Raw genomic sequence first — 144,179 nt, 5'->3', positions numbered from 1 at the left:
GAAGGGGTTAACCACCAGTGCGATGCTTATTGTCGGTAGCGGAGGTGGGGAAGGTAGTATTTGGCCCTTGGTGGGTGTTTAGGATTTGCGGGGGGCTTACGGGTGGACTTAACCCCTTCATTACCTTAGCTGTTAATACCACTAAAGTAATGAAGGGGTTAACCTCTCCCTCTACCCACACAGTAGAGCTAAACACCCATCCTTGGGGCTTATACACCCTTCACCCACCACCGCTACCCACAATACAGAAAAATACACACAACGCCCCACTAGCCACCTCCTAGGCCATCATAAACCATTGCAATATTTAATAAACAACAATACACAACCCACCCCTTGTGCCCCCACATAAAACCATTATTTATTTTTTTACACACAGGATTAATACCACAGGCCGGCAGGGGTCCCCTGGTGGTCCCCACGGATGTACGCATGTTCCACAGGGCAACCCGGGTGTTCCCACGGGTGTCTGGGGGTCATCGGGTGGTTCCCACGGGTGTCTGTGGGCCCTCTGGTGGTCCCTGCGCCCCCCCACAGACGTCCCCAGGTGGTCCCCGTGGGTGTCCGTGGGGTCTCGGGTGGTCCCCACGGGTCCCTGCTGGCCTGCGGTACCATTCCTATATTTAAAAAAACATGGCCTACATTTCAATAAATACACCTCCCCTGAGGACCCCCGGACACCTGCGGGGACCACCCGAGGACCCCTGTAGGTCGTCCGGACACCCGCAGAGACCACCCGAGGGCCCACAGACACCCATTGGAACCACTTGAGGGCCCCCAAACACCCATGGGAACCACCTGATGGCCTCCAAACACCAGTGGAGATGACCTGGGGAATCCCAGACACCCATGAGGCCTAGCGGGGACCACCTAAGGGCCCCAGACATCCATGGGAACCTCCCAGGGTGCCCTGTGGGGCCTGCGGACACCTGTCGGGACCACCCGAGGACCCCCGCTGGCCTGTGGCATTAATCTTGTGTGTAAAAAAATAAATAATAGTTTTATGTGGGGGCACAGGGGGTGGGTTGTGTATTGTTTTTTAATACATATTTTTAAAAAAAATTTTTACTAGTGTAGATGAGCAGGGGATCTCTGCAGCAGAGCAGCGTTGATTTCAGGTCAGGGGACCCCCTGCTCATCTACACTAGTAATAAAATGTAAATATGTAGTAAGCACCAATAAACAACCCACCTCCTGTGCCCCCACATAAAACCATTATTTATTTATTTGATCACACGATTGATAACATAGGCCAGCGGGGGTCCTCGGGTGGTCCCCACGGGTGTCTTCTCATCTACACTAGTAATAAAATGTAAATTAAAAAAAATTCCTGCAAGATTGGCGTAGGGAGAGGCGTCTCTCTCTCTGCAGCAGAATCAACTCGCCAGGTAAGCCCTTTTCGGAGGGCAGATCATCTCGTCCTCGGCTACTCGCCATTTTTGCAAATGTTGCTATCACTGGTATTCGGGGCTTTCTGCATACCGTGATAGCAACGCTGTCAAAAATGGCGATTTAAATTTGATGGCGATTTTTTTTATGACTGCTTAGTGCATAGGCCCCTTAATTGGCCAGGTGGAGTTTGGTTAATCGCCTGCTGCACTTAACCAGATCCCTGCTGGATTTTAGAGATAGTTTCTTCATCAGGGATACGTCCATGTTACAGTGACGATAACCTCTCTGCTTTGTCAAGAGAATAGAAAAGAGGTAATGCAGCGGTCATGAGCTTCCGCTGAGATTCTCAAATGTTTCCATCATTCAGAACACTTCAATGTAATTTGTCGACGACTGCCATACTTACCAAGCTCTGTTCAATATTACAAACACTGTACAAGAGCATTATACATGTAGCAAACACCTGTCATAATCTAATGCAGAGTATAGGATCACCTACCATTACTGCTTCGGATATCTGAGCTTTCCTTACAGGAGGGATGCCCAATCTAACCTGCTGGGGAAGGAGGGATTGTGATGCTTTATCAAGATTCACCCTGAACATTTTGATCGCTGCCTGCTACAGGACTATATAAATATACAGTATATATCTTTTTTTAAATGCAGTATTTGTATATCAGGTACAAGGTGTAGCCCCCTTTCCCTATGCCTAAGGAACTACGTGGGCAACTACGCGTGCTGCTGTACCTGTCTGCTCACAGGAGGCCTAAGTCTCCACCTCTGGGAGTCTGGGGTGAGCTCTTTCTCCTTGCGGGCAGCGCCTCCACCTATGAGGGATCCCAGCGTTGGTGGGATAACCCATCACAGGACCAATACACAGTAGTAAGTAATACACCACACAATGTATATAACTAAGCTTTACTGTACACACACACACTAAACACAGATAAAACAATAAACAGGTACCCACAGTGTAAGGCAGTGATCCCAAACACAGTGTGGTTCCCCCAAAGTACTGAGGGTGCCATGGCACCAATAATCCCTGGTGTCCTGTCCCAGAAATCCCACCCAAATGTGAGGTAGCATTACCCTAAGTAGATGTAGGTGCATGTTGGGTACCTGCCTGGGTACTCCAGTACCCAGGTGCTGCTTGGTGCGGTGTGTTGGAGCGTGTCCCACGCAGTAGGGCCTCCGACACAATTCCCCTCTGTCCTGATCATTCTTGTGGGGTGAGCTCCAGCTGGAGTGTCTCACCTGAATGTTCTGGGGTACTGTGGCCTGATCCCAGGTCACAGAGAACCGCTTGGCCATCCGCCACTGCCGCAACAATACTAGTAAGGGGAAGAGTCTTACTTACTTACTGTACCCTGAACTTGCATCCTAAGTATGGACATTTTATACAGAACTAATTTCAGGGAACTTTATGGGCCTTCTTTAACCGTAACAAATATGTAGTATACCATGTTTGCCATTTTCAGAGGTAAGGGTCTTAATTAGTCTTTCAACATCTCCCTCGCTGGCAATGCTGCCATTCTTCTTTGTGTGTGTTGCTACAGAATCACCTTTGATGTAGAATCTTTATACTCTAATACTGATCACAAAGGTGGGGGGGGGGCTGTTAAATATTTCTTTAATATGCATCATTGTCCCCTCACCCTTGGCTTTATTCTTCAAATTCTCCAATTCACGCTTTCTCACAATTTCATTTTTAAATATATTTTTTTTATTGGGATGAATGTATACATTTACATTTTGTGACAATACATTTTTGACATACAGTATTCACTTAAACGTTGCTAAGGTTGGTACATGTTATCCAGGTAATATTGATATTGGCGCGACCCCCTCAGGTTATACAGACTTTGTATTTCTTACATTAGACTTCCGTAGAGAGTTTTTTTTTGTCCAATGAATTCTAACTGCACCTTTAGTATCATACTGTATGTATATCAGTCTTTATCCACTTTTTTCTTTATTTTTTATTTTTTTATTCGAACATTAACTTCTTTAGCCCAAACGAAACTCTCTTACCCCAGTATGGCTAAGTAGATTTGTAATTACCGTATTTGGCTGAACTCTTCCTCGGCTGGCTCGGGATTCCGATTCCCTTGCGATCATCTTGGAAAGGGGGATCAATTTCCTCCTTTGCCTAGCACTCCCCATGTATGTTATCTTGAGGTGATATCTTTGTTATTTCCTCTCGTCTTGCCTTACTTGGCATTTGAATCTACCCTGTTCTTGTTGTGGGAAGGATGCTATTATCATCCTCCACTTGGAGTAAAATTTGTTATGTTGACTATTTTATTTTTGTTCGTATGTTATTTTATCTGTAGCGCACTTTCCCCCACCCCCTGGGAGATGGGTGGCTACAGTGTGTGGGTGTGGTGAAATACCTGATGGTGCCCAGGAGATCTGAGTTTCCGCTGCTGGGAACCTGGGGTGCACCTGAGTGGTGCTCTGTAGCGCCTCCACATGTACAGGATTCTAGCGTGTGGAATAACCCCGTTACAGGACCCGCATGCAATAAACTACACACTAGTGAAAGAATAACAGTTTTACTACATGCACTTCTGTGAACTATATACATATACCAGTATACCACCACACAACCAGGCCACGCAGGGCCATACCCACCCGCCCTCTGTCCCTCACCTGGAACACAATCCCCAAAGTACTGACAGGGCACTTGGGCACCCAACCACCCTGGCATCCACAAGGTAAATCCTCACCCAAGGTGTGTGTGACAGCGCTGCCCCACTATAGTGTTGGATGGTGAACTTGCAGAGTTGGATACCTGCTGGGTGTGTCCACACCCAGGCACGTAGATGCTGCAGATGTCCTCCGCGAAGCCTCCGCCTCTACGTTGAGTGGGTCCACATGGAGGGTACCACCATGCAATGTCTCTTTCAAAAGATGATGGTATGATCCTGGACCACAGGCTGCAGTCACCATGTGGCGTCTCACTGTGTCCCTGACACCAATATTGCTAAGCAGGACAGTGTCCCTATCTGAGGGGCAAGTCCCTATTGCAGCCAAAAGATATGTGGGCCGGCCCGCCAACAGGAGGGGTCTGCCAGGGTTGGCATCCCGGGCCCCGTGAGTCAGGGCGTGCATGTGCAGGGAAAGCAGGGTGTCCGGCAATGTAGGACAGAGGGGAAGCGCCATGGCGAGCCTGCGCCCGGCAACCCAGCTTCCCCCGCGCCCGCCAACCCAGCTTCCCCTGCGCCTGCCTCCTGCCCCGGCAGCAGCCACAGGGACCAGGGGCCAGGGGTGGGGGGAAATGCTCCCACGGAATTAGCCCGCCAGTCTCGTCCCCCCCCTCAGCCTACCTTCCGCACCCCTCACGCCCCCCCCCCCCCGTACCCTCCCAACCTACCTCCCGCCCCGGGCAACAGCCGCGGGGATCGGGGGCAGGGGGGTAAGCATCTGGCGGGCAGGGAAGCAGGAAGCAGCACCCACCCGGTCAAGGTCAGTCACCCACCCAGGCACTCAGTCACCCACACACCCAGTCACCCACTCAGTCACCTACCCAGTCACCCACCCAGTCAGTCAGTCAGTCACCCAACCAAGCATTCACCCAGGCTGTCAGTCAAGGCAGTCAGTCACCCACCCAGGCAGTCAATCATGCACCCAGGCAGTCAGTCACCCACCCACCCAGGCAGTCAGTCACCTACCCACCCAGGCAATCAGTCACCCAAGCAGTCAGTCACCCACCCACCCAGGCAGTCAGTCACCCAGGCAGTCAGTCACCCACCTACCCAGTCAAGTTACCCATCCACCCAGTCAAGTCACCCACCCAGTCAATCACCCACCACCCAGGCAGTCACCCACCCAGTCAGTCAGTCACCCACCCAGTCAGTCAGTCACCCACCCAGTCAGTCATCCACCCAGTCAGTCAGTCACCCATCCACCAAGGCAGTCAGTCACCCACCCAGGCAGTCAATCACCCACCCAGGCAGTCAGTCACCCACCCAGGCAGCCACCCACCAAGTCAGCCAGTCACCCACCCAGTCAGCCAGTCACCCACGCAGTCAGCCAGTCACCCACCCAGTCAGTCAGCCAGTCACCTACCTAGTCAATCACCCACCAACACACCCAGGCAGTCAGTCAGTCACCCATCCACCCAGGCAGTCAGTCACCCACCGTTGGGTCAGTCCCCCACTCTTGGGGATCGGAATCTCCAGACAGCGCTGGATGCAAATCGTAGGCAAGGAACTTTAAATCTCCCCCTCTGAATAGCAGGCAGTCTGGGTTTTGGGTGTCTCTGGCAGAACCTCAGAGTACATTGCTCAGTCACTCTCCATGCAAGCCGCAGCAAGGTCTGTGGACCCGAGATTGGCTGCACATTTTCTAGATTTCCAGCCTCCTTAGGAAAACATGGAGAAAGTAGCGGTGACCAATCACAGCACAGATGCTGTGTGTTGGGCCAATCATGGAACGAACGCTCGCCTGTGTTGGCCAATCCGGGCTGGGGGTGTGACAGGGAGGCTGAGGCAAGGAGGGAAGGCATTACAAACCAGCCAATGACAACAATGCCTACCTGCCCATGTTCTCAATGCTGACTTTCTATCTCTTGATGAGATAAGTGCCTCTCTGTTTGGGACAGACAATGGCTCCCAGATAAGAAGCCGGCCCATCCCCACTCTCCTTTGTCCTCAACCACCTCGTGGAACCAGCTAAAACTTGAACGCTGGGTGTGTAGGCTAGGTAAGAGTATTACCAGCCTAGTATGTCAAGGGAACAAAGAAACACAGACTAAACTCTAATTAGACTAATGTAAATATATATTTTTATAATGAGCTGTTGGGAATATACTATACAAGTATACAAATAATAAATGTAAAAAATGAACTAATCAGATGGGTACTTAATTGACAATTTGGTGCATTTAAAAACCTCTTTAATGAGGACCAGATCACAATCACTGATAAAGCTAGATAACATTTGCAAAACGCGTTAGGTGCTGTGCTGTATAAGCACTGTGTATAAGCAGTGGGTTTGCTACAGCAAGCTTCCAGCCCGAGAGCGACACCTTTGTTGATGTAACTGACCTATGACCGGGAACGCTCACATGGGAGCATCGACTGATGGAGAAGCCGGGAGGAGCGCCACAGGAGCTGTCTGGGGAGGCTGAAACATCAACGCAGTCTGACTACAGGATGCAAATGACTTGTTGCATGCTGTGAAGAACTTTCATCTAGTAAGTACAATCAGTTAGACCGATTTATTATTTTTCTTTATAATAAAGCAATACTGTGCCATGTGGATGTTTTTTTTGCGCTTTCTTGCAGAGCTTACATAACATTTGGAGGGTAAGGACCATCTCATCAAGCTGTAAACCCCCAAACACACTTTCCACTTGGATTTACTTACTGTACCTCAAGTATCCTGGATTAATTTATACCCTATAATTATCTCTTATATACTATATTCAATATTAAGTGTTACCCACTGTACTATCTTAATACCATCAGGTACATTTGACTTTTTAATATTATTGTTATCTAATTTATTGTTTTCCTTTATAAATTGTGTTTTACTTTTACACAAGGTTTATTGAGCTTAAATGCTGACCACTTTATGATCTACACTCAGTGCATTCCTTTATTTAGGAACACTTTGTACTATATTCCTTCAAGTATACAAATATATTCATACATTATTATCACAGTCCATTTGCCAAATGACAAATTGTATTCACAGCTCATCTCCATGAGGAGTTTTGAAGTTGGTCTAATAAAAATGTCAACATGCTTCAAATGATGTTATTAGCTGCATTGAAATGAAGCATTGTGAGTTGGACACACCTGAAACAAACTGGGACATTGGGCAATGTAACTTTGTAGGCTCCTCTATAGTTAAATGATTACATCTTTGTGTATATAATAGAGGAGCATACACTGCCCAATGTATATAAATTATTACTTAACGAGCATAAATGCACCTGGAGAAAAAGAATACCTTACATTGATCATTAAAAAAACCCAGTGTTTGTATTCTTAACTAGTGCTAGCAAAAGCAACGAACCCTTATGTCAAATAATAATAAATTCTACTATTCAGATCAGATAAAAACGTACAAAAGATCCCGGAAAGCAGGCCAGGACTAAGGTTTTAGTTGCGATTTCCAACGGGTGTGCCACATTTCAGGAAGAAATATACCAATATACTGTAAATGCATGGTTGTTGACTATTTGGCTGACCACAACACATTATCCATATCAATTCTATAGTACTCCTATTACAAACAATACTCATTCATCCTGGACAGATGGTGTAAGGTGTCAAAGGTAAGTCAACACAACTGACCTCTCTTTTTTTTTTTTTATCCATGAACATTTGTACTTACTATTCATTTGTTTGCACACACCTCAGTGCCTTTGCTTACAGTTCACCAAACCAGGGATGAGCATTCAGGAGTTTAATCCCTACAGATGGATTCAACCTTATTACATATATATATTATATATATATTTATATATATGTAGCCCTTTTTCTGACACGCTAAAGCGACTACGGGTAACTGCACGCACCTGCGGCTCCAGGAGATCTGAGCCTCCTCTAGCTGGGAGCCTGGGGTAACACTTATAGCGCAGCGCCTCCACTTACCCAGGATCCCCGTGATGTGAGATTCCCCTGGGCAAGAAACATATACACACACATGTATGATGCAACCAACTTTACTATATGCACAATAACCTTAGCACTCTATCATATTAATACACACGCAGCATATAACCCAACACATAACCTATAATGCAATATAACCTTAACGCAGCTAAATGATAATGTCCTTATAACTTGAGTGGCTCGGCCACGCTCTTAATGAGTATGTCCGGGTCCCGCCACCGCGTGCCCCACACACCGTGTCCTTGCGCTAGTAGCTAGAATAACTCAGTTTATTAGGCCTTTGGTCACTCACTAGTGTCCTCAAAGAGTTACGCCTAAGGCGGGATCAGCGCCTGTTGACCGGTGTTGGTGGACTTAACGTATTCGCGGCGGTGACCGGTAATGCTTCGAAAAGGATCAGCCGAATCCTTGCTTGTCTTTGATGTCTGCAGTGCAGCTGTCTGGTCCCAAGCAGCTCACCAGCAAACCTGCTCCGCACGCTTGTCCCTAACTGTCTACACAGTAAGGTGACTAATTGCTACCACTATGGGCGTCCCTGCAGCACAGCAACCTACTGTGACTCAGGGGTTTCTCCTAAGGGCCTGCGGGGTAAAGCTAGCCTATGCAGGCGGGTCACAGACCCCCTGCACGCATACACCCTCCTCCTTTACCTTCCAGAACCCTTCTGTCTAGCGTGACCTCTCCCCCACGCTTCCCTTTCCTGTCCCTGTCATCCTAGCCTTCTGATTGGTTCTTCACATCAGGTGACTGCCCAGGAGCTCATGGGAATTGTAGTTTCTCCACGGAGCCTCTCTGCCTAATCTGCCCAGACACACAGCTCAGCTATTGCATCACACTGCCTGTCTCACTCTGCTAGGGCACACTACAACACTGTTGCAAACACTCCACAAGCTTCTCACTGAACAGAGGCAGCACAACAACAGGACACACACTGAACACACATATGAGGTTCCTACCACATCCTTACATATATATAATAACAGATGTGTGCCCTTCCTTTTGCACATCTCTTATTACTACTAACAACCAAATTACACAAAGGCTAATTGACAAATTAGGTTTTGCAGATTTAAGGGTCTCCATTTTTTATTTTAGAATTGTATTTTCCATTTCATTTTAAAATCATATTTAGCTACTCTCACCTCCATCAAATCCTTTGCCCTCTCTATAGCTTTTTGGTCGGTTTGCTCTTCATCTTCTCCCCGTCTACTCTGTACCACACTTCATTTTTTTTTTAAATTTGAACCCAAGAACCCAAGAGCATATTTTGACAAACACTATTCATTTGAATCACTATCTCTTGTCTTTCATGTGTTCCTTTTCCATTCACTTCTCACTTTACATGTGCTATGGGAAGCCATAAGTTGTTAAAATGTCTTAATACAATTTGCAATTCTCTCTTAATCAAATTATATGATCCTTCAGATTCATTAAAAAAAAGGCTATGCTGGCCTTTTACATAAGTACTTTTAAAAATATAATCATGATATTCAGTTTAGCAAAACCTCAGTTGTTATCACAATTTAACCATTAAAAAAAAACAAATGATTTGCTGCATCACTCTAAGTAAAAACAACGACTTAGAATTAAAGCATCTGGCTACTGAAGAAAATCTTATAGGACTTCTAATGATCTGAATCATATGATTTTGCCCACTTTCCCCGTGTCTAAGGGAACTACGTGAGCTGCCTTTACCTGTGGCTCACAGAAAGCCTGAGCCTCCACAGCTGGGAGCCTTGGGTGAGCTCTCGTTCTCCTCAGTGCAGCGCCTCCACCTGAGAGGGATCCCAGCGCAGCAGAATAACCCCTTTCAGGGCCACTTACAGTGAAATGACACACACACCAGTATATAACAACTGGTTTACTAACAATAGAATAACTATATAACAGAACCATACAATATAACACACACAATACAATAATAACACAGGATGAGTGTCCCCCAAAGCACCTAGGGTGTCTGGCACCAATACCCCTGTTGTCCTCCCCCAATGAGAGTCAGTCCCACCCAAGTGTAGGTAGTAGCGCTACCCCTGTGGACCATTGGTGCACTTTACCTCCCTGTACCCAGGTACCACTGAATGAGCGAAAAGGATCCGTCTGATTCCACGACATGTGCTGAATCCTCTCTCTCTGGTCCGAAGACGTCCGCCTCTTGAGGGAGCTCCAGCTGGAGGGTGTCCCTAATTGTCTAGAGTTGCCTGTGATCTGATCACTGACCGCAGGCCACAGTTCAACACGTGGCGTCTCTTCGCTGGTGCTACACCTGACACTATAAGGCTAAAGGGTAGCGTCCTTGTTTGGGGCCTTCCCTATAGCAGCCACAATCTAAAAGGGGATTAAGGGACAAGCTGGGACCTAAGGGACAAACCTAGTCCTAGTCCAGGGGAGCACTGCTCCCTGCACTCTTCCTCTACGGTTCCTCTCCTTCTTCCAACTGCCAGTAACTGCCCCCGCACGCACTCCTTCCCACCAAACTGTCTCTTCCTCCAGTCCCTAAGGCTCCTGGGACTTGTAATCCCTTGCAGAGCCTCTCCTAAAATGGCTGCCGCAACTCAGTGGACCGCGCATGCGCAAAGACTGCATTGCTCATGCGCGAACATAAAATGGCCGCCGCAACTCCTCAGCTCTCTGCGCATGCACACGCTGCAATTGCACTTGTGTGAACTACAAGATGGCGACCCCCACTATTCTATAGAGATCTAGGCTCTATTGCTGCAGCTAGATCAGAGAATTTGCGCTCAGTTCGTGTTTTAAGAATTTTAATCATGAGTGTGGAATAAAATACAGATGTATTATTGTGTGTCTAGAATTAGGTTTTCTAATGAGTGTTCTTTCTGGTTAAATGGTTTATTATGTGGCAAGAGTAATTCCATAAAACCACTCCTGGGATGGAATATACCCCACGCTCATTCAAGGGAATGTCCCATAAGGTATCTTCTAGCGCCGGGCAATGTCTTATTCCATAACTCTGTTTTAGTAACTATGACCCTATATCTTTTTTGTGCCACAGAAGCTTGCCAATGCATAGTAACAATGACACACACAAGCTGGTTGCAGGCTGCTCCAGAAACAGTACTATTTGGTTAAATCTTACATAGAGCTGTTGTGCATTCTGTTTTGAGCCTACAATAATTCAGTGCTTCCAATTAAAAAATATTTTTTTGCTGAATAAAAAAAAATGACTCTTCGCAAGGTTACAGAGAGCTGATACTGGGATTTGTTCCAAGTTCACCCTTCTCAAAGGCTGTGACGATATCACTCACTGAGTCACTCTTTCTCTTGAAATAGTTGAGTACAGACTAAGAATCTGCTCAATAGCGGGTTTTGTTGCATAGCTCTTATATATGTATGCCACATATCATAAATACACATACTGTACATCATGTGAGCAGTCTTACTGGATCAATTGTAATCTTTTGACTTCTCTCTGTAACTGAGATCATAAAGTTCTGTAAGCCGAACAAAATTCAAGTGTACCATGCTCATGTTTGTAAATCTCCACAGTATCACATACAAATGCTCTGGAGAGAGTGAAAAATGTATCAGATAAGAGGAAAGCAAAAGTCAGTCTACTATTGGAGACATTTTGTGACACTGGGTTTGAAAGAGGAACAAGGGTATAAATGCCAGAGCTGTTATTATTATTATTATTATTATTATTATTATTAAGGGGGTATTCGTTGGCCAAACTGTGATACTGAGAAGGGATATGGAGTAAGATTATTTTGTTACTTCATTTAGGCCTAGATACTCCTGCCGCTTTAGCAGCAACAATTTGCCGCATTTCTAGGGTGACCAGATTTTGAAAATGAAAAACCGGGACATTTTTTTTTTTTACATAACAGTTTATTTATTGTAGTACACTTATACTTACGACCATTAGTCTTTGTTACATAGTTGTGTGTGTGTGTGTTGACCTCACTAATCGAACAAAAAAAACCCAGATGTGAATGATTCGGAACCCCTTAACCAGTGTCTGGATGCCCCCTCTTCACAATTTCTAAAGCAGCAATCCCGCCTGGGATCTTACCTGATCCGCAGTCCCTCAAGGTACTATACTGGAGGGGAGGTGTTCCCTACCTGTCTTCCGAGGTCTCCCGTGTGAAACTTGAGTCAGATCTGGAAGAAAGAAGGGTAGGTTACTTCGGTGTAGGTATACGGCAGTTAAAATAAGATAGGGAGGGTGAGAGAGACAGAGAGCGAGAGACAGAGAGCGGGTGAGAGAGACAGAGAGCGGGTGAGAGAGACAGAGAGCGAGAGACAGAGAGCGGGTGAGAGAGACAGAGAGCGGGTGAGAGAGACAGAGAGCGAGAGACAGAGAGCGGGTGAGAGAGACAAGAGCGGGTGAGAGAGACAGAGAGCGGGTGAGAGAGACAGAGAGCGGGTGAGAGAGACAGAGAGCGGGTGAGAGAGACAGAGAGCGGGTGAGAGAGACAGAGAGCGGGTGAGAGAGACAGAGAGCGGGTGAGAGAGACAGAGAGCGGGTGAGAGAGACAGAGTGGGTGAGAGAGACAGAGTGGGTGAGAGAGACAGAGGGACAGAGAGAGAGGGTGACAGAGAGAGAGAGAGAGGGTGACACAGAGAGAGAGAGAGGGTGACACAGAGAGAGAGAGAGGGTGACACAGAGAGAGAGAGAGGGTGACACAGAGAGAGAGAGAGGGTGACACAGAGAGAGAGAGAGAGAGGGTGACACAGAGAGAGAGAGAGGGTGACACAGAGAGAGAGAGGGTGACAGAGAGAGAGAGAGGGTGACAGAGAGAGAGAGGGTGACAGAGAGAGAGAGGGTGACAGAGAGAGGGTGCGAGAGACAGAGGGTGCGAGAGACAGAGGGTGAGAGAGACAGAGGGTGAGAGAGACAGAGGGTGAGAGAGACAGAGGGTGAGAGAGATAGAGGGTGAGAGAGACAGAGGGTGAGACAGAGAGAGACAGGGGGAGGGAGAGAGGGGGAGGGAGAGAGGGGGAGGGAGAGAGGGGGAGAGAGAGAGGGGGGGACAGACACGTGTACACACACACACACTGGTACACACACACACACTGGTACACACACACACACACACACACTGGTACACACACACACACACACTGGTACACACACACACACACACACACACTGGTACACACACACACACTGGTACACACACACACACACACACACACACACTGGTACACTCACACACACACACACTGGTACACACACACTGGTACACACACACACTGGTACACACACACTGGTACACACACACACACACTGGTACACACACACACACACACACTGGTACACACACACACTGGTACACACACACACACACACTGGTACACACACACACACTGGTACACACACACACACACACACACACACACACACACACTGGTACACACACACACACACTGGTACACACACACACACTGGTACACACACACACACTGGTACACACACACACACTGGTACACACACACACACTGGTACACACACACACACACACTGGTACACACACACACACACACACACACTGGTACACACACACACACACACACTGGTACACACACACACTGGTACACACACACTGGTACACACACACACTGGTACACACACACACTGGTACACACACACACTGGTACACACACACACACACACACACACTGGTACACACACACACACTGGTACACACACACACACACACACACTGGTACACACACACACACACACACACTGGTACACACACACACACACACACACACACACTGGTACACACACACACACACACACACACACACACTGGTACACACACACACTGGTACACACACACACACTGGTACACACACACACTGGTACACACACACTGGTACACTGGTACACACACACACTGGTACACACACACACACTGGTACACACACACACACTGGTACACACACACACTGGTACACACACACACTGGTACACACACACACACACTGGTACACACACACACACACACACTGGTACACACACACACACACACACACACTGGTACACACACACACACACACACACACACACACTGGAGTACAGACAGAGGCAGCCACGAGCAGGTGGCTCTCCGCCTCCCCCTGCACCCACCCCCGCGCCCATCTCCCGTACCTAGGGGGGGGGATAGGAGCGCCGGGACACAAAGGTAAACTGCCGCCCCCCCTCCCCCGGCGGGCAGCCACGGGCTCCCGGGGCAGAATGGGGGAACACCGCGCAGCCACCACTGCCAGCCCCCGCGCCCATCTCCCGAACCAAGGGGACAGGGGGGGGGGGAGGGAGCACCAGGACAGGAGGCAAAGGATAAAAAACCCACCTCCTATCCCCCCGGGCGGGCAGAGGGGGGGAGACACCACGCAGAAGAGCCAGGAGCCGCGGGCAGAGACACACACCACGTGTGCTCTGCCGCAGGAAGCGGAAGCCCCGCCCCCAGGCACCCTTCCTTCCATTCATTCCGCATGCCGGTCCTTGGTGAAGGATGATGCCGGGGGGCGGGGCTTAATGCCGGGGGGCGGGGCTTAATGCCGGGACGCTGGGGATTGGCCAAGAAGGCAGGAAAGGGGGGGGTTTGGCATTAAAAAAAAAATACTTACCAGCGGGGCTGCTGCAGTCTCCTCCTCCGCGCCGCCGCAGACTCGCGCACAGCGCACAGCGCACAGCGCACCGCAGCTTACTCGCGCACCGCCGGCGACAAAAAATAAATAAACGGGGACACATTGAGGAAAATCCGGGACATTTCCGGTACACACAGAAAACCGGTACAGCTCCCGAAAAACCGGGACTGTACCGGCAAAAGGGGGACGGGTGGTCACCCTACGCATTTCCCCTTGAAAAGCAATATATATATATTTAAAACACGGTTTGTGGGATTGTCTGGTTATTTCTGATTTTTGGGATAATGTTCTGCAGTATAGACAAGAAGTTATTGGGGTAACTACAATAAAAGAGCCCTTAGCCTTGCTGTTTGGAAATATGGAAAGTTGGAAAGAGGTCAATATGAGGAACAATGTCACAAGGCTAGCAGAGATTGTCTTGCTAGCAGCAAGTGATGGTGAAATAGATAAAGCCTGATCCCCCACTTTAGATATTTTAAACGATTATCAGAATAAATTGATGCTGGTGATGATGATGATGATGATGATGATGATGATGATGATGATGATGATGATCAAATTAGAAGCTGAGATGAATTAAGAATTAAGAACCAAGACTTTTTTTTTAATGAGAAAAGTTTATTGATACTATGTCACAACAAGATAGGGATTCAATCATACAAACATTTGAAAATACATCTTGGGGTCTCCTCGGACAGATTGCGATGGGTCACAGATCATTTTTCCCTTGAGGAAATATGATAGTACAGGGCTGATGGAGGAGATAGTAAATGGGGAATTTTATGCCAGATTCTGTTAGGAGGCTGTGTGGTGGTAGCTTTGGTCTTAATCTTTGAAAATCCTATTATCTGTTTTTTCTTTTTATTATTATTTGTGTTAATGTGTTGAATTTTGACATTATAAGTATGATGAGCAATACTAAAAAGAATTTTGTGTAAAAGTATGTTTTATCTGTGTATCTTATTTTTTTTTCTGAATTGTAAGGTTGTAATGTTGTTTAATGTTTGGAAACCCAATTAAAAAAAACTATTAAAAAAAAGAAAAGCAATATATAACTGGCATAATCAAAACATTTCATGCATGCCTTCATAGCCACTATGATAGCCAAGGGGGTAAAACGCCTAACTACTTACCCATTGTATACCATAGTAGTATAGCCACAAAAGTATACGAGGGGTTAACCCCCCTCCTCTTACCACCTGGACTCCTGTGGGGGCCTAACCTTCCTCCCCGAGGGATCTACCCCTTAACACCCACCCCCCTACCACCTAACAAGCTTTAACCTGGTTGGCAAAACCAGTCATGTAACCAGGAATGACACCAATCGTGTTGCATCAACCCACCTCAAAAGTTGCTGTTACATGTGACAATTTTAAATGTGTTTTGTGACAGCTCTAGCCCCTACAGAAGACCAGCACCCTTGCAAAATACATAAAGTGAGGGGAGAGGTCACATATGCTGACTGAAGATAGAAGACATGTCAAGAAGGGAGGCAGAAAGAAAAAGGCAATATAGAAAGCCGGTGTCCCTTTGGGGGAGGCCTCATTCGCCCGAAAAGGGCTTCTGCAGTTTTTTTGTGGAAAAATGTCCGATGCTGCCTCTTTAGAGTATTTATAGAATACGTCCCTTAATGTTTAAAATACATTTATACTGTATGTGTAACACCCCATAGTATACATTTATGTCTACGCGCTGCCCCCTCCCGGTGGATGTAAGGATTTAACCTGCTCTTCATACCACAATGTTAAGTGTTTTGATGGACATACTTTCTGGCCAAGTGTTGATAGCAGAAGACAGGAAGAAGTCCATTGGACCTTGAGGAGCTGAGACATCATGGCAATGGGGGTGGGGAGAAACACAGCCAGGGAGGAGTGAGCTGAGAGGGAGACCAACGTGTGAGAGAGGACTTGTCCCGAAGAGCGCAGTAGACAAGACAGTGATGTGGCAGAACCTAAAAAACCAGCAGGACTGCAGTAGAGAGAATATGTGCGAGCGGTGGTTCAAAGCTGTGTCATAATGCCAGAAAGCAGCTGGGAAATTGCTCCTACAAATACATCAGCATCTTTTCTAAGTGCCTGAGTATGACACGCAGGTCTGTAAAGTAACAGACCTGCAACCATTTTAACAATATAACACTACACGAGCTCCAACGTTTTACCAGCATCTACAGCGGCCCCTTTAGATAGCACACGGCCCACCGGGACTGAATAAGTGACTCTGCGGGACATTTGCGCAGTGAGGTATGTTATTATGCTGTATGTATATTACCTTAAGTGTTGTCTGTGGTCTCCTGACATTGCTTTGCATATTATTCTTGTGTTCCCCACCAATAAAGTACAATTATGTGTAAGCTACATGTCCCGCTGCATTGTCCGACTCCAGGTTGTTTGCACACTGAAAATTCTCGGGTACAGGGGAGGTAGACTCTGGCCCCTGCCCTAGTGTATACATATTTAGGATTGCATCATATTTATTACATTTATCATAAAATCACGGTTTAGTGCGCAGTTTTTTGTTTTTTCTTAATATTTATCTCAATAAATAGCGTTACATATGTTAAAGGTTTCCGTGGGTTACATGTTAAAGGTTTCCGTGGTTACATGTTAAAGGTTTCCTTCCTTGATTCTTGTAAAGTATCAATATCTAAATGTATATAAACCAACTGAAAGGGGTGTCCAAACAGCTAAGCCTCTAAACTACAGTAACAGAAGTATGTTTCCTGGAGAGTACTCCTGTAGCAATCTGTGCTACTTTTTATATGTATTTATTATTATCTTTATATTTTTGTACATATTCTAAACCAAGGGGTCACCTGGAGCTGAGCTGCACTCATTTCAGTTTCTAAGACGCTCACAGTTGTTTCCACCTAGTATTTCATTCCTGTCCAGGGAAACAATATGTCCAACAGGTCATCCTTACTGCTGGCAATAAACAGACAGCTGTGACATCACTGGGATATGATGTTGTACTTTTGCATTGGTTCATCCTGGAGAGTCTGTTGATTGTTTGACATTTTGTTTTTGCACAGGTGTGCCAACCTGAAAATATCTCTGGGAGGGGGGTTTTTGGAGCTCAAAAATAGTAGAAACCCCCCCCGCCCCCCATTCAGAATGTAGAAATAAAGTTTGGAGGGTATTGCTACTGAAATAGTATTTAATCGAAAGGGAAAATTACAGACCGCAGTCACATCATCATGAGAAAAGAGAGGATTGGTGGGACTGCAACCCCATGAAAATGAAGGAACTCACCAGAAGTAAACAATGAAAACTATTTATTGATTTCATAGTAAAAAACCACCGAACAAAATGCGCATGCGTTTCGCACCGGAATGGCGCTTTCTCAAGGAGAACATAGAATGGGAGAGAGGTACGTTATTAAACCTCTCCCACGTCATCAAAAACAGCTGAATCTGATCAGGTAAATCAAAAGGCGGTACTAACGGGTGTATCATAAGCTCATCAATCTAAATGACTGCTGTGTTTAAAGGACTCTTTAGATCTCAGAACACTAAAACAGGAAAGTTTACATGATGTTAGATATAAAAAAAAAACTGTTTATATCTAAACAAAACACTGGATAGATGTAAATAAACATAACACTGAAATGGACAATAAAAATAGTAAAAGAGATCATGAAAACGATGATATTTTTGTGATTGGAGCGACGCACACGGGCAGTACAGATCTTACAGCGCCTGCTGACTGAGAGCTTGGCCAGTTTAGGGGTGAATGACAGGGAGCACACGCGGCTCCACACCAAATGCATATATGAGGTAACGGGTAAGACCATTATTCCTAGCTACGACATCTTTGCCCCTATTTGACTATCTGGTTAGGTCATTTATATTACCTTTAACGTGTCCTTTTCTCTCCCTTCAGCTCACTTGGCCAATTATAGTATCGGACACCTTCTGTACTTATTCCATTTGGTAATACCCCGTTATTCTATATTACAAAGACTTCTCATTATGGTGATTTTCGTTGAGCTTTTACTCGGTTTTCTCCACAATTGTCGCAGTCACATCATCATTTTTAATTGATGAAGAGTTAACGTATTCCCAAGCGCAGTAAAATGGGGGTGTGAAAGACAATTTAAGAAGAACAGGAAACACTATGCATAGTGAATAATAAAATAAAATGTAATGGCTTTGTTTCTGCACCCTGAAAGCCAAACTCCAGATTAAAAAAAAGGTGTGTGCTGTTTTAAATTTCAAAGTAATGGTATTTGGTGTCATCGAGTTTAATCAAACATGGCATATGAGCCGAAATGTAAGAACTAAACTCCGTTATAAGACATTAAAGCAACAATGCCACTTGAACATATGCACTGTATGTGATAACCCTATGCCTCCCACTTTCTTCAGTGTTCTTAACGGGACAACACAAACTAATGGTAGTGATATGTTTAATATAGATGGCTAATACTCCTTTGCCTTTTTGTGATAAAACTTATTTTGGAACATTTTGTTTACAGAAAAATGGTCAATATTTTTTTTTAAACTTCTTTAGAATGTAGATTCACATTACATATTTAAAGCAAAAATAATATTTATTTTCTATAGGCCAAAATAAGTAAAGTGTTCACTTGAAGGACAATTCATTATTTCTAAACAAGCCAAATGTTGTATATCACTGTAAGAGACATGTGCAGATCTACAACCAGAGAGACAGATTTGGGGGAAATTAAACCATTGCTTTATTCAGCCAATCACTTTAAACAATGCAGAAACCACAAAATAAATAAAACAGCCTATCCCTATGTAAGGGCTAACTCACTTCCCCAGTCCCTATCTGCAGAGCTGGGAGGATAAGACTCTTACCAACCTATATCACCAATGTCCAAAGAGGTACCTGTAAGCAGGGGCCCTTTATGTCAATCGCTGGGCCTGGGTGGGTGTCCGTTGAGGGGTCAGCCTCTGGCGTATTCCAGGGTCCGCCGTGTCCTGGAATCCTTGTGTCTTCATGTCAGCACCCAGTCCTTCTGTGTGCTCGAGAGTCTCCCTGTCAGTACCCAGCAGGAGGCTTTTCAACCTGTCTGATTAGTCAGGAGGAGACTGGTTAATTGTCAATTAACCAGCTCCCTGCTGGATTCCTCAGGCCACTACAGGCTTTCTATTGAAGCCTAATTTAGACAGGGTTAAGTCCCTGTTACTCGACAAATTTGAGTAAATTAGGAATATTGAGGGAGATTCACTCGCCGTCTGTATGGGTTAATACACAGCGATCCAGCCACCTGTACAAAAAACTAGTGTGGACTACAAAAAAATATATACAAGCAGGAGAGAGAACGAGAGTGGGGTGGAGGGAGGGGAGAATAATGTATTTAGTTCCTCAACATTGTTTAATGGGAGATGGAGGGAAAGGGGAATAATCTTTCCACCTTTATGTACATTCTAACAGTCACTTGTACGGAACTACATTCAGTTTGCGTAAATTCCATCCTTTAAAAAGAGGGGCACAAGCTCTGTGTTGAAATGTCCAATTTGTGTTAACATTGAGTTTTCCCAGCCAATAAGATCATGCACATCTGTATACATATACACGTACATGTGTATATATAAATATATATACAGTTAGGTCCGGAAATAATTGGACACTGATACAAGTTTTGTTATTTCGGCTGTGTACCAAAATAAATTCAAGTTACAGTTAAATAATGAATACGGGCTTAAAGTGCAGCCTATCAGCTTTAATTTGAGGGTATTCACATCCAAATTGGAGGAAGGGTTTAGGAATTACATCTCTTTAATATGTGGCCCCCTCTTTTTCAAGGGACCAAAAGTAATTGGACAATTGACTCAAAAGCTGATCATGGACAGGTGTGGGCTATTCCTTCGTTATTTCAGCATCAATTAAGCAGGTAAAAGGTCTGGAGTTGATTCCAGGTGTGACATTCGCATTTGGAAGCTGTTGCTGTGAACCCACAACTTGCGGTCAAAGGAGCTCTCAATGCAAGTGAAACAGGGCATCCTTAGGCTGCAAAAAAAAAGACAATCCATCACACAGATAGCAGGAACATTAGGAGTGGCCAAATCAACAGTTTGGTACATTCTGAGAAAAAAAGAACGCACTGTGGGCTCTGCAACACAAAAAGGCCTGAACGTCCACAGAAGACAACAGTGGTGGATGATTGTAGGATCCTTTCCATTTTAAAGAAAAACCCCTTTACAACATCCAGCCAAGTGAAGAACACTCTCCAGGAGGTAGGCTTATCATTATCCAAGTTTACCATAAAGAGAAGACTTCACGAGAGCAAATACAGAGGGTTCACCACAAGGGGCAAACCATTCATAAACCTCAAGAATAGAAAGGCCAGATTAGACTTTGCCAAACAATATCTAAAAAAGCCAGCCCAGTTTTGGAACAGCATTCTTTGGACAGATGAAACTAAGATCAACCTGTACCAGAATGATGGGAAGAAAAAAGTATGGAGAAGGCTTGGAACGGCTCATGGTCCGAAGCTTACCACATCATCTGTAAAACACAGTGGAGGCAGTGTGATGGCATGGGCATGCATGGCTTCCAATGGCACTGGGTCACTAGTGTTTATTGATGATGTGACAGAAGACAGAAGCAACCGGATGAATTCTGAAGTGTATAGGGATATATTCAGCCAAATTCAGCGAAGTTGATTGGACGGCGCTTCACTTTACAGATGGACAATGACCCAAAACAAACTGCGAAAGCAACCCAGGAGTTTTTTAAGGCTAAGAAGTGGAATATTCTGCAATGGCCAAGTCAATCACCTGATCACAACACGATCGAGCATGCATTTCACGTGCTGAAGACAAAACTTAAGTCAGAAAGACCCACGAACAAACAACAACTGAAGACAGCTGCAGTAAAGGTCTGGCAAAGAATCACAAAGGAGGAAACTCAACGTTTGGTTATGTCCATGCGTTCCAGACTTCAAGCAGTCAATGCCTGCAAAGAATTCACGACAAAGTATTAAAAATGAAAAATTTATTTATGATTGTGTTAATTTGTCCAATTACATTTGAGCCCCTGAAATAAGGGGACTGTGTATGAAAATGGTTGCAATTCCTAAACGTTTCATACGATATTTTTGTTCAACCCCTTGAATTAAAGCTGAAAGTCTGCACTTCTATTGCATCTCGGTTGTTTCATTTCAAATCCATTGTGGTGGCGTACAGAGCCAAAATTATGAAAATTGTGTCAGTGTCCAATTATTTCTGGACCTAACATATATATATATATATATATATATATATATATATATATGGAGATGGGGAGGGGAACGGAGACAGAGGGGGAGCGGAAAAATTAAATCTCGGGCAACGCCGGGTATATCAGCTAGTATATATATATATATATATATATATATATATATATATATATATATATATATATATACTAGCTGATATACCTGGCGTTGCCCGGGATTTAATTTTTCTGCTCCCCCTCTGTCTCCGTTCCCCTCCCCATCTCCATTCCCCCCCCCCCATTCCCAGCTTCATCTCCCCCGTTAAGCTCCGTTCCCCCCCTTCACTGCACCTCACATCACTCTCCCCCCTGCACCTCACATCACTTTCCCCCCTGCACCTCACATCACTTTCCTCCCCTGCACCTCACATCACTCCCCCCCTGCACCTGACATCACTTCCCCCCCTGCACCTCACATCAGTTTCCCCCCCTCCCTGCACCTCACATGACTCTCCCCCTGCACCTGACATCACTTCCCCCCTGCATCTGACAGCACTCTCCCCCCCTGCACTCCCACATCACTCTCCCCCCCTGCACCCCACATCACTCTCCCCCCTGCACCCCACATCACTCTCCCCCCTGCACCCCACATCACTCTCCTCCTCTGAACCCCTCATCCATCTTCCCCACTGCACCCCTCATCACTCTCCCCCACTGCACCCCTCATCACTTTCCCCCCGCTGCACCCCTTATCACTCTCCCCCCCCTGCATCCCCCCTGTCCCAGGCACTCATTCCCCCCCCCCGTCGCTCATTCCCCCCATCCCTGGCAAGCCTGAGTGTGGCCGGGTGAAGTTGGGGGAGGTAGCCCCTGGCACTCCTTCCCCGCCCCCTCGTGCCAGCGCTCCTTCCCCGCCCCCGGCGCTCCTTCCCCCCCCCTAATCCCTGGCGCTCCTCCCCTCCCCCCCCCCATACCCTGCACTCCTCAGTGTGGCTGGGTGAGAGCCGGGGGAGGTGGTTCCCAACGCTCCATCGCCCCCGTCCCCGGTACTCCTCAGTGTTGCTGGGTGAAAGCCGGGGGAGGTGGTCCCCAGTGCTCCTTTCCCCTTCTCCTGTCCCCGGCGCTCCTCAGTGTGGCTGGGTGAAGACAGGAGGGGTGAGAGGGGGGGGGTGGCAAGGCCGGAGGGGTGAAAGGGGGCAGCAGTGTTGAACTTACTTTGGGCGTTGTGGTGGCTCAAGCGGTATGAGTGTGGTGTGTGTGTTAGAGCGCAGCAATGAGAGCCGAGAGCCATGGGTGGGCGGGATACATGGGGGAGGGGCCGAGACACACAGGCCAATGAGAGCCGTGGGAGGGCAGCCAGAACAATGGACCAATCAAATTGTCTACAGGGATGCACAAACAACATTTTCAGTTTTATATATATAAAAACAAAAACAAAGCAGCGCTAACACAGACAGGTCATGCACTAATACACTTATCTCTAAGTGCACTAGGGGAGTGCGTTTTTTTCTCTCTTTCTCTATACAGTACTGATTTGGGAGTGATTCTCCCATGGATGAGCAGCCCCCCCTCCTACAATTGGATTGGATCTGGCTATTGGGAATCTTTCCCCTTTGTTTTTCTAATGAATACTCTTTTTCACTGGACTTGTGTTTGATGGACTGAACTCTGGGATTTGTACTTGGTACTTAGAGATAAGTGTATTAGTGCATGATCTGTATGTGTTAGCGCTGCTTTATTTTTTTGTATTGTTATAATCATTTAAGTAGCTGCTTTGAATCATATTCAGTTGTGCACAATTGTTCAGAGCTCACATTATTTTTTTCCATCCAGGATGTTAAAATCCTGCAGTGATAGATTAACTAGAAGAACTGCTATAGCCAGCCGTTTACATAAAAATTATGCAGAAATAGATGTACTGGTAGATCATGCACTCATGATGAGAACAAATTTCTTTAAACTTGAGAAATTGCTCAAAGATGAAATGAGACACTGGTGGGACAGTGTCTGTCACGGGAGACTCCTGTGGCGGGTAGGATCTTGGTGGCCGGAACAGCAGGCGGCAGACAGTGTAGTCAGGTAACAAACAGAGGTCGGCAACGAGGAGACTGTAACAGGACAGGGGGGCAGGAACAGGTCTGGGAGCAGGGGCTGAGAACGGGGAGCAGGGACTGAGAACGGGGAGCAGGGACTGAGACCAGGAAACAAACAGGGACAAGCCAGATTACCAGCAAGGGCCTTTACTGTGAACAGAATCAAATACAGAGAGAGGAGCAACAAGAAGACAGACAGACCGACAGACAGACAGAGGAACCCAGAGGAAACAGAAGGCAGCAGCACACCCAGTGGACTAAGATGAACTATGGCTAGGCAGGAGGTCTAGGCGACCGTGACATTACTCCCCCCTCTCGAGAACATTCTCCGGACGATCCTCCAGGCTCTTCCCGGAGGCCTTGATGAAAAGTGGACTCAAGGTGACGCACCTCTGGTGGTTTGTCAGCGGGCAGAGGGTACTCCACAGGTACATTGGGTGCTGCAAGGAACCTCCGAATGGGTGCGTTCATCCCAAATGCAGGGGCAGAGACATCAGGAACGTGGGCATCAAGGACGGGTGCAGCCTTTCCACATGAGTCAGTGGGGACACAGAGTTCGCTCTCCATGGTCTCCTCTTGCGAATGCCGTTTCGTGGCATCACCCAATGAAAGACCAGCTATTTGAGTTTTCAGCTCTTGAAGCTGTCCTTCTGCACTTCTTTTCCCACTCAAATCAGTTGTCAGTTCAGCTTCTTTGGAGTTGAGTCGCGACTTCATATCTCCCAGCTGACTTAGAACAAGGCTTAAATGTGTTTCTTTTTCTTTATTTCTGACCTGTAGCTGCCGGTACTCCTCCCAGACCTTGTCCAGCTCCAGCTGCAGCTGGGCCTTCTCATGGGCTGTGTGATTCAACACTTTGCAGGCCTCAGCCACCTTGACCTCATAGCGCAGTGTCAGGCCAACCACTTGACGGACGGACACCTCCTCCCTCTCTTTTTTGGCAAGCTGTGTCTTGAGCTCAGCGATCTGCAGCGCTGTGAGGTGCTGTGATGTGTGTTCAGCTGTCAGCTTTAGCTCTTTCATTTTTTAGGTGTTGTTGCAATTTCCACTCCTCAGTGAGAGATCCCTGGTTAAGTGCATCCTGCAATTCTCTTCTCAGGGCTTTCATCTCTTCACTGTGATAATTTTGAGCTCGCTTCCATGCATCCCTGATCACGTCTTGGAGCTCTGCAAATTCCTTTGCTATGATCTCAGCAGCTTGTCTTTTCCAGGTCTCTTTCTCTTGGGTGTACTGGCTGTTAGGGATGGAGCAGTGTCTCTGCTCCTCTATGTCTTGCTTCAGTTTCTGGACCGCCTTGTGCTCCCTCTCATAAAGGGTTACCTGGGCTCTAAGCTCCTCCTCCAGAGAGGCTCTGGTTATGCTCAGTGTGGCCTTCAGCTCCTCATGCTGCTCTTTGGGGACACACTGGGTACTCAAATACTCTTGCAGCATCTTTACTTTGTAGGCAGTCTGGAAACTTTCTTCCTGCAGAACTCGCTGCTTTTCCTCAGCATTCACCCATTTCTCCCTCGTGTCCTGCAGATGTGTACGCAGTTCTTGCAGCTGACTCTGCAGCATATTTTCTGCTTGTGTGCGCTGCTCTAGCAAGACACGTTCTTCTTGCAGCACTCTCTCTGCATTCTGCAGTGCTGTCTGCACGTCTAACTTTTCCTGGGCTAACTGTTTCTTCTCCTCTCCTAATTCATGGAGTTTCTTATCTCCTTCACTGACTTGAACATAGAGATTCTTGCACTCTTGGGTTACAGTTTCAAAACTGCTATTTAACCCTCCGAAGATCTCTCTCAATGAGCATAGTTCTGTGTTTAAGTGGCAACTCTTCTCCTTAGAGGCTTCCATCTCTGTAGTAAGCCTGTGAACCTCTTTCTGAGATGCTTCCAGTGCTGTGCCAACTTGAGCCATGAAACTCTGATACTGGGCATTATCTGCGAAAGCCTTCTCCAGCTTACTTGACAAGATCACCCTGTTTCTCCAACTGATACTTTTCTTTTTCCAAGTCACCCTCTGCTTTTTCCAGTGCTAATTGAATCCTTGATTTTCTTCTATCAATAGTCTCTTCTCCTCTTCTAATTCATGGAGTCTTTTATCTCCTTCACTGGCTTGGACAAAGAAGTTCTTACTCATTTGGTTTATAGTTTCAAACCTACTATTTAACTCTTCGGAGGCGTCTCTCATAGAACGTATCTCTGTTTTCAAGTAGCATCTCTCCTCTCGAATGACTTCCATCTCTTTTTTGAAGTAGCAAATCTCCTCCTGGGAGACTTTAAGTTCTGTATTAAGCCTGTCAATTTCCTTCATAGAGATTTCCAGGAATTCGTTACTTTTAGAAGCAAGGCGCTGATCCTCGGCAGCATCAGCATATTGTATTGTATTGTATGTCTTTATTATATAGCGCCATTAATGTACATAGCGCTTCACAGTAGTAATACATGTGGTAATCAAATAAATAACAGATAATATAAATAACAGATCATGGGAATAAGTGCTTTAGATATAAAAGTAACATTAAGGAAGAGGAGTCCCTGCCATGAGGAGCTTACAGTCTAATTGGTAGGTAGGGAGAACGCACAGAGACAGTAGGAGGGAGTTCTGGTAAGTGCGTCTGCAGGGGGCCAAGCTTATGTATCATGTGTTCAGAATATCCACAGGGCTATTCATATGCTTCTTTAAGCAAGTGTGTCTTAAGGTGGGTCTTAAAGGTGGATAGAGAGGGTGCAAGTCGGGTACTGAGGGGAAGGGCATTCCAGAGGTGTGGGGCAGTCAGTGAAAAGGGTTTAAGGTGGGAGAGGGCTTCAGATACAAAGGGGGTAGAAAGAAGACATCCTTGAGAAGAACGCAAGAGTCTGGATGGTGCATAATGAAAAATTAGGGCAGAGATGTAAGGAGGGGCAGAAGAGTGTAAAGCTTTAAAAGTGAGGAGAAGAATGGAGTGTGAGATGCGGGATTTGATCGGAAGCCAGGAGAGGGATTTCATGAGGGGAGATGCTGAGACAGATCTAGGAAAGAGTACAGTGATTCTGGCAGCAGAGTTTAGGAGAGATTGTAGGGGAGACAGGTGAGAGGCAGGAAGGCCGGACAGCAGGAGGTTACAGTAATCAAGACGGGAGAGAATGAGGGCCTGAGTCAGAGTTTTAGCAGTTGAGCAACAGAGCAAAGGGCGTATCTTAGTTATATTGCGGAGGAAAAAGCGACAGGTTTTAGAAATGTTTTGAATGTGAGGGGCGAATGTGAGAGAGGAGTCGAGTGTGACCCCTAGGCAGCGTGCTTGGGCTACTGGATGAATGATGGTAGTTCCAACAGTAATGTGGAAGGAGGTAGTAGGGCCAGGTTTGGGAGGAAGTATGAGGAGTTCTGTTTTGGCCATGTTGAGTTTAAGGCGACGGAGGGCCATCCAGTATGATATAGCAGAGAGACATTCAGAAACTTTGGTTTGTACAGCAGGTGTAAGGTCGGGTGTTGAAAAGTATATTTGTGTGTCGTCAGCATAGAGATGATAATTAAACCCAAAAGATGTTATTAGGTCACCTAGAGAGAGTGTGTCCAGAGAAAAGAGAAGAGGTCCAGCTCACCTGACATGACATCCAGGTCACTCTCCAACTGGTGCTTTTCTTTTTCCTGGAGAACACACTTAGTAATTGCTGAGGATAGACAGCTCTGTAGTGCAGCCTTGGCTTCTTGCACTTTATCTAAACGTCCATGAAGACAAACAATCTCTTTTCGTGCAGATTGAAGTGTCTGAGTAGGGGCATTAAATACTTCTTTCTTTTCTTCCACTATTCTTGGGATAAGTCTGTGAGTTGCCTTAAGCTGCAGCATATCTCTTTCATCAAATGCAGACTCTAGGGTTAAAGGTTCATCCTTAATTCCTTCTGCAACTTCCACAGTAATACCTCCTTTCTTTTTCTTCTTCTTCCTTGCTTTGAGAAGTTCTGAAGGATCAGTGGTACTGTATTCACATTTACTGCTCAAGACTGTTTTCAGAGTGGGAGCCATAACTTCAGACATACTGTAGGGAAACCAAACTTCCCAAGAAACCAGTGAAGCGGAAATGTGTATTTAAAGCAGAGGCATTAGAATGAACAACAGGAATATAGAAAAAGAGAGACACAAGACGGAGAGCTGACCCTTTTGAGACCTTAGCATCAGTCACAGAGATATCATAAATGCAAGAAAAAAACATAAACAGAGAAACCTGTAGTTATATCTGAATCTTTAGACATCAGGCGTAAGGATATCATATAGACAGAGAAAACCTGCAGTTAAATCTGAATCTTTAGACATCAGGCGTAGGGATATCATACAGAGAATCCTGCAGTTAAATCTGAATCTTTAGACATCAGGCATAGGGATATCATACAGAGAAACCTGCAGTTAAATCTGAATCTTTAGAAATCAGGCATAGAAATATCATAGACAGCAGGAAACTACTATAGAAAAAACTTGCCGTTAGACCTGAAACTTTAGAATTAAGCATGGAAATAACAGACAGAGAAACCAACTTCAGGGAAACCTGAAACCAATCATAGGAAGAACTACAGATTGCGGGAAAATCACAGCATGCAGCAACAAAATAATGGGAGCACTTTTTTCTTTTGAAATGGGGACCCTGTGAACAGCAGTGGTCCAACCAGGGAAAGCAGTAAATCAAGGTAACCGTCTTAAATAGAAATGTGAGTCTGACAATCTGCCGTGGCCCACCCACAATGCAGAGACAATCCTTGTCCAGGTAATGAAAGTCTGAAAATGGCAAAAACAGGTACTGCAGGGAAGGCTTTTTCTTTTTGTAAAAAGGAATTCTTCTCAGGGAGAAAGTGGCACAAAAAACCCTGCAGAAACCTTTGCAGCAACAAAACCTTCAGGATCCCAACTGGGATTTAAAAAAACAAAAAAAAAGTACTTATCTTCCTCCAAGTGGATGGGGTCTGCTAAAGCAGGAAGGCAGAGAATCTGTTCCAGCGAGATCCAGAAGTGGCCTTTGTTTTCTGTCACGGGAGACTCCTGTGGGGGGTAGGATCTCGGTGGCTGGAACAGCAGGAGCGTAGTAGGGGTCACAATCAGAGGGTCCGAGACAGGCAGCAGACAGCGCAGTTGGGTGACAAGCAGGGGTTCGAGGCAGGCGGCAGACAGTGTAGTCAGGTAACAAGCAGAGGTCGGCAATGAGGAGACTGGAACAGGACAGGGGAGCAGGAACAGGTCTGGGAGCAGGGGCTGAGAACGGGGAGCAGGGACTGAGAACGGGGAGCAGGGACTGAGAACGGGGAGCAGGGACTGAGACCAGGAAACAAACAGGGACAAGCCAGATTACCAGCAAGGGCCTTTACTGCGAACAGAATCAAATATAGGACAAGTACAGGAACAGATCAGGATCAGAGATAGAATCATGTGCATAGGAGTCTGACACGAAACAAAGGCAAGGAAAACAAACAGGAAGCAGAGCTACAAGACAGAGAGAGGAGCAACAAGAAGACAGACAGACAGACAGAGGAACCCAGAGGAAACAGAAGGTAGCAGCACACCCAGTGGATAAAGAAGAACTATGGCTAGGCAGGAGGTCTAGGCAACCCTGACAGTGTCTCACTTCAGAATTACTTGGATAGCAGTCTTATACCAAGAGGCTTAGGAATTATTTTAAAAAAACTACTTTTCCCACGAGTGATGATTTTTCACTCAGTTGGAATAAAGTGCTATCAGAGTGTCCGAATAATCTAGTGAGACTATTGATCACATATCGTGACAATAAACTTAAAGAAATTTGTGAGGAGATTGATAGTATACAGGTTACCTTAGCTGAATGCAAAGATTAAGAAGGTTATTGTAAATTAGATGAAGATATTAATCTTAATGTCATTCAGTTTGAAAATGAATTGATCAATCGAAAGGACAACAAATGGGAACGGGATAAGGAGGCCTATGCCCTTAACAGAATAGATTTGTGGTATCATAAACGTTTTTTTCCTCCTAAAAAAACATTTTAAATCTATGAAGTGTTCACATTCCATGGGCAAAAAGGGAAATCCATCTAACCCACAGTCCAACTCAGTGCTTACTGTTGGAGACAATTCTGAGACAATTGCCACTGCCAATAGTTTTGCCTGTCTTGAGGAGGTGGGGGACAATAACCCCCTGACTTCCACGGGGAGCTCTACTGGTCACGACCAAGTCAGGACAGAGGGATATGAGACTAGGTCCAGGACTGTCCCCATCAATGACAGTACTAAGGATACAGGACATTTTTTAGGGATGGGCCTACGAAACCAACCTGTCAAAAACAAGAACAAAAACACATCACGAGCAGTCAATTACCCCTTAAGGAAAAACGTAGAAGGACCCATTTTAGGGGAAACAGAGCGGGCAAAAGGATTCAGGAGGTGAGAGAACGAAAGGTGGCGAGGGATCAAAAACTTCATATTCCACCCGAACCAAGGGGGATTTTTAATCTATCCTCGCATATTCTAACTTCTGACCAGGTTCATTTATTAAACAAAGGGTTGTCTTTTTGCCCTAGTATTATTTCAGACCCCTTTGAGGTGTTTGTGGATTTAAATAAATTAATCCGCAAACTCACTCTAAAAAGGCATTTTTTACTGAAAGAGAGGGGTGATAACTCTATACCCATTTTTGGGAATGCCAGTGATCTGGCGGATGAATTTCCGCTAGAACTTTCTTTGAACCTGGGAGAACTTTCTATTTATGAGTCTTGCAGTTTGTTCTCTCAAACTACCTCGAGTACTCCTCTTGAGGAATCTTGCTCTATTATTAGGGCCCCTTTTAGGGACCAGTCCTGTATTTTCCTTACCATTTAAAGGGTAATTTTATAGATACATTTTATTCGTTAGTACACAAAGATTTACAGAACATGTGTTCTAAAAAGAATTATAATTTTAATTTATCTAAGGGCGAAAATTCTGCCCTTCTTGAACTTAAGAAATGCAGTCACCTCATGATCAGACAAGCTGAGAAGGGAGGTGGCATTGTCATACAGGACAAGGCCGCCTACCTTTGTGAGGCTTCACAGTTGCTGTCCGACCAAGTCTCTTATAAGACTCTTCCACGGGATCCCACGACAGAATACCAGGCCATTTTGCACGTTCATTTGAGTAATGCATGCTCAAACGGTTTAATTTCTGCTGAGTTCAAATTTTTGTTTATCACTCACCCCCGGATTCCCATTTTTTATCATTTACCCAAAGTTCATAAGGATTTGGTGAATCCCCTGGCAGACCCGGGGATCGAGTCAATGACATCCAACTTGTCCCAATATGTGGATTTTTTTCATCAGGACTATGTTTTGAACCTGAGGTCACATGTTAGGGACGCCTTGCATGTCATGGACTCGATCTCCGAGATTGAGTGGAAACCATCTTTTGTGTGGGCGACATGTGATGTGCAATCTTTGTACACATGTATTGCCCACGATATGGGTCTGTCAGCGATTAAACATTATTTGAATCACAATAAAAATTAGCTGACACTCAAGGTGCATTTATTTTATCACTTATCCAGTTTATCCTCACTCACAACAATTTTTTGTTCCAAAATCAATATTATTTACAGGTCTGTGGAACGGCCATGGGTACTAGGTTTGCCCCCAGCTATGCCAATCTGGTCATGGGTTTTTGGGAAGATAATTTTGTCAGGACCAATAACCCACGGGGGGCGGGTCTGGTATACTATGGCCGTTTCATAGATAATATTGTTATTATTTGGGACACTGAGGTGGGGAATATAGCGGATTTGTTTTTACACTTTAATAACAATACTTTTGGCCTGGTCTTCACTTCGGTGGTGGATCCCGTGGAAGTTGTCTTCTTGGATCTTATTTTAAAAATAGACCATATTGTTATTATTTGGGACACTGAGGTGGGGAATATATCGGATTTGTTTTTACACTTTAATAACAATACTTTTGGCCTGGTCTTCACTTCAGTGGTGGATCCCGTGGAAGTTGTCTTCTTGGATCTTATTTTAAAAATAGACCAATTTGGGCAGATCCAGACAGATACACACATCAAGGAAGTTTCAGTAAATAGCTTCATACATGCTACAAGTAGCCATCACTCCAAGTGGCTATCGAATGTGCCATACAGTCAGTTCAGTAGGATCAGACGGAACTGTTCCTCTGAGCTGGACTTTATGGCATAGTCTGAAACACTAAAGGTGAGGTTCCTCACCAAGGGATATGATGCCACCTTGGTTGAGGAATCCTTAGAGCGGCAGGGTCGGATCGCAGAGACCTCCTTTTGGCCTCCAAAAATAGACAACATACAAAAAATCTCTCTAAAACCCATGTTATGGATGGGAAAGTAGTTTTTTCAACCAAATTTAGTGGGTCTTCATGCCAAATGGAGGCAGTTCTGAGAAAACATTGGCATGTTCTCTTGGGAGACCCGGTTCTAGCAGAGAATTTACAGGCAAAACCCACCATAATTTACAGGAAGGCAAACAGTGTTAAAAATGTATTGGCTCCAACAAAAATTCATGCTCAATCACAGACTTTTTTAAGACCATCAGGTAATTTTAAATGTGGTAGAGGGAGGTGCATCGCGTGCACGTTTCTAGATTGTAAGAAAGATTTTTCTCCCTCCTTCCCAGGCAGTCCTATTTATAAAGTAAAAGGTTTTGTGAACTGTCTCACTACTCGTTTATCTTTTAACCTGTGGTTGTGGCCTCCACTATGTGGATAGGACCACACGGCCATTGAGCATGCGGTTTTTAGAACACAGGAGGAACATTATAAATGGGGTTATCAATCATTATGTTCTTAAATATTTTCTCACTCTACATAACAAATCACCTGAGACTTTACGGGTTATGGGTCTTGAGGTAATTCCCCCTTCTCTGTTAGGTGGAGACCTTTTTAAGTATCTTTCCAAAAGGGAGTTTTTGGATTTTTAAATTGAACTGTTTGGTTCCATTTGGCCTTAATGAGAACCTTGACATTAGTACTATTGTCTAATGTCAGGTTCGGCCAGTCCCTAAGTTTTTGGTTTTCTCCCTTTAAACCCCTTTTAAGTTTTAAAAAGGGGCTTTTGCATTTATGGTTCAATTATGGTTTTATAAGATGTTCATATATTTATGTACATATTATGTTTAACATATATAATAAGATGTATCATTTTTATCTGTATATTTTACATTTTTTGGGGGCGGGAGAGACAAGCACAGATAACATTCCAAGAGACACTGTTTTTAAGTATACCCTTTGCTTGCTTCATTCATTGTAACATTGCCGGAAGAAGAGATCAGTGTATCTCGAAAGCTCACACAAATAAAAGCATTTCGTTAGCCACAGAACGGTATCGTTTATTTATTTTTTGATTTTATATATATATATATATATATATATATATATATATATATATATATATATATATATAAACTATAACTATAACTATATATATATATATATATATATATATATATATATATATATATATATATAGTTAGCAGCAATAGAATAAACTGCAGACACATTTAATAGGACAAAATTGCAGCAATATTTGATGAACAAAGACATAGGAGTGGTTACAGGTAACGTGTCACAAGGACATACAGCAGCTAAAAAGGCTGTTTGACATTGGTACAGTATGCTTAATAAGAGATCTATAACGTTGCTCTACATAAACCTTTAGCTAACCCCCATCTTACATTTAGAGTACAGTTTTGGCACGGTGCCACAGAAGAATATCATAGAACTAGTGAAAGGGCATAGAAAAGCCATTCCCATTATCATTGGTCACTGTGGGAAAGAAGAGGCTGAGATAGAATATGATAATTGTGTACAAATGTACCCAGGGGCAATAGTGCAAACTAGTAGCTGTGGTTGTAGTAGCAAAATTGTTGCTGAAAGAGAGTAGTCGGCCTAAATACTTGCCCCCAGATTCCCTGCCGTATGATTCATCCTGCCAATTTGTGACCATGTCTCATGTTCCCTCAATCCTTTGTATCCTATCTCTGCCCTAAAACTCAGCTTCCCCTGCTTCTACTCTTTCTTCTGACCCACGCCCCCTTTGCCTCTCTCACATTTCCCCAAACTATAACTCCTCTTTCATATGTCGCAGACCATTCTCTCCTTGTCTCTGCTCCTCTAACCCTCTCCTTCACCCCTCTCCCCTCACCCTCCTTTGCCCTTCTTATATCTAGGGTTGCCAGGTGCCCGGTTTTGAACCAGACAGGCTGGTAATTCTGATGCCTGTCCGGTATAAAATCGGAGGTAATACCGGACAAGTGTGTGTCCGGTATTACAATTTTTTGCGGCAGAGGGCTGGCAGCGCAAGCGCGAGGGCAGTGCGACGGCGGAGGGCTGGAAGTGCTGAGACTGGAGGCGGAGGGTGGCAAGGCAGGAGCACTGCGTGAGTGTCTGTGCAGCCTGTCCCTGATTGGAGGAGCGTAGAGCCAATCAGAGGACAGCAGGGGTGGAGCCCACACCCCGGCGGCCCAGAGAAGTCTGTGTCCTTCCTGGCAATAAGGTAAGGACACAATTTGGGGGGTGATGGAGGAGCCAGGGTGAGGTGAGATGATGGGGGGTCAAGATGAGGTGAGGTGATGGGGGGCCAGGATGAGGTGAGGTGATGGGGGAGCCAGGATGAACTGAGGAGATGATGGGGAGCCAGGTTGAGGTGAGGTGATGGGGGGCCAGGATGAGCTGAGATGATGGGGGCCACGATGAGCTCAGGAGATGACGATGGGGGCCAGGATGAGCTGTGGTGATGATGGGGGGGAGGTGGGGGTATATTTTATATGTATTGGGGAGGTAGGGGTATTTTTTATATGTATTGTGGGGGCGTGGAGGTATTTTTTATATGTATTCAAGGGGCGTGGGGGTATTTTCTATATGTATTTGGGGGGCGTGGGGGTTCAGTATTTTTGGACAAGCCACCTGGCTACCCTACTTATATAATTGCCTATGCCAGACTTTTTCACCTGTCCTTCCTCCCTAATCCCCCCCCATCAAACCTCTTTCCAGTCTGTCGCCATCCTCTCCCTCTTGAAACCGATCCCCTCCACCTCCCTTCAACCTCCGATGCCATCCCAAATAACCCCCCTCCCTGCTCAGCATCCTCTCGCCCCCCCTCATCACCTGGCAGAGGAGTACGCGCACCCCAGCCAGGATCGAAAGGAGAGCTTCCACTTAGTCTCATCATTCCGGATACTCTTCCATCTTCTTTGTGGCGTGGCTTACCTTCTCTCCTCTGCCGGCTTCCCCTTTCCCCCCCTGTGTCCCGCAGGTCAGTCCGCAGCCTGCGAGGGGGTCCATGTCACATGCTGTCGCCTTCACTCATACACATAAACACTCATACGCATCCGCATGCATACCCGCATACACACACACACACTCCATCATCGGATGCCTCTTGGATGTAGATGTAGCCTTGCTCCGCTGCTCTCTCCTTCCGGGGTCTTGAAGTTCCGCCAACTTTGAGCTTAGGTCAAAGCGTCTCTTCCGCTAGTTTCCCGTTGAGCCACCATGCGAAATCGCCATCTTCTTTCTACATTTTTCTATGTTTTATTTATTTTTTTCCTTGAAATTGAACAAAGTCTCTGGAAGGACCGGACCAGAGTATTTCTTAGATTGATCCACCTCACTCACATCTGGACATCAATGACAACTGGTGAAGCCCTTTTAAGAACCAAAACTATATACTGTACAGCAAAAAAAGTGGACTTGCTCCTTTAAGTGCTTAATTGAATAATTGAACAATTGAAATTAATCAGCGACTTTGTCTTTCCATTCTCTTGCAGTGCTGCTCACTTTTCTCCAGCTCTCATCGAAGAAGGGTCTCTGTTCGGGCTGGTAAGTAAATTCCTCATCCCCCCCCTAGGCCCCTCAGGAACATTGCTCCACCAGATATATCTTTGAGAGTATGTGCCCTACAATTTTTTTATGGCAAGCAGACTGAAAGGGAATGCCCACCTATACCTTATCCCCTTTCCCTTAGAACCTTTGTAATAGGTTGAAGGGCCTTTCTCCTTCCCAGTGTGACCGGTGAAATGTCCTGAAAAATCAACATTTTTATTCCCTCAAAAGTAGTTGTAGCAGATGACCTTGTCATCTGTGATATTTCTTCCTTTATTCGGAAATAATACAGACAGATGATGACATCCCTTGGTGGGGTATTTGGCAGGGGTTTTAAGTGCAAAGCCCTATGGCATCGGTCCTTTACTAACTCTGCTTTAGACTCATCGGGTAACATAGCAGACAGCCATTTTTCCACCCACTCCTCAACATCTAGGATAGCCTCAGGGATCCCGCGTATTCGCAGATTGTTGCGGCGGTCCCTATTTTCTGTGTCCTCCTGCCCTTCTGCGATCTCCTCTATCCTTTCCTTAAGGGTGGCTAGCTCACGTTCCGTGTCTTTGTGCACTTTAATAGAGGAATCCATTTTTTCCTCCAGTGCATCAGTACGTTCAACAATACTGTTGAGGTCCTTGCGCAGGCTCTCCATTTCTCCATGAAAAAAAAGTTTTTAAGTCTTGAAACAGTTTGGGGATATCTTTTTTAATAACAAGATGCATTTCAGGGTTGTCCTGTATGAAGTCTGTGTCTGATCCGTCGCTGGGTGACAGCTCTCCTTCTTCCCCTTCCCGCGTCATCTCAGAGATCACAAAGTACGTTTTTAGAGCAAGGGTCTGCCACTTTTATATCTGCGACCTGGTTGTCATACTCTGTTTTTGGTATAATCCGGTGTACTTTTGGGGTCCTTGAATCGGGCGTTTACACCTTTAATTTTGACTAATGGGCCGGGCTTTAGCGGAGCAGAGGGAAAATGCCTCCGTTCCCTTCAACGTCGCGCATGCACCTGTTTACAGAGGTTTTGAAGTCTCAAATGTCTCTTCTTTGTGTGTACTATGGAAGCATAGTGTAAGATAAGTGTGATAGTGGATGTGCTGCTTGGTAAAAGAGAGGTTTCACTTTGCAGACAGAGCTTTGAACTCTAAAGGGTGTAAAACAAAAACTATTGCTTTTGGAGACCATACCAACACCAATATTTGTATACCTATTCTAACCCATTCTATTCTTCCTCCGTGTCATCATGATATTTCCATCCCTTTCAGTTTGGTGGGTCTCCAATTTTGGTAGGACTACTGTTAACCAGAATGCACTGGGATTAGTCTACACTTTGAATGAGCAAACATATGCTACCTTGCAGTATGAAGTCAATATCAATTAAATTACAACATTACCATACACTACTAGAGCAGCTAAAGTGGGCCCTACTCCAAGCAAACTTACAACCTACAGTAAAAGAAAAGTGAGAAACAAAATACTCAGAAATAGAAGCTTGCTGTGAATCTACCAGATGGGGTGCTCATTTCTCAGATAAGAAGAGTTATGATCGGGACAGAAGGAGGAAGCGGTTGGGAATGAGGAGAATATCACATGGGCTTCCTTGAAGGAGGGAATGTTCAGGGGAACTTGAAATGTGTGAAGAGTGGGGGAGAGTCTTAGATTGCCGAGAAAGGAATTCCATAAGTGTAGCTCAGCCTGGGAGCAGCCTTGCAGGTATTATAGGGAGGAGGTTACAACGGAGCAGGAGAGTAGAAGACCATGTGGATAAATCCCTAGAGAACATGGACTGGATTGAAAACTCTTTTACATGGAGTTAGATTGGAGTTAGAGTTTCTATCATGTTGTTTCCAATCCTCTCATATAAGGCAAATATAATGGCTAGTAATCTATACGCAAAAATAATGTTTTTAACAAAATACGATGTATTTATTTCTATAGAATTAATCATAGTAATATTGCTACAAGCCTTCCAAAGTAGAGATACCAAAACTATTTAATAAACTGTTTGTCAAAAAGGAAACATTAAATTATTGAAATCATATCATCATATAATTGTAAAAAGGTCCATCAAAACGAAAGTATCTTTCAAATTAACTTGTTGGAAATAGGGTCATTAACGTGGTTGAAAGACTTCAATTATAGGTGATTCACGCCTGTAGCTCTTAAGAAAAGACTATAAATATTCCTTTGGATTTAAAAGTTAGTCATAAAGTTTTATTTACCTGTTCAGTAAGGGTTTTTTTTTTTTTTTTTGAATGACATTAATGTAAGAGCTTGAAAAAAAGAAAGCAATTGCCCCTTACATTTCTTATATTTATAAGAAATTTGACAAAGGCCATGTGTGTGATCTTTAATGTTTGAAAAAAAAAAAAAGATATTAGCACAGAGATTTTGTGAGTTAGGAAGAGATATGAACTCTATCATTCCACTTTTATGACCTTTCATTTAAAGGCAACTACAGTAGTCTGGCATCTCAAGGCCGGCCCATAGCAGGTGTGGGGAATTAGGAGTGCTTCAGAGATAAACTTTTATTACTAAATTATAAATAATTTCTATTACTTAAAGATGTTCACCTTGCAAGTTCATCTTGATTATAACACAAGGGCAGCTTCCTACTGATAACGCTGATCTATAAAGATGACAGAGTATTATTGTACCCCAATGTGCAAGAAGCACTTAAACAATGCAGAGGACATGAAAGTAAAAAAAAAAGTGTCAGTCGCATAATCTTCCTCTTGTGTGACTAATGCACCTATTAAATGTAGTACCCTACGATTTGGGCCTACCAGATATATGTGGGACAATGTCCTTGTGACTATTACACTGTAAGTGGTAAATGTCTACCTGCTGTGTAAATGCATTTAATATTTACATTTTGTAAATTGTAAATATGTGAATGCTACCCCAGGGAGATATCTACTTAGGTGGTCCTTAAAGCAGCAAAACATCCAAAATCATATATGATTATTTATATTTTTTAAATCAGTTTTGTAGTATTAGATAATACTAACTGCATTTTTTTTTTTAGATTTCAAATACTACTGCCATTTGTAATGATTTTTTTTAATGCACTGATCTTCTTCTGGTTGCTATAACAACTATTTAGAAATTCACATCAACTTCCTCTTTTGAAACACTCTCAAACACACATGGTTTTTTTTTTATCTGCACTTTGGCAACAAAGTAGCACAAACAGACCTGTTGCAGTGTTCCAAGAAGCAGATGGCCTGTTGGCAAGCTGAAAGCTGTAACATTAATGTGTTACACTTAGTAATATAATGTTACATATCAGCTGCAGCATTTCACAGACTGTAGCACAGAGTTTGAAGGCGGCCATTTCAATAGCCCCACAAGCAGAATATTGGCCAATTGATCACACTAGAATGGATCAATCGGCAGCTTAGGTAATTACAGTATTTGTCATGAAAGATGCTCACATGCGGCACATAGTAGTATTAAGCCTGAAGAAGACACACACCTCATTTCCTCTGCTAGTGAAAGTACCAAACAACATGAAGAAACGGAAGCTGGAGAAATCTTCGTTACAGTAAATGCATAGGACCCCTGCATGTTGGCCCGAATATATAAGCATGGATAACCGTGTATCTGTTGTTGTCAAAGGATCAACAAAAAATGAAGACTTTCCAACAGATCTAAATGGTCGAAAATGTTCTACAACTTATTGCAAAATGGAGAACTTGTCAACCACCAGTGGCTTCTATATTCTACAATAACGGACCAAATGTTTTTGTTTCTGTTGCAAACTCTTTGGCAACTGCATCACTGCTTTAGGATCCAATGGGTTTTGTGACTGGAATAATGCAAGTGTGCATCTATCTGATCACGAGAAGTCAAAGGGGCATATGACAACTACCTTGCAGTGGTTTGAACTTGACCAACAATTACAAAAAGAGTGCACGATAGACAAACAAAACCAGAAATTAATCAATAGTGAAAAAACTTGCTGGCTTAGTGTCTTTGAAAGATTAAAAGCCATTATCCAATTTCTGACGAAGCATAACATGGCTTTTCGTGGTTCAGTAGACAAACTACAGGAGCCTCACAATGGAAAGTTTGGGGATTTGTAGAATTTCTGACAAAATTTTACCCAGTTATGCAAGAACATGTAAGAAGAGTACTTCAACATGAAATTCACGATCAATTCTTGGGAAAGCGAATTCAAAATGAACTTATCTAATTGATGGGCAATAAGGTGAGACAAACCAATGTGGGCAGAATTAAATCGGCAAAATATTTTTCTGTGATTCATGATTGTACACCAGATCAGAGCCACAAGGAACAGATGTCACTGATAATTTGATATGTTAGATGTTCCAGCAGGAATTCATGAGCACTTCACACATTTTCTGGAGGTTGAAGATAGTACCAGTAAACACCTACTTGATGTTTACTGTTAGAGCTGAAAAGATTAGACCTAGATGTTTCAGATATTCAAGGTCAAGGCTATGACAATGGTGCTAACATGAAGGGGCCGAAGTCGATTGTACAAGCATGTATTTTTCAGATAAATTCTAGGGCATTTTTTACTCCCTGTGCCTATCATAGTTACAACCTGCTTCTTTGTGATATGGCAAAAACTTGTCATGAAGCAATGTTATTTTTTGGTCTAATTCAGCGCATTTATGTGTTATTTTCAGCCTCAACCAAGCAATGGATTATTTTTTTTGCAAGTATGTTCTAAATCTCTCTGTGAAACCAGATACCAGGCCGGTGAAGTCTATGATACACTTTTTGAAGTTGCAGAGTATAATGAAAATAGTGGGGAATATTAAATGTTTTAATCAACCTAGTGCTTCAGGGGTTAATGTGGTTACCGTTTGTTTTAAAAACACAAAGAAATGTTTAATGGCATTGTAGACGGACGTTCACAGAGGTACACAATTGGAGACTTTTATAATGTGAAATTATAATAAGGCTTTATTGTGCCTTTTCCTTTTCACTTGGGAGTATTTCTAGTGAAATCCTATGCAATTAATTCACATCTCCCTTAGTAAGCATTTTTCCCAGCCTCAAACATATAGCATGAAATAAGCAGATATAAGCAGTCTCTTAAGAATGACAGTCTTATCTGTTAGCTGCTGTAGAGTAAGCTTCTCTGCTCTCCTGGAACCGCACCCGTGCATGCACAGAAAATGTCAGCATCCAGGTTTAGAAGTCTTATTTGTCAGCTCCAGAAATCTGTGTTCTCTTGGTCAGTCTCTCCTGGGAGACTCAAGAACCCTGCTCTGTCTGCAAAGTTCAGCCCACAAGTGAGTTAACGAGTCACTTACTGTCTCAACAGACAGGCTTTTGTAAACAATCTAAATCAGGCAGGTGGTGTTTATTAATTGACTACCAGCAGTTAACCACCACACTGCTAGATTAAAGGCACATTACTTGAACAGAGATTACTCCCCTGTTATATACCTCCCCTGTTTGTGGGAAGCTCGGGCTTTTCTTGCAGTTGCTTTAGCTGACAGAAATATTTGGTGATCTGCTGCTCCCGCTCTTTCTCCTGTCGACCATATTCGTCATCATAGAGAGCGGTCTTTTCGGTTCGTGCCGAGTTTAGGCGCCCCCACCATTCTTGGGGTGTTTTGTGGGTGTGACTCGGTTCGGGTTCCCCGTAAGAGATGTCTTCCTCTTTATTGGACTGGAAGGGCCACTCTTCCGTGGGGTAGAGTTCATTACAGGAACGCTGCATCTTGTCCTCCAGGTGTAATTTTCTTCCTGACCTCAGGAGGCGCTATTGCAGCTGTTACCACTGTATTTGCTAGAACCCCCAATTGTGGTAGTCCTACAGGTGGGCATATTTTGCTTGTAGAGGTCATAGCTCTCACAGGCATCTCTGTAGACTTTTCTTGGGTAAGTTTTACACTATCAGCAGTACTGTGCATGCATTCTCTCTCATTAGCAAAACAAGAAAAAACACAAAAGCGCACCAAGATGAGAGATAGATATTGTATTAGCAACAAATAATAAAATTAGTAACTTACATATAAAATTTCTTTAATAAGCCCCGATTCTGGTGTCTATCACAGGAGTAGGGCATCACATAGGAAGTATGAAGGGTAATCTCAGTTCTGAGAGATCAGACCCGCGCGCTGGGGCTGTCTCTGTTTCCTCTCCTGTCCTCCACGTGTGGTAGCGTGGTGCAGAGTGTAGCACACATGTGCAGGAACCGGGGCCTTCAATAGGTGTCCTTAGGATGCCTGTCCGTTTTTGATAGCATAGAAACGATCGGAAATAAGCAGGAACGGTACACTTGAGTGTGTACTGGTGGTGGGTAGTAAAACCGCCAGCCACAACAGTCGCGACGCGTTTCGTTTAACAAAGTAAACTTCTTCTATATCGCCTGAAGAAGTTTACTTTGTTAAACGAAACGCGTCGCGACTGTTGTGGCTGGCGGTTTTACTACCCACCACCAGTACACACTCAAGTGTACCGTTCCTGCTTATTTCCGATCGTTTCTATGCTATCAAAAACGGACAGGCATCCTAAGGACACCTATTGAAGGCCCCGGTTCCTGCACATGTGTGCTACACTCTGCACCACGCTACCACACGTGGAGGACAGGAGAGGAAACAGAGACAGCCCCAGCGCGCGGGTCTGATCTCTCAGAACTGAGATTACCCTTCATACTTCCTATGTGATGCCCTACTCCTGTGATAGACACCAGAATCGGGGCTTATTAAAGAAATTTTATATGTAAGTTACTAATTTTATTATTTGTTGCTAATACAATATCTATCTCTCATCTTGGTGCGCTTTTGTGTTTTTTCTTGTTTTGCTGATATTGGTATCACCATCGGGGTTCCGGTGGAGACCACATTTGGAGGTGGGGGAGACACCTCATAAACACAGAAGCAGCAAGAGAACTGAGAGGGACCAACACTCCAAGTTTAAAGAGCCAGAGCGCGGACTGAACTTTTCATTCTCTCTCATTAGGTATACTGGATGTGCAGTTGCTAGGTAAAAACTTCTGTTTGCTTTACACCATTTACTTGCTAGGTCCAATCCCTCCGTTTCAGCAACAGAATTTGGTTTTCTGCCTGAGTTCAGTAATTTTCAGTCTCATCTTTGGGTATTATGGCATTCACACTTCACACTTTGGGTGTCTGTTTTGCTCCCAAGATATATATAGGTAGACTTTTTTACTTGCAGAAAAAAAAAACATTCTTTGCAGTGGCCTATTTCTTTCATTCCCGGCAGGGTGACTCAACACTCAGCAATTGGCTTTGAAATACCTTTTACACAGTTCAGCAATCCCTTTTTCCCCTATAGGGCAATTTTACACTCAGCATTTGTTTGCTAAAAATTCCCCTGCTTCAGCACAGTCTTGTATCAATTTTCACACTTTTCTGCATATACTCCATTCACAGCTGGTAGCCCTATGCGGTGTGGCAACCTTTATTTGCAAAATCAGTACCACTCGTGGGTCACCATCTGTATTCACTGCTTCAGCGAAACTTTTGAAAACAACAAACACCTATCCCTTTTAAGGGCTGACTCACTTCTTGAACCCTGACTATGGCTGGAAGGCAAAACCCCTATTTCAATGACCATATTACACTTTGTGATAGGCAAATAAGGATTAGCTGTTTCAGCAGTCTCTCTCCTCTTGGGATTGGGGAAAAGAGTCCATCTGTGGTTTTGTAAGTCACATTGGATCTAAAGATTTTAGTGTTACTGCTAAATAAGCAAGCGGTGCATTTAGTGCATTTAAAAAAGCCCTTGCTGGTATTTGTTGATATAGATTTGGAGTGATCTGTGGCAGTCCTGTAAGTAGGATTCCGGTTTTTACCCACCGGATCCAACATCTGCTATAGTCATTTTAGTGTGTTTAATTAAATTAACTCTTATTATTAGTCAGCCTTGCTTTTGTTTGTCTAGTGTTTGTCTTGTCTTGTTTGTCCTACATGTGATCATATTTTAGCAGTGTTGCACTATGATGTGTTTTCTCTGCTTTTTCTCTTTCTGCATTACATGCTTGGATTAACCCCTTGCTGTGGAGCTGAGAAGTACAAGATTTGATTCCACTTTTTGAGACTTCATACCTTTGGACTTCATTACTTCCTTGGACTCTTTAGGCGCCGGTCTGTATTGTTTGTTTTTGTGCATATTTACAAACTATGTTTTGGGGTTAGTATCACCTGGCAGCCTAGCCTTTTATATTAGGTATTGTGTAGGATCACACATTATTCACTCACTGTTTATTATTATTAGTCTTTTAGCGCTATTTACACCCTCTTTTTTTCTTCATTTTTATAATCAGGACACTTTTAAAGGTACGTCTAAAGCATTCCTGAGATAGCCCTGTGCAGGCCGCAGAGGGGTGACAACCAGGTCACCACTTATTTGGAGGACTTTATTAAAATGAAGAAATGATGGTCCTGACAGTAATTCATAAGAGTAAGAATAATAGAGTTTTGTAATTGTTGCAAGGAGACGAATCAATAGGGCCAAACCTTTCATTTCTAGCAGGTCATAAGTGACAGATATCAGTTTGTCACTAAAATTAGGAGCAAGTCAGTCAAAATGAGTCTTGGTACATCTGTTATATCCGCCTGAACCTATTGATATGACTCACGTGTGTTTAAGTATCAGAGCTACAAAGTTATGAGGTCTTTCATATATATAGGCACCCTTTTAAAAGTCCAAAAGGGTAGGGTATTTTTCTAAGTCATAAAACCATCAACCTAGCAGCTGATTTATGACAAGGGTGGGCTTATGTTGTTTCAGTGGGAGAAAAAGGGTATATTGGTCTTGCCCTGGAGTTATGAAATCAGAATTCAACAGAGGTGTGTTTTGGGACACATGAATTTTCATCATTCTACGCCAGTGACCTCTCTGGGGGAAAAAAACTATGACATATGGTAACGTACTGTATATGGATTTCTGTTTTATAATTTTACAAACTGTTCTGCATTTATTGTGACTGTATGTTCTTGTAATTCTTTTTGTGTAATCTAAGCACTGTAATTTTATATATTAAAACATTTAAAAAGTGAAGTTTTGGGCTCTGAATGAACTGTTTCACACTCTGTAGAGAGTAATTTACATTTTCTGACACATTTTGCTACAACACATTTTTGTATGTTAACTGCATAGTTTTTTTTCAATAATAAACAGGTGCCCAAGACCCTGGCAGATACATAATAATGACATATTTTGCATATTTCTTGGGTGGTAGTGGCAGATATTATTGCAATTGAGTAAGAGGTTAATAATTACTACTTGAAAGTACCTTGCACAGGAAAAAGGTGAGTTGGATAGAGTAGACATGTGTTAGACATGTGTATTAACCCTGGTTGCAGATCTAAGTCACGTGCTCACTATTGTGCTGTTCATGACAGATGGTATATGGGGATGGATTGAGTGGAGATATTGTTCATTTGAGTGTAACGGGTATTCCACCCCACCCAATCGCAGATACTGTGTGGGTGCGGAGAACATACAATGTTACCAGGGGTGGTGCGTTACCTGTTGGCTCACAGGAGGGCTGAGCTTCCGGCACGGGGAACCTGGGGCAATTATATTAAGAGTAACTTTGTACTCGGTGCAGTGCCTCCACCTGCGATGGTTCCTAGCAGAGCAGGAATTGGTCCTCGCAGGACACATACAAGAACCACATACACTATATGTATAATAACCAAATACCTTTTACTTAGAAACATAAGACACATATAACATACTCGTAACTGCATATCATAACCATCAACATGCACGTATATCAACAGGTGTCCCTCTCTAGAGGAGACACTAATAACCACGTCGCGCAGGACGCTTTCCCAACACCGGGTGGTCCCACCCAGTGTCCATATGATCCCCACCCAATGTCCCGCACTCTTGCAGAGAGAGGATTTGGGTGACTGCGCAGTCACTATTAAGCTAATGGGCCCGTTGGTGCACTTGTGGATGTAAAGTACCTGCCGAGCACTCCAGTGCTCGGATCGGCAATGGCTTCGCAAAGGATCCGTTGAGCTCCTGCCAGCAGACCGGATCCACCGTCCGGGAAGATCCAGCCAGGATAGCCTTTGCAGCCGCAACGAAGAACTGCGCCCAGCCTTCTGTGCGGATGCGTCAAGGGAATCCCTAACAGACTCCGTGAGCTAACGTGACAATACTGTACTATAGGCCTTCCCTACAGCACAGCAACCTTGATGGCTTAGGGGGAAACTCCTAGGGGCCTACAGGGTAGCCTAACCTATGCAAGGGGTCCCTAACCCCCTGCACCCGCACTACCTTTTCTCTGTGTCTGCAGCAACGTACTGCAACCGCTGAGTGCTTGCAGCCCACCTGCTGCACTCTAACACTAGGCCCTCTTGTCCGCCCTCACAGCACTGACCGCTGTGACCGGACAATAAGGCACCTCACTCACTTAAGGGCAGCGTCCCTAACCTAGGGCCATCCCTGGCAATTACCCACTAATCTGGTGGGGAGTTGGGGCCTACCTGGGATATGGGGGGACCTTACGCGGTGCAGGAGCTTCACTCGCTCCCTGCACCCTTCCTTCCTCTACAGCTCCCCAGCTCCAACTGACAAAAACCCTGTCTGCACACAACATTGTTGCAACTCTGCAGCATGAGAATCTGCCAGCTCTATTGGCTTTAATGCTGCCTGTGACAAGGGTGAAAGTGCATTCCCCAGAGGCTGCTGGGAATTGTAGTTCTTGGTACAGCTCTTTTCTATGGGGACCGCGTGCGCGATCTTTACTGCGCATGGGCGAAGCTCACGCCACAACCAAATGGGCGGTGCCCGCCGGGAGAAGTCGCCGTCCCCTTCCCCCACTGCCACAGGGGTAAGGCAGGGGGCAAAGGAAGATCAGGGGAACCGGGGGTGACCCCCTTACATGAGGAATCTTTGTGAAGGTGAAAAGTGTGTCAGCTAGAGGGCTGTGTAATAACCCTTGTCCCGTATGCAGATCATGTGCTCACACATGACACAGAGCAAACTCTTTGCAAACAACTTAAGAACTTCATCTTCATCGTTGCAGTTGTTTTTGGTACGTCATTTTGTTTTAATTTAACAAAGTGATTCTGCTGAATTGGCAAGCACTATTAAAAGTATGGAGCAGACTTGCAAATGGTTGGAATCTTATAGAAAAGACTGTTTTCAAAGAGCAGTAGCTACTGCAAAAACAACTGCTAATGATTTTGAAATGGAAGTGGTATTCAAAGTGACGAGAGTGCGCAAAAGAAAGCAGATGTTTGCATATGAAGCTCAGGGTGAGCATAATATAGATGCACAGGATGCATTCCGCATACATTATTTTAACCAGATTGTTGACACGTCGATTGCATCTAAGGACAGTCACTTTGCGCAACTAAAAAGGCATCAGGAATCATTTGGTTTCCTATATAGATTTCACGAGTTGCAAATGTCAGATTGACTAAACTGCAGTATATATATATTTCTCACAGAGGATGAAAGATTTCTCACAGAGGATGAAAGTCAGGATCTTGATGGCTTAATGCTTGCAGAAAAACTCGAAGCTTTGAAACCTAATATTCCACGACCGCTTTACAAAGACCAAGTTAAGATATAGCAAACAAGCGATCTACAGACTTTCCTAATACGTACATTGCTCTTATTCGCGCTGTTCACTTTTTAAGCATCCTAAGCCTGCATACCACGTCAAGGTATAACCAAAACCTCACCTTTTTTACTTGGGAGGTCTTTTCACCTTGCTGCAAAGAACAGGATCTACTATGGTTCTTTCCCCTCATACAGAGGTAAAGGGAAGGGTTCACAGTTTAGTGTTAGGACCTGCATTAATTTTGGTAATACCTTGACTTTTTGTATGCAGGCTTATGTTGCTTTGGCCAAAGGGTTTAACTAAATAACCAAGTAATTATTATTATTATTGAAGTATTTAAACTTTATACTTATTACTTTATATGTTTTGTCAATTGGATGTAGCATTGGGCACCCCTGTCTTTTGTTGTATACATTTGCCATGCTCAGTAGCACTCCTTTTGACATAAATATATATTCATGATGTGGTGGGTGCAGGGGTTTGAGCTATCTGGGAATGTGTGTGTTAATCAATTTCTGACTGGCAACAGTTGTATGGAGGTAGGTGGCACCTCCCACCAGAGCTCACTCCTCCTCACCTTTTGAACTTGGGAGGTCTTTTCACTTTGCTGCAAGAACAGGATCTACTATGGTTGCTTCCCGTCATACAGAGGTAAAAGGAAGGGTCCACAGTGAGTGTAGGACCTGCACTAATTTTGTTTATACCTTGACGTGGTATGCAGACTTATGATGCTTTGGTCAAAGGGTTTAACTAAATAACCAAGTAAATATTATTATTGAAGTATTTAACTTTATACATATTACTTTATATGTTTTATCAATTCGATGTAGCATTGGGCACCCCTGTCTTTTGTTATATACATTTGCCACACTCAGTAGCACTCTTTTTAACATAAATTTATATTCATGATGTGGTGGGTGTGAGAGTTTGAGCTAGCTGGGAATGTGTGTGTTAATCCGCATCTGGGGAAAGAAGTTTTTCGAAGCCAGAACTTATAAAAACGTACATACGGTCAACGATGCTTCAAGAACGGGTCAGCAAGTTGGCTATTTTGTCGATTGAGAATGACATTGCTAGGGAATTGGACTGTAGCGACCTTCTAGCAGATTTTGCATCAAGTGAAGCTCGCAAGATTTGCTTCTAACAGTAACCTAGAATGTCGACTATATGTAGGATCAAACCTTCATGTTTTATGCGTAACAGTTTTAACAAGTGATCTGTTATTACTTCATAAATCATTTTTGTCAATTAGCCATTCATTGCCTAGCAGTGAAAAAACAGTGTTATCTTGGGTGGCGCATAAATCAATAAGTGAAATATCTTAAACACAAAATATATTATATTGTGACATCCAGTGAACGAGTGCAATTAATTTGCATAAGTGAATAAAAACGCGATATCGTAAAAATGTAATTCGCTGCTCAAACACTTTTGTGGATTGCTTTCCCAATCTAAGAAGTCCAGGTTTTTTTCAGGGAGCGCAGATATGTGAAAAAGAAGAAACACACAAAAATAGTGCAATATGTTCCAAATGATTAGTGAATCTTAGTGATCAAATCCTGCGGAGTTTGTACTCACAGATTCCCAGCTCTTTAAAGCATATCCATATAACAGTGGCAATGTTGGGATGTCTTTAAGCGGTCTAGATGTCTGTGTTCAGTAGGATAATAGATGTAATACCTTCGTGGGATAATGCAAAGAGAAGCCAAATAGTGCTGACGGAAATTTTTTTTTTCTTCCAGTTAATTAAAAGTAGGATACACTCACATGGTGTCAGATATATACAAGCATATGTGAGCTTAATAACGAGTACAATCAGCTGGGCACCAGGGCATTCTCTCCACTCCACAGCTGAGCTCGCGTCACTCATCTCGGCTGGTTTCGGCTCCCGCACTTCCGGGTTGGAGTCCTGGATGTCAGGAAGCTGGCAAGCAACACTGTTTGGAGCGTCCCTCACAACGGATGTTAGCTTACACTCTACGAGTTTCACCAGCTGACCGGTTTCTAGTGTCTCTAAATGGTCACACTGCATTTAAATACCTCCTACAGTCCTGTCATTGACTGTCGCAAGACTGAATGGGCAGACTATTCATTAAATGTTATGTATCCTTAAAATAGCAATATAAAGACACATGAGCATTATGTATCCTAACATATAAGTAATCTATATCTATAAAAATGAAAACGTTGTTTGTTTGCTGAAAACGTTGTATGTTTGCTGTGCTTATGGGCAATCTGATTAGTCCATTGGTCTGTCACTCACCCTCTGGCCAATCAGATTGGTCCATGGCCCGGCCCGGCACGCCTCTCATTGGCCTGCTTGGTTCTATGACCTCACATACCCAACTGCCAGACACTGAGAAAATAACCTCAGTGCAGATTGATCCCCTGCAGATTACTCACCACCTGAGGTAACGTGCGCTGGCAAGAGCCAACACCACCCCACCGCCGGCTCCCCCCCCATCAACCGCAGCTCACCTCCCCGCCGGCTCCCCATCACCCCCCTCACCCGCAGCTCACCTCCCCACCTGCTCCCCCCCCCCATCACTCCCCCTCACCCGCAGCTTTCACCACCTGCGGGCCCCGTCACTCTCTTCTCAGCTGGGATGCCGGGAGCGCCGGGAAGGGGGGTGAAGGAGCGCACGCCGCTTCTCCTCACCATCCGCGGGCCCTGTTCTCTCTCCCCTCCCCTCAGCGGGGACACCGGGAGGGGATGGGGGGTGGAAGGAGCACACGCCGCTTCTCACCACCCGCGGGGCCCCGTTCTCTCTCTTCTCATCAGGGACGCCGGGAGCGCATGCTCACCTATATGTTATAATTAAACTGTGTTGCACTATTTTCTTTTTCTTTTCTCTTTACATATGCTGCCCATTTGAGATTCCCTGTGTCATTTCCATCTTGGAGAGGAAGTTTTTTGCGCTTTGTGTCCTCCCCCCACAAAGCAACAGCCAAAGGGCTGCCAAAGAGTGTTTGTCACGTACTGCCGCCTATGCCATTGGACTCTAGACTATAACACATGATGAGCAACCACCCTCACTATTCCTATTAATGCCCTGCTTCCCATATTCTATTGTATTATGGCATATACAAATAACAGATTATAATGTTATATTTTTTATATAGTGGTTCAACCTACACAATGTTGTGCATAGAAGTTTTATCTCTCATGCCCTTGAGTCTTGTGCCTTGTAGAGATTAAAATGCAAAATTTGGTATACCTTTTGGCACAGGGGATAAAGTAACTTGTCCATGGTCACAAGTAGATATCACTGAGATTAAAAAGGCACCAAAGGAACTGTTACTATTAAACCACTCCTGTAAAACTAATACTTTATGGTGGATAGTACTAACTAATGTTACTAAATTACTCAAAACTCATAATAGGTACAAAAACGGTAGAAAAAGCCTCTATCATTTTAAAAGTAAATATACTGTATGTACTAAAGGAAATGTACAGTAAAAAGCTAATGGCTTTTCTTAAAAGTGAAAAAAAGAAAAGATTGCTTACAAATATATTTTTAATAATTTTCACCACAAATATGTACTTTTAATAACTGTATACACTCACAAATTATATAAAATAATGGGGCAGATTTATCAAGCGCTGGCACAGGTCTGCACACTCGATCTGGCATTAACTCCCATTGACTTAAAGGGTAGTTAACACCAGATTTGGTTCACTAATCTGGTACTTGATGGATCTGGGCCACTGATTCTTGCATTTATTTTTCGTTATATAGTGATGCAACATTGTATTGGTAGAATTGTAGATTTGCTGCAAGTTGTGATATCTTTAAATGGATTATTACAGTAATTCTTCATATTTGTGTACCCTACTTGTCTGGCTCTAAAGGAGTTTACATCGAGTTGGATATATTCACGGGTGTGCTCAGGGTCTCATACCTTTCAGTTCAGGGTGCTGGGATTGGATATGCAGATAGAATGATGAGCTCAAGGAAAGTTTATAGTACAAACAAGCGCTTTATTCACATTTGTTTATAATGCTCGCCATGTAACAGACTGACTTGACTTCAGACTTTAACAGGTGTTTAAAAGATGTGTGCAGAGGTACATATAATGGAGACCAATTTGGGTGCAATTACAGTTAGGTCCGGAAATAATTGGACACTGGCACAATTTTCATAATTTTGGCTCTGTACGCCACCACAATGGATTTGAAATGAAACAACTGAGATGCAATAGAAGTACAGACTTTCAGCTTTAATTCAAGGGGTTGAACAAAAATATTGTATGAAACGTTTAGGAATAGCAACCATTTTCATACACTGTCCCCTTATTTCAGGGGCTCAAATGTAGAAAAATTAACACAATCATAAATAAAATGTTCATTTTTAATACTTTGTCGAGAATCCTTTGCAGGCATTGACTGCTAGAAGTCTGGAACGCATGGACATCACCAAACGCTGGGTTTCCTCCGTTGTGATGCTGTGCCAGGCCTTTACTGCAGCTGTCTTCAGTTGTTTTTTGTTCGTGGGTCTTTCTGCCTTAAGTTATGTCTTCAGCAAGTGAAATGCATGCTCGATCGGGTTGAGATCAGGTGATTGACTCGGCCAATGCAGAATATTACACTTCTTTGCCTTAAAAAAACTCCTGGGTTGCTTTCGCAGTATGTTTTGCGTCATTGTCCATCTGTAAAGTGAAGCGCCGTCCAATCAACTTGGCTGAATCTGAGCAGACAATATATCCCTATACACTTCAGAATTCATCCGGCTGCTTCTGTCTTCTGTCACATCATCAATAAACACTAGTGACCCAGTGCCATTGTAAGCCATGCATGCCCATGCCATCACACTGACTCCATCGTGTTTTACAGATGATGTGGTATGCTTCAGATCATGAGCCGTTCCAAACCTTCTCCGTACTTTTTTCTTCCCATCATTCTGGTACAGGTTGATCTTAGTTTCATATGTCCAATGAATGCTGTTCCAGAACTGGGCTGGCTTTTTTAGATATTGTTTGGCAAAGTCTAATCTGGCCTTTCTATTCTTGAGGCTTATGAATGGTTTGCACCTGGTAGTGAACCCTCTGTATTTGCTCTCGTGAAGTCTTCTCTTTATGGTAGACTTGGATAATGATATGCCTACCTCCTGGAGAGTGTTCTTCACTTTGCTGGATGTTGTGAAGGGGTTTTTCTTTACCATGGAAAGGATCCTACGATCATCCACCACTGATGTCTTCCGTGGACGTCCAGGTCTTTTTGTGTTGCAGAGCTCACCAGTGAGTTTTTTTTTCTCAGAATGGACCAAACTGTTGATTTGGCCACTCCTAATGTTCCTGCTATCTGTGTGATGGATTGTCTTTTTTATTGCAGCCCAAGGATGCCCTGTTTCACTTGCATTGAGAGCTCCTTTGACCGCATGTTGTGGGTTCACAGCAATAGCTTCCAAATGTGAATGCCACACCTGGAATCAACTCCAGACCTTTTACCTGCTTAATTGATGATGAAATAATAAAGGAATAGCCCACACCTGTCCATGAAACAGCTTTTGAGTCAATTGTCCAATTACTTTTGGTCCCTTGAAAAAGAGGGGGCTACATATTAAAGAGATGTAATTCCTAAACCCTTCCTCCAATTTGGATGTGAATACCCTCAAATTAAAGCTGATAGATTGCACTTGCAGCCTGTATTCATTATTTAACTTGAACTTGAATTTATTTTGGTACACAGCCGAAATAACAAAACTTGTATCAGTGTCCAATTATTTCCGGACCTAACTGTATGTGCCTCCCCTGGATAGAAATGGAAACTATCAAGGGGATGAAGTAGTGAAAGTACTGTTTGCCCCAAGTTTCTGTCAAGTACAACGCAAGTCAATACCTGTAGAGTGTTTTAGACCAGCGGTGCGCAAACTGGGGGGGTCGCACCCCGAGACTTTATTGGGGTGTGCGCTGCGGTTAGAGGCCTCACGCTCTGTAAATGTACTCACCAGCGTCTTGTCCACGCGTCTCCATTGCAACCGGCGTCAAATTACGCCCATTACCATGGAGACATGACGTCAAATGGCGCAGCGGGTCACGTGACTTCACATTACCACGCCGCATCATTTGACTCTTCGCTGAAGGTAAGGGGGGGGGGCAGCGCAACAAGTTTGCGCACCCGTTTTAGACGGTTGTCAATAGAGCATCTTATGGTTTTATAAAAGTTCTTGGTGCCAATCATTTTTCATTTCAGACCAGCCTGCAACAGCCTGAGAGTCTGAGCATTGCCATTGTGTATATCTAATCTGATGTGACCTCCTTTAGAGAAGGGTAAAGCGGGTTACACATACTATAATACAGACACATAATAGAAGTGGTGTTAAATTCATCTCAGCAGCTGAGTATTCATCAGCCTCCCAGCTGCTATAATGAGCTTCACCCACTGGCAGATATATGTGCAGGACATGGATCCGCGCCCCTCTCATGCAGAGAGGACTGAACATCTGATGACATCACTATAATATAGAGACATGGTCAACGGATCCCCGCCCAACTGTTACAGTGCAGAAGCCCCGCCTCTCGCCCCGGAAGAGCACGTTGATTGGCTGGGCCGAGCCCGATGCTCCCACACTCCTCCGTTCTGTGCTAAAGTCGCGAGTGATGCTCTCAAGCGACGTCACTTTCCTCGTTCCACTTCCCTTTCACAAGATCGGACCTGATCTGCTGCCATCCGGGGGTTCGCGTCCTTTTGGGATTGTCCCTGGTCGGCTGCCGTAGAGCAGAGAGCAGCACGTTAACGCAGGTCGTGAAGAGAGAAAGAGAGAAGCGGGGAGGATCGAAAGAGCGCGCGCCGGGCAGCTGAGGGTGAGCTCGAGACGGAGAACGTTCAGTGCGGTGACCGCGCGCCTCCAACCGTCACTCACAAACCCCCGCCATATGCAGCGGGCTGAGCTCACTGATACACATAGTGACTTCGCAGACATGCAGTGCTGCTTTGTCTAGGAGCACAATCCTGTAAATAACCATACAAAGAACATGGTTGGCAGAGCACACGAAAGCTTACAAAGTATCTATGATATCAGTTGTTACAATAACGGGGAGTCCTTATATAAATAAGTGTTTTTTTTTCTGTTTTTAAATATGAGTCATTATAAATCCATAACATCTCCTTGTGGTTTAGTTGCAGCGGCCTCGGCCATGGTTCTGGCGGGTTGGGCGGAGGCGCGCTGAGGCTCAGGGAAAGCGGGTGCTTTCCCTGGCCTTAGCGTGCCGCCCGGGGGCGTGTCGGTGGGGGGGCCAGTGACGTCACGGAGCTGGTTCGCCTTCATTGCGCGAACCGCTCACGTGACCGGCCCTGCGCTCTGGCAAGCGGGAAAATGTAAAATTTCCCTAAGACCTACGCTTCCGCAAGCGCGTGGAAGCGTAGGCGAGCCCCTACTAAAGCCGCTTTCATTGCGGCTGTAGGGGCTCAGTGCTGAACGGAAGCGAGCCTCAGTGTGACTCCGCCCGCAAGCACTATCCATGGACGCGGCCTCAGTTTTCGCAAGCTATCCTGAAGTTGATAGTCTTTAGAAAAGAAATAATTGCCTTTATTTTCTATAACCCGGTGAAGCTCCTCCTGCAGCTGTAACGGTTCGTCCAGGGTGGCGCTGAGCGGGCACTCACGCTAGACACGTTGCAGCAATGCACGTGTCCTGCGTGAGCGGGCGTGCCTGCTCGGCGCTCAGCCGCTTGCCGAGCGAGCAAATTTGAATTTGCCGCTCGCAAGCGCGTCACGTGAGCGGTTCGCCCAATGAGGGCGAACCAGCTCCGTGACGTAGAGGCCGCGCCCCCTGGCACGCGCACCTAGCCGGCCAGGAAAAGCACAGCCGAGCAGGGGGCAGCGCTGGAGCGCCAGCGCGCCTCTACCCACCCTGGACGAGGCCTTATATATACAGTATTATATTTCTGCTGCCAGATGAGCCGCCCTCTGATCTCCCGGAGTTCTGTATCACAGCGCTGAGTATCTCCATGTAGCCGTAATTGTTTGACCCAATTTGCGTGGTGATTGCCTTAGCTTAGCTGAATTGTTGTGTATATGTGTGGTTTTTCAACCCCCCCCCCCTTCCATTCCCCGTTTGTGGTTTTGTTTTTTAACCGGGTGTCCCCCAGAGAGGAACGACAAAAATCTGTACTTTTTTTGGTTTAAGATGAATACATATATTTATTAGGTGTTTAGGAAAGCCGAATATGTTGGTCCAGTCTGTTTCTTTCACCAGCGGCCTACCCATACCAGTCTCCCAGGCAGCAGGGGAAGATGCATGTTGCTTAACACATGGCAATGTCACCGCAAGCAGATAAACAAATGTGAAAATCCTTTCGTGTACCATGTTTCCAAACTAACTTAAAAAGGAAAAACAAATGCAACAGGAATAATCTAATTTATATAATACATTAAGTAGAAAAAAACTCTTAGTTTAGTTGCGATAGTGCAGAGTAAATGATGCACAAATTGAGTGAGAATACTAGGGGATATCAAAGTACATCTCCTTAGGCGCACACAAAGCTTGCTTGTCATCCATGTAAGGCCGAGTTCAGGGTGGATGCTGCGGCCGCAAGCGTCCGTGCGCGCCTCTGCCGCGTGCTCCTGCAGCTCAGCGATCTGTGCCTTGGCTGCAGAAGTTGGGTCGGGGCGTGGCGAACGTGTCACGGAGCTGGTTCGCTGAACCAGCTCACGTCACATGAAGCGACTGCAGCACCAAAAAATCATTTTGGGTTGTAGCAGCAAAAAGTTGCAGCGTCAACGCTGTACTTTGCCGCCGGTGTAGTTTTCCGTTTGAAAACTCACACGACAACCCGAAATTGCGACGGGCATGCGCACGTCGCGTAGCATCCACCCTGAACTCGGCCTAACGCATAACTACTTTGTATGGTAGTTTGGGGATTCCTCTGTCTAAAAAACAAAATGAGGCATCTCCAGGAATCTCAGTTCTTTAGCTACAAAATTTGCCTTGTAATCCTTCAGTAAAAGAACACTGATGGCCGGGTCATTTTATAAAAATTCACGATTTCATGTTTCTGTTGTCTAGCAAACTGGGGGAGGTGTGAGCTTTTCATGGGGGGGGGCGGTTACAGAGGCACTGTGCTCTTCCCGAAGGCATTTAAATGAAATGTCGGGGAGCGTACGCAAGGCCTTTACTTCCCTTACCTGGTTTCCGGCGGCTTCCAGCGACGTGTCAGAAGATGCCGTACACCAAGTAAGCGGGTGGAACAGGCAGGGGGGCACACTGAAAAGTTTGCACACCCTCTGGTCTAGCTGAAGTGTGTTTTTCCAGACGGTATCTAATTTCTCGAGGACACAACTGTATGTAACTTGAAACCTTGGTTCAGATATTTGTGGAATAAAAATCAAGCAACATTCTTTTATCAAAATGTGACTTAAATGGGAACTACATGCTTATGCACAGGTTGCTTATTGCTCACATGTTACTAGTTAAACTTATTTCTTGTCTTTTAATTAAAATTATTAGTATTAATTTGTCCTAAATGTTTCCAGTTCTGTGCAAGGAGACCAGAATGAGTCTACGAAAACAAACACCGAGTGACTTCTTGAAGCAGATTATTGGTCGGCCGGTAGTCGTAAAACTCAACTCTGGAGTCGACTATCGAGGTAACGGAACTTTATAGATGGAAAGGGGAAAAAAATAACCACTTCGTGCCAGGCTTGCATCCTGTGGCAACAGTCTAAAAAGAAAATAAAGGCATACCCCGCATTAACATACGCAATGGGACCGGAGCATGTATGTAAAGCGAAAATGTACTTAAAGTGAAGCACTCCCTTTTCCCCACTTATTGATGCATGTACTGTACTGTACGGCAATCGTCATATACGTGCATAACTGATGTAAATAACGCATGTGTAACAGGCTCTATAGTCTCCCCGCTTGCGTACAGCTGCGGTACAGGTAGGGAGCTGGTATTGCTGTTCAGGACGTGCTGACAGGCGCATGCGTGAGCTGCTGTTTGCCTATTGAGCGATATGTACTTACTCGCGAGTGTACTTAAAGTGAGTGTCCTTAAACCGGGGTATGCCTGTATTTAATTGATACATTTTACAGCTTCTATATTATGGACATGTTACGAATGATTTACTTTAAACCAATGATTCTTTAGATCAGGGACAGGTTTTTGGCTGTGTGGAGTATAGACGGCTTGTAAAGTTTCCTGTGTTCATATAAAAGAAAGAAATAGGTGCGTTCACTGGATTTATGCAACTGCCTCAGGTGCACAGAGATCACACCCCACTGGGGAGACCTATAATACAGGACACATCCTCCTAAAACAAGAAGGAGCCGACACTCCAGAGGTCTTCATACAAAAGAAAGAAATTTTAAATTCACATCTGTGTGAATTTAAAATTTCTTTCTTTTGTATGAAGACCTCTGGAGTGCCGGCTCCTTCTTGTTTTAGGAGGATGTGTCCTGTGTTAATATATGGATTTTGTTATCGTAGCATTAATCTTTACAGTGTCGGGAGTTTGACGACCGCAGCGTGCCACTGGACTCGCAAGTTGTGTGATTGCTCCAGGAGTGCTCACACGACTCGAGCAGACCCCAGAAACTTGTGGAGGAAGCACCACTTCTGTTTCCGTCGGACTGGCCACCGATCTGTTGGAGTGATTTAGCGCCAGGAAAAATGATGGATCATGTCAGGGAGACATCATCCACTCAAAGTATCCCTCTTAATGGCGCACCACAGTACAGATTTATTATATATATATATATATATATAGAGAGAGAGAGAGAGAGAATATATATATATCTATCTATCTGTGTGGTCAGTGTGAAATTTAGCTGGAATGAACAGTTTAAAAGAAACTTAAATAACAAGCAACTGAGTAAAATCGTGAAGATTGCGCAAGAATCTGTATGTAAGCTCCTAGTACAAGGATCTCATGTAAAGACTACCAAGGATGTGAATGTTCATCATAGGAAGCTGGATGTTCTGTACACGTGCATATGCGTATATGTGCATGTAATGGTCTCATGCGAGATAGATGTTATGCATGTGTAGAGCTCATATTGCATCCAAGATAAGCCCCTGGATGTGGGCATTTAGTGAGTCCTATGTCTTTTGAGTATCTGTTCCGGGCATCTCTGCAATTGAGATTCCATAACAGTTTATAATACTCGTCCCAACACTCACACTCTCTACAGTATATAGCAATGGCGAGTTACTGCTAACATAAAATGTATCAGAAGAGTATTGTCTTGGATATGCTATGCTGTTGTTTTGTCTGCTGTGATCTAGCAGTCATTCTGCCTATGACATTTTTAATTGTACAGGTATACCCCGGTTTAAGGATACTCACTTTAAGTACACTCGCGAGTAAGGACATATCACCCAATAGGCAAACAGCAGCTCACGCATGCGCCTTTCAGCACATCCTGAACAGCAATACCGGCTCCCTACCTGTACCGAAGCTGTGCGCAAGCGGGGAGACTATAGAGCCTGTTATAAATGTGTTATTTACATCAGTTATGCATGTATATGACGATTGCCGTACAGTACATGCATCAATAAGTGGGAAAAGGTAGTGCTTCACTTTAAGTACATTTTCGCTTTACATACATGCTCCGGTCCCATTGCGTACGTTAATGCGGGGTATGCCTGTATGTGGTGATTTTAGCACTGCAATGGCACCCGGCCTCAGTTTAGTGAGAAGTTTGAGGTATGGGGCTAATCCTTATGAATGTGTTATATACAAAGCATGAGAAAACAGTCAAATATTAAAATATTAGGAATTTAAACAAATGTAGTGTCTCTACCAGGCAGCATTTCTGCAGTCGGTCTACTTCAGCTAAGGTAAAGGGATTCATGGCTGGTCTGTTACTGAGATCGTTTGCCATATACAGAACAGAAAGGTGTCTCTGTCAACTATTGACATCTTTTTGTCAAATGATCTGTGCACATTTTCCATACACCTTTCCTTTATCACACATTTGTATTTTCAGGTGTACTAGCATGCTTAGATGGCTACATGAACATCGCTTTGGAACAGACAGAAGAATATGTCAATGGACAACTGAAAAATAAATATGGTGATGCATTTATCCGAGGAAATAATGGTAAGACACTTCGAACGTACAATTAGATATAAATGTATGTGACACCTATACTGGGTTTTGACTATTCTGCACCTTTCACACACACACTTCACCTGTGTGAAGCCTGATGTAGCTGCTAAAAAAACTCCCAATGGCACGGTAAGACACGAGGAACAGATATAATCTACATTATTCTTAAACTTGTCTACAATACTGTTTCATTGCTTTTGCAATGATTATCCTGCTGGTAATGTCACATCAGAAGACAAAAGTAAAACCGCTTGTAACAAACCCATACTTCCCTGGGATCAATTACCCTACAAGAACATTGCCTAACAATATTTACAAAGATATATAATTTTAATCTGAAAAGTGACTTGAACATGTGTATATTTTTTTTAGAAAAATATTTTATTTATGAATTTATAATTATGGGTAATAAAACCACAACATTTAGAACGATTTACTAAAGCAGATTAACGGTGGGAAGTAGGGGGTCTCTGGAGCTGAACCTCATTAATTTCAGCTCTGGGCACCCTCGTGCTTCCCCAGAAATACCTCAGTAAGTAATGCAGGTTGCAGCCCTAGCTTGGTGAGTGATATGACCGCTTTAACAGTCTTGCGTGCCAATAGGAAGCCGTTACAGCTTTTAACATGGCAACAGCAAATGGAGGTAAGTGTCTCTGGGAGGTTCTCATCTAGTACAGACAAATAAAAACCCAGGAAGAGACTCGTCTTTTAATTAGCTTTAGTAAACAACTCTAAATGTTGTGGCTTAAATTTTATTTTTCAATTAAATGCTCCTTTTTAAAGAAAAATTTTTTTTTTGTATAGAAACATAGAGTTTGATGGCAGATAAGAACCACTTGGGCTCACACAGCCCGCCTATTTTCCCTTCTTCTATAAAGCCTCAGTCCATATTTGATATTTTTTTTAATTATTTTTTGTATGCAGGTTAGCCTTGGGATAGCATGTTTGAATTTTGTTACTGTTAGCCCCTACCAACTCTTCTGGGACGCTGTTCCCTGTATCCACCACCCTTTTCTGTGAAGTACTTCCACACATTTCTCCCGATCCTGTCACGTTCAAGCTTCAGCGCATGGCCTCTTGGTCCGATTCTCTCCTATCCTTTTTTGTTTTAACCCTTTTATGTATGTGAAAGTGCTGTAGGTCATGCAACATTTTAGTAGCCCTTCTTTGCACAGTTTCCAGCTAATAAGTCTCCCTATACAACATTGCAACCTACAGACTTTCCCCGTTGCTTTATTACATTGCCCACTTTTAAGTCTGCTGAAATAATGCCTTTCGGGGTGCCTTTCCTCTATGGTAGTTGACATTATAATGCCATTAATCCTGTATTCTGCCTTTTGATTTTTTTGGGGGGACAAAGTGCATTAAATTGTAACCATCTTGGGGTTGTCAACCCTGTTCCAGATCTGTCTCCTCTGTAAAACTTCATACTTTCCCCTTCCAGACCAATGTAGGACATCAAAGGGCCCTAGTTCCAGTACAGATCACTGAGGTACTCCACTGGTCACTTCCCCTCCTCTAAATATCCATTTACCACAACTGCTGGTTATCCTTAGACCAATGTCTTATCCATTCAACTACAATTCTATCTTACAGCAGTGTTTACATGTATTTCATGGTAACAAAAAGAAATGTGCTTAACAGCGCTAATCTTAAAATAATAATACCAATAGGGACAATGAATAAACTGAAAAAAGAAAGAAATTAGGACAGCCGGGTATGGACTGGTAGAACCAGCACCAGAAGTACCCATGGCAATGGTCACCAATGGGTTAACTTTCACCTTACTTCTGAGACAGAGCAGAAAACGTTTTACCTTTGGAAACCCCTATAAATACCAGTAGTGTTTGTTTACAAATTTGAGCTTTCCTCACTGTCTTAAGTAGTCGATCCAGTGTAGTTCTGGACTCTGAAGCCCGGACGTCCCACACTCCAAGGCTTTGCCTGTCCGTGGAGCTGGCTATGCTGCAAAGTACCGCAGAGGTTAGCAGCAGCTAATCTGTGAGATGCCTGCACGCGCTCTGCTGTCGGCTTGGGCGGAGTTATGGAATGCGGAAGACACGCAGCCCTTATAAAAAGATATGCTTGGCCGGTGAACACTGCTGCCCTGCTGCAAAAACTGCCGGCAGACCCTCAAAGGAACCTGCACAAGCCGGAGAAAATTGCTCAGGATTGGAAGGATTGCTCGGAACTATAAAGCTCGGAGTAGGTAGTCTGCCAAATAAATCTGCTAGTCTATTGACTTGCTTGCAATAGATGCTGGTTCAGGAAAGGGTGCTATCCCTAAGAATACAAGTAAGCCCACTGGAGTTAGTCAGTGTTTGCTGTTTTTGCTCTGTTGTAGCCATCTCATTTTAGAAACAGAATTGACCTATATGTCTATCGGTGATACAGCTATACAGCCAGAGAAAAGTGGAGTTAAAATGGCTATTGAGTCTACCTTTAAGAAGACAGAAAGGAAAATGAAATATTGCGCTGCCTATGAAAAAACGGCTTTGAAGAACAAGAAACTCTGAGAGCTTCCTCAAGGGAACCTGTGGAGCCAGTGGCTGATTTCATGTTTTGGATAAAGGACGCCGTAACACAGGCAATTAAGGCGGCATCCTCAGTCGGCAAACAAAGGTCAAAAACACAAGGTCACATACCATTCTGGAGAGATTATAGAGCGCCGCCTCCTGAGGAGTCGGAAGAAGAACAATTCTGCAGTATGGAGGCAGATTTTGAATTGTCAGATAATGATTATTCTACAAAGGAATAGTCGACATTTGATTTGGAGCTCATTGGGCCTCTTATTAAGGCAATGAGTGAAGTTCTGAATTTGGAGCATGTGCCCATCCCTACAGAACTGGATCGTATTTTTAGAGGTATCCATAGAAAGCCTAAACACCTTTTTTGGGCATGATGTGGTATAAGAATGAATGGACACAGCCAGACAAGAGTGGGCAAGACAAGGAAATTTACCACAGTGTATCCATTCAGGAAGGAGAATGTGGAAGCCTGGGATTCAAACAATGTATGATTCCCATTGAAGTTCATCACATTTTTGGAAAAGGATTGGAAATAATAGAGCTTCAGGAGGAAAGAGTATTTTTCCTACCACAAGAAAGAAGGTGGAGATTTGGAAATTCAGCTATGATGAGTGAAAGATTCAGCACCTGGAACATGAAGTCGTATAGACCGGGAAAAGGATATTCAAGGACACTGATGTGGTGGGTTAGTAAAAGTTCAATTTTTTTGCGGTCCAAGGAGAGGTGGCCCCTATTATAAAATATTTGGATGGTTCGCATGAAATTAGATTGGATCAGGCAACCCATGTCTGAGCAAGGCTCCATCAATTTCGGGAGGTCGGGGCCCAAACCATTTTGGATGCTTGGGTGCAAAGTATAGTTCTCAAAGGTTATTGTATCAAATTCAGAAAGATTCCAGGGAGACACAAATTCAAGGCATCCCGATTGTCTCTTGGCAAACAGGCCGCACATGCGTTGAAAGAAAGTGTAAAAGAACTAATTGATCTTGGTACTGGCTGAATTGCCCCCTTGTTCGAGAGATTCTAGATTTGAGGAGTCACAATGTACCAGCAAAGGTTCTGGAATTGAGAACAAAAATGCTGGTAATCACTTCTTCATTACAAATACAACTAAGCACCCTCAACTTGGTCAGACAACCAAACAGCGGTTACATATATAAGTAAACAAGGGGGACAAAAGTTCAGTTCTTCTACAATAATTGTGAGTCGATTTTAACATTTGGCGGGCTTTAGAGTCAGGAGAATGGTCCCTTGAAAAGACTATCTTCAGACAGTTGGTGGGAATATGGGGGACTTCCAGATATGGACCTGATGGCGATTATATTAAACAGAAGGTCAAACAAATTCTGTTTGAGTTTCACCTGGAAGCCACGTGTGGACGCCCTCCCCTTCCAATGGGACTTTAAACTGGTGTACATATTTCCTCCAATTGCCCTCATACCAAGGGTACTCGGGGGGGAAATAATCCAGGATGAGGCGGAGGTAGTGGCAATAGTTCCAAACTGGCCATGCAGAGCCTGGTTTCTACAATTAATCAATTTGGTGCTGGACAAACCATTGCAATTGCCAGTGTTCACAGGGCCCTTTCAACATCCCAATCCAGAATCCTCGAATTTGACGGCCTGGAGGTTGAGCGGAAATTTCTCAAGACTAGGGATGTGTCGCAGTCATACAGAGCTTGATGGCAGCAAGAAAGATCTGAACATCAACAGTGTATTTCAACATTTGGCAAGGCTTTTTTCACTGTCAACGCCAGAATATAACATTTTTGGATGTACCTGTTCCAGCAATCCTTGAATGTCTGCAGGAGTGCTTGGAGGCAGGGCTCGGTGTTCGTTCCCTGAAGGTGCACATTTCAGCATTACTTGGAAAACAATTTGCTACGGTGGATCTCATGAGGTGTGGTTGTTTTTTTTTTTTGTTTTTTTTTAATCTTTGGGAAAATTAAACCACAATTTTTAAGGACCCTGTGATTTTTACCCTTGCTTCTGCAAGCGTTGATGAGCTCCTTTTTGAACCACTTCAACACAGATTTAACACTTAAAATTATAGAATTAGCAAGTTGCAAGCATTGTCCATAAAGGATTCGTTCTTGATATTTCACCAGAACAGGGTTGTCCTGAGACCAGTCCAGTAATTCTTAACAAAGGTGGTTTCAGCCTTCCATTTTGATCAAGAATTGACTTAATCTTCATTTTGTCTGAATCCTTAGAACGATGAGGAACGGGTATTGCATACACCAGATGTAGTAGGGTGTCTTAAATAGTTTCTTGCCAGAACAACGAATTTCTGAAAATTCAATCGATTCTTCCTCCCATTCGAGCGCGAATAAAGGGGCAAGCGGCTCCAAAGGCGATAATAAGCCATTCAATTTGTAATGGCTGTCAAAAAAGCACACAACATCCTGATGAAACCAGCTCCAAAGCTGATCATTGCACATTCTACAAGGGCAATGGTCACATCTTGGCTGGCAAACGCAGAAGCTTCTTCTCCTGCAGAGTTATGCAGGACAACTGTTTGGACTTCTATTCACACGCTTATAAAGCACCATCGTGTGGATGTACATGCCTCGACAGACGCATGTTTTGGCAGGAAAATCCTTCAGTACATTGTTTCTGCTTAATAAAGAAATGTTGATTTTGCTCTTTTCGGTGGTAATTATTTGAATCCCTCTTTTGTTTACGGTACTGCTTTGGCAAGTCCCATTGTTGACCACTGCCATGGGGACTACCAGGAAAAGAGACTTGTTTTAGATCTTACCATTATTTATTATTTTTTCCTGGAAGGTCCTTCCATGGCAGTACTCATCATTTCCCACCCAATAGCATTTGTTGTACGATATTAACTTGTATATATTATGTTTCAGCTTTTGTATCATAACTACCTCGGGAGTAAAGGATTGGCTAAAGCACCTATAACAAAAGACAGAAATGCCCAATGCTACATCCAATATGACACACATACACCGTGAAATACCTATATATTCTCTTGAAAAATTGTCATTTAGTTAAACCCTTTGGCCAAAGCGTTATAAGCCTGCAAGCCACAGCTTGCAGGCTTACTGTATAATGCTTTGCCCAAAGGGTTTAACTAAATGACAATTTTTCCAGAGAATATATAGGTATTTCACGGTGTATTTGTGTCATATTGAATGTAGCTTTGGGCATTTCTGTCTTTTGTTGTATACATTTGGCCACACTCAGTAGCTCTCCTTTTGACATGATATAGATATATTATGTGGTATGTTTTGGGGTTTCTTGAGCTTGCTGGGATTCTGTGTGTGTGTGTTAACTATTTAAAGGGCCTCCCACAAGGTGGAACGTTTTCTGTCCTATCTCAGCAGTAGGGTGGAGCTTAACCCATTGGCGAGCACTGCCATGGAAGGATCTTCCCGGAAAAGTTACGGCAAGATCTGAAAAAAGTTATCTTCCCCACTACTGACTTCGAGTTCGGTGACCTGTAGTTGGCTGCCTCTTCCCTACTTCCATTTTTGTTAAATGGAACTACGCTTACTCTTCTCCATTCACCTAGAACTACACCTGTTAATAGTTCCCGCACACCCCTAAGCACTTTTAGCAGCCTTGGATGTACTAAATCTGGTCCCATAAACTTCTAGTTTTGAAAATTCCAGTAGGACTTTTTCCTCTGTAAATGGACTAGTGTTCACATTCTTCCCCTTTATATTCCTGTTGCCCAACTGTGGTCGTCCCCCCCTTCACCTTTAACTGTGAAGACTGAACAAAAGTAAGGTGGTAAGGTGACCTTTTTGTCTCCCTCAACAATACTGTTACTCCTACTATTCCTCCTTTTTTATACCATAAATACATTTTTTTTTCTTGTTTAATCTTTTAAAATATCTGCCATCTCCTTTGAGAACCATATTGGCTTTTCCTTGTGCTTTTACTAACCTGCCTATTGCTTTTTGTGTTGTATTTTTATAGTATTTTTTTCCCCACTAATCATGTGCTCCACTCAAATACCTCCACCCTGCCAAATAATCCCATAAATAATTTCCTGTCTCTGAAAAGGAAGCCATCCTGATATATAAAACCTTAGGCTGCACTTATAGCGACGCAACCGTCGCATCAAAACAAATGCGTTGTTGGCGCTTATAGTGCATGCGTCTGCGACGGAGCGATAGTGCTACCACAAATCTGGTAGTCACTGATATTTTAGATTTTTTCGGCGACGGTCTCCCCTTGCAGCCAATCAGGAGCTTCTCCGTCCCTCTGCCCTCCCCCTTTTCTGACGTCACTGGCCTTGTAGCCAGCGACGTCGCCTAAACTTTAAATTCAACTTTCGTGACTGGTAACGTCACCTGTCACCGGCACTACAAGCGTGGCCTTAGTTTTGTGTGGGGTATGACTTTGCACTGATCTGTTGCCCAAGTTTTCACCATCACCAACAAATACATCTGTTACTCTGTCCCCATGTGTAAGTATTAAGTCTAGTATTACTTCTTTGCAAATCGGATCTCTCGCAAATTGCTTGTGTGATGTTGCTTAAAAAGAATAGAGGATGTCCGTGCTTCTGTCTGAACCTGCTTCAGACGCATGCCAGTCTATATCTGTCAGAGTGAAGTCTCCCATAATTACCTCTTCTTTTATTGTTGTCATGGTGATGTCCTCTAACGCACTATCCAAGTTCTCATCTTGTCCTGGAGGTCTGTAGTCTGTTATGCGTGTTTAATTTCCAAGTAGTCGCTCAACTCATCACTCAATTTAAAGGAGCAATCCAAGCATTTTTTTTTTTTTGTTTAAATTTTTAAATACAAGTTTGAAGCAGGGGGTGCCCGGTGCTGGACCCCATTCATTTTTGCTCTGGGGACCCCCTGCTTCCGGAGATGCCTCTGAAGGTGGTTCCGGTATCTGCAGTTTTCAGCTTCCTTGTCACATGGGCCAATAGGAAGCCGAGCCTGATGACATCATGGCTACCTATTGGCCTGCAGGGCCCAGGAGCTCTGAAGCAGATGTATAGTGAACCCTGGAATGGCTATTGGTACCCACCATGGTGGTAAGTACCTCCTATAAGCATGTGGTCCACTGAGCTGAAATTAATGGAGTTCAGCTCCAGAGACCCCCTGCTTCATTCCTGTATAAAAAATAAACGGCTTGGATTGCCTCTTAATAATAATTATAATTGTTCTTGTATAGCGCTGCTAATTTTACGTAGCAACACAGTCCCTGCCCCGTATAGCTTACAATCTATGTTTTTGGTGCCTGAGGCACAGGGAGATAGTGACTTGCCCAAGGTCACAAGGAGCCAACACCAGGAATTGAACCAGGTTCCCCTGCTTCAAACTCCATGCCAGAGCCACTCTTTCCCTTAAAGTATATTAATATACTCCCAATTAAAGCGACCGTTCGCACTTTTTGTTTTAAAGCTTGCTTGAAAACGCTGTGTACACAATAGCCGTTGGGTAAGGGTTTCGCTCCGGCAGCTAATAATTTCCTCATAACATGGTAACTTATGTTGCGACGTCTGACACTGGCCATATTTGTCTTTTTTTTTTTTCCCCCGCTTCCTTTTATTTATTTATTTGGTGGGTGGAATACTTCATTTGCATAGAATTTTCATGTCATTGTCATTAACGTCCATTATAGTTAACACTTGACTCTTTACAGGAGAAACATGACATAATGCTATGTTGTTCTTTGTGGATGCAGTGTTACTATTACATGTTAACTTAAGTTCACCTCACATTAAAGAAGGTTGTTTCTTGGGATAACTGAATTTTTTTTTGTAATTATTTATTTTGTTTATTTTTTTATTGTACTATGTACTGTATGAAGCATGGGGTGTCCAGAGCTGAACTATTTATTTCAGTGCCATTGAAACCCCCTGCTTCCCGTGATACTAACCACCTAGAAATGCTGCGGATAGCAGCTGCGACTGGTCACTCAATAAGGCGGTTTAAAGGTGCCGTGGGCCAATATGAAGCTGCGAGGTCATCCCTTGTGACTTCTTATTGGTCCGCGTGACCTTTTTTAAATTGAACAGAGATACAGACAGAAGGTTTAGATTGAAGTATCTTGTAATAGCTATTCTATAGTTTAGGAAGATGTGAGGTTACTATTTAATGACCGGGTGGAATTTAGCTTTTTAAAGGTGCAGTGCCCACAAAAACTTGAAAGAAGCTCTGTGTTGCCTTTTATTTTTAAAGCAGATTTCTATTTGTTTTCCCCCCTATGCTGTATTATTTATTTTAATTAAAAAACTTTCTGTAGAATACTGTTCACATGGCAACCTCTGCTGTTTTATTCTCACATGCTTCATCCCATCATGTAGCACAGAGTGGTTTTCCATCAAAGAAGCGATAAAGCCATTTCAAGTCCAGTATGACCCTTCTGCACAAAACATCATTGTAATACCAGGATTGCGTCCCACAGATGGCTAAATGGATGCTTATACAATCTAATTGTGCAGTAATCTTGAAATTAAAAGTGGGATGTTAAAAAAATATATATCTTGTTTGTTTCCTCAGTTTTGTATATAAGCACGCAGAAGAGGAGGATGTGAATATGGGCCAAATTTGTTTTTTTTTGTATTTTATTTTTGTATCGGGAGCCCAGCTGTTCAGACTACGATAGATCAACGTCGATGCAGTTTGCTTTTGAGATTGACGTTCTGAAGCAATATGGCAGCTTACATTTTGGAGAAAACACAAAGCCTGTTTAAAAGTCCGTTTCTTGTTTTTGGTTGTTAAAAAAAAAAAAAAAAACATTTTGTTTTACAAAATTTGTAACTCTGTTCCTTGCGTTGTAAAATAAATACAGATTGTGGGAATATATATAGACTGTTTTTGTTTCCTTAACCAAAAAGATTTTATCATGATTTTATTCTTGCCCTAAATTCTTTAATTTCTGTGTGCTCCTTTTGTCATAAACGGAATTCTCTGTAATCCAGACAGAGGCAAAAAGTTCAGCTGCTAGCAGCTTTTCTCTGCTTAAATATAAATGAAGTAAGCATTTCATTGCACAGAAGGTGGCGATGCTTTTCAACAGTAAGGAGGTGGAGTAGCAAACATACAGACAAATCCAAGAGGGAAAGACTGCTCCATGTGATGAGAGGCAAACAAACATTTTGTTTGGTTCCAATTCTATTGGACAATTGGATACATTATGTGACGGCCTTATACGTTGTCCAACAATGATGTAGTGTTATTCTCAAACAAAGCTGGTTTCGTGAGTTCACCCTTGTTAAGTGATGTTTTTATTATACAACTTTTTGTTTTGTTAAACCCCTGGCAGAGAAGTTAATGTTATTAAAGCTCCTCCAAAACTGGTCTGAAACGAATATTAGAAACCTTATGTTGCATTCTAAGGCTACGCTTATAGTGACGGCGATGTCAGGCTGCGGTCGCTGGAAAAATCAACTTGAGATGACTTCCAGCGATCGCGACCAAACCGTCGCGTCGCGCTTACTATAAGCGCACACAACGGCGGCAATGCATTTGTTTTGACGTGACACCGTAGCTTCGCGCTTACTATAAGCGCACGCAACGGCAGCAATGCATTTGTTTTGACGTGACGTCGCCGGCACTATAAGCACAACCTTAGTATCGGGTATAAATATTGTACATTCCTGTTTTCTTGTTCAGTATAATACAAAAAATAATGGTAAAGGAGGGGGTATGACCCCAAGAAAATACTGATGCTACCAAAACTTGCTATATGAGGTAAGCAGTCCTAAAGTTCCTGTGTACAAGAAACGGAGGTGACCAGCACTAACAGCAGTAAGTAAATGGATAAATCAAAATATAACAGAAACGCACGTGTAAAGGACTAACCGGGGTGGGGGCTAGAAGGCAGTAACTGTATAGAAGTACAGGGCTACACATAGAGATACATGCCGCCGAGTAGATCAAGAAAAAAACAGAAACTGCTACCCTTACCAGACCCCGTGTCACACGGCGTATAACCCGTCTCAGCTGGCTGGCTGGAATCCGTGAGTTTGACCGAAGATGCTGGTATGGGGCTGTCTTCCCTGCTGTAGCGTGGTCTGTGTGCTCCTGCCGATCTGGTAGGTAATTGAAACAGAGGAGATATCCCGGCGGTCACTGCAAAGGCTCCATGAAGCTCAACCAAGCGTTAATAGAAAAAACGTTATTGGTACAAAATGGTGAACATAGAAAAAACCTAACGCGTTTCGTCCCGCGAAGGGACGAAACGCGTTAGAGGTTTTTTCTATGTTCACCATTTTGTACCAATAACATTTTTTCTATTAACGCTTGGTTGAGCTTCATGGAGCCTTTGCAGTGACCGCCGGGATCTCTCTGTTTTAATACAAAAAATAACTACACTATAAAATTGTACAATTTACTTTCCAAAAGAGAACCTTCAGGTTAGTTTTGATGAAACTATTTAGGTGAGATGAGGTATGTTATGTTGAGCTTTCTAGCAAAAAAAGCAGGCATCAAATTCTGCGCTTAAGGCTGCACAATCGGAATGGAAGAAACAAATATAGTGCGCTTGGAATTATACAGTGGAGTGAGAAAAAAAGTAGGTGATCTAGGAGTGCACTTGGTATCAACAAAAGTATGAAGTGAAAAAACAGAACCTGTGGATTTAGGGTATGCTTCTGTTCATGTGGATGGCTCAAACACCACAAATCTGGGGAAATAAAAAATTAAAAAAAGCCCCAATCCCTCATGGTGTAGGGATTTTTAACATTTTGTTTTAGTGGTATAAAAAGGTGATAAAGGCATGTACAACAAAAACAGTCAAATGGGCATTGTTGGTATAAAAAAAAAAACTTGTAGAAGTTATCTCCAAGTCACTCTCACACCGGCACCTGGCCAGGACGACTGGAAGGCAGGTAGCCGTATAGTCACCGGAGTAGTGCTGATTCTGGTACAGGTAACTCCATGTCCCAGGAGCGCACACCACCTCACACCGCTCGAATGGACGAATGCAGGTAGAATCACACTTGGAATCGGGATGCTTCCAGCACCTGAGCACTTGCAGATGATGTCGCCTCCAGCGCTCATTCAAATCGGACGGGCAAATTATGGCAAAATCTTAATATAAAAGTTCCATATTTAGCCTTAGCAGCCCAGTGGAATTGGGTGCAATAAGAGGCTAAGTACACAAACTTAATCCAACACAGTTTGATACTGGTAAAGTACTATTTAAACACTGCCACAAATAGGGATTGGTTGGAAAATACAGTTGCAAGCAATTAATATGAAACATAAAATGTGAATGTGGAATAAAGGTTACCTGGCGCTCAATGCCAATTAGGCCATGGAATGAAAAAGTCCAAAACCTTGAACAGTTGGAGTGGAGGTGGTCTTGACTGGCCAAATAAGGATGTTCCCCCTACAAGAGGTTAAAAAGGACACACCATAGCGCAGTACATCAAAACTTTACACATAACCAAATGGACCATGCATAATGCCTACTTACAAGAAATTTCTTGTTAAGATGTGGTTGAGAGAATCTGTGCTTTGTCCTCTTCTACTGCTGACACGAATCCCACGCGTGGCTCCTCAATCTCCTGCGCCCCTGGTGCTTTTAGGACTCACAACCGCAGATGGCCCCAATGTGGAGAGAGAAGGAAGCAGAGATGGTGTAGACTGCACAACAATTTATTAAAACACTGGCTAACATAAGCCAAATAAACACTCACATGCTAGATGTGATTAAAATCAATACTCCGATGCCGTCCGCAACTTGTGCAGGAGTCTTTAACCCTACCGCCCAACCACGGCGGTAACGCTGTCCCTCAGTAGCTGCTAGCACACACGCTCCTGCTGCCGACCGCAGTTTTTTCCGGCGCTTGGCTGGGTGACGTCACACTCTATGCGCCACCTGTGTAGCTGGAGACTCCCCTGCCAACGGATACTCTAAGCTTCTCCCACCCTAACGCGTTTCGTGACGTGTGGACGTCACTTTCTCAAAGGAATCCTTGAGGCTCGAAATCCAGGAGTCTGGGGGACCCTGGGTTGCCCCGGTGTAATTCACCCTGCTTACCGGCAAATCATGCCTGCTCACCGGGGAGAATTAAAGGACTACTGGTAACTTCGGCCCCCAAACTCCTGCAAACAAAATAATTGCATTTCTACTAAAATATCCCCCCCCCCCCCACCCCCTAAAACTGACACAAGAAATCTCATAGTTCTAGGGGCAACGGAACATGAAAACAGAAAAAAGCAGGGGTCACTTTATTTTCCCTGGTCCCTGCCTTATGGTGCTTATGTAGCTATCAGGGACCCCTCGGTTTCAGGGGTAACCAGAGGGCTTAACCTTTATTATGTAGCCTAGTTACCCCTATCGTCACACACCTGTTAAGCAGAGGATACTGAGGTTTACATCATTGATAGCAAAAATAAGCATTCACATAAAATAATTCATTGAATCTTTGTGTTCCATGTGTTCATGTCATAAGTCGACGCTCGCCGGTGCTGCTGCTAATGACTCCTGTAACAATAACTGAGGAACGTGTGTTAAGCAAATTTGAACTCTGATCCTTTATATTGAGTTTCCTATAGATATTTGTATAAAGGATTAAGCTCTTACACAAACATCCTTAGTCGTTGTATACATCGCAAGACGTATGTTGAAGCTGTCTGGGAGAGAAGAGTTTGAAAGCGTTTAACAGAAAGAAAATACGTTTTACAAACCATTTCCCGTTGTAATAGACTACCTTAAAGCAGTAGTCTCGGTCATTTTCAGTATTTATTTATTTTTTTGTAACGAATTTGAACCAGGGTCTCCTGCGCAGCTAAGCCACACTATTTTCAACTCTTGGGAATTCCCTGGTTTCCCAGATACTTACCGGTTTAGTTGCTGGTATTCCAGGATATTTAACCGTTCGTCCAATAGGAAGCCGCCATGTTATCCCCCCCGCCAATGATGTTGACTCACCGGACCTGTGAGATTTGGCTGCCATTTTGATTTTTCTAAAGGGGAGGCAAACGCCTGCAACTAAACCAGTACGTATCTTAGGAATCTGGGGGTCTGTGCTTTAAAAAAAAAAAAGAAGAAGCAGTTCAGGTACAGTGGACTCCCCAGTCCCCCGACTTGCTGCTTTAAATGATTCATCCCAAAAGTTACAATTTCCCATTTTATATTTTCCTTTAGAATAAAGTAATGTTTACTTTTTTCCCCATGCTAATGAATTGTTTCTACCTGCCTCCGTGGTGTTGTCCAACTACACACACTGCATTTCAAAGGAACAAAAGAGGAAAAGGTGACAGGCATGGGATGGAAAATATGCACATCCAAGCCCTCAAAATACCATGCAGTTATGTAAATCTGGATTTTTAATACGAGGCTGGTATGTAGTGTTTAATTCATGCAAGAAGTGCACTCTTCAATGTTACAATGTTACAATATGTCAGAATTCTTATTACACTACTGGAAAAAAATATCAAACAATTGACATTAATCGTGGTAAGTGACCAGCACACAGCTCTCAAGCAAATATTTCGCGTTTTGTGTTATAAACAGGATAAAGTGAACAGGCTGACTCATGACCCCATCTGATGGTAAAAAAATAACCTAGAACATGTACATCATTCTAGTTTTGTTAATAAATTATTTAATGCTGCTTTATCCCACCCTGGAGAAATGATTAGGCCTTGCAGAATTTCTTTTAAGCCATACTACCAGAATCTTTCCAGGTCTTTTCTAGGGTAGCATTTACACATCACTGCAGGAGGTTAGTTGCTTATTATTAGTTTTTTTTATCCTCTTTGATACTCTCCCAAAGAGGAATTCATATCAAGATGTAAATGAACAATATTTAAACCCCAAGATCCTCATACAGTAAATACATAAATACATAAAGTAAAGCAGTGCAGAAATTAAAAAAGGAAAATGAAGGTTAAAAATAAAAAGGGGGAAAGAGTAAGATGGGGGATCTTACTCTTTCCCCCTTTTTATTTTTAACCTTCATTTTCCTTTTTTAATTTCTGCACTGCTTTACTTTATGTATGACTGGTAAATCCTCAGGTGGTTTTTCTATTTTGGAGAAATGTTCATGTTAAAAATAATTTTTTACAGATGTAGGAAATATGATTTACAAAGGCAAAAAAAGGAATTTTGCTTGAAATATGACCTTGCTGGTGCAGAGGTCTTCAGATTCCTACAAATCAGACACTTTATATCTGGTATTTCCATAGGGAAGGAATTTGCAGACTCCTACCTTTTTGAAGATCTATGCAGAAAGGGGCGGGGAGGATATCAAAAAGGTTTAATAACACTCTATACAGGGACTTAACACCACTAGATGAATCCCCAGAGCACAAATACCAAGTACAATGGGATCTCCAAATAGAAATGTCCCACAATGTCTGGGAAGACAAATGGAAGAACGCAACAAAGACCGCCATATGCAATACCACAAAAGACAATGGCTAGACATTTCTATATAGATGGTACCTTACACTCGAGATTAAAACATATTCCCAGAAACCTCAGATCAGTGTTGGAGAGGAGAGGTTGTGGGCAGATTGGGGATATAGTCCATATTTGATGGCTCTTCCCAGCGATCAAAACATTCTAGGTTATGGTTCAAAACCTAATAGAAGAGGTGGTAGGAGTCAAAGTTTACCTAGATCCAGCTACATTTATTGCAAATATAAACTGGCACATAGATGCATTTATAACACGCATATTAGTGGGGGGCGAGGTGCCCTATTTCAGCTGCGTGGAAGAAACCCTTTCCCCCCCCCCATCCAAAAGGCCTTCCTTAAGCACACCAGAACAACAAGCAAGACAGGAGTAGTTGAGAAATTAGGAATTTAGGAAATCCGAGATTAGAAATCTAAAGATGACGGTTCTTTTCTTTTACTCGCTTTATTTTCAGAATATGTGTATAAAATGGTGCCTAAAGACAGGACATGTATAACTATAATCTGTATGCTATCTTATAAAATGTTTGTAAATATTTCTTTCTGTAAATGGTGGTATCCCTCTTCCCTCTTTTTTTCCTGTACCCTTGCACCATACCCATTGAAAATGTAAAGAAAAAAATGAAGTGCTAATTAATCATATCTAAAATATATATTTTTTTTTATCTAATGCATTTAATGACCGAAAAATGGAGCAGAAAGCAATAAAAGAACATGCAGAAAAGTGTTTCCAAATGTGGGATCCGTTTATTGAAATGCTGCCACAAAGAGACTTGAGGAAAGCGTTCGAACAAACAACCTGGTGATTAGAAAGACAGTTAAAGCTGCAGTTCAGTCAATATCCTGCATGTGTGTTTTTTTTAACAAATCAGTTCTGTAGTAAGAAAAAATACTTTTAGCATTTTCTGTTTTTAAAAAAACAACTTTGAAAGACCAATTTTCTTGTATTCTATTTTAACAGCCATTTGCTAAGGCACTGCCCCTTCATGTCCTGTCACAAGCCCTGGCACACCCCTTTGTCAGCCCTGCCTTCCCTCTAGCATGTCAGTGCAGGAGTGCTCATGAATATTCATGAGCTTCCACTGAGTGACAGAAGCAGAAGAAAAACAGATCCCTTCACTAATTATGTCACCAAATTTCGCCGATCAATACATGGAGAACGAATTGACCTGCAGCTATACAGTTCTTTAGATAATTAGAGATTGCACACACATGAAACTATTGAAGTAAAAAAATAAATTTTAAAAAAAAGTTAAAAAAAGACTGAACTGCAGCTTTAAGAGGTGAATAGGTAAATCGCATAGTTGAGAACAGAAACCGTTACTAAGTAATGTACGAAAAAGGAACAAAGATCAGGAATATGAGAAAACACCATCGGTTTTGTAATTTTGTAATTTTTGTAATTTATCCTTTAGTCTTTAATTTGATGTATTAAGTTATGCGAGTGTCTTTATATGATTTATATAATTTAAGTATAAAATGATTTTAAAGTTGTGTTGAAGTTTTGTATTGTGCATATAGTTTTTGTATATATTATATGGAAAAAAATAAAACAATCTATGATAAAATAAGTTACAATTATTATTTTATTTTTTTAATTATTTATTTATTTTAAATAAAAACTGTTTTAATGCTCACCCTTGATTGCTGCTGATTTATTGTATCTGTGACCATTACCCTATTACAGGGTCGTCAAACCGCGGCTCGCGAGCCTCTTGGGGCACGTCCGTGCGGCTCTCCCCAGGAATTGCGGAGCAAGCGCGTGGGCGGCGGAGAAGCAAGTGTGTGGCGAAAAATGGCGGCTATTTCCCCAGCGATCCCGGCGCGCATGCGCAGTTCAGGGCCGCAAAAACATGAGACAGGGGGAAAGTACCAGCTCCTCCTGCCAGATCCTCCTGCAGCGGCCCCTCCCCCCCCGCTCCCAACATGGGAATGAGGGGGAAGTACCAGCTAATCCTGCGGCTTGCTTCCAACTGCGGCCAGCTCCCCCCGCGCCGGATTCCCGCGCTCCCCCCGAGCCCACCTCCCGCACCCCCAAGCCCACCTCCCCTCCCGGGCAGCTGCCGCAGGGATATCGGGGGCAGGAGGGGAAAGAGTCCGGCGGCAAGCTGCACCCACCCGGTCAAGGTAAGTCACTGTCACCCACCCAGTCACTGTCACCCACCGAGTCACTGTCTCCCACCCACCCAGTCACCGTCGGTCACTGTCAGTCACTGTCTCCCACCCACCCAGTCACTGTCAGTCACTGTCGTCTCCCACCCACCCACCCACCCAGTCACTGTCAGTCACTGTCTATCCCCCACCCACCCAGTCACTGTCAGTCACTGTCTTCCACCCACCCACCCAGTCACTGTCAGTCACTGTCTCCCACCCACCCACCCAGTCACTGTCAGTCACTGTCTAGTCACTGTCAGTCACTGTCTCCCACCCACCCACCCTGTCACTGTCAGTCACTGTCTCCCACCAAGTCACTGTCAGTCACTGTCTCCCAAGTCACTGTCAGTCACTGTCTCCCACCCACCCACCCAGTCACTGTCAGTCACTGTCTCCCACCCACCCACCCAGTCACTGTCAGTCACTGTCTAAGTCACTGTCTCCCACCCACCCAAGTGTCACTGTCTCCCACCCACCCACCCAAGTGTCACTGTCTTCCACCCACCCACCCAAGTGTCACTGTCTAAGTGTCACTGTCTCCCACCCACCCACCCAAGTGTCACTGTCTCCCACCCACCCACCCAAGTGTCACTGTCTCCCACCCACCCACCCAAGTGTCACTGTCTCCCAAAGTGTCACTGTCTAAGTGTCACTGTCTCCCACCCACCAACCCAAGTGTCACTGTCTCCCCAAAAAGTCCTGGACGAAGGATACGACCGCTGGGAATATCAAGATTCAGATACAATCGTTCTTGGATCAGGTCACAGAAGCACCAGATGTTTTTTTTTTTTGTGTGTGCCAGGTAAAGAAGGGAGAGTGTTGGAACACCTTGCTGCAGAATCGGAGAGGCAATAGGGGTTAGAGAATTTGCACTTCTCCTTTGTGGGAAGATGAGCATTGTGGTGATTTAGAATGCTTTTGTTCTATCAAATCCCCACCCTGCTGGGCCAGAAACAGAAGGGACAATAACACCACCCAGCTGAGGAGTTAAAGGATGTCCAGGCTGATCCCTGCAACAAAGATATTAGTTTTTGTCTCCCTTGTTTTGTTTCTGTCACTTTTGAGGAGGGTTTCAGCAAAGAAGAAGGGGAGAAAGTAATCAGATTAGGTCTGGTTAGCAACAACGGAGAGCTAAAAGACACGACAGGCAAAGCATTAGCCGTACCAGCTGTTGCACATACTATTAGAGAAAACAGTGGAAAGGATTCTTTAAAGGATGTTTCTCTGCAGGTCTGAGGCAGATATTACACGTGGGATTTGGGAACAGCATCTTGGTGAAACATGTTACCAATGGTAAGTGGATGGCTTGGGACTCAGTGGAAGACTTGTGCTATTATTGGCGTTGTAGATTAGTGTGGGCAATCTGAGCGTTTTCAAATGAGGACGATATTACTCATACTAGGTCAACAGTGATGTTGGGCAAATCACAACTCTGAACTCCCTTCTGACTTTGCGGTGGGTTGGCAATTTCAACTCAAAGGGTTATTCACTAAAGTATCCCACCTGCAAAACTGGAGCAAAACCCAGTGCAAAATAATTGCACCAGATTCATGAAAGAAAAGGCTGTGCTTGCTTTGAATGAGATGACTCTTTTGGAGATTTTTCCCGTTTTGCACCTGGGAGACTTTAGTAAATATACCCCCTAAATGTGCTTTAAAATTGCAATGTCTTATATAAATAGAGGTTGTAATTATTATCTTAAGATCATTAGACCAGAGTTAGGAAAATGTGAAATTGACACTCGTATCTAATTTGATGACTACTGAAGAATTATTGAAGATTGTTCTGGTATTCAAAAGGCAGATACTTTTTAATTGATGTTTACAAATGGCTCATATCAGTTGCACCTTGTGATATGTCAGTTACTCACAAAGGCATAGGCAGCACATTGCTTTGGTCCTCTGACAGCAAGGGTGCTCAACAACAGTCCTCAAGCCCCTCCAACAGGTCAGGTTTTCAGGATATCCCAGCTTCAGCACAGGTGGTTCAGTCAAAGACTGAGCCTCTGATTGAGCCATCTGTGCTGAAGCTGGGATATCCTGAAAACTTGACCTGGTGGGGGTGGGGGGGTGCTGGAGTTGAGCACCCCCTGCTATACAGTACCTTAATGTTTCAGAGGCTAACGACCTTGAAGATTGGAGATGTATGCAGAGGTCTACCTGCATAACTGGATTTGGATGAAAGACGTTACACTGTCGGATTGTGAACTGTTGCATCCTTTGAACATGCAGTAGCAGAGATGGGGAGCGGTCCCGGAAACTTTATATGATTTGTACTTATGGTAGAAAATGTCCTTGAGAACTCCTTGTCACTAGAAAAGATGTATCTTGGGATAACAAATCACATTTTTGAGTTGTGCCTGTGCCCAAGGAAAAAAAAACACATGAGTTATGTGCTGAAGCATACTGCAGAATATAGCCATGTATTCACATTTTGGGAATATGTATATGATGGAAATGTGAATTATGCTACAGATGTAGCTGGGGATATGTGTGGAAGAGATGTTAAATGTTTAGAGTGAGGTGGTAGTTAGAAAACTTTTCTGTTTGAACAATACTAGGGTAGAGAAAAATATTTTAATATAAAGCGGTTTTCTTCATAGTATTACATAGCCGAAAATTGTAACTTTATAAGCGTTCCCTATACAGTAACAGGGGACTCACTATAGTACAGTTAGTCTCATGTGAGACGTGTGCTGTCCCGTGCAATGATTAAAGTAATTAAAACATTGGATTACCTCCCACGCTGGGATCGTGGTGTTGTGCAGATCCCCATGAGGTCAGAGTTTATCTTAGACTATTATATGGTAGAGTTGCCCACTTCCTCTATCAGATGTATCAGTAGCTCACAATCATCCCTTTGCTGCAACAAAGTAACCCATTGCAGGTCTCTCCAGTACCAAGATATTTGAGAAGAAGATAGGCTGGCTGATGCTTTGTTAATAGGAGATTTTGCCAAAGATAGCATCTCGGGAATCAGTTAATAGTCTAGGACGGTGGTGCTCAACTCCAGTCCTTAAGACCTCCAACAGGTTACGTTTTCAGAATATAACAGCTTCAGCACAAGTGGCTCAATCAGAGGCTCAGAAGAAGGCTGAGCCTCTGATTGAGCCACCTGTGCTGAAGCAGGAATATCCTGAAAACCTGACCTGTTGGGGGGGGGGCTTGAGGTCTGGAGTTGAGCACCACTGATCTAGGACAAAGGCTCATCAGTGTGCCCGTCTTCAGACCAGGGGAGCGCAATCTTTTATTCCCTGTGCCCCCTGCCGGCTGTCCCCCTCTCTGCGCCCCCACCTTACCTCGGCTCCGGCATCTGGGCGTCATGATGTCACGTTGCCATGGCAAAGTGACATCACATGACCCTGCGGCGTCATTTGACGTCGCATTGCCATGGCGACACATCTCCAGAAGCTATCTGAGCCAAGGTAAGTGTAGTTTACGGAGGCCTCTGCCGCTTCCCCGGCACTTAATTTAATTGCCTTGGGGAAGCTCGCTGGGCATCTGTAAACCCTGCGCCCCCCTGCAAACAATCTCAAGGGGGCGCTCCCCCCAGTTTGCACACCCCTGCTTTAGATTGCCAGTACTAACACAGATCAGATAAGCTTATAGTTAGCACCTAGCGCTCAGTGTGAAGACCACAGGGAGATTATCCTTATTATTACCATTTATTTGTGAAGCGATCAACATGTTCCGCAGCGCGGTACTGTTGCGGGGGTCACACTTTTCCTCCCAAATAATGCCTGACGATAAAGTATATCCTTACCCTAAATAAAGAGCATAAATAGTGATATTATATTTGTAGAAACAGCCTTGCACCTTTATTGCAGGGTATAGCAAGAACATGATATAGAAAAGGCATACTCAGAGTTGTATAAAATGAAGTAACAATGAGTAAGGGGTCTACTGAACTGTAGGGGGGAATTCCATTATTGCAAAAGCTTGGTAATATGTGTACATTATATTCCAAAGCAAAATTATTATGAGTACAGCAGTATACCCTAAGCTGTACTAAGAGGTAATTGCTATATATATATATATATATATATATATATATATATATATATATATATATATATATATATATATAAAAGTATATATATATACTTGTTACAGTACAATGTGGGTACAGAGTTATGTATATTACAAAAACATAAACAGTTACATACAGGGGAGGACAAACATGCATAAACAGATACAAAGAGGTAGTGAGGGCCCTGCTTGTGAGAGCTTACAATTGAGAGATATACGCTAAGAAAGTGCACATGAGAGATTTCTTTTGACATCGATTCATTTTCTGTTTGCATTTGAATCAAATGTAAGAAAAAGTGTTCCTTACAATTGACGTAAACTGTTGGCCAGAAGCGTTTCCACCAACTCAGACCTGGTGTGTTTTTATGAAGCAAATGCAAGATCAAAAAGTAATGCAGGAAGACGCAGAGTTTGCTACATCTCATTATAATCTGTGTAGTATGTAAATCCTCTCTAACGCCTCTTATTCTCACGCCCCAAATCGCAAGCTGAGGCAGACGGCGTAAAACCTGGAGCAGAGACCGAATACAATACCGCAGAGAGAGACACGTGTCAACTTTGCTCCAAAGATACCATTTGTTTGACTTGCAAAACCTGTTGTTCACGTTTCTTTTTTTAGAGCAAGTGGTATCTTCTGTTTCATAACTAAATGTTTTTAAACATTAATATAGAGAAGAGTAAAGGTAGTTGGTAAAAAAACAAGAATTAGATACAGTACATGTTATGGCACCTTTAACTTCTTTGTCAGTGGGGTTTGCAAAGCAACCTCTCGGACAACAAAGTGTATCAACAATACCATCAGCACATAAATACTGTTACCAGCCTTTAGTTGTTTCACATTGTAACAAATGAACATGACATTTCTTTATTCATTTGTCACATATGAGGTTTCTAGAGTGCGAATAAACGTTCTTCATATTTTACCCACTTTGACTAAAAAGTTGTCTTAGAAGTTGATGAAAAAAAGAACATGATGCAAAAAAGAGCATTACAAGAACATGCAATTAGATAATTGCAATCAGTTTCATAAAATAAACAGGATCAAAATAGAAAATCTAAAAACGTTACCACAAAATCAGGGGTTGGCAAGTTTCAGCCGGGGGTGAAGCCCAACCAACTGGCCCAAGAATCAGGCCGCCCACACCCCACACACAGACACACGCTAAATGCACCCAACACACACCATACACAGACACCAGATACACAAGATAGATAGATAGATACTTCGCCAACATCAAATGAACAGGGAAGGTGCCCCTCCCTGATTAAGGGGCCCTGGGAAGGCTCAGAAACGTTGGATAACAGTGGATATGTAGACCCTGCCCGAAACGCGTCAGAGGTTCCTCTCACAAGGCTTTGTGAGTGTCTGGTGTATGTTTTGACAATAAATAATAACTTTTTTTTACTAACCTTTGGATCCAGCCACCGTCATTTTTTCATTACCAATTCCAACAAGCTGTCCACTGTTCACCTTCCCACCCCGGGAAACTACCAACCTATGCTAAATTTAGACCACAGATACTTTATCCTATATCTATACTTACTTATTGATCCAGAGGAAGGCAAACAAAAAACTCTATTTAGGGGAAAAATAAATTCCTTCCTGACTCCAAGAATTGGAAATAGGATTAATCCCTGGATCAACATCCTCATGTTTACTTATTTGGTATATCCCAGAATACCTTTCCTTTCTAACAAGATGTCCAACATTTTTTTGAACAAATTTCTTGTATCTGCCATCACAGTCTGTTCCATGTGTTTGAAGATAATACACCCATCAAAAAGAAAGTAATTGAGAGATGATAAAATTTGAATAGAATCTAAAATTAAAGTACCCTGTAAAAGTGACAAATCAGAATGATCTAGGAAATAGCGGACAGCATTACACCCCTGCTTATGATCAATCATTGTGTATAACGAGATCACATCTAATGTTACACACATGAAGTTAATACTCCATTTAATGTGACTGAGATGATTAAGTAGATCACCACTATCCAGGATATATGATGATAGGTAATGTACCAGGGGCTACAAAAAGTGATCAGCATAACGCGATAACCAGGATGGGAGACCAGTGTCTTGTGGATCTTTGGTAGATGGTGAAATATCGGAATGACTGGATAAGGTTTGAAGAGAAACTCCATCTCCCTGTCACAAAGAACTCCTAAAATACTACTGTCCTCCTGTAATTTCCTGAGATCCTCGAGAAAAGGGGACGTGGGGTCAGACCTCAGAACAGCATAATAGAAGGTGTCACCGAGTTGGCGGAGGGCTTCCCCATGGTAGTCCCCCCTATGCTGCACCACAATGACACCCCCTTATCCTCCTTAATAACTAAGGGTTTGTTCTTTTTAAGGGTGGTAAGTGCCAATTTTTCTTCTTGCGTTATGTTGCAATGACTAAAATTGTGTCTTAAGGGGGAAATATTGAAACTATAGCCATTAAATAATAATGACAAATCTCTTTCCACCAATTTTCCAAATGTCGTAATGCAATTCCATTTAACAAAAGAAGGGTTGAAGATGGATTTCTTGTGAAAAGTTGAATTTCTCCTTCCAAAAACAGAGGCGGGTCAATCTCCCTGATCTGTTCATATAGGAGTTCGCTTATATCCTGTAAAGCACATCATTCTTTAAAGGTTAAACCATTGGTGCTATTCCCAGGGTAATTACACAAATCTTCTGTTTCAACATTCAGTAAGGGATAGTTTTTCTGAACCTCATCTGGATTGGAATTGGAAACCCCCCCCCCCCCAATATTCCCTTACTCATGTTTATCACAAAATCATTTTTTAGGGTAACTTTTCGCACACATTTATGCAGGTCAATCCCTGTATCAAATAGTTAAAAGTCCATATCAGGAGCAAACTTAACTCATCTTTCTTTTCCCCCCTTTCCTCAACCTTCCCTCCCCCTCTCTTTTTTTCACCCCCCCTTTTTCTCTCTTCCCCCTCCCGCCCTTCTCCCCCCTTTCTTTTTCTTGTCTTGATCCTGGTTTCCTTTTTCTTTATTCTCTTGTCTTGTATACATATATATTTTTTATATTTGTTGGATACAGACTTATATTATCAATATATATATTTTTTATAGATAACTTTTATTAATACCAACAATTTTACTTTCTGAGGTTTATAAGATTATTATAGGGTAGGTAGGAAATTCTTCAATAACAAATTAACAGAAAGTTCTATGTCTACCTTTGGGTCAAATTGTTTTAATATAGATCTTCTGACAAAACATTGAATGTGTGATTGATTTGGTAGTCTTGATTATTCCTTGGAGGCTTTTCAAATCTAGAGGTATTATGGTTAGAGAGATATTTACACATGTAGGATATTTTTCAAGTCATTAGTCAAGTAATTTAAGTTTTTGTTGTTATATTTTCTATATTTACTTTTTTTGTCAATGTTTGTTCACGTCTCAATAAAGTTATATTTGTGTCACGGGGCCGCGACGTGCCCGCTGGCATGGTCTGGCACGTGGTGTGCATGATGATGTGTCCCGCTCCGGGGGGGCGCATGGTGACGCGGCCCACAGTGAGGGACAGCGCCATGCGGGTTCGCGTGTCACCTGGTTACTTCCAGGTTAACTACTATTTAAGAACCCTGGTTTTTAATATTAAACTATGCCTTGTTAAAGCACCTAGGGGCGTGAAACGCGTAGGTAATTTCTATTTTTGTACCTCCATGTACTTGACCTAATAAATCAACTTTTTATTGGAGTTCACCCTCTCAGCATTTTTTATTTAAGTGGTGCTGCACCGCATCTTTGTTTCTCATCATTATTTCTGTACTATATTTACTCTTGAGACACTGGAACTGACTAGTGTAATTAGCTAGAACAGATAGGACAAACAAACCCTAACAGAAAAGGACCCAATTATATTCCCTCAAATCCTTCACTTTAATCGTCTAGTAATGAGGGATAATGCCCACTTCGATATACGATAGAGTGTATTTTAATCAAAGTTATGTACTATAATCTTCATTCATAAATAGAAAACAGGTTGAATGAACTGAAGAGATCGCTGAAACTGGTGTGATACTTAATGTAAATAAGTAAAATAATTTTATTGGTATCATTCTTTAAAATAAATTATCTCTAATGATAAAAAGTCAGTCCACAAGGCAGTCCTGTAGAGTCTGTGCTAGTAGCAATATGTATGTATTGCAAAAAAGATGCACAGTGCTATGTATGTTTAACTAAATGTAACAGAAATTAGTAATATCAGTAACTTTGCTGTTAGTACGCGAACAGAAGAGCAAGTACCACTTTTTCGGATTGTCCACATGGGTTTCTGCTGTTAGCAATGTAAGTAGATGTTACATCCAGGGCTGGCTGGGATTATCGCAGGACTCGGTGCAGGGGCATGTGGGGCCTTTGTATTGTATTGTATGTCTTTATTTATATAGCGCCATTAATGTACATAGCGCTTCACAGTAGAAATACATGTGGTAATCCAATAAATAACAGATAATATAAATAACAGATCATGGGAATAAGTGCTTTAGACATAAAAGTAACATTAAGGAAGAGGAGTCCCTGCCCCGAGGAGCTTACAGTCTAATTGGTAGGTAGTGAGAACGTACAGAGACAGTGGGAGGGAGTTCTGGTAAGTGCGTCTGCAGGGGGCCAAGCTTTATGTATCATGTGTTCAGATTATCCACAGTGCTATTCATACGCTTCTTTAAGCAAGTGTGTCTTAAGGTGTGTCTTAAAGGTGGATAGAGAGGGTGCTAGTCAGGACTGAGGGGAAGGGCATTCCAGAGGTGTGGGGCAGTCAGTGAAAAAGGTTTAAGGCGGGAGAGGGCTTTAGATACAAAGGGGGTAGAAAGAAGACATCCTTGAGAAGAACGCAGGAGTCTGGATGGTGCATAACGAGAAATTAGGGCTGAGATGTAAGGAGGGGCAGAAGAGTGTAAAGCTTTAAAAGTGAGGAGAAATATGGAGTGAGAGATGCAGGATTTGATCGGAAGCTAGGAGAGGGATTTCATGAGGGGAGATGCTGAGACATATCTAGGAAAGAGTAGAGTGATTCTGGCAGCAGCGTTTAGAATAGATTGTAGGGGAGACAGGTGAGAGGCAGGAAGGCCGGACAGCAGGAGGTTACAGTAATCAAGACGGGAGAGAATGAGGGCCTGAGTCAGAGTTTTAGCAGTCGAGCAACAGAGGAAAGGGCGTATCTTTGTGATATTGTGGAGGAAAAAGCGACAAGTTTTAGAAATGTTTTGAATGTGAGGGGCGAATGTGAGAGAGGAGTCGAGTGTGACCCCTAGGCAGCGTGCTTGGGCTACTGGGTGAATGATCGTAGTTCCAACAGTAATGTGGAAGGAGGTAGTAGGGCCAGGTTTGGGAGGAAGTATTTCCTTTTACCTTCTCCTGCAGCCTCTGCTCAGCGTCCCGTCATCATGGCCCCACGACGTCAAATGTTGTTGCGTTGCCATGACGCGATGTCGCGGCGTCATGTCATGGGAAACGCGTTGTCAGCAACGTGATGCCATTTGATGTCACAGAGCCATGATGACCGGACCCTGCAGGACGAGATCCTGGGAGATGCCACCGGAGAAGCTAAGAGAATTACAGAGGCCCCACGCTCTCCCCCGACAATCAGTTTAATTGTTGTGGGGGAGAGCGCGGGGCCTCTGTAATCGCGGGGCATGGTACACAGGTACAGCCGGCGCCGGCCATGGTTACAACAAATTCTTGTTTAATTTGCCCTATCTGTCCTATATATTCTATTCCCCTGGTGCACCTCCCCACGACTAGTACTAAGGTTGAGCGGGCACCTCAGTGTGTTGTGTCTATCTAGTGCAATTAGTTTCCACAAATGTAAACCCCTACCTATGACCTACTTCTCTCCCATTACAACATCCTCCTTCTAAATCCTCTCAGATTTCTTCCAGGTTGCACCCCACTTCTGGAGCTCACTACCCTGCGCTATTAGACTCCCCACCCCAGCCCTTCACAGTTTTAGTAGTTCCCTAAAACGTATTTCTTCTAAGGGACCTATCCAACACTGTCCTGACATCCCCTTCATGGTGCACAAACGAATTAGCTCACATTACCCATCCTCAGAACATCAGCCGTTTGTCCTCACTGATTCTCATGTGGCCTTCTCCAGATTTCTTTCCCCAAGAATATAACCTCGGCTTTGCTTGGGCATTCAACTCCCCCAGTCAGAGCATTAGTGGCCAATTATGTCCTGTTCAGAGGGGACTATCACTTACATATACACTTCCTTTTTGGAGAATTCACCTTTTTGTAATGTGATGCTAGCACTTTTGGCATCAAAAGGGTTAATAACCCCCGCCCATATTTGAACCCTTATTAAAAAATAACGATGCCAATTTGAAAAGGGAGATGGAGAGAATGTTGTTACGCGTTAAACCAATGTCGCATGTAACATATTGTATGATTTTGTGCAGCTTTATTTTCTACACAGTGATTTTACCTTTCCATGCACACGTATTTGGGGGAAATTGCTTGTAATGAATGATTGTTCTCACATTGTATTAGATCACAACAGCAGTTCATGGTCAGTGCGGCCATGAAAACGGCCATGCTCCAGCATATAATGACTGCGAGCCCCTGAGTGCTAAAGGGAAAAAAATCTCCTTGGTAACGTGTTTTCAAACTTTTCCCAGTCACAAAGCACTGCTGCAGAAAACGGACTTCACGTAACACGTGCAACCAATGCCCTACAACTCATAGCGATAAACAACTAGTGCTAAACCACTGGACAATACACCCCATCAGCTCGCTGTGTCCTAGGGATTACTAGAGGGGACAAGATGGTTCTGGAGAAGGAAAAAAAAAACTGCAATGAATTAATAGTTCCAATCAGCGATGTTTTTGTAGGGAAAAATGGATCGTAAAAAAAATATATATCTGAGCTACAATAATAATTTCAGCGTTAAAAAAGAAATGGCATCCACCTAGGAAGGTAAGGACCTGTGGAAGAAGGGGGGCCCTTCAGATCCGGAGACTCTGTGCTTCAAACATGTAATAAAAAATAATAAAATCGCACAGCGCTACATGTTCTGCTGCTTTACCAGTAATGCCCGGGTATTACCCAGCAGCATGGTTGCTGCTGTTCCAGAAGCTCACATATGCATCAATTAAACACGTTCCTTCTGCTTCATTTTTAACCTCTTTGCTGGAAGTTGCATGCCCATCTGGCAGCAAGGGGGTTAACTACAGTAGCAATACTTTTAAGATGCTCTGATGATGGGAGAATGTGATTGTACAGGAGGAATTCAGCTTTATTCTACATTTTTATCATATAAAGTGTGTGTGTGTGTGTGTGTGTGTGTGTGTGTGTGTGTGTGTGTGTGTGTGTGTGTGTGTGTGTGTGTGTGTGTGTGTGTGTGTGTGTGTGTGTGTGTGTGTGTGTGTGTGTGTGTGTGTGTGTCTATCGAGTTCCATTGCCTAGAAAAACTGGTAAGTAATAACACTTGTGTGCCCTTATGTAGTACTGACAGTGCACATAGAAGTTTTAGGCACCCTGACCTGGCTTACAATGTAATTTTAGTGCCCGAGGAACAGGGAGATACTGTAAAGTAACCTGCTCAAGGTGCCAGAGAGATAGCATTTCAAGAATGAATGGCTGAATGTTTCTGTATTTGAAGAAACCACATTCCTGTTGTGAGCGCTTTCTAATTGCTCCCAGACTTGCCAAGCTTAGCAGAGTGATCCCAGCTATGTTTCTGGCCCAGACTCTAACAAGCCACAGCCCTCTGCCAGGCTGATGTACAGTGGGCTCTGTTGTATCCATCACTGTGCAGTGACAGGGAAATGCCTAAAAGTCATGATTGATTAAAGTACTGCAGACTCCCAACCACAGATACACACAGGCTTAGAACAAATATGTTCTGCTGTTATTTGTATTGGCTGCAAATGTAAAGTTAATGCACAGGTTATTTATGTGGGTGTGTTCTGAGGAGGTGCAGCATGCATGTTTAGGACATCGCTTTATTCACTTTATAAGTGTAGCCCCCTGTAAACAGAATAGGCTATATATCTTTCTCCTACTGTGGTAAGTCTGTTAAGGGCAGGCGCCAGTAGTAATCATGGGTTTTCCCCCTTCACGCCCTGCCTTGAGTGATAGATGCAGGCCCCTGACTCTGCTGCAGGCATAAGACAGAGGGGAGGTCCTGCTGACATCATGAGGTGTGGGGCTGACTCTATTTAGTAGGCAGTTCCTGTGAGGACGTGGGGCTTGTTATGTGGGAGTTGGAGGAGAGAAGTTCTATCCTGGGACCAGAAGAGAGAGACTACGGTCCTATGAGTTTGGAGAGTGAGCAGAGCTAGAGTGGACAAATGCCCCTCACCCTACTGAGGGGGTGAGGGGGAGAATCTACCCCCACCCAGAGGATACCCTCTGAGGTGGGCATTGGGGGTATTGAGGCCCCCCACAGACCATCCTGCAGGAATACAGTCTGGAGGAGAGGAGAGGAGGAGGAGGTCTGGTGTACCTTTGGAGTGCTTTGGCATATGACCTGTCGTGTACTACTGCTGCTGTGTGCCAGATAAGAGACAATAAAGACACTGCTGATTTTACATAAGACTGAGTGATTCTGGAGCATTCACCCTGGGACCAGGGTTATTCTTCTATAAGGGTCCTACCCCACATCCCTGGGAAGTTATAGAGGATGGAGGCGCTGTATCACTAAGGAAATGGAGGCAACTACCCCAGAAGCCTGGTCCTGTGTCCCCAACATCACTGTGGGAAGCTCAGGCCCTCCTGTTACCGGCAGGTACGCACCACAAACACGTGTAGCCAGCCCTCACTACACCCTAGATATGGCTTCTGTGTCTGGGGGGGGAGGGGGGAATATGGGTTACATAAGATTATAATTACTGTGTACATATAAGCTAAATAAGCACAGTGCATATCTAGCAGCATCTATTTAGCATACAATTCGATATGTAATCAGTGTTTTATTTAAAAAAAAAAAAATCACAAAAACCTTACAGGGCCCAATAATCTAGTGATTGAATATAAGTGAATATATATAAAAGGTATATAATGTAGGCCCCCTAGGGACTACTATGCCGGTTAATGGCCTTAAGGGGTTAACTGTGTGGGCTCACGCAGAGTAACGCCCCTCTCCCATCACATGGTATAGAGCGACTCCGCAGGAAAGAAGCCACGCCTACTGTATGCATGGTAACCAGTGACGTCACCATCAGGCTATATATTGTGAGACTGAAGATTCAGTTAATGTATAGGGATAATGCCCTGTCCCTGTTTGTTGTTTTGTAGCTAGGGAAAGTGTCCTATCCAGTTAGTGTCCATAGCCATGGAAGTACAGAAGCTTGCAGGTTCCGTCAGAGGATATCCTATGTCCTATTGGGGTTATACAAGTAGTAGCCCCGGTATCTAATCGGAGTGGCCCTGCTGAGAGGCCCCATGTTGTCTCTGAAACAGAGTACTTAAGAGAGGCATGAAGTACCTCACACCAGGATAGTGATCCCACAGTTCATGATAGTAAGGGTAACCTAAGGTAGGGCCCTATTGATATAATTTTTTTGGACACTACACAGAAGATGGTCACTTATGATGAAAGTACCAGCAACAAGCCTAATCAACTCCCTAGCATGGGAGAGTGAGGATTACCTAGGGAAGAATTACATGGTTGTTCAGCAGTTAACGTTTATATAGTAATGAATGTCTTGACGGGAAGAGCATTATCAACGGCTGTTAATAAAGTTCCTTTGCACCATAAAAGTTTCTGGTGCCCATCATTAGACAATCAGTATATCTATGACCAGCTTGTTCATATCCAGAGCCCTGACAAGGTACTGTATGAGAGACTGAGAAAAGCCATGTACATAGTCAACAGATGTAAACTCCTTAAGAGCTGGGCAAGGGGGGTTACATAATATTTGACAATGTAGTGTTCCAACCTATAATTAATAGTCTCTCTAAACGTATCAAGACAGATCTTCCCGACGAGTTCCAATCATAGGTAGCAGCTCTCAAATGAAGGGTTTATTCTTCTCTCTAGGATACCTCAAAGGCAACAACAAACAGAGGCGTCTATCATCGTGAAGCCAATATGTACTTGTGAAATATTAAATAACAGCAACAAACACACAAACAGGAGGAAAGTGTATGTAATATAAAATGTTTGCCACCACAATATCATCCCAATTATGGTCGTCTGCCGCATGTGTCTCCAAACCGCTCACTCGGCAGCTCCCCTTCAGGGTTCCGTGAGGCTGAGCAGTGATGTAATCCCCAGTGTTGTGTAATGACCAGAGGTTACGTGTGCAGTGGCGATCCTTAACGTGTTCCCCAGCTGGAAGTGTCGCTTCTTTGGAAGTTTTTTTTCTTCTTACATTTTTACTCCTTTTTGTTTGTGTGTTTGTTGCTGTTATTTAATATTTCACAAGTAAACATTGGCTTCCCAATGGTTTTACCTTCTTTGCATAGTGTTTGATATTAATTCAAGCCAAATTGTGGGGCGCAAATTATTATGTTATGGGCAAGGTGTTCAGGTTTAGGTTGTTATAAATGAAACCGATCCCTGAGCAAGTAGGAATGAATCTGGATGTGCCTCAGCCTTTTAACGAATCAGGACACAGTATATTGTAAAACGGGTGTAAATTGCCATAACCCCATAGCTGACAATACTCTTGCGCTGAAAAGGTTAAAACATTGACAGAAATGTCAGCCTCCAAGGACCAAAATCAGTGATAGAAATTTTTTTTTCAGCCCCCAAAAAAAGTATTTTTAATGGAAAAGTACAGATTGTTACCAATTAGCGGCTGATGTTAATATCAGCGAGATGCCAGAAAGTCAGGGAGAGTTAACATGTCAGTATTGATGTTATGTGTCCTACCTATGACCGTAACAATACAGAAATGTCAAAATACTAATATGTAAACACTCTTGTCCTTTTTTGGCTAAATAAGGTAGAGGATGGGCTGAAGATCCGGTTAGTTCTCTTTGGATGGGCCTGTATCAGCCTGTGTTTGATTTCGTACACCACTGCTTTCTCACATGGTGCAAGCCTCACTGCCTGCTCTGACATGAGACCACAGCACATCCGAGCTCAGCCACAGAACCCGAGGAAGAACTACATCACCATACACACCAACAGGACCTCCTACCTGCCTGGAGACAAGGTACCTGGTAAGTGGTAAGCACTCTGATATCAACACCTGGCAAAGATAAACAGGCAGACATAGTAATCAATCTAATACAGAATCTGATAAGCAGTATATTTGGAAACAATCACGGTCGATAAGTTGGGCAAATATTTTATAAACACAAATTTTAACCCCTTTGGTGCCAGAGACCAGCTGACCTCTCAGGCTTAAAAGGGGTAAATAGATGTCTCTGCCAGCAACGGATGTTCTTTGCCCCGCTGCACAATTTCACTAACCTACACAAATACACAAACAGACACAATAATGCACACATAGTACACACCACTCACTGACACTCACACAATGGGGCTTAGTCAATAAAGTGTGATTGTGCTGATTCAGAGATCCTGCATGCAAAGTCCCATTGACCCGAATAGGACTTTCCTTGCAGTCTTGCCCAATTGGTACTCACACATTATTGAATAAGCCCCAATGACACTGAGAAAATATACACAGTGGTATGTACAGATGTACAAATGCACACATATACAAGGATACACACACAGACGCACACATGCTTGTATACGGCTATTAACTGCTCAATTTGAAAGGCCATGTTATTTTGCTTAAACGGACTCTCTGCTGCTGAAGCTCCCTCTATATTTTCCAATCACTCCTCCGTCTATTGGAGTGCCCCCATGTCCATATATGTGCCTCTTTACTACTCTAGTAATAGCTAGTGCCTCTCACTCATTCAGTCACAATCATTTTCCCCTTGTTTCCTGATGCCATTTCTACTCTGCCACCTACTACTTACCTCCCGTGGCTACTTCCTTTGTATAGTGGGGTGTTATCTCTTATGAGTGCCTGTAACTCGGTAAGAGAACTGGAGGGTTCAGGAAGAGAGTAACAGAACAATGCGGACTTCTTCATTATAAACTATCAACTTCTGTGCTGGATTGACACGAGAAAGGCTTTGTTCATAGACCAAATAAACGAAGTAGCATGGGATGTTTGTTATCTGTATTTGTTCCATCACTTGTCCATTACACATTTAAAAAATTATACCATGCCACAGGGAGAGAGTACTTATCTTCCCTCTCACTTTTTCATGTCCATTACTCCCTGGCACGGGATGCTGTGTGGGAGAACACAGGTACCGCATACTGTATATACGTCAGCTATAAAATCACTGCTGCAATATAGTGTAATAACGCTTTGTATATGTGGTCTCTTTTCATTACAAATAAACAGCCTTTACTGTACAGGTACTGAGTGGAAGGCTGGTTTCAAGTGTCGCGTGCTCTGATCTGCATAACAATAAGATATTATTTTTATTGTTATGATGAATTTAACCCATGACCTTGTTTATTAATGTCTAAGACCTCAACGACTTGCCGGAACTCCGTCCCATGACAAGTACTATGCTTTTAAAATACTTTGAATGCAAAATGTGATTATGATGTCTTTCCATGCTTTTTAGACATTGTAGGGCTCAAATTACTAACAGGAAACCTGGCATCTTATGTAATTGCAGCAAGTCATCATTGAGGAATCTGGCGTGACTCAGAAGGATAGAAGATATATGGTAGCTCTTCAGTTAGCTTTGCTGCCAAAGTCTAATTAACATCTACAGGCATTTGCTCTGTAGATGTCAGAAATACTCCTTGTTGCTTGTTCTGTTAAATATATAGATGACACATCATTGTTCAGCGCATCATAAATCAATTAATTAGCCTTCAATTAAGACCATTTAATATTCTCAGAAAGCAAAGCAGAATTGGGGGAAATTCAGAACCCATTTTCATCTGGTTCTTGACAGATCTAGTTAATTACTTACTAGTAATATAATGGCTATTCATAGAGTAATTAAACTGGAATAATTTGCGTTGGATAGTTAGTCTGAGAAAGTGTTACATGGAGCATTCTTTAAACCCATGCAGGGTGCTTGGATTTTTTTTTCTCTCTTAGATTTGACTAACAAAATTCCCATATTCTATTCGCACAAGAAAAGGTCTTTTTATGCAGATTCTGAATTCTTCCCATTTGGAGCAGTGGTAGAGCTTAAGCCCGCCACCAGGGCAGCAGAGATATTTCCAGAGGCCCAGGACTAGAGTTATGTCCTCAATCCCCCTCTCCCCACCCCCCTGTCCCGCCATGCATGTATTTCTCTCCCCTGCGTCTCATTCGTACTCCCTCCTTTCCTCACTCACTCCCTCCCTCTCCCCCTCTCTCTTCTCACTCAACCCCCCCCCCCACAAAATACATATAACCCCACTCCCCCCAATACATTTTAAAAAAAACTCCTCACTCCTCCAATACATTTGAAAAAGCCCCCCTACTCCCCCAATACATTTTGAAAAGCTCCCACTCCCCCAATACATATAAACAAGACCCCCGCTCCCCCAATACATATAAACAAGACCCCCACTCCCCCAATACATATTTTTTTTAAAACAAACTTACCTTGTGGATGTAGTGCAAGAAAAAAGTGACTTAGGCGCTCCTTAATGAGGCAGATATATGAATTAAATAAATTGTATTAAATAATAATAAATGTGCTCATTGGATTGATAAACGTGCAAATGTGTTTTTTAATTATATAAGTGATATAAAATCGCAGCTCAACCGTTTAAAGAGACGGTCCAATTCTCCTTAGGTAGATCTCCAAAGACAGATTTGGGCAGCGCAGATATCACCGTATGTGGAGAAAATAAACAATATATAGTGTAGTAATTTCTTAAATAGGAGACATCTTGGGTATAAGCAGAAATGGGGACTCACACTTTCCCAGTGAATATACAGCAGTGGGTGACCGAATGCATTGTCAGCTCAGGTGGGCTCAGCGCGTTTTTCCTCAATGCAAACCAGAAAAATCACACTCTTAGTGCAACATTGTATGTTCAGTACACATTGTATTACAACGAATAACAGCGCACTTACATTTCAATAATGTGGCATGTACACATAGAAATTAAAGGTGGCCCGATTCCTTTAGTGACTGCGTCGCGTCACTTCCGGCGGAAGTCTAGAGGAATCGGGCCACCTTTCATTTCTATGTGATTTTTCTGGTTTGCATTGAGGAAAAACGCGCTGAGCCCACCTGAGCTGACAATCCATTTGGTCATCCACTGCTGTATATTCACTGGGAAAGTGTGAGTCCCCATTTCTGCTTATACCCAAGATGTCTCCTATTTAAGAAATTACTACACTATATATTGTTTACCTTGTGGATGGTCTGCGGGGGACCCGTCCGGCCGGCACTGTAAGTTGGGCCGGACCTTTGGCCAGGCCCAGCTGCCGGTCCTCTCGCGGCCAGGCCCCGGCTCTCACTCACTGCAGGCCTCTACAGTATACCTCTGTCCCACACCCAGCTGGCACGCGCCGGGTCTCCCTCCATGCAGCCTCGCGCCGGATGCTGGGCCAAGCCTATTTCCGGTGCGCTGACGTCACAGAGGCCTGTCGGCGTGGGACAGTGATAGAGGCCTGCATCTGATCTGAGAGAGAGCCGGCCTGGCCAGGAGAGGACCGGCAGCCATGCCTGGCCATAGGTCGGGCCCAAGTTGCACTGCCGCCACCGGGCCCAGGACACCTCTACCTTCTGCCCCCCCTGTCGGTGGCCCTTCCCGCCACTGTTGGGGCAGCCATAGGCCAGTTTCACAATGACTTTTAATGTCAGTCTGCCACTCTCTCGTGCCCATTCATTGTCAGTGAGCACCACTCATATCGCCTTCATTTAATTTTCTAACTTTCTTAGGGTGGGCCCATTTCAGGCTTAACCTTCTTATTGTCGAGGCTTAAGCTCTACTCAAGTTCAGTCCTCAAGGGCTACCAAATACAGGCCAGGTATTCAATATTTTTCAAATTAGCGCATATTAATTAAATAAACCTAGTATTAATTACCACTAAGACAACTTGTATGTGTTGGCCTGTTGGTAGCCCTTCAGGACTGAACGTGAGCACCCCTGCTCCACTCAAGTTCTAAATCCTCCTGGCCATTGGGAGCACACGTATTTAAAATAAAGACAAATGGTAGACAAAGTGCAAATCTTAAAATATAATTTTTTAACTTTTCGGAATTTATTTTGTAGAAAGTCAATGACCTAGAATAAAAGCAAAGAAAATGCGTGCGCTAAATTACAGTAACCTGTGTGCACACCAAAGATCAGCTGAGTGGTGAAAGTGTGGAGCCCCAACCGTTGGGGTGACGGGGGAGTGGGGAGGGGTATAATAATTTTATTTTATTTATTTATTTATAAAAATGTTTTACCAGGAAGTAATACATTGAGAGATGCCTCTCGTTTTCAAGTATGTCCTGGGCACAATACGTTTTAAGTGGTGTGTGGTCTCCTGGATTGCAGGGTTGGGTATATCAACACATAGGTGCATATGCAAAATATCCCTTGTTGCAATAAGATGAATAGATATGACATGAACCAGAATTAATATTGTACCAAAATGATTGGTGATAGAAAATAAATGAACCTAATTCCAAACAGTAAACCCACTCATAAGTCACAGCAAGTGTTCTCTGCTATAACCAAGTGTGAGCAAATTGCAATAGGTACTGTGTTGCAAGAGTCCTTGGTAATATCAATCCAATTGGTGATGTTTGCTTTCAATGCTGCCCCAGTAACAGGATAACAAATCCTCAAGTGAAGTGCCTCAAAAAGAAAGAAAGGGCATACAGGTAAATAGTAGCAAACACACACACTTTATATAAGTAAAATACTCAATGCATGAAGTAACAGGAAATAAATAAAAGCAGGGTAATTGCCTGTAGTGGATTGTAGCTTCTGGTGTGCCCGATTAGGGGAAATCCCTTGTATCCATCTCTGCGGTCCTCTAAGCCGTCTTCGGGTTGGAGGGGAGGGGGAGCCGATGTCACCACCGGGATATTCTTCCCTTCACTGGAGTGATGTCCCTCTGAGTGGTAGCCTCAGGGGATTCCCACTCGTTGCTGGGGTAGCGGTGGCTGGCTTTCTCCTCAATTTCAGAAAGTGACGTCAGAGCGTGATGACCCGAATGTAACAGTATCCTGTTCTACGTATAGGGAAGCCCTGGGCCTGCAGCTGCTATTCTCCAATCTGCTGGCAGAGCTCCATGAGTTCACGGGTTACCTCTGCACAGTTAGGGAGTCCGCAGGCTAGGCAACAAAAGGGTGTTCGAACATCCACCACCAGTTTAAGTTCTTTCAAATTTAAGGCTGTCTCACATTTTAATCTGGTCTGTAACTGTTACATACGCCAATAATATATATTTTCTTTAACTGTGCATGCAATGTCTTGTATATAATGTATACCCTGTTCATGTATGTAACTGTATTTGTAACCATGTATTATTTGTCTTAACTCTGTGCCCAGGACATACTTGAAAACGAGGGGTAACTCTCAATGTATTACTTCCTGGTAAAACATTTTTTTTATAAATAAATAAAATCTGGTGACTCCAACAATCCAGTTCAATAAGAACCAGTGTAAGCGGAGCCTCAGGTGCAGTGGAGGATTTCAAATGTTACCACCCATAGACACTTACCCTGTGCCGCCGCCTCCTGCAGCACTGCCCTTCTGCAGCGTTGCGGCGTGAAATGACGCTGCAAAGTCAACGATGCAGAAGGAGGAGCGTGGCACGAAGGAGAAGGTAAGAGACCTTTACAGAGGCCGCACACTTTACCCCAGTAATCAGTGGGGAAAGAGAGCAGGGCCTCTGTATGCCGCCCCAATATTTTGCAGCCCTAGGCCAAGTCCTATTGGGTCTAATGGGAAATCCACCACTGCTCAGGTGTTACTTTCAGCATCAGTGCAATGTCTGTGGTGGCAAACGTGTTAAGAGAGGAGGGTTTGGAAGGGATACAGGAGGATGGGTTACTACAAAGGGTTATAGCACCAGTGAGCTCTGAAGGGAGGGCCCTGTTGCTTGGCCACGGCTCCAATATGAATTTTGACAGGCCTAACTTCATTGAAGGATTGTGGATTCCTGCCCGGGAAGTAGGGGCCCTTCCTTGTAGAAATTTTGGACATTGGATGGGCGCATGGGGATAGCTAGGGCCAAGTTGTTTGTGGAGGTTGAATCGGGAAGGATGTTGGGCCTGGTTGGGAGCCTGAGGGTTTCTCCACTTGGGGTTGTACCCAGGGAGGAGCCGAGACCTGCTGGCATTCACTATTTTTTGTTCTCAGCGAGGTTATCAATTAACAATGTGATCAGCAATGATTGTGTAGCCAGGTGCTTATGGTAGGTTTGGAGTACTTTTGATCTGGGGAGAAGTCGAATATGCCTGTTTCTTGGATATTGTGGATTGACACCATATAGTTGGGGTTGTGGCTACCCCGGATTAGTTGGAAACGTAGGTGAATCTTTCTGGTCAGGGAGTTTAAGGGAACGACGATGGCTCCTGTGAGGCTTTTTCAGTCAATATTGGGGCCATCTAAACCATGCTCCCAATAGTTAGTTTTTGTTGGTCGCATACAATTCCATATGTCTTCAACTTTTAGCGCTTTCACTATTGTATTAGGTGAGAGGGATAAGAGAAGATGTGGGAGTGTTGGATGTATTTCTGATTTGGTTGATTGGTAGGACCTGTGTGTGGATAGAGCTGGTGAAAAATCTCCATAGTGAGCTTGATGCCGGCACACTGCACATGCTTTTGTCTGGTCAGTAGAGTCAGTGCTTATCTGGGTGGCTTCAGGTGCGGTGAGAGATGACTTGCCTCTTATGTGCACATGGGCCTTCTGTGTATCATAACGTTCTTGGAATTTCCCAATGGTTGGTGGTGGTGGAGCTTTGGTGGGATTTGTTGGCTAACAAGAGAAATGTGTTTGAGATATGGTGGGGGCTGCAGTGAGGATGAGCTCAGGATTTGTTTTGTTGAGGTTCCTCGAGAATACCTGGTTTGACCTAAACATGCAAAAAACACTTGAGAAGGACCACTTTTTGATGGTTGAAACGTTGTGCATTTGATTTAATAAATTCTTTAAAATCCGTAGAGCCCTGAACCCTCCGTTTTTTGTTGACCTAAACATGGGCATGGCGTTGAGAATAGGATGGTGGATACTTTGTCTCACTTTCAGTTCTCAGGCTTTTTGAGTGATGGCTACAGGAGTAAACCTTTAATGAGGGTGTGTGGGGGAGGGGTGGGGTACTCATTTTTTGGTCATGCTTTTGGGTACTGGAAGGAGCAGTTCCATGTACAATTACCACTAACTTCCTAGCAGATTAAACAAACCCCGGCAAACTTCAATCTTATCCAGGTCATTAATTTACTATTCTTCCATTTTAATTACTGTGCTGTGTGAGGATCCAAAATCTGGGTCAATTATGCAGCGTGTAAGATTTGCATATTGTAAAAATCCATCAGTGTCATGTTATGCATACATGCCATGCACACAAATGTGTGTGGAAAATGCCAGCAAGGTAACATTGGCCTGTTAGGGTTGAACCACTCACACACAATGTCCAACAACTGAAGCATTATTTCTGTTTTCCCTCCCTGCTCTCACTGTATATATCATTCTCAAGGTAATGTATTGCTGCCAGCTATTTAATTGACAAGTTTACAGGCAGATCTCTTGATGGGTCATTATGGAGCAGAAGTAACTTTGCTTTTATGGAACTGGCCTCTAAAGTATAATTGGAGACTTTGTGTGACCTGAGAGCAAATCATTTTATTTCCACATTTCTCAGATACTTAAGACAATCATTCCACTGCATCTGTCCTACTGTATTTCTCCAAGTTAGATTTAGAAGTGGAACAGCAGCAAACAAGTATATCAGCACTCTAGGCAAGGTGCACATGATATAGATACAATATATCGCTATTTCCGTTTTATAGTGTATATATATATATATATATGTATATATATCTCACATACACATTTTAAGTTATGGTGGGTGAAAAAGGCGACAAAAAACGTCCACCGTATATATATCCCTCCCTGCCTGGTTCCTAGGGAGTTTACATCAGTGTATATAAATATTATTGGCTACTTAGAAAGCATTACCTTATTCAGTGTGCTGGATTCGTGCGGCTGGGCAATGAGATAGCAAAGCTGGAACTGATGGCCACCTGGAACGTTTCTAGTGCAAACAACACTCTTTATTTGTGCCCTCTTGGTACTAGGTTTCTTCTCATTCATTCATTCACAGTATTCATTGACATAGCTGTTGTCCATTTCATTGCACAGTCTATACAGCTCTTAACACACTGAGAAGGTGCGGACATTTGACGGACTTCTCTTAATGGATCCATCCCTGTTCTACACAACGTCCGTTACAGTCTATCACTATGGGCCCCTTCTTGGATCCTGGCTGATATATTTAGGGGATCTACACCCCATTCCTGTCTCCAAGCTGACACTTCTAAACAGACTGGGATTTGAGGCATGTGTAGATCTGCCTGTAGAGCGGACCCTATGACAGCTGGGGCCCTCCTTATAGGGACCTCTGTGGCGTGTCTGCCTGCTCTCCTGTGAACCATTTGATTCACCAAGGCCATATCTCAGGACCCTATCCCTATCAAGAACATAATAAACAGAGACTGGTCTATCCTATACACTCAGTAACATCATTCTTAACTATATACACTGAAGCTCCTCTCCTAACCTAACCTCTAGAATCTTCTCTTTTTCATATATACTCCCTGTGGAGTCATTGTTCCCCAGGCAACACTGGGAGGAGCTTAGCATCTGCTGACTCACCCCTATTCCTGTGTAATAGTAAAGCATTACTCTTTATGTGGGTCTGCATCATTAACCCCTACAAGACCATGGTATCCCATAGGGGGTTTACACTCTCCCCTAACAAAACCCAATGTTGTCCCCAACATTGTGTAAACATACTGTATCATGGATTCACTGAAATATTCAATGATATACTGTACATCCGGATACATGAAGCATATGATATGAGTATACATCTTTCAAAATACATACACACGGGTGGGAACATTTACTATGGACATCCAAACATAGCATCCAGCACGTTACTCTGTATTACACAAACCATTCTGGGAACATACAGTAACACTATCACTGTATTTGCGCCTTGCACATACTGGACGTACAGCAGTTACCTACTACTTAAAGCTGCATTTCAGTCAATATCCTGCATGTGTGTTTTTTTTAATAAATCAGTTCTGTAGTAAGAAAAAATACTTTTAGCATTTTCTGTTTTTAAAAAAACAACTTTGAAAGACCAATTTTCTTGTATTCTATTTTAACAGCCATTTGCTAAGGCACTGCCCCTTCATGTCCTGTCACAAGCCCTGGCACACCCCTTTGTCAGCACTGCCCTCCCTCTAGCACATGTCAGTGCAGGAGTGCTCATGAATATTCATGAGCTTCCACTGACTGACAAGCAGAATATAAACAAATCCCAGCTTTTAATATGTCACCAAATTTCGACCTATCAATACATGGAAAACGAATTGACCTGCAGCTATACTGTTCTTTAGCTAATTAGAGATTGCACACATAAAACTATTGAAGTAAAAAAATAAATGTAAAAAAAAAAAAAAAAAAAAAAGACTGAACTGCAGCTTTAAACCATACATGTTCATGCTCATAACGCTACTATAACACCCACTAGGGCCAAATATCCATAATCATTGGCTGTGTAGCCATATACCTTGCAGATGTCATGCAGCATACATTACGAGTAGTGCTAGAGTACTCGGCTGCCCATCGGGCTGCCCATCGCTACTGTCAACTCTGACTGCCACGCCCTATTACAGTTATTAATGGCATGGCACTATCTTCGAGCCTATGCCAAACTTAGTGTTCACTGCATATTCACCCCTGGCAGCTATAACTTGTGAATTCGTTCAATATAGGTGATCTACTACATGAGTATATATATTCCTCAAAACATTAGTAATAGTCATATCAAACATGGTGAAAGCATAGAACAGTTCTTCATTATTAACATAATATATTTATTGCATAAACTTTGCCCGGATATAACCAACGTCAGAGGAGTAACATGCAATATGTCGTTACTAGAGAGAAAAGGCATTCAAACTCAACTAGGAAGCAACAGGGTGTACCTTGGCTTTCCGGGCCCAGCGGAGGGTCAGTAACATAAGGGTTTACAGTGGGTGTAGAGTACTACTGTAATAACATCTGACGCATATGGGATCACGAGACCTTGTGACGTCACACACCGGGTGAGTGGGCCAGCATTCCCCTAATTCACGAGGAGGAAAAAAGGCACTGCAACATCGTGGACTGGAACGGAGGACCTTCGGAACCCCCAAAAACCCCTGTACATCGCACTTTAAGTGTATCCAAAATGTGAGTGCAACTGTTGTGTACTCATTGTAATATAAATCCTTGTCTACATTCTACACCATTTGGGATTTTCTTTTTCACTTTTCTCCTAATCTGTGAGAAACTGAAGGAAGACCCTCATCCCATAAGAAGAGAATAGACCATCACACAAATCCTTCGGGAACCTAACCTCTAGATTTAGACTCTTCTCCTCTTCCTATATACCCTCTGTATGTATTGTATTGTATGTCTTTATTTATATAGCGCCATAAATGTACATAGCGCTTCACATTAGTAAACATATCATATAAATAACAAATAATATAAATAACAGATCATGGGAATAAGTGCTTCAGACTTACTGTAAAAGTAACATTAAGGAAGGAGTCCCTGCTCCGAGGAGCTTACAATCTAATTGGTAGGTAGGGAGAACGTACAGAGACAGTAGGAGGGAATACTAGTAAGTGCGTTTGCAGGGGGCAAAGCTTTATGTGTCATGTGTCCATGATTATCCAGTGCTACTCAAATGCTTCTTTAAGCAGATGTGTCTTAAGGTGAGTCTTAAAGGTGGATAGCGAGGGGGCTAGTCACGTATTGAGGGGAAGGGCATTCCAGAGGTGTGGGGCAGAAAGTGAGAAAGGTTTATGGCGGGAGAGAGCTTTAGATACAAAGGGGGTAGAAAGAAGACATCCTTGAGAAGAACGCAAGAGTCGGGATGGTGCATAGCGAGAAATTAGGGCTGAGATGTAAGGAGGGGCAGAAGAATGTAAAGCTTTAAAAGTGAGCAGGAGAATTGAGTGTGAGATACGTGATTTAATCGGAAGCCAGGAGAGGGATTTCAGGAGGGGAGATGCGGAGACAGATTTAGGAAAGAGTAGAGTGATTCTGGCAGCAGCGTTTAGGATAGATTGTAGGGGAGACAGGTGAGAGGTAGGAAGGCCGGACAGCAGGAGGTTGCAGTAATCGAGACGTGAGAGAATGAGGGCCTGAGTCAGAGTTTTAGCAGTTGAGTAACAGAGGAAAGGGCGTATCTTTGTGATATTGCGGAGGAAAAAGCGACAAGTTTTAGAAACGTTTTGAATATGAGAGGAGAATGAGAGTGAGGAATCAAGTGTAACCCCTAGGCAGCGTGCGTGGGCTACTGGGTGAATGATCGTATTTCCAATAGCAATGTGGAAGGAGGTAGTAGGGCCAGGTTTGGGAGGAAATATAAGGAGCTCTGTTTTTGCCATGTTAAGTTTCAGTCGGCGGATTGCCATCCAGGTTGATATTCCAGAGAGGCATTCAGAAACGTTTGTCTGTATAGCAGGTGTAAGGTCAGGGGTTGAAAGGTAAATTTGTGTGTCGTCAGCATAGAGGTGATATTTAAACCCAAAAGATGTGATTAGGTCACCTAGAGAGAGTGTGTAGAGAGAAAAGAGAAGGGGTCCCAGGACAGAGCCCTGGGGTACCCCCACAGAGAGATCAATAGAGGAGGAGGAGGTGTTAGCAAAAGAGACACTGAAGGTACGATGGGAGAGGTAAGAGGAGATCCAGGATAAAGCTTTGTTCCGAATACCAAGAGTATGGAGAATGTGAAGGAGAAGAGGGTGGTCCACGTTGTCGAATGCTGCAGAGAGGTCGAGTAATATGAGCAGAGTGTAATGACCTCTGTCTTTGGCAGCGTGGAGGTCGTCAGTTATTTTAGTGAGGGCTGTTTCAGTAGAGTGAGCAGTGCGGAAGCCAGATTGTAGAGGGTCTAGGAGAGAATAGGTGTTGAGAAAGTGTAGCAATCGAGAGAATACAAGACGTTCAAGGAGTTTGGAGGCAAAAGGCAGGAGGGAGACAGGTCGATAGTTAGAAGGACAGGTAGGGTCAAGCTTGCTGTTTTTGAGTAATGGTATGACTGTTGCATGCTTGAAGGATGATGGAAAGGTACCAGAGTAGAGGGAAGAGTTAAAGATCTGTGTGAGCATAGGGATTATAGAAGGAGCAAGAGGTTTTAGGAGATGGGAGGGAATGGGATCAAGAGGGCAAGTGGTAGAGGGAGAAGAGGAGATCAGCAGTGACACATCCTCCTCCGAGATAGCGGAAAAAGAGTCAAGAAAGGCAGGAGGAGATTTGGGAAGCATTGTGGGATGGGAGGAGGCAACAGATGGGATGTTCTGCCGTATGGACTCCACCTTTTCCTTAAAAAAGTCAGCAAAGTCCTGAGGTGAGATGGAGGAAGAAGAGGAGGCAGCTGAGGGTGGTCTGAGTAGAGAGTCAAAGACAGAAAAGAGACGGCGTGGGTTAGACCCTGTGACGTAATGGTTTCCCAGGCAACCCAGGAGAGAGCTGAGCCTCTGCTGACTCACCCCCATTCCTGTGTAATAGTAAAGTATAACTTTATGTGGGTCTACACCATTAACCCCTACAAGTCTATGGCAAACCCATAGGGGGTTTACATATGTATTTTCTTCCTCCACGAGATGCTGCTTTAAGTAAGGGGAGGGTACACCTTGAGAAAGTACTGTGAGCTCATTTATTTGTTGTATACATTAGAAGTGGAACAAGCCTATATACTTTCCCCACCACATAACTATTTTAATATAATCTAACTAAAATGCTTTGAATAATAACATCAGTTTGCTTAGTTAGAACACCGTAGAACGTCCCCCCATAGGCCAATAGTATAATAGTATAATTGAGTTGGTTAGTATGACTCACAAACTACATTGGATTTCCAGGCTTGCCTTAGATGCACTTTTCTATGCACACCAGTCCTCATTGCCTTGAAGAAACATTCGGCCGTAATGCTTGCAGAAAACTTTTGACAGGCTGGTTTCATCACAAAACCCACCACCTCTTTCATCTCTATTTGTTGAAGATCTATCACACTAAAAAATAACAAAAGCAAGAACTGTTACAAAGGTTGGCTTTAATGCAATCTACCACCTTTGCCAATTACCACCTCTGAAATATTTCCTAATGGTTTCTGTTCAGTACATGTTTCAGTGTAATGATTTAGAGGTGTAAATGCACAATAGAAACAAATAATTTAGAGACAAATTAATTTCAGCAAAATCCAGATAGGTACTTTAGAAGGATCTTTGGAGAAACTAGACTCTTTGAAATGAAACGCTAAAGTGTTCAACATTTAAGCCGATGTTGTAAGTTAATATTAAAATGTGACTGCTATAGTTCCTTCCTCTTTAGGACTTGTGATGTCATTTTTTACATAGAAAGTATCAGCAAAGTTGCAGTTATGGTACATCTGGTTTCATCTTCTTCTGGAACAGCAGGAAACTGATCTCTTCTTCTTCACTAAGTAAAGAGGAAGAGGGCAGATTTAGGCTATAGCAGAAGAAACCCAATTCCAGAGAAACCCTCTACATTGCAGACGCGTTGATATTTGCTGTGTGATGGAAACAATCACAAGTTGCAAGGTGGCGCCTATCAGGCCTTTTGAACAAAAAGTAAGAATATCTCACGTGCTGTGTGTGACTAAAGGTCTAAAAGAAATTGTGCTGGTAAAGAAGGTTGCACTCTATACTTTCCAACAACTTATGTGCAGAAATACTTTATACAAAACTCATGGATAACAGGGATGTTTGCGGATAATTTATTCAACTAATAATCTATAATATATTCCCAAGTGTGACAAATGATGGCTGGTGGTTTTTCGATAGTCCCAGAGTAGTATGTATGTTATCTGCAGCCTCTAATGATGATTTCATTGGCGTTATTTATATTTCTGAAAGGCATCTCTTTATCATTTGAGAGTCTATCAGAGAAAAAAAAATACATCACGCAGGGAAATAAATTATTTTTCTATGTGAAGCTGACTGCCAAAGTAGGGACAAAAGGACAAATGTACAGTATGGAGAGAATTTATCAATAACTAAAGCGTCACTCAAACCCAAACCTGGAGCAATCTGCATAATTCGGGCATGTATCATTTTTTTAAGCATATGTAATCATTTTCCGGAATGCCGATTAAAAAAAATGAAACTAGTCTATAACAAATGTTTAAAAAAAAGTTTGCTGAAGATTCAGACGAATGTCTGAAAATGGACATTTGCAATTACTGCCACAACACAATTAGTGCAACCCCAGCAATAAGCAGTTCTCTGTTGCCTTAAACACACAGGGCTCTTGGTTCCTTTTTGGCAGGATTTGAAGACGTTATGTAGCACGCATTTAAAAAATAGCCAGGCAGTACATAACAATAGGTTTAGGGCACAACAATAAAAGCTTCTAACCGTAATATTAAAGTAATTTCATATAGAGCTTTTCTCCCACTGGAGCTCAAAGCTCTGCAGAATTACAAAGTAACAAACAACATTTAAAACTGTAAAAGAAACAAAAAAGTTTTAAAAAAAAAAATAGAGGATGTACAAAAATATATATTTATTTTTAAGTTCACCCATTACACAGGATACTTTTCAACTTTACAATATTCACAGGAGTGCAGTGCACATCACTAGGTTAAAGTCTGTTTGACAAGGAGAACTATAGCAGACAAATCAGTAGGTGAATATGCGGGGCAATAGAGGAAACTGATATGCGGGGCAATAGAGGAAACTGATATGTGGGGCAACGCAGATATTTGCAGTGTGTAGACCACCTACTTTGCATAGCAGTGTTTACTCTGTGTGACATCAATTTACATATTCAACGTTTATAAATTGATACATTTCATGTAAACAGAACCAGTGGTTTATTTATGAGAATCGCATGGCTTCCAAAACGGTGGCAGATTTGAAGCAAACGATATAAATCAGATTTATCAAATAAAATGAATCCCATTGAAGGCTGTGGACTTTTTGACCACTTACTGTTCTCTCACGTTGGTTTGTACTCCAGTTTTGCAGCTGAAAGGCTTTTAGAAATAGGTCCATTTAATACTTAAGTAAAATCGGTTCTTTTCTGTTGCGTTGTTTAAACAGATATTTCATATGCTTAGCCGGATGCATCGATAATGCAAATGATGCAATTACGTTTTAAACACTTTTGTCAATGCAATTTATAAATGTCTAAGTATGCACACTTTAAGTACTGTTAAGCTTAAGGAGATTGTATATATGACTTCTAATGCATACATTTCCATTGCAGACGTACTATACTTTTTACGTACGTGAATGAACATGAAAATGCAGCTGTAGTAATATAAAGCATACATTAAAAATAAGTCTATGTTTTTTTTATGGGGACCAGTGCTATGCCCAGACAGACTGTCACTAGAGTCAGAAAACGTCATATCCTAACACAGCAATACTGCATATGGGCTTGTTATTAGAGACTGGCCCATTTGTCCACATGCAGGTAGTGTTAGGACCTGCTAATGGTCATGCCTTGATGTGACTTGCAGGCTTATAACGCTTTGGCCAAAGGATTTAACTAAATTACCCTTTTCCAAGAAAATATATACTGTAGGTATTTCACTGTGTATTTTTGTCATGTTGGATGTAGCATTGGGCATTTCTGTCTTTTGTTGTATACATTTGGCCACACTCAGTAGCTCTCCTTTTGATACTTACTGTATATACATATATATATATTATGTGGTATATTTTGGGGTTTCTTGAGTTTGCTGGGATTCTGTGTGTTTATTAATGTTTGTTGTGTAAAGTAGCCACAGTTATCTGGGGGGGAGGGGGAAATAGCATCTAGTGTCTATGTTTATATGCTACCAAGATTACTTTATTTGAAAAATATTTGATCTTTTAAAATGCCATAGTCTACTAGGAAGACCTGTGTATCAAAAACAATTTGAGAGAAACAACACACATTTTTAAGCCTCTTTGGATTTAGGCCCTGTTACTTTTTGCATGTTCCGCTTGATGACCTTTTCAATGGTACTCTGTGATTTAGCACTTCCAAAGTTTTTCTGTCCAACTCACAGAACCGCACAAGGTGAGAAAATCTCACCCTTTTCTTACGTACATGGTATACAAGAGGAAACAAATACAATGTTTTGTTGGAAAGTTCACCTCGTAATATTTCATCATATTCTGTTGAAAGAGGGGGAAAAGTTTAAATGTTAATATTTTTAGGTTTAGCTCAATTATTTATTACAGTCTAATTTTGTCCTCATTACCATTATTAGTATTATTAGTATTATTATTATTATTATCATCATCTTCTATTTATATGGATTCAACATATTCCGCACCATAGTACAGTGTGAGTGAAACGACAATAAGATTAAATACATGCAGGTCCCCTTTGGGATTACTAGTGCGTTAAGGGGTTAATGGCCCTAATGAGGTTAACTGTGTGGGCTCACGCAGGGTACCGGCCCCCTCTCATCACATGGTAAAGAGTTACTTGGCAGAAAATAAAGCACGCCTACTTTGTCACGTGATCAGTGACATCACAATCAGGGTATATAAGACTGCCTGAAGATTGTAGATGTCAGGTTTCTGGGAGTGACAGTTGGAGGGGCCTCACAGTTAGTACTGTAAATATGTTTAACTGTATAGTTAATATATATTAATAACTAAATCCTCTGTATTCCATTTCCAATGTCATATGAACTAATTATATTTATATATCTTTTCCCATTCATGTTTATATTGTTTCTGTCCATAGACAGAGGATGAGACACGCACTCAATATAAAAGGTAATAGAGGTGGGGTACTTAGCTGCCGGTGCGCTGGTTCTGGGGAGCTCCTGTAGTCCCAAATGTTCCAGTACAAAGAAGAAGCAGGCACACGGTCTTACTCAAAAGGAGGTTTAATATGCCATAAAGTCCAACGTTTCGGCAGTCTAATACTGCCTTTCTCAAGGTGAAGGCTACCAAACACAAGAAAACAGTCAAAATATATACCAAAATATATACCACCCCCGATACTCACCCCTCCCCGTTCTGCCACATAACCACGACACTGACGCCCACGTGATGACATCAGAGCGACCGCGTGGCGCCCCGTGGCAATACCTGGCAATACAGCATAGAGCTGCCTTGGAGGACTGCAGCCACAGCCACACCTCTCCCCAGAGCTGGGTCTCGCTGACGTCAGCATGGGGGAGTGTCCAGCTCTGGGGAGAGGTGTGGCTGTGGCTGCAGTCCTCCAGGGCAGCTCTATGCTGTATTGCCAGGGATTTAGACCTAGACGCCTGACGTCACCACGGGGCGCCACGCGGTCGCTCTGACGTCATCACGCGGGCGTCAGCGTCGTGGTTATGTGGCAGAACGGGGAGGGGTGAGTATCGGGGGTGGTATATATTTTGACTGTTTTCTTGTGTTTGGTAGCCTTCACCTTGAGAAAGGCAGTATAAGACTGCCGAAACTTTGGACTTTATGGCATATTAAACCTCATTTTGATTAAGACCGTGTGCCTGCTTCTTCTTTATATTGTTTCTGTCCCCCATCCCAGAAATAATGTTAAATACTTGAATGCTAATATGTTCCCTTTTTGTCTCTCTTTTTTCCTATCCACACGCCGTGGGAGTATTTATCACAAGCCTAATTAAGTGTTTTAATTAGAATTTGTTCCAATCACTTTAGATTTGTCTTTTATATAGCCAGTTTTCTTAGATCAGATTGTGTATTATTGCTAATTACAATACGTTACTATGAGTTTGCAGACATTTTTAGATGTTATATATGTTTTATATATTTTTATATTTCTTTGTAATGTAATAAACTTTGTATTTATTGTCACGGGAGACCAGGCAATTTACACCTTTTTATCCGGATCATACATTGAGCAAAACAAGATAATGAAATAAATTGTAAATGTATTGACAGGAAAAGGCAAGCACACAATGTTTCGCAAAATACAGGCAAAAAAAAACACACCAACTTGGGACTGGGGTACAAAGCTAGACTCTTCTAGGTCCAGGGAAGCTTAATAAGGATTTTCCTTTGATAACAGTTGCAAAAACAGGACAGAAAATATTCCAGGCAGCTTTAGCTGAAGCAGCCTTTGACTTGAAATTTACAATCCTAGAATCTGGAGAAAGCTTTGAGAATCTTTAGAACCTCGAGAGAACTTGGAGAACTAAAAATCTGATTTGCATCGGGTTTATAATACCTCTTGAGTTTCATTCACAAACTACTACCCCCCTATCAGAAGCCTAAGAATATTCTCAGCAACCAATCCGAGACAAACCGGTAGAAAAAACATGGTTACCTGGAAATCTGAATGAACCAAGGGGCAGGGTCAATTTGGAACCTCTGGCCTTTGTTCGCTCAATGCCACCCACGGTAACAGGCTCCTGCCGTCTGGTGGGGGCAAGTGGGCATGCAAATAGCTTCCATTGATCTCAGGACGTGGATGCTTCTGAGTCCTTCCCTCCTGCCCAAATGGTATTGACACCTCATACATCCTCTGGGCTTTCATCTCCCCCCGTATGAGTAGACACAGTGGCACCCAAGTTGGTCTGAAAGTCCCAGCTCACAAGCATATGTTTTAAAACACACAGTTTAATAAAATAAAATATACATAAATATATCCTAAGTCTGTGGGTTATGGGAAATAGAATAAGAAGCTGCACGTTATTTCTTACTAGCCATATTCCCCACTCTATACAATAAACTTAGGACTGGACTTTTAAAAGTCCCCTCACAACCTTGTAGATGATTATGTACCCCCAGAATCCCTATACCGGTTCTGGATGACCTGGGCATTTACTGGGCATCCTCATTAACCTAGGGACCCTTTGACTGTTTCAGGGACACCTCACATCCCTATGCCCCATTTACGTTTATGGGCTGTGCTGCAGCATGGTGTGAGCACCTCATAACTGCAATACAGGTTCTGGGTGACCTGGGGATTTACTGGGTATCCCCAGTTAACATTGGGACCCCTTGCCTGTTTCAGGAACACCTCACATCCCTATGCCCCATTTACCTTTCTGAGCTGTGCTGAAGCAGACACCCCTAGTGGTGAGTCGTGCAAGCGTTTTCAAGGGGAGATATTACGGAGACAATGTGTCTACATGCATCCAGGCATCCGACCTGATTCCTGGGTACATTTTTAGGGGAACCAGCAACTCTGGGCCCTGTCTAAATAGACACAATCTGACAACAATTTCTCCGCAAAAAAAACCCTGAAACTCATACAACAGCAATCCCTGCTTGCAGGCATCCCTGGAAAGGTAAAAACACAAAAATTCTTTATTGTCGCATAATTAAGACAATGACAGATAATGCATAGACAACTGTTAGGCCCAAGACACTATAGGACCCCAAAACATGGATCAAAGGTAACCAAACAGGCTTAACCTTTATTAGTGAGCCTGGTTATCTCTTCACCGTCACATTTATATTGTGTCAAATTTATATGCAGTTTCAGAACGATTATAGCGACAAGATAGGCTGTTTTTTGCAACAAAATTTATAAGCATTACCATTTTCCTCTTTCCCCGTATGCTAGTAATTAACTAATTAATAACAATCTATATATAGAATAGGGGGGGAGGCACTTTTCTCCTAATGAAGCAGTAGGGTACTGCGAAACGCGTAGAGAAGCGGAGCTGAAAGAAGGAAAGAGTTAGTGTGCCGAGTGATCCCAGCCAATAGAAGGGGACGCAACCGAAATCTTGCGAGAGTGACATCAGACGCCGAGGAACCCGGGAAGGGAACCCGGGAGGGATACCAGCTGCAGAGAAGTCACAGCAGCTAGTGAAGCATACCGGCAAAGGGACGCCCTGACCACTCGACTCCAGCGGAGATCAAGAAGACTCAGCGCCATCTTTCACCTTCAATACATGATTTTTGCATTTTATTCTTGTAAACAATGTGAGTATGTCTTGTACTTCTTACCTTTTATACATTTATGACAAACTGATCTGCACCATGTTTGCCATTTTTCTCACCCTGAGGAACATCTAAATCTACCACAAGAAAGAAAGACCTAAACCACAACATTTTGGAGAAAAACATTTTAACTACTTACTGGATGTAAGTAGGAAATTTATTTGAGCCAATTCTATATAGGAATATCACTTGTCATATCAGAGTGCACTATACATTTCCTTTTCTTTTGGGTTAGATCGCGCTCCCTCTGAAATTTTGGAGAGATATTTGTGTAGGGGGATTGTGGGAACAAGTCTCCATCGGAGGTCTGAGCCAATATTTCATCCATCTTGTTGACTTATTTTCACTAAAGTCACATGATCATATAAATTCACGTATATATATATATATATATATATATATATATATATATATATATATATATATATATATACACGCCACAGACAAACATTTCACTTTTAGAGATATTTATATGTAAAAGTGAAATGTTTGTCTGTGGCGTTGTTTGTGGTGTTGTGCGTTCTCTGATTGGTTGGCAGATGGGGTGACGTCACTGAGCAACCGCCGTCACCAGCCACCCTCTGCACACCCAGGTAAAGTAAACAGCAACCAGCACGAGCCCTCACATTGCCTCCTCACAGCGAGGCAACGGCCGCCTCACACCCCTGCGCTGGCACTGTCACCCCCCTCACCCGCAGCTCACCTCCTCACAGCCTCACCCGCAGCTCACCTCCTCACAGCCTCACCCGCAGCTCACCTCCTCACAGCCTCACCCACAGCTCACCTCCTCACAGGCAGGCAACACCCACGTCCGCCGGCACTGCCTCCCACCCCCCACAAACGCAGCACACCTCCTCAGCCTCTGCCGGCACTGACACCCACCCACCCACAGCTCACCTCCTCAGTCTCCGCAGGCACTGACCCCCCCCCCTCACCCGCAGCTCACCTCCTCACAGCCTCACCCGCAGCTCACCTCCTCACAGGCAGGCAACGGCCGCGTCCGCCGGCACTGCCCCCCCCACCCCCCACAAACGCAGCACACCTCCTCAGCCTCTGCCGGCACTGACCCCCACCCACCCACAGCTCACCTCCTCAGTCTCCGCAGGCACTGACCCCCACCCACCCACAGCTCACCTCCTCAGTCTCCGCAGGCACTGACCCCCCCCCCCTCACCCGCAGCTCACCTCCTCACAGCCTCACCCGCAGCTCACCTCCTCACAGGCAGGCAACGGCCGCGTCCGCCGGCACTGCCCCCCCCACCCCCCACAAACGCAGCACACCTCCTCAGCCTCCGCCGGCACTGACCCCCACCCACCCACAGCTCACCTCCTCAGTCTCCGCAGGCACTGACCCCCACCCACCCACAGCTCACCTCCTCAGTCTCCGCAGGCACTGACCCCCCCCCAAAATCCCTCACCCGCAGGTCACCTTCTCAAGCCTCCGCCGGCAATGACCCCCCCCCCACCCATAGCTCACCTCCTCAGCCTCCTCCGGCACTGAACAGCCCCCTCACCCACAGCTCCCCTTCTCAAGCCTCCACCGGCACTCACCCCCCCCACCCACAGCTCACCTCCTCAGTCTCCGCTAGCACTGACACCCCCACCCACCAACAGCTCACCTCCTCAGCCTCCGCCGGCACTGATCCCACCCCACCCACAGCTCACCTCCTCAGCCTCCTCCGGCACTGAACAGCCCCCTCACCCACAGCTCCCCTTCTCAAGCCTCCACCGGCACTCACCCCCCCCACCCGCAGCTCACCTCCTCAGCCTCCGTTGGCACTGACCCCCACCCACCAACAGCTCACCTCCTCAGCCTCCGCCGGCACTGATCCCACCCCACCCACAGCTCACCTCCTCAGTCTCCGCAGGCACTGACCCCCCCCCCCCTCACCTGCAGCTCACCTCCTCAGCCTCCGCCGGCATTGACTCCCCCCTTCACCCGCAGCTCACCTTCTCAGCCTCCGCCGGCACTGACCCCCCCCCCTCACCAGCAGCTCACCTTCTTAAGCCTCCGCCGGCACTGACCTCCCCCCCACCCACAGCTCACCTCCTCAGCCTCCTCCGGCACTGACCCCCCTCACCCGCAGCTCTCCTTCTCAAGCCTCCGCCGGCACTCACCCCCCCCCCCACCCACAGCTCACCGCCTCAGTCTCCGCCGGCACTGACCCCCCCCCTCACCCGCAGCTCACCTTCTTAAGCCTCCGCCGGCACTGACCTCCCCCCCACCCACAGCTCACCTCCTCAGCCTCTTCTGGCACTGACCCCCCTCACCCGCAGCTCACCGTCTTAAGCCTCCGCCGGCACTGACCTCCCCCCCACCCACAGCTCACCGCCTCAGTCTCCGCCGGCACTGACCCCCCCCCCCTCACCCGCAGCTCACCTCCTCAGCCTCCGCCGGCACTGACCCCCCCTCACCCGCAGCTCACCTCCTCAGCCTCAGCCGGCATTGACCCCCCCCCCTCACCCGCAGCTCACCTCCTCAGCCTCCGCCGGCACTGACCCCCACCCACCCGCAGCTCACCTCCTCAGCCTCTGCCGGCACTGACCCCACCCCCTCACCCGCAGCTCACCTCCTCAGCCTCAGCCGGCATTGACCCCCCCCCCCTCACCCGCAGCTCACCTCCTCAGCCTCCGCCGGCACTGACCCCCACCCACCCGCAGCTCACCTCCTCAGCCTCTGCCGGCACTGACCCCACCCCCTCACCCGCAGCTCACCTCCTCTGGCACTGACCCACCCCCTCACCCGCAGCTCACTTTAACATGAGCTTTGTCACATACAAATTTATTTACATTGTACTGTCGTCTGTCAATAATAAACCGTTTTATAAGAATTACCTCATATTACGTTTTATATCATATTTATTTTCCACAATCTTTTAGAACCTTTACACCAAATACTCAACCTATTAGTGATTTACATCCCGGGCAACGCCAGGTATATATGCTAATTATATATATATATATATATATATATATATATATATATATATATATATATATATATATATATATATATATATATATACTGTATATATATATATATATATATATATATATATATATTCACAACACTGTACTACTTGTCACTAATTATTACACTGTTCATACTAAGTGGTGTGCTTAGCACCTTCCAATATCACATTTTTCGGTATAGAAAATAAACAACGCCTACTGTACTTTGTCTGACCATTGACATCACAATTAGGGCTTCCATCATTATTCTATCAGCATATCTACGCCCAGCCTGAGCCGACCCAGCACCCTGACAAGGTATGAGAGACGAAGTAAAGCCATGTACATAATCATAAATCAACTGATTTAAACTCCTTAAGAGCTGGGCAAGGAGGGTCACATACACAGAGTACAACTCAAAATATTATGAGACAATTTTATCAGGTCCTGCTCCGAGAAACAGATAATTGAACCAATGCAGCTAAATGTACATTATATGAAATAAAAAAATGTTAAGAGTTGATTATTATTTCCAATAGGACTTTTTTGTCTTAAAGTGAAAATACATAAACCCGCACAGAAAATCCTTAACAATCTGGAAATATTTAATCATAGTAAAAAGTACTGCTAGCTCTCTGCTACAGCCTACTGCTTTTCAACAGTCACAGTCTCAGTTGAAAACATGTCTACTCGAGGAAGCACATGTGGCCTTTTTTTTTTACCAATGCTACCTAATTAATTACTTTCTCTGTCTAGTACTTCTCTCTCTCAGATTCCCCATATACACTTACAAGTAATCCCTTTCTCTTTTAGATTCTACTACACTCATTACAGCGTAATGTCTCTGGAGCGCAGACTTCTGTTCCACACTGTTTGCATTATAATCTCGGAAAGCACTCCCTGTGCTGAGACGAAATAGCCCTGTACTAACAATAAATATCATGTATACAGTATGTGGGATAATGCATACTCATTCCTATATTATTTCTGTTGCAGTTACTGTTAGGAGCTCCAGGGATTTCATGGGCTTTTTGCTTCAAGCTCGCAGAGTATCAAATGACCAAGTTGCTGGATCTTTTGTATTTATTCCACCTGGTTCCAAAGTGTTACGTTGCTTTGAAGATGGAGATACGGTCACCCACTCGGACAAGTCCTTGAAGAGAAACCTGTCCTTCGTATGGAAGTCACCAGACCAGCCTGTTGGAGACATTAAGTTCTTGTGAGTGCGCACACACTAAATATCACCTGCTAAATCTCTTTTCTTGTTTTATTTTTCAAGCAATGGGGATCCAATGGCAACAAATTGAGATGAACAAAGATAAGGTCTATATAAAGTAATACAACTTGAACACAGAGAAGCCACAATCAGAGCTCTAAAGAGACTACACTAACCTGGTAAAGGTAGGACAATCAATATACAAGTCAAGCACACCACGACATAAAGAAATAGTCAGGTAACTCATGTCATAGTCAATTTGATGAGTTTAAAAAAAAAAACAGCTTCCATCGATTCGGTGCACAAGAGCACCTTCATAACCCTGGATTATAGTTTTTGATCATTAAATTGACTATGACATGAGTTACCTGACTATTACTTTATGTCTTGGTGTTCTTGACTTTAGAAATGTCATTTAAATTTTTTTTTTTTTTTTTTAACAATATTCTGGTTGCATTTCTCAAGGACGTCATTATGTAATCCGCTTCCACTCCACGAGCTTTTAGATTATATAGATATAGGATTGTTCTAGAGTTTCTTAACTTTTCCTTATTTCAACATGGTTCATTCTTGTTGAGGCCACTATACTACCATTTTCACTTAGAGTTACTAAAAAATTAATTTCCGGGGAAAAGATAGACTTGGCCACAGTGTGAGATAACCTGTAGACACCCTTGGACTAGTATGCAATATGCTGTCACTGTGCCACAGAAGATTTGATTCCTATTCATTTGAATTTGCCGATCTCGTCTCTAGCTCACAGACGGCTTCACACAATCTTGAACTAGGACCTTAGTTTCTTTATGTTTGTATGGCTTGTAGGCATCACTACGGTGAGCTGCTGAGTTTTGTCTGAAATAACTATTGTATGCAAAAAAGGCAACTACATTTCAAGGGAAGCCATGAAAAGTTATCCCATAAGCGAGTCTATCATGAAACTCTTCTTGGTTGCGAGACAGATTTCTAAATTGAGTACAATTAAATGTATCACAATGATCAAAGATGCAGGGACATATTTACTAAGCCGTGCTATGCCATAACACAGGCATGCGCAAACTGGGGGTGGCGCGGCGCTTACAGAGGCCCCACGCTTTCCCAAAGCATATAAATTAAATGCCAGTGGAGCGCGAGAGGCATCTGTATGCCTCACTTACCTTATCTTCGGCGGCTTCTGGCGCCGCATCGTCATTGCATTGTCGTGTCACGTGACGCCGTACAAAAGGTAAGAAAGGAGTGGGGGAGGGGTGGCGAGCAGTGGGGGAAAGCAGGCAGGGGGGCGCAGGCTAAAAAGTTTGCGCACCCCTGCCATAACATACCGTCTAAGGCATTCAGTATGGCACCTTCACTTCAATTGATTGGCAAGGTGTCTTCTACTGCCAGAAAGTGTCTTGTGGCAAGTATGGTTCAGTAACTATGGACCGACGTGTTGGTTTTCCCTTAATTAAAAGGCTGAATTTTACTAGTGTTTTTTTGGGAACACTCTTATTTGTTAGAAGTCCTAGTGTTTTCCCTTAGGCTGGGATCCTCTCCAATAATGTTATTCTTATGAAGAGCTCACATCAAGTAAAACAATTCTGAAAATCCCAGAACCAAGCTTCTCGGGTGTCACCCTCTCCATTGTCTCTCTGTTACTAGTGCATGATTTCATGCTGTGACATTTACGGTCTGCCCAGTAGATTATTTGGGGCTCTTCTATAGCAAGTAAACTGCAAAGCTAATTTTCAGGTGGTAAAGAATGATTATTGGAAAAAAAAAAAAAACTGTTTTCATATTTATTTCAACAGCTTATCAGTTGTGCAGTCGTATTTTATTTATTGGGCACGGATTGAATCTGCCATCGTGTCAGGTCAAACGCAAAACAGAACATTTGCTGCTACTACTGCAGTTAAATCCAAACCCATATCCTCAACAGCTTCTCAAGAGAGTCAGGAACCTGAAGGATCAAATGTGCACATAAACCCAGTGTCTGGTAAGAGCACAATGCAGATACATATATACATGTAGCACATGCACCCCCACCCTCTAGGAGATAATGCTTCAGCTACAGGTGTTTTGTGGTGCTGAGGCATACCTGTGAGGGTCAGGAGAGCTGAGTTGATCTGCGATGGGTTGGAGATCAGGATAGGCTTTTGATGTCATCTGGGTTCAGTGTCAGCGCCTCCAGCTTCAGTGAGTATCCAGTATTCTTGGAGATGGGTCCCACTGTAGCACAGTCTCTCATACCGCTGCCCAATAACTGAAGACTCAGGCAGGGATATATAAAACAAGGGGCTTTATTGTGCAGTCACATCCTACTGCACCAGAAGTGGCTCCCTCATGAAGCAAAGCAAGCTGGGAGTTGCAGTTTCCTATTGCAGCATACACAAGAGAGGAGGCAGGGGGCAGTGTACAGTATGTGTGTCAGCTGCATGCATTTACAAGGAGGTTACACATGTATGTGTAGCCCCCTTTCCCTATGCCTAAAGGAAATACGCGGGCGACTACATTTTGGCTTTATTTTTGTTAAATAAATCATGACACAGTGTAATATATCATGTGTTGTTGTTCATCTGAGGTTGTATTTACCTAATTTTTAGACCTGCTAAGGAACAGATGATTGTTATTATGTCCTGAAATGTAAAACCATAGAATTCAATGAGGGTGTACTTTCTTTTTCACACAACTATATATACTGTATATTTTATAATAAATATTAGAAATAAAATATTCACATATGCATACATGCTCTGCAGCTAGGGCAGATAAATCGCTGCAGAGGCTTTATATTGATCAAGGTTGTATAAGATGTGTTTTAGGTCCTCTATTATCTTCTGAACACATGGTCCGCTAATAGATCCTATTGGTCAAAGCTCAATCCTCAAGGGCTAACAAAAATAGGCTTTCAGAGCAAAACATACTGTACCTTAGCATGTTGCCTTTACTACAAACGAAGCCGGGCTAATTGTGTAGTTACTATACATGTTCATTAGACAAACCAAAATACCTGGCCTGCAGGTAGACCTTGAGGATTTCATTCGGACCACTGTGTTCAAGATGAACATTCTAGACCAGGGGTTGCCAACTTCAGTCTTCAAGGACCATCAACAGGTCAAGTTTTAAGGATATCCAGAACAGGTGGCTCAATTGTTGACTGAGCCGTTGATTAAGTCACTTGTACAGTGTAACAGGGAAGTCATCTCTGTTCAAGTAATGTGCCTTTAATCTAGCAGTGTGGTGGTTAACTGCTGGTAGTCAATTAATAAACACCACCTGCCTGATTTAGATTGCTTACAAAAGCCTGTCTGTTGAGACAGGAAGTGACTCCTTAGCTCATATCTGGGCTGAACTTGGGAGAGAGAGCAGAGATTGTCTTTGACTCTCACAACAGTCTTGAGCCCTGCCAGAAGAAACAGCAGAGCTGCTTACAAGACACAGGGAAAACTTCTGAACCTGAATGCTGACACACCCTGAGGGAAGGGAGCTGAACCAGAGAAGATTTTCCCTCCAAGAAACAGATAAGACTTTCATTCTTAAGAGACTTCTTATATCTGCTTATTTTATGCTATGTGTTTGGGGCTGGGAGAAATGCTTGACTAAGGGAGATGTGAATTAATAGCATAGTGTTTCATTAGAAATACTCCCAAGTGAATAGAAGCTTTGTCCCCCCCCCCTGTGTTTGGATGGATTTCCTGATGAAAAGGAAAAGGCACAATAAAACCTTATTATAATTTCACCTTATAAAAGTCTCCAATTGTGTACCTCTGTGAACGTCCGTCTACATATGGTGTCCGAAGTGAGATGAGAGGTGTCTTTGAAGTTAAAAAGGACCGGAGATTTTTATGTGAATTTTTTTTATGCTTTTTGCCTACAAACAAGTCTGAGCAACTTAGAAAAAAAAGCCTCATGCAGCAGAGATCAGAGTTATAGGGGTATACACCACTGAAACTTACAAAACCACAGATAGACTCTTTGCCCCAATCCCAAGAGGAGAGAGACTGCTGAAACAGCTAAAACTTATTTGCCTATCACAAAGTGTAATATGGTCATTGAAATAGGGGTTTTGCCTTCCAGCCATAGTCAGGGTTCAAGAAGTGAGTCAGCCCTTAAAAAGGGATAGGTGTTTGTTGTTTTCAAAAAGTTTCGCTGAAGCAGTGAATACAGATCGTGACCCATGAGTGGTACTGATTTTGCAAATAAAGGTTGCCACACCGCATAGGGCTACCAGCTGTGAATGGAGTATATGCAGAAAAGTGTGAAAATAATTGATACAAGACTGTGCTGAAGCAGGGGAATTTTTAGCAAACAAATGCTGAGTGTAAAATTGCCCTATAGGGGAAAAAGGGATTACTGAACTGTGTAAAAGGTATTTCAAAAGCCAATTGCTGAGTGTTGAGTCACCCTGCCGGGAATAAAAGAAATAGTCCACTGCAAAGAATGTTTTTTTTTCCTCAAGTAAAAAAGTCTGCCTATATATATCTTGGGAGCAAAACCCAAAGTGTGAAGTGTGAATGCCATAATACCCAAAGATGAGACTGAAAATTACTGAACTCAGGCAGAAAACCAAATTCTGTTGCTGAAGTGGAGGGATTGGATCTAGCAAGTAAATGGTGTAAAGCAAACAGAAGTTTTTTTACCTAGCAACCACACATTCAGCATACCTAATGAGAGATTATACCTAGCAAGTAAATGGTGTAAAGCAAATAGACGTTTTTACCTAGCAACTGCATATCTTGTATACCTGATAAGAGAAAATGCATGCACAGTACTGCTGATATTGGAAAAAAAATCTGCCCATCTGTAGGACTACCACAATTGGGGGTTCTAGCAAATACAGTGGCAACAGCTGCAATAGCGCCTCCTGAGGTCAGGAAGAAAATTACACCTAAGAGAGCCTAAAAATGGAGGACAAGATGCAGCGTTCCTGTAATGAACCCTACCCCACGGAAGAGTGGCCCTTCCAGTCCAATAAAGAGGAAGACATCTCTTACGGGGAACCCGAACCGAGTCACACCCACAAAACACCCCAAGAATGGTGCGGGTGCCTGAACTCGGCACGAACAGAAAAGACCACCCTCTATGATGACGAATATGGTCGACAAGAGAAAGAGCGGGAGCAGCAGATCACCCAATATTTCTGTCAGCTAAAGCAACTGCAAGAAAAGCCTGGCGTATATAATGAAGCTGCTAAAGTATCAAATAAAGAAGGAGACCCCAGTATTCCTGATGGGACGGAGTCATCCAAAACAAAAAAGCGGAAAAAGAAAAGCGGTTCTTCACTTACCGTGGAAGGAACAGACACGTCCGCAGATCCTGTGGAGGAAAAGGGGGACCGAGTTGCCCTGCAGCCTAGAGAAAATGGAGAATTCGTCCCGCGGTTAACCGAATATCCAGAGGGCCCAAGGCAGAAGTCGTGTACCCCAAAGAAGTGTCTGTCCGGTGCCAACAGTGAGGAACCCTCAACCAACCATCCCAGGGAAGTGGAGCCGGAACCAGTGAGTGACGATCCCTTGACCAACCCTGAAGATGCCCTGAAAAATGCCAGGCATGACTGTGATATTCTCCGTGAACAATTGAAACAAAAGGAAGATGGTTACACAGAGCTACAGAAAAATAACGTGAGGCTACAAAAAGATGTGCTCACAATTTACTCTTTAGCCTGGACAGAATTGGACGATCTCAAGACTGAGCTAGATACTGCAAATGCTACTATTTCCGCCATGGATGGAAAGCAGAGCCAATCTGATAAAATGGTGGCTACGCTAAAGCGGAAGTACGAGGAGGCACTGAAGCAGATGATAGTCTTCCAGCAAAAGGTTCACACTCTTCGCATAGAGCTGAATGCCTCACAACAGGAGGTCAACAGTGTCCAGACAGAAGTGGACGTATCTCAGAAAGAGGTTCAGACACTCCGCAGAGCACTGGATGCCTCACATCATGAGACCAACAGCTCCCGCACAGACCTGGAAGTTTCCAAAAAGGAACTACACAGTCTCACTGAGGAGCTGGACATTGCTAAAGAAACTATTGCCAATCTTAATACAAATCTCCAAGTCTCCCAGAAGGAGCTTCAGACCCTCAACCTAGAGAAGGATGTCTTACGCCAGGAGACTGTCAGTCTCAAAGCAGATGTGCGTAAATGGAAGGAGGACTGCAAAGAGGCCCTGAATAATACAGAGACTGAAAAAGGAGAACATTTAAGATTACAAAGAAAAAATGTAAAACTCAAAGAAGAAAATTTTTATTTGACAAACGACGTCAAGGAAAAAAATGAAAAGCTGCACGAGCTTAAAGAAATAAATAGACTTTTGGAAGGTGAGAAATTTGAAGCAGAGCACCGACTGCAGAACCAACTGCAAGATCTGCGTACGCACCTCGAGAAAGCAGAGGAGAAGCATCGAACTCTGCAGGATGACAATCTGCAGGCTGTTAAAAAAATTCAAGTGCTGCAGCAACGTCTGATGACCCAGTATGTCCCCGCAAAGCAGCATGAGAAAATGAAGGCTACCCTGAGCATCACCAAAGCATCGCTAAAGGCCAAGCTTAGAACCCAGGTGACGCGGCACAAAAGGGAGCACAAGAAGATCCAGAAACTGAAACAAGTAACTGTGGCCCAAGCAAAGAAGTTCATAGTGCTTCACAATGCAATACAAATGTGGAAGCAAGCTCAGAGAAAGAAAAGCATGCAGATAAATTCCCTGAGAAAAGACTTGCAAGACGCACTCAAAAAACAGGGATCTCTCGCGGATGAGATTACAGTCCTACAAGGACAAGTATTGACCCTGACTAAGCGTCAGTATCCCACAGCCTCAAAAACCCATGAAGACAAGGGTACAGTGAAAGCTGGGAATACCGCTCATCTGAAAGACAAGGTTGCAAAATTTGAACCACCTAAACAAGCACTAGCAAAACCTTCAGCCACCAAGTAGGCAACAAAAGAAGGTACACATGCTGAATTAAAACCAGAAGAATCCTTAGCTGATGAAGCTGAAACGATGGGACATTCTCTGGAAGTGGGTGTGGAATTGCAACTTAATCTCAAAGAGGCTGAACTAGCAACCCCATTGAGTGGGAAAAGGGCAGAGAGACAGCTTCAAGAGCGGAAAACTCAAAGGGCTGTTTTTAAACGCTCTGCAACTGCTGCCATACAGTATGCCTACAATAAGACGAGCACCCGACGCGAGGGAAATCTCATGACCGCGCACATAGAAAAAAGACTATACTTGGAAAAAGTCCTCCTCGAGCGACTGAGGGGTGCTGATCTCAAACACCTTCAGGAGGAGACACAAATAAACTGGAGAAAGGGCTCCAATCCCAGCAGGACTGAGGGTTCTCTTCCTCCATCCACTCTCATTCAAGTCACAGAGATATCTAGAATGAGAGTGGAAGGATGGGCTTTGGCCGTGACAAGCCCGAGCTTCCCACAAACAGGGGTGGTATGTAACAGGGGAGTAATCCCTGTTCAATTAATGTGCCTTTAATCTAGCAGTGTGGTGGTTAACTGCTGGTAGTCAATTAACAAACACCACCTGCCTGATTTAGATTGCTTACAAAAGCCTGTCTGTTGAGACAGGAAGTGACTCCTTAGCTCATATCTGGGCTGAACTTGGGAGAGAGAGCAGAGATTGTCTTTGACTCTCACAACAGTCTTGAGCCCTGCCAGAAGAAACAGCAGAGCTGCTTACAAGACACAGGGAAAACTTCTGAACCTGAATGCTGACACACCCTGAGGGAAGGGAGCTGAACCAGAGAACCAGAGAAGATTTTCCCTCCAAGAAACAGATAAGACTTTCATTCTTAAGAGACTTCTTATATCTGTTTATTTCATGCTATGTGTTTGGGGCTGGGAGAAATGCTTGACTAAGCGAGATGTGAATTAATTGCATAGTGTTTCACTAGAAATACTCCCAAGTGAATAGAAGCTTTGTTCCCCCCCCCCCTGTGTTTGGATAGATTTCCTGATGAAAAGGAAAAGGCACAATAAAGCCTTATTATAATTTCACCTTATAAAAGTCTCCAATTGTGTACCTCTGTGAACGTCCGTCTACATACAGAAACATGGATATCCTTAAAACCTGACCTGTTGATGGCCCTTGAACATGAGTGGCCAACTCCAGTTCTCTAGACCAAAGTTCCCAAACTTTTCAGTGACAAGTAGTGACACAAAATCCCTCATTCACAGCAGTTGTCTTTGTCGTTGTCTCCACCAGTGTAAACATATTAAATATTTCTCCATGTGACACTACATTTCGGATTCATGTTCAATCCTTTTAATGTATTCACTACATTACGTTGAGATACAGGCATATGCATATATTGTTGAACAGAGCTAAGTGATTATGGTTGTGCTCCACATGGTAACGGACATAAAAATTGTCCATGATCATAAAAAAAGGTTTGTGAATGGATTTTCTGGACTATGCTGGCGCCAGAGACAGAAGTATTCTGTCAGACAAATATACTATGGGACATTTATATTATACACATTACACATTAGCTTCTCTTCCGTATTTGGTTCTTGTTTAAGTATCACTGTTGGTGCAATACATTTTCCCAACTGTGAATAATACATTATCCTCTACTACCAATGCAGCTACCATATGAATTAATATGCCTGTAGAATGATGTAATGTGTTTATTCTTATTTTCACTTAACAGGCTTGATGCCTGCCAGTACCATGTACATCACTCGGACCAGTACGGTTGCCCCATCTTCTATCAGTTCTGCTGGCACTGATCCATCTGAAATACTACCCCCTTCGGTGCCTGGACTGCATGAAGATCTAATGACAGATGTAAAGTCCCTTATAAAAATTCCTCCGAAGTCTGTGACGCCTTTATTCAGCACCAGCACTTTTGGAGATGGAACAGCAGAACCATCACTTCCGTCTCATGTACCAAGAACATTTCTGCAAGGGTTACCATCACAAAACGATCCATCTAATCGCAGCATTCAAGACCGGTATGAAAACTGAATATATATATATATATATATATATATATATATATATATATATATATATATATATATATATATATATATATAAACTTAATTAAACTAGTTGAGCTCATTTCTACTTATTTGTTCCTAAGCAAATAAGCTTGATAGGAAAAAAATTCTATGTAACTTTATTTTGTAAAAACAAAATAATTGAAATAATAACTTTATTTGTATAGCTCTCCCAATGGGACTCCAAACTTTTCACAGTTACACAAAAATAGAGAACACATTTCAAGCTATAAAAGAAGACAAACAAGCTAAAAAAAATAATATATATACAGTATATGCCATTATGATTTTCTATAAACTGCTTTAAACTCAAGTCTAATCATTTCAACTCTGCCACTGCTGCAGCATTCTTCACTGAGGTACTTACAATGATTTTAAAGGAGAAGTTCCATATAGCGGGCACATCTTTTTTTGTTTCATTAAACAGCTTATCAACTAGCAACGAGGTACAAGAGTGGTTTGTTTTTCAGAGGAAGAGAAGTGCAAGAACAGCAGGTCATTCTCTGAGGCTGGAGGGTGGGAGAGGGAATGTGAGGACGTACTTCTTCATGGAAAGGGTAGTTACATGGAATAGCCTCCCAGTAGAGACGGTCTGGGACATTTGGTTGCGGTCATTTTGCTGTGGCCAAATCTCTCCGCCGGCCGCTTACCCACCAAGGTAAGCCCCCTAACCTTACCCTAAAACACCTTAACCTTAACCTTTAATACTAATGTTACCCCGAACCCTAAAAAACTTAACTCCTTACCCTAATTCCCTACCTTAAAAATCTAACCCCTTACCCTAAAACCCCTATCCTTAATCCCCTAACAGCTAAAACCCCATAAATTAAGTTAACTTATTGGCCAAACGGCCGGCGACTGAGTGCCCAGCACCAGAGCTCTCAGCGGAGACTTTCTCAATGTCCGATTCTGCAATAGAGGTGTTAGTGGCTCATACAGTAAGGGAAATTAGACATGTTTGGGATAGACATAAGGCTATCCAAAATACGAAAGAAAGACAGGGATCAATCAGGGTCTGAGGGTTTAGAGCAGATAGGAAATGGACAAATTTGGTGGGCCAAGTGGTTTGTATTTCCAATGAAATGCTATGTTTCCTTATAAAGATTACATTTCCCCTAGAGTCAAATGTTCATTTTTTTAAATTAATTTTTTGCTTCTCCTGTATAAAGGAGTATATTTTTATTTGCTCTGTTTAACTGGGACATTACCTGGTCACTATTGTGCTTTTACATCATCGCTTTAAAATCATTTGCCAAACAAACCAACAAAGGAACGGACTCTGGGCAAATAATCTCCTTGCACATACCACAGTTTGCAAAAAGATCGGATCAATATTGTACAAACACGCCACGGTATGTGGGACACTGAGCCCATTCTATAAAAAAACAACAACAACGTATTCATCAGTTTGTTTCTAATTTGTGTCAATCCCCTACATTTCACGTATTAAGCATGCCAGTGCTATTAGTTCCCTTATGAGTGCAATATGCATGATATATTCTGTAGTGATAGTTGGTTTGCTTGTCACCGTTGCATTTCCAGGTCTTTGTTTGTGAAGCTATTACACGCATCTTACATTCTGGATTTGATGGATTCTTTCTATTCCTTGTACAGTAGTTACAATGTAAAACTGACGCTTTTCTTGCAAAATGCGCTTATAGAGTTTGGTTGTACTGGAGCACACAGTTTTACTGCTCTGTGCTTTTTCTGTCCTATGCTGTAGAGTACAAAGTGTACATGGAACAAGCAGATCACAGCTATGTGCTGCGTGTGAAGAAGACGCTGAGGTAAGAATAAAAATAATTATCAGATTTTAAAAAAATAAATAAATGTGTTTTCATCCCTTAAGAAGGCAGCACCACCACCACATGGTAAAACCATGGTTGTAATCATTTTCGGGAGGGTTGAGCAGAACTGAATTCAATTATCTTAACAATCCTATTTTTAGGCCTTAGTCTGCACACCAAGTTGAAAGGTATATCTTATAGAACTTCTTCACTTATATAAAAGACTGGCAGCAAATGTAAACTAAAGAACAATACGTTGACAATTAATACCTACCCCAAAGCTGACAGTCCATCTTCCTGTTCTTCGGGCACTAAAAAGTAAAGTGAGTTTCACAAGGTCACACAGTTATTTTATTTAAGGAGTGAGTTATTCACAGTGGAGTAACTCTTTCTGGTGATCATAGAGTTGGCAGTATCGCCACATCTAGTATAGCTGTCCAGCACATTTTTTATTTGAGGGGCACAAACTGCAGTTCGTTGGTTGGTAATCATTTAAAAGAGCAGAGTAATCACTGATAATAATTCTGCTGGGACCTGAAGTTAGTTGGCAAGCATGGGATAATCAGCTTGGTTCTACCGTTGTGGCACTTTTTTAGTTTTTTATTTACTGCTTTGGGTTTGTGCCAGACCCATTTTTTTACTTACTGGTGAAATGGTATAAATGAAAAAAAGAGAAGAAGAAGCGCCAGCTCCATAGCATAATATTGTATAAAAATCAAATTGATTAAAAAACAGTGAGAGAAACTGCAGCCAGAATATACTTCAATGGTGTGCAGTTTCTCTCCCTGATTCCTGAAGGCCAAACAGATTGTCTCCTATGATTGTTTTTTACACATTGAAGTGAGTGCATGTCCTGGAGCCTCTCTTGTTGTTTTTTTAATACATTTGATTTTTATACAGTATTATGCTATGGAGCTGGCGCTTCTTCTTCTTCTCTTTTTTCTTAGATTTCCATGATTTGGCTAGATCATTCTAGAAGCCGCCTACTCCATACTGTGACTGGAACATTTACACCTGGACTTGATTTCATTATTTCTATCTTGGACTTAAAGTTTGTTCTATATATATTTTATTGGACACTGAACACTAAAGGTTAAACAATATTTTTCTTTTTTCCTTTTATTGTGGTTATATATATATATGTTATTATTTTTATTTTTGATTTTTGCATTCACTTTTCAAATTTACATCACAATTGTCACATTCACATCTATAGAACGCACTTTATTCACACACTGTTAGCGCTACTTTTGTTTCTGTTATATATATATATATATATATATATATGTATATATATATATATATTAAGCCCCATCAATTTAAATGATGAATAAATATTTAAAATATTGTTTTAAAGGAGGTTGCCACGGGATTTCCACGGTCTCCATCCAGACCAAGACTTCCTCCTGATTCTCAGACTTGGAAAATTCTCCCACTTTTACCCACTGGAGAATTATTGCAGGATCCCAGGAGGGACAGCTTGCAAGAGGAACAGAGCAGCTCACGTTCAGCTTCTACAGCAAGTGATGAAGAGGACATGGCCACCAAGAAGATGTCTGCAAACTTCTTGCATCAGCCAGACCACGCAGCTTCTGACGAGAAAACGGAGGACAAAGCTAGGGGAACATCTCCATGGGTGACCAGGCCAATTCGTGAAGTTGTCCCAGGCAAAGGAAGAGAGAGTACCAGCAGAGGGATGCAGCTTGCTGCGACTCAACTGGGCATCCTTCTGGGCTGTTCTGCAGCTCTTGGGATGGCCCTTGCTGCAGGTTTACGCTGCATCCATGCCCAATATTGTCATAAGAGAACAGAGGTGTCCTTCAGTGAACCAGACAACAATGTCATCACAGCGAGAGAGAACGGAGACATGATGCATTTCAGAAAGATCAGAGAAAACAGCTTTGTGCTGGTTCAAGCAGAATACAATTGGATAACTCCAGCTAGCGACGGGAAGCCGCAGTAGCTCTTTGCTCTGAAATGCACCGTTTTCAGTGTTTTATACTTTTTTTTGTTTAGTTTGTATTGTAATTTAAATTAGAGGTGATGAGGAACATGTGTATTATATTATTATTTTTTTATATATTCTTTTTTTTTAAATGTAACACAATCTAGTTGCCTTATGTTATCTTAGATTAAGCGGGTCATGTTTAGAATGTGATATACAGTATTTATTTTAGAGAAAACTTTATAACAAAAAAATGAAATCATAAAATCTATAAATAGGGTAACCTTGTTTCATATACTGATACTTTTTTTTTATGTGACCAACATTACAGTTGTATAAATAAGTGGTTACATAAAAATTATTTTAATACCACTTCTGTAATTTTTGATTTAGGAAAATAAATCCTATCTGTAGACTCCATTTCTCGTTCTTTCTCCTTTTCTGTAAGTATAAAAATATGACTTGCCTCTTATTTTATTTTATAGTATTGAATGGGCAAACATTTAGCAGGGATATAGTATGTCAGATAAGAATATTGATTCTAACACAAACCAGACACCAGGGAAAGTGCTATTGGATAACACCAACATAAAAGAAGACGCAGAATAAATTCTAGCTTATGGGGCCAAACATGCCTTTTCGTCAGGTGCAAATGGAAAGAGGATCTTTCTGTCCATTCACACCTGGTCAGGAGACATGTTTCATTCTTACAGCAAGAGAATTCCTCACTTTTACCTAAGGTCAATTCAATACAGTTATTGTCACAGCTTTACCATGATTTCATAAATATTAATGCATCTTTCCAGTCAGTTTTTAAAGAACAATGAGAAGTTAATCTTGTGTGTACATTTTCTTAGTCTACAAAATGGCAAATAAAGAGACTGTATTCCATCATTTCATTTGTCACAACTTTTAAATTGATGCCGTTTCATAGCATTTTCCTAAGGATTCTTTCACTTGATTATGAGTTGTATTTCTGGTTATGACAATCATAATCTTGTAAATGAACACCAAACATTGCCTAGACAACTAGATAAAATAACTGGAACAATTGAATTAGTGTCACATCTTGCATTCCAGGTGATTAACACATATTTCTGTGCTACTTATATCTGCCATTTGAATTAATAGAACAGTAACTACCTACAACATTGTATATATTGTTGTACACAGTGCTCTGGAAGAAATCCCTAAAGGAATTCAGACCTAGAGATGATGGTGACATGATAAAAAAAAACCTGCCTTTGTAGGCATTGCAGCATGGTTCTGCAATGTAGTACAGATGCAGCAACGAGTATCCGAACACTTGACTTTGAAAATCTGGGGCAATCTCCGAGTAATGCTGCAACATTTCTGTGACATTTCTGCAAACAGACTAATGTCCCATTGGATTAACACAGCAGGGGTCCCCCCCCCCCCCCGGTCACAGCGCAGGCACCGCTAACAGGCATTGGCGCCTGCTCCTCGGCGCTGCCGCCTCACCTCTCTCCTCCCTACACCCCCCCCCGGTCACAGCACAGGCACCGCTAACGGGCATCGGCGCCCCCTCCTCGGCCGCACGCCACCGCCCTCCGCACTCACGCCGCCTCCTGCCCGCCGCACCGACGCCGCCTTCCGCCCGCACAAACGGATCTTCTCCTCCTCACACCGCGTGCCCCGTATTAGCGCCGGGTGCGCCGGGGGGGGGGGGGGGGGGAGGGTGAGGTGGGGAAGAAGGCAGTCAAGAGAGAGGGAGGGGGAAGACAGTCAAGAGAGAGGGGGGGAGACAGTCAGGAGAGGGGGGGGGAGACAGTCAAGAGAGAGAGGGGTGGGGAGGAGACAGTCAAGAGAGGGGGGGGAGAAAGTCAAGACGGGGGGAGGAGACAGTCAAGAGAGGTGGGGGGAGAAGACAGTCAAGAGAGGTGGGGGGAGACAGTCAAGAGAGGGGGGGATACAGTCAAGAGAGGGGGGGGAGACAGTCAAGAGAGGGGGGGGGAACACCAGACTGACTGCCACACACACACACGAACTGACTGCCTGACACACACACTGACTGCCTGACACACAAACTGACTGATGCGCACACACACACACACACACACTGAAGCGCACACACACACTGACTGACGCGCACACACACACACACTGACGCACACACACTGACTGATGCGCACACTGTCACGGTAACTTATGACAAGATATAATATACACCAAATAACTGGGTCGAACTGAACGTGGCTTAGATATAATAAAGTATATTTATTCCTTAGATAGGTGAACACAGCAGATAGTACAAATAACAAACAAGATATACACTTACTAAGGAGGGGGAATGCAGAAGTAATCAGGAATCTTGATTAGCAATTCCACAGCAATCAGGTATCAATCAGTTGATATAAGAGAAGACAATGGATATAGGCTGACACTGCTTTATATACAATTCCATTCCTATATCTATTATTGAGTGCAGGCTATTAGAGAACCATTACCTGCATCCAATCTCTAACGTGGGAACATTAATAACCCATGCCCCCCAGCTAGATAGCACATGCGTACTGGGACCGTGGGGGTCTCATTTCTGTAGCCCCACACCCAAGTCAGGGGCGCAGGCCAGTCTACCAGATGGGGTATCTGGTCAGAATACTCTTTGTTTATAGGTGTGAGTTATAGCACTTACAAACCACTCAAGCCCTGCACTTCTCCACCCTAATGTATACAGCTAGGGAGGCTGAGTCTTTGATCAGGGGGTCTGTTTGTAGACAATAGGTCGCCCCTCTGATCATTCGCATTCCACAGATTGCAGGAACCTTCGCGGGCTTTAATCCCCGCTGTGAAACACAGTCCAGTTTTTAATATAAAGACATATTAAAATAATCGGTTCTGTTGGGTCCAGCGGGTCTAAAGGGGCCAGTCCTTCATGCCGGAAGTGACTCTCCATTGTGGCCAAGTTTCAGCCCGCTGCGACCTTCCAGACCGGAGTTACACAAATGCAAGTTAAAACTTTTATTTCTTTAACACAGGATTCTCCGCTTTAAAATAAATCTCTGTTTTTCACTCATTTCCCATTGAAATCAACGGGCTCCGCTGCCATAGGCTTTTAATGGAGCAACTCCGCCGTTGAAGTCAATGGGTCTTTTCCGCTATAGCCTTTCAATGGGGAAACGCCGCCATTGACGTCTATGGGAAAACTCACTGATCTTTACAGTTGCCCACACTCCGTCTGGTTGGTCAGAGAGGGTTGGAAATGGACATGCAGTCATGCCGGAACGGTGACTGCATGCACCCCAAATCCCAGCCCTCTGGTCCTTCCAGAACCGGAGATATGGGCTTATACCTTTCAGGGTTTCGGACTTAGCCGTTTTCTCGCGCTGCTCTTCTCGTCGCCATTGAAGTCTATGGTGCGACCCGCTTGGCTAGCGCGACCCTTTACGGGGATCCTGGATTCTCGGACCCCATGGTGGTCGAGTGTGGGGAGGCCTAGGAGCTAGGGGCAAAAAGAATTTTATTTCTAGGTGTCCCAGAACCTAAGGTTCCCACACCACTTGTCGTTGAACTTGGACTAATAGTGATCAAACTTTTTTTCAGACATAGTATCCGCTGTTGCGGTTTTGCGGTTTGGATGGCTGCCAACCTGTTCTTGGAGATCGGCGTTGAGGAATCCCCATTGAAGTCAATGGGCCCGTTGACACAATGGGAAACCGCCGCTCCTCCTCTCGGACGCCACCTGCTGGTCTTCGAGGGAAACAGGTCCAAAACCGCTGGATTCGCCATTGAAATGAATGGAGCTGCAATGGCGGCCTATGGGACCCTGCAAAATGGAGCCAGGAAAGGCGGGAACATTGAACAAAGGGCTATAATCACTCCCTAACTATTAACCCTTGTCCTCCCGGATGGATCCCAGTGTGTGTGTGATGCAGACACTTACATGGTGGTAATACATGATAGCAGGGAATACACATTTTCATGTTGTAGCAAGGTAAAAACCACATCCCGGGACCGCAGTCCTGTTAACCCCTTGCCTATAAAAACACAAAAAACACAGCGCACAACGCTCATAGTGCATTAAAAATTATATTGACATAAACAATAAATAAGGTGAGTATTGTGCGTACATCAAGATAGTTTTAAACAAGCATTTTCGGGATATTGTTACCCAAACACCACGTGGGAGCCGGATCAGATGTCCTCGCATGTGTGTGGAAACTGGTTCCTTGGACACCGGTTCCTGTTCAGGTAAGTATGGAGTCTCTGATAGTTCTTGCTCCCATAAACGAATCAACACGTTTGCAGCTCTACCAAAGGTTGCTACTACAAGCGGAGCTCCATGCCAGCTGAGATCCTCTCTCTCCCCTCCGTTTAGACACTTCCGGATTGGTGACGTCACCGCGGGGTTCTCGCCAATATTGGCGCCGATTTCACTGGGTCAGCTCGCCGTACTGGGGCAGTACAGTTGACCTCCGCATGAAACTTGAACATGCGGAGGAAGAAACTCTGCTCCACTTGCAGTACCGCACCTGGAGTCCGCCGAGCCAGGGGGTAGCCAATCCCAGCGCTGCCAAACAGGAAGTGAGACGTGCCTCCCTGGTGAGGTCAGGGGGTGGCCATATGGGGTGCAACCCCTTTAATACCGGGCCAATCCCCCTCTACCTCTACACACACACACACACACTGACTGGCTGACGCGCACACACACTGACTGGCTGATGCACACACACACACACACTGGCTGACGCACACACATACACACTGACTGACGCACACATAGACACTGATGCACACACACACTGGCTTCCGCGCACACACACACTGCCTGATGCGCACACACACACTGCCTGACGTGCCCACAGACTGCCTGATGTGCGCACACACACACTGACGCACACACACTGCATTAAGCTGTAAAGGGGTGGGGAGCTGTAAAGGGTGGGGGGGAATGGATTGGTGTGAACGGGAGACAAACAGAGAGGGGGGAGAGAGAGAGAGGGGGGAAGAGAGAGAGAGAGGGAGGGGGGAGGGGAGCGGGAAACATTACATCCCGGGCAACGCCGGGTATATCAGCTAGTTACTATTAAATGGCAAATCATAACATGGTTCAAAGCATCTTAATTTGTAATGCCAGAACCTGTATTAATAGTGTAAAATGGGTTCCACCTTTTTCATGGTCTGTATACACCTCCCTCTTTCCAGCCATTCTTGATGGCTGTGGCTGTAAATTTCTCTCTCACCTGGCTTATTCTGCATCACTTACATTTTCCAATATATATATATATATATATATTAGAAAAATTAACTGGCATTCATGGATTTTGCAAAAATATGCAGCAAACACTGAGTTACTTGTGACCATTCCGTTTGGCTGTGCACCGGCGGTTTATTAAACAATATTGGAGTACATACTGTACATACGAGCAGAGATATACCACCATCCGACCTGGCTGTCTCTACTTTCTACAAGTAAATAGTACACCAGCCAATCAGTGCCTGTTGGGTTTACATCTGTGCTGGTATATACTAGGTGGCATATTTCAGATGGCACTATTTGACCCCTCTGCACTCTGTATACTAGCCAATCAGTACCAGTTGTGGCACTTGTGTTGGGTTTATACTAGATTAGCATACAGATAGCACAATTTTATGTCTCTCCATTCTCTGCTGTCTACCAGTTAAATCAGATAGGTTAAGGCGGTTAATTTACACTTCTTGACATATATCTGATTGACATACATCTGACCTCTCTCTATTCTCTGCTGGTATACCAGCTAATCGTGGCAGTTGGCTTATCACCATTATATTACACCTGTGTTGGATTTACTGGTTGGCATATAGATACCATCATCTAACCTTTCTCTACTCTCTGTTGTATACCTGCCAAACAGTGCTAGTTCAGTTAACATAGTCACATTATATCTGTCTTGGATATATACTAGGTCGGCATACAGATACCGCCATATTTTCTCTCTCTACTAGTATACCAGTAAATCCGTGTTGATTGTATTAACACTGTTAGGTTACCTGTATTGGGTATATATTAGGTTGGCATTGAGATGCCACCATCCCATCTGTCTCTCCTCTCTACTTGTATAAAACGAATCTGTTCCTGTTGGATTAACATTGTCAGGTTACCAGTGTTGGGTAGCAGAAGTTACTGCAGATGTAGCAGAAGTTACTGCACCCATGATTACACAGCAGGTGTAAAATGGCACAATTAGTTTGTAAAATTGTGCATCTTGGCGCACAACTGCTCCATTTGTTTAAATTGCAAATTGCACAAAAACAATAACCAATTGCCCGATAATGCGTTAAAACTCGCACCAGCAGAAATGTGTTATTGTGAGATAACAGGTGCAACATACTAATGTCTGTTATAGAGTAAGTTGGCATACAAATCCTATGTGTCCTGTCTACTCTCCACTACTAAACCAGCCAATCAGTGGCAGTCGGGTTAACATCGTTAGGTTACCTGTGTTGAGTATACAGGTTGGCATAGAGAGACCTTTTTTTTAATTATTGTACATTTTCCAGTTATATAATTTTAGTTTCTTGTCTTTATGATTAAATACTTTGTCTTTTCTTCATACTCTGATGTTATTTGAGCATTTTCCTGCGTATTTTGCGTTTTTGCAGAACAGGACCATTTTGTTAGAACCAAAACAACAGTAGAAGTGCTCACTGTTAGTTTTAGTGGTATATGAAACGTACAGTAGATTAGTAATGGCTATTGTGTCCCTTCAAAAAACGCATCAGATTCATTCTGTAGAATGGATATCTTCTGTTCACTTTGCCAAGGTAAAACCTCCAGCCTCTTCTTTTATTTGCTGTCCTATTATGCTTTTTATTCACTGCAATCTCCCTGTGAGGCTGAGGCTAGACCATGATGAATTCTGCACTGATAATACTGAACCAGCAAAGATACTTTATAGAAAGATAAATAGCCTGAAAGGTGTCAGAAGACAAAGTATGCCAAGACAAGAGATCTTCAGGACATCTGTCTGTGGTCTATGTGGGGCTATTCTAGGTGTCACTTATGCCAGAGTGTTGAAGGCTAGTGGGGGGAGGCTGTTTATCACAGATTCCCATAAGCCGTGTGCAATAAACCAGTTCAAAATAAAATAAAATGAAATAAAAACCCTTTTTTGGTCTTAAATCTGGTGTGGTTTTTGTGTCGGTTTTGCAGCTTGGAGGTTTTGACAAATAGCCCCATCAGATCCAGAATCCAATAACTAGACCCCATTTGAGACAAGAGAAGAAGCGACACAACTGTGATCTTATTAAACGATACAATCAACCCGAAAAATATGTATTGTGGTAAAAAAAACAGGAAATCAGACTACCTAAAAATTCAGACGACAGAGAAGCCTAAGGCCTCGGGCATGGTCAGCGCTTATGCGCTGACCCGTGCTGAGGCGCGCTGCTGCTCGGCACTGAGCCCCTGCGGCCGCAATGAGAGCGGCTTTAGCAGGGGCTCGCGCACGCGTCCGCACGCTTGGGGAAGCGTGTGTCTCACACAGTTTTTAAATTTGACGCTCGGCGGAGCGCAGGGCCGGTCACGTGAGTTGTTCGCCCAATGAGGGCGAACCAGCTCCGTGACGTCACTGGCCCGCCCCCGACACGCCCACGGATGGCGCGCTGTGTAAGGCCAGGGAAAGCATTGCTTACCCTGAGCCTCCGCACTGTTTTGGGCACTATGTCTCAGGCCTAATGCTACATCCAACATGACAAAAATACACAGTGTGTTTTGTTTACCTAAAAATTCAAGCGCATACTGTAGTATTGGTGAGTCTGTATAGAGATTGAGAACATTTGTTAAAGGGTAATATTAACAGAAATGTGTCATTAACACCCTTGCTGTCGGAGAGCCTGGCAACGCACTGCAATTGGAAATATATAAATGATATAACAGTTTATCTTCAGATAGTGCTGAAAGTACTATTCATACATGTAGTATTATTATTCATGGTAACCATTATTCTCTACCTCAAACAGATTACAATCTAAGGGTTAATGATTGGGGCATAGGGTGTAAGAATGACATTCTTCATGGCACGGACATTAAAAACTACCTTTTTCAATCTTAATACTGTACCTTCACCACTTGGCAGCAGGGGCACCATTTATATACAGTATAAGTGAATACCTGCTCCAAAGAGCTTATAGATACCCAAACCTATCACTCCAGATACAGTATGTGGCACCTCTCTGAATTCCAGAGAACAAATGCAGGTGCATTATCAAGCTTTATGACCCCTATCAATATTGTGGAAGTGGGGTAATACATCATTAACAATGCAGTAACTCCCATGCACTTAAGGGGAAAGTACTGCATGATTACCTGTATGTTACCCTTACATCTCACCGTGTTGTCTAAGGGCCTGTGTGTGTACTTTAGACATGCGCTCTACATATCTGTTTAAAGTGTCATTCTGCCAAGGTACAATTAGACCAATTAATCACTACATCACTAATGACACATACATACATGATATAAGTAGCATTGCTGACCTCTGACAGGGAAGTGTCACTGACCTGTGTCAGTAACAAGTTAGGTTTGCTAGTACATTCTATTTAGCACTTGCTGCTCTTTTAGTTTAAAAAAAATGATGGCTGGAAATGTCTAAATACACATACGTTAGGAAATTATTCTTATTTGATTGTAGGCAATTTTTAAGTTAGATACATTAAATTGTATTCTTATTCCTTATTTCCCTTTTAAATCAGCAAAACACGAAACGATTTAGAAAAAAAAATATTACAGGATTGAAGCTGGAGGTCAGCGGAGCTGGACTGTGTTCATTTCTGCACAAGGCCTCTGCAACTCAACTGGGGCAGTTTCACGACTCACATATTGTATTGTATGTATTGTATGTCTTTATTTATATAGCGCCATTAATGTACATAGCGCTTCACAGCAGTAATACATGTGGTAATCCAATAAATAACAGATAATATAAATAACAGATCATGGGAATAAGTGCTTTAGACATTAAGGAAGAGGAGTCCCTGCTCCGAGGAGCTTACAGTCTAATTGGTAGGTAGGGAGAACGTACAGAGACAGTAGGAGGGAGTTCTAGTAAGTGCATCTGCAGGGGGCCAAGCTTTATGTGCCATGTGTTCAGAATAGCCACAGTGCTATTCATATGCTTCTTTAAGCAAGTGTATCTTAAGGTGGGTCTTAAAGGTGGATAGAGAGGGTGCTAGTCGGGTACTGAGGGGAAGGGCATTCCAGAGGTGAGGGGCAGTCAATGAAAAAGGTTTAAGGCGGGAGAGGGCTTTTGATACAAAGGGGGTAGAAAGAAGACATCCTTGGGAAGAACGCAAGAGTCTGGATGGTGCATAACGAGAAATTAGGGCTGAGATGTAAGGAGGGGCAGAAGAGTGTAAAGCTTTAAAAGTGAGGAGAAGAATGGAGTGTGAGATGCGGGATTTGATCGGAAGCCAGGAGAGGGATTTCATGAGGGGAGATGCTGAGACAGATCTAGGAAAGAGTAGAGTGATTCTGGCAGCAGCGTTAAGGATAGATTGTAGGGGAGACAGGTGAGAGGCAGGAAGGCCAGACAGCAGGAGGTTACAGTAATCAAGACGGGAGAGAATGAGGGCCTGAGTCAGAGTTTTAGCAGTCGAGCAACAGAGGAAAGGGCGTATCTTTGTTATATTGCGGAGGAAAAAGCGACAGGTTTTAGAAATGTTTTCAATGTGAGGGGCAAATGTGAGAGAGGAGTCGAGTGTGACCCCAAGGCAGCGTGCTTGGGCTACTGGGTGAATGATCGTAGTTCCAACAGTAATGTGGAAGGAGGTAGTAGGGCCAGGTTTGGGAGGAAGTATGAGGAGCTCTGTTTTAGCCATGTTGAGTTTAAGGCGGCGGAGGGCCATCCAGGATGATATAGCAGAGAGACATTCAGAAACTTTGGTTTGTACAGTAGGTGTAAGGTCGGGTGTTGAGAAATATATTTGTGTGTCGTCAGCATAGAGGTGATAATTAAACCCAAAATATGTTATTAGGTCACCTAGAGAGAGTGTATACAGAGAAAAGAGAAGAGGTCCCAGGACAGAGCCCTGGGGTACCCCCACAGAGAGATCAATAGAGGAGGAGGAGGTATTAGCAGAAGAGACACTGAAAGTACGATGGGAGAGGTAGGATGAGATCCAGGATAGAGCTTTGTTCCGAATGCCAAGAGTATGGAGAATGTGAAGGAGAAGAGGGTGGTCCACGGTGTCAAATGCTGCAGAGAGGTCGAGTAATATGAGCAGAGTGTAATGACCTCTGTCTTTGGCAGCATGGAGGTCGTCAGTTATTTTAGTGAGGGCTGTTTCCGTGGAGTGATCATTACGGAAGCCAGATTGTAGAGGGTCTAGGAGAGAATAGGTGTTGAGAAAATGGAGCAAGCGAGCGAATACAAGACGTTCAAGGAGTTTAGAGGCAAAAGGCAGGAGGGAGACAGGCCGATAGTTAGAAAGACAGGTAGGGTCAAGCTTGCTGTTTTTGAGTAATGGTATGACTGTTGCATGTTTGAAGGAGGATGGAAAGGTTCCAGAGCAGAGGGAGGAGTTAAAAATGTGCGTGAGCGTAGGGATTATAGTAGGAGCAAGAGGTTTTAGGAGATGGGAGGGAATGGGGTCAAGAGGGCAAGTGGTAGAGGGAGAAGAGGCGATCAACAGCGACACATCCTCCTCTGAGACAGTGGAAAAAGAGTCAAGGAAGGCAGGAGGAGAGTTAGGAAGAAGTGTAGGATGGGAGGAAGAAACAGAGGGGATGTTCTGACGTATGGATTCCACCTTTTCCTTAAAATAGTCAGCAAAGTCCTGAGCGGAGATGGAGGAAGGAGAGGCAGCTGAGGGTGGTTTGAGTAGAGTATCAAAGACAGAGAACAGTCGGCGTGGGTTAGACTTGTGCATGTTGATTAGTGAAGAAAAGTAGGCTTGTTTAGCTTGCGAGAGGGCAGAGTTGAAACAGGATAGCATAAATTTGTAGTGAAGGAAGTCTGCGAGAGTATGAGATTTCCTCCAGAGGCGTTCAGAGGAACGAGTGGAGGAACGCAGCATGCGCGTGTGGGAATTTAACCAGGGTCTAGGGTTAAAAGGGCGAGTGCGGCAGAGAGAAAGGGGGGCATGTAGATCAAGAGAGGAGGACAAGGCAGAGTTGTAGTTCCTGACCAGTTTGTCAGGGTCTGTAGCAGAACTTAGAGAGGAGAGGGAGGAGTGTAACGTGGACTCAAAGTCAGGTAAGTGAATAGAGCGCAGGTTTCTGCAGAACCGGGGGGTAGATGAAGGTGGAGAAGGGGAGAAGCGAGATAGAGAGAATGAGATGAGGTGATGGTCAGAGAGAGGAAAAGGGGAAATGGAGAAATCAGAGAGAGAGAAGTTTTTAGTGAAAACCAGGTCTAAGAAGTGGCCATCCTTGTGGGTGCTGGCTGCAGTCCACTGTTGAAGGCCAAAAGAAGAGGTTAGAGAAAGAAAGCGGGAAGCCCAAGAGAGAGAGGGGTCATCAATGTGGCAATTGAAGTCCCCAAGGAGAAGAACAGGGGAGTCTGAGGAGAGGAAGAAAGAGAGCCAGGATTCAAAGTGAGAGAGAAAGGCAGAAGGGGGATGAGTAGAGGTAGGTGGGCGATAGATGACCGCCACATGAACAGGGAGAGGAGAGAAGATCTGGACAGTGTGAACCTCAAAGGAGGGAAAGGCAAGAGAGGGGGGAATAGGAATAGTTCGGTAACGGCAGAGAGAGGAGAGCAGGAGCCCTACGCCTCCACCCCTGCCATCAAGGCGCGGAGTGTGGGAGAAGGAAAGGCCACCATAAGAGAGGGCAGCTTCCAGAGCAGAGTCAGACTGAATGAGCCAGGTCTCAGTTATAGCAAAGAGAAGCAGGGAGTGAGAGAGAAAGAAGTCATGCACAGAGAGGAACTTGTTAGAGAGGGAGCGAGCATTCCAAAGGGCACAGGAGAAAGGGAGAGAGGAGGGAGGGTGGCAGGGGATGGGTATGAGGTTGGAGGGGTTAACACCAGAAGGAGTAGAAGTTGTATGTGGGAGGCGAGGACGAGAGCAAGTAGAAATAAGGCAGGGACCAGGATTGGGAGAGATATCCCCAGAAGCAAGGAGTAGAAGCATGGATAGAAAGAGGATGTGTGAGGATGATTTATAGGGGTGTGTTTTAGTGCAGGGTGTATAGTTGTGTGGTGACAGAGGATGCAGGTAAGAAAGGAGTTCATGTGAACTGAGAAGTGGGGAAGAAAGGAGAGATGGAGATATATGAATAGAGTTAGAGACATAAGGAGACTGGTGGAAGGAAGTGCATAATTTGAAAATAAGGGCGGTTGCAGCAAATATAAAAAATAAAGGCGGCATCACAGCAATAGTTAAGTGTTGAGATGTGCAGTCTTAGATAGATGATATCCTCTTTTCCAACGTAGATCAAAAGCAGGAATCAGAAGCAGTAGGTGATGTCCACTTTTCCACTTCTTTTTGAACTTCCTTTTTAAACTTCATATTCTACTTAAAAGCATATCTGCTTACAAGCATGGCTGCTAGCAGCAATGGCTGTTAGGAGTTTACTTATATACTTTTACAAAGTCACCTGGTTGGCACAACAAACTTAATTAGCACATGTGAGGGTAGTTAAAGCAAATGGTTTTTCTAAGGTGGGTGTTACCTTGCCTTGCCTTGCACAAGTGTGAAAGCTGAATTAAATTAAGACAGTAGGGGGATGATTTACAGACAGACAATTGGAATATGTTTTTACCTAAATAGAACTAAATACACAGCATGGGAGGATATCAGGATAGACAGACATATTATTTCACTATGCTGAATTCAATGGCTGCTATTTTTGTCATGTACACTGGTGTGCCCAGCCTCACTTATTGTCTTACTGCTTTTGCATACCAATATAGCTGGAACCCGACTGACTCTATTTTATTTATTTTCTGTTTGTCCGATATGTTTGTTGATTGATACATATGTGATAATGTAATCAATCAAATCATGCATCTCTTTGCATTACTTTTCCCCTTTACTTGCGAATGCCACCAGTTCAGGGTAAGGCAGAGAGTTGGTCTAAATAATACATACAAGACAAAGACCTGAACAATTGACAAGCCCACTAAACAATGAATAAGATGCGTATTCGATGATGTTCGGGCTTGTTACAACACGAATGCCAGTGACATTAGGTAGATTGCCATGGTTTATGTTTTTTCAATACATGCCTGGTGTTTTTAGCTGCTAAGTCCTAGACATGATGTTGACCTACAAAGAATCACATCTGGAGGACTATCCTCATATTGCAGCTACACACAGGAGCTCACACAAACAAGTCAAAGGGGGCTCTTCCTCAAGGCATTATCTTCCGACTGCCTTTCAGTATTCCTTTTTATTTTTATATATACCTTTATGGAGCTTGTGGGGTTTGCCCTGTCCCGTCCCCCCCCCCCCCCCCCCACTCTGCCTCACCCAATATCTGACAGGGTTAAAGGAGGTGAAGCTATGATTTCTTGGCTGCACACTATCTTGCAACTGCTGAGAAAGAGCAATCATTCAAAGAATAATGAATCCAAGAAGTATTCCCCTACAGACAGGTTGATAGATTGCTTACAAGTCAGTGTAATGTCGTAATACACTGATGAAGCAGACAGGACTCTTTTGCTGCTGTGCAGAAACAAATGAGGATGTCAGCGGTGATTCATCATAACATCTTAAGGTGATGATCCTCTAATCAAAAGGTTGGTAAGCAACAACCCTAGATTGTTCTGGCGGGCTGGGAGGTCACAGATGCTCTGGGTGCAGTTGTAAATTGTGCTGCCTACTGTACAACAGGTGACACCTCCTAGTTTTAATGCACAATTACTTGTGCTGCAAACTAACATTGCCATATTAAAGATCAGCCCTGCAAGTGGTTGAATAACAGATACAGAAAAGGTATGTTGGGGAAAACAATATTTGAAATATACAGAGCAGAGTATAAAAGAAAGATTTAGTTATTTGTAATGTGTAGAACATATTTCATTGACCCACTTTATGTGGTCATTGGCATAGGGATTACCCAGAATCCTTACTGTGCATCAGCACATAACAAGTCTGCAGTGGACCTGTACAAAGTTATTTGTGGGGGATGGAGGGAAAAGGGTCCTCAATTTATTCACACAATCTGCTTCCCAGAGCAGACCAAGGGGTAGATCCACTAAGCTCCGTGAAATCTTTTATTGGGCTGTTACCCCCATTTAACATATGGATATCCACAAAGGTGATTAGTATTACTATGCTGTTGCATTATCCAGAGAAATATCAGTTCACTAACTTCTTTTTTTTTTTAACTCACATTTTATTGTTTTTTAACATGTTCAAGGCGGTACAGAAAACAAAATAGGGTATGATGAGGGAAGGGGAAATTACAGAATAAAACTAAGTCGGAGGGTATAGGTTACAGCACAAACACATAAATTAGAGAACATGTCATCACGCAGGGCAGCCCAGTACATTGTGGAGGCAAAAATCAAGGGCCGACAAAGATACGGTTTGGGCCCAACTAAGACTGCTTGTGGGGTTTGTATGATTGGTACGAATGTTATAGCGTATCTCTAACTGCCTTAATAAATGGCTGAAAACAACTGGTTCTGCATTCCCAGTTTTTCCTTTATTTTGGGCCGATAGAGCGGGGCGCTATATGGTCGGAGGAGGCCTCCCTGTGTCCCTACAGAAATCAAGCCAGGGCTGCCAAATCAAAGAGTATCTATGGTAGTTGTCATTAATCAAGCTTGTTAGATTGCTCATTTGGCATGCATACCATATTTTATACCTGATCTGGGACATGGATGGCTCTGATTGCTTCGACCAGTGAGCGTCGATTACACACCTAGTGGCCGTGGCGATCTTAGCAATTGGCGCAATTAGTTTATTTTCGTCTCTGCGGAATTTTTGAGATGGTCTGCAAAGCAGGAGCATCCATGGGTCCAGATCACGTGGTGGATAGGTCATGCTCTGGATCCACCTCGTCACACCGTACCAGATCTTTTGAATTTTTGGACAGTCCCACCACATATGGATATAGGTTCCCCTGTTACCACACAGTTTAGGGCATAGAGGGGACGTACCTGAGGGAATCTTTGATAATCTATAAGCATATAATACCCCCTATACAAGACTTTATAGGAATTTTCCTTCAAAGTGGTGCAAATCTAGCACTTCGCAGTTCACTAACATTTAACGAACGCCTGGCTAATTCCTATGCAAATGAGCCATTAACCTAACATCGCATATCCACAAACCTCAGTTCATGTTAGCACATGGAAATAATGTTACGATAATAAAGTCACACCACAACCTGCCGTTACTCACATCCAAACCATGATTATCATAGCGTTATTTCTGGGAATAGGTAAGGAAGGTGAAGAGTCCAAGTGAAGAGACCCCAAAGAGCACCGCAGAGGTTAGCAACAAAAACAGGAACCAGACTGAGATGCCAGCAAAAAGGTAGGTGTCTTATTCCAGAAAAAAGTACTTCAGAGCATGGTTGTAAAAAAATCCTCTTACGCGTTTCGCGCCATTGGGGCGCTTTATCAAAGAGTGAGTTATTTCTGGGAATAGCCTACAAGCAAAAAGGGCAGCTCTAGTGTGGTATCCAAATGATTGTACTCAGCATAGGACTTAACCCTTTCATTACAAGAAGCTGTGTGTCATACAAAGATATGTATTATGGATCATACAAATGTAACCCTCCATGCCCGGCTCTAAAGGAGTTTACATTAGATGGACGATGTATATGGTATTGCTCAGTCAGTGCAGGCTGGGCATGGATATGCAGATACAATAATGATGGATGCCAGGAACTTTTATAGTACACACAAGAGCTTTATTCACAGCCGTTCATAATGCTCGCCATACAAAAGACAGA

The 144,179-nt window shown here is 43.5% G+C and overlaps 2 protein-coding genes and 1 long non-coding RNA gene across 7 annotated transcripts; all 3 read left to right on the top strand.

Annotated features, from left to right (window-relative positions):
* The first annotated feature begins 35,155 nt into the window (after positions 1–35,155).
* Positions 35,156–44,637, top strand: LOC142502709 (uncharacterized). 3 transcript variants are annotated; one of them, XR_012803831.1, is made up of 4 exons: positions 35,156–35,508; positions 35,639–35,690; positions 43,702–43,783; positions 44,430–44,637. It is a non-coding gene; the product is annotated as an uncharacterized LOC142502709 (long non-coding RNA). The 3 variants fall into 3 exon arrangements; XR_012803830.1 differs by having other exon boundaries at positions 43,963–44,637; XR_012803829.1 differs by lacking the exons at positions 43,702–43,783; positions 44,430–44,637 and adding an exon at positions 36,418–39,222.
* A 9,180-nt stretch (positions 44,638–53,817) lies between these two features.
* LSM6 (LSM6 homolog, U6 small nuclear RNA and mRNA degradation associated) lies at positions 53,818–68,599 on the top strand. Of its 3 annotated transcripts, none has more exons than XM_075614032.1 (4): positions 53,818–54,030; positions 56,702–56,815; positions 59,160–59,273; positions 68,294–68,599. In XM_075614032.1, exons 2-4 carry the CDS (start codon positions 56,722–56,724, stop codon positions 68,326–68,328), a joined length of 243 nt encoding a protein of 80 aa, XP_075470147.1. In that variant the 5' UTR covers positions 53,818–54,030; positions 56,702–56,721; the 3' UTR covers positions 68,329–68,599. The 3 variants fall into 3 exon arrangements, with proteins under 3 accessions (XP_075470147.1, XP_075470138.1, XP_075470155.1); XM_075614023.1 differs by lacking the exon at positions 53,818–54,030 and adding an exon at positions 54,075–54,232; XM_075614040.1 differs by lacking the exon at positions 53,818–54,030 and adding an exon at positions 54,079–54,180.
* Positions 68,600–77,052: 8,453 nt separating this feature from the next.
* REELD1 (reeler domain containing 1) lies at positions 77,053–128,533 on the top strand. The gene is made up of 7 exons (XM_075614010.1): positions 77,053–77,614; positions 91,272–91,491; positions 115,389–115,611; positions 117,393–117,577; positions 124,243–124,546; positions 126,318–126,381; positions 127,739–128,533. The coding sequence occupies exons 1-7, from the start codon at positions 77,603–77,605 to the stop codon at positions 128,342–128,344; spliced, it is 1,614 nt and encodes a 537-aa protein (XP_075470125.1). The 5' UTR covers positions 77,053–77,602; the 3' UTR covers positions 128,345–128,533.
* The last annotated feature ends 15,646 nt before the right edge of the window (positions 128,534–144,179 follow it).

The sequence above is a fragment of the Ascaphus truei genome, chromosome 1 (assembly GCF_040206685.1).
Source record: "Ascaphus truei isolate aAscTru1 chromosome 1, aAscTru1.hap1, whole genome shotgun sequence".
In the NCBI taxonomy this organism is placed as follows: Eukaryota; Metazoa; Chordata; class Amphibia; order Anura; family Ascaphidae; genus Ascaphus; species Ascaphus truei.
Note: the sequence above shows the minus strand (reverse complement) of the source record. Positions and strands in the feature narration are given on the sequence as shown.

Excerpts from the sequence above, each read along its gene's own strand:
- REELD1 (XM_075614010.1), top strand. Across the intron at positions 91,492-115,388 it reads GCCTGGAGACAAGGTACCTG|TTACTGTTAGGAGCTCCAGG; the intron begins GTAAGTGGTAAG and ends TTTCTGTTGCAG. Across the intron at positions 117,578-124,242 it reads GCACATAAACCCAGTGTCTG|GCTTGATGCCTGCCAGTACC; the intron begins GTAAGAGCACAA and ends TTCACTTAACAG.
- LSM6 (XM_075614023.1), top strand. The coding sequence starts at position 54,202 with ATGGTTGGCAGAGCACACGAAAGCTTACAAA. Across the intron at positions 56,816-59,159 it reads CTCTGGAGTCGACTATCGAG|GTGTACTAGCATGCTTAGAT; the intron begins GTAACGGAACTT and ends TTGTATTTTCAG. Across the intron at positions 59,274-68,293 it reads ATTTATCCGAGGAAATAATG|TTTTGTATATAAGCACGCAG; the intron begins GTAAGACACTTC and ends TTGTTTCCTCAG.